We start from the raw sequence: 144,179 nt of genomic DNA, 5'->3' as shown, positions 1-144,179 counted from the left end.
TGAAAAAGAAAGACAAACATGGAGGTTCACACTTCCCGATATTGAATGTTAAATTTTACTGCAAAGCAACAACAATCAAAATAGGATGATACTGGCATGAAGGTACGCACATAGATCAATGAAATTGAACTGAGGGTCCAGATATAAATTCATACCTCTATGGTCAATTGATTGTGTACAAGCCCTGAGGTCCCTAAATTCCACAAGCAATGTCAGACAACTATCCACACGCACAGGAATGAAACTGTACCCTGACAGCATACCAAACAGAAAAATTGACCTCAAAATGGTCCACAGGCCTAAATGTAAAAGGTGAAAACATAAACCCTAGAGGAAAACATGGAGATAAACTTTCATAACGTTGGGCATAAGAATGGTTTCTTTGATCTGACACCACAAGCACAGCCATTAAAGAAAAATTTCCTCAAAATTAAAAACCTTGGGAAATCCAAAGACACCACCCAGAAAGATGACAACCGACAGAGGCACGTTATATATCTGATGAGGGTCTCCTATCCAGTATATATAAGTAGCTTTTAAGACTGAACAGGAAAAAGTCAAACAACCAAATAACAACATGGATAAAGAGCCTAAAATTCACACTACACACACACACACAAAATAACAAACAATTGGCCAAAAAGCACATAAGAAGATATTACACGTTATTAGTTATTATGGTAATTCAAATTCCAACGACAATGACATAACCACTCACACATGCTTGAAAGGCTATTGTTAAAAAAAATTAAAGATATCTGTCAGCAAGGATACAGAAAACCTGGATACCCTTAAACACTGCCTGTAGAAATATAAAATGGTACAGCCTGTGTGTAAACTAGTTGAATCTTCCCTCAAAAATTTACGTGCAGAATTACCATAGCTCAACAATTCCATTCCAAGGTACATACTCCAAAGGTTAGAAAACAAGTGTTCAAACAAGAACTTGTACATGAATATTTATAACAGCCCTGTTCACAATAGCTGAAAGGTCCAAACAACCCAAACGTCCATCAACAGATGAATGGATAAGCAAAATTAGGTATATCATAACCTGATATATTATTCAGCCATAAAAAGGAAAGAGAAAACTGAAAGGGAGCAGCTGTTATGGGCACAATATGGCAGTACCTGAAAAATTAAGCATGGAATTCACTTACAACACAGTGATTCCACTTCTGGGTATATACTGAAAAGAACTGAAAACAGGGACTTGAACACCCATGTTCATGGCAGCATTATTCACTGTGCCAAAAGGTGGAAGCAACACAAGTGTCCACTGACAGATGAGCAGAAAAATAAAATGTGGTCCACCCACACAATGAAATATAATTCAGCCTTAAAAATGAGGAAATTCTGACAAATGCAACAACATTGTGCTAAGTGAACCAACCCAGGCACACAACGACAAATAGAGTATGCTCTACTTATGAGGTAGCTGGAGTAGTTTTCAGGGGCTGGGGGAAGAGAAAATATGAAGTAAGTGTTTAACAAGTACAGGGTTCCACTTGGGGATGATGAAAGAAATTCTGGAGATGAATGGCAGTCACAGTTACAAAAAAACATGGACGTGGTTCGTGCCACTGAAGTGTGCACTTAAGAATGGTGAATGCTGGCCCGGCGAGGTGGCTGAGGCCTGTAATCCTAGCCCTCTGGGAGGCCGAGGTGGGTGGATCGCTCCAGGTCAGGAGTTCGAGACCAGCCTGAGTGAGACCCCGTCTCTACTAAATATAGGAAGAAATTATCTGGCTAACTAAAAAAATTACATATAGCAAAAAATTAGCCGGGCATGGAGGCGCATGTCTGTAGTCCCAGCTACTGGGGAGGCTGAGGCAGTAGGATCCGCTTAAGCCCAGGAGTTTGAGGTTGCTGTGAGCTACGCTGATGCCATGGCACTCACTCTAGTCCAGGCAACAAAGTGAGACCCTGTCTCAAAACAAAAAAAAAAAAAAGAATGGTGAATGCTGTAGTTACTCATACAGAAAAAAGGAATGAAGTAATGATGTATATCACAACATGGATGAACCTTGAAAACATCCTAAGTGAAAGAAATCAGACACAAAAGCCCACATATTATGATTCCACTTGTATGAAATGTCCAGAGCAAGCAAATCCATGGTGATGAAAAATAGATTAGTGCTTGCCAGGGACTTGGGGGACAGGGAAAGGAAAGTGACTTTGTAATGGGCTTAGAGTTTCCTTCAGAGGAAGAAAAAAAATATCTGTAACTATTAATAAATAGATGGTTGCACAACACGGGCAATGTACGACCCTCCATTGAATTATATATTCATAAGTGTTAAAATGGTGAAATTTTAAAAAGTGCTTTCAAATATTTATATACATTGTCATAATATGGACTAGGATTTTATCACTTAACTATATCGATTGGTGATGGAAACATAAGTGTGCAAACCTGAGATACCTTGCAACTGGTGCGCATGCACATGTGCACACACACGGCTAGAGAATTACAGTAAGGTAATATGTGGTTCAATAAACTCTTATAAAATATCCATGATCAATTGAGTCATTTGCCTTTCATTTGGCAGGGAGATTTAATTTTTCTTTACTAATTATCCCAAATATAAATCCTGTATTTAGCTATTTCCTTGATTTATATATAAATTAAAGGTGATTCTTACACACGATATATCAAATAATAATTTTTTTTGGGGGGGGGGGCCGGGAGCAGTGGCTCACGCCTACAATCCTAGGCTCTGGGATGTCGAGATGGGTGGATCCTTTGAGCTCAGGGGTTCGGGACCGGCCTGAGCAAGAGCCAGACTCCATCTCTACTAAAAATAGTAAGAGACTAGCTGGACAACTGAAAATATATAGAAAAAATTAGCGGGGTATGGTAATGCATGCCTGTTGTCCCAGATACTTGGGAGGCTAAGGCAAAAGGATGGCTTGAGCCCAGGAGTTTGAGGTCTCTGTGAGCTAGGCTGACACGATGGCACCCCAGCCTGGGCAACACAGTGAGACTGTCTCAAAAGAAAGAAGAAAAGAAAGGTTTTGTGCTTTGAAAAATCGCATCATCCACTTTTTCTACTGTTAGATATTACAAACTGCTGTGACTTTAAGGGTCTAGCTGGGCAAAGCCTTAGAAAATTTGCTAACGGTGTCCAATGTGTGGACAGGTTGACGGAACCCTAATAAAACCCCTGAGATACCAAAAGCCAGTTGTTCACCTAGAAATGAAAGCAGAGTAGACTGCCGAGAGCTGGGGTAGACTGCATGGGAGAGGGTAGCAGACAGGACCGTTCAGGGTCTACAGGCCATGGCAGTCCTGTCCTGCTCAGGAAAAAGTGCTGCCCACACCCACCTTGGAGTTATCTCTGCTCTTTAGATCTGCCAAGGCTAGGAAACTGAGGGATAGTCTCAGAAACAGTTCCAGAAAAAGAAAACTGGAACTGAAGGGAAACACACACTTTTCTCCCAGTTGGGGAAGGCGGTGAAGTGGGTCTGGTGGATTGGACTGTCAGGGAGAAAGGTGTATTTCCTGATTCGGGGTTAAAGAGGATGACCTGGGAGTGTGTGGCTGCTGTGAAACACATGGTAAAACACATAGGAGTACTTACCATGAAGTAGCAGACCTCACACAGCAATGACGCTGGAGACTCTAAAGGCAAGGCATAGAGGACTTTGCGCTGTGATGGCATGTTCCCTGGAAGGATGAAATTCCTGTGAGGAAACTACATTTATGAACAACGACCTGAACACCCTGCCAGTAAAACAGAGATGACAACGAACTCCCTCACAGAGGCTGAGCCAGACCCACATCCAGCGCAGAGTCTGATACCCCATTAGGGTGGAGAGGCCACCGCGTGGACGTCACAACCGTGGCCACCACGTCCTGGGCGTGGGGGACCACAGTGTGGTGGAAACTGTGCGTTCCCCATTTACAAATGTCCACACGGAGCCCCTCCCGCGTCTCTGAGGATGGGCCGCCCCTCAGCAGGCGGCTGCAGACAGGAAGGCAGTGCCCGTGGGGCTCGGACAGGAAGGTTGAACTCACCCTGGGGGCCTCACGTCTGAGAGAGGACCAAGAGGTCGCACTCCCTTCGGGTCTGAGGCCAGGCAGGCAGGCGCCATGGAGGCGGCGCCTGCGGGGGTAAAGCTAACATGGCGGCACTGCGTCCTCTCACTGCACGTGCAATGCTGCGTACAAAGCCTCGTGCAAAGCCGCAGGGCATGACGGGTGCTCCGCCCCCTGCCATCCCGCCCCACCTGTGAGCAGAGGTATGCGCCAGCTGAGACTCTGCCCTGTGTCGGGAGCCCCCCACTCCTGTTGGGAGCTGGGTTCTGGTGCAGACAGGGGCGGGGATGGAGAGAACTCCCAGCAGGCCCCCGGGGCCTTTTCCCCTTTGTTCCCTGCACTGCAGTGTGTGTGTGTAGGGCCCTGTCTCCCTCCCTGGAAACTACACCCCCTCCTCATTGTCATGTAGGGGCTGAGCCTAGAGACCGGCTGCCCCCCGGGTGGATGGGACTTGGGGATATCTACATGGGACATGCACACCGGGGGTCTGACGGTGGGGTACCACCAAGGCACTCGCCCTATCCTGGGAGGATCAATGTGCCCCCCGCCTGCCCACTCCATGGTCAGCCTGTCACCCTTGACAGTTTTTAGAGGCCAGAGACCTCTCCTGGGGGGCTATGGTCCCAACCCGCAGGGAGCCACTCGTGTTGTGGGTGGGGGTGGAGCTGCCTGGTGCTAAGTCTCTGGGGGCTTTTGGGGACACCTATGGCAGCATAAGCCCACCTCCAGCCCCCAGCCCAGAAGGACCCTCAGCCCCCAAGAGCCTCTGCTCCTTCAGGGGCTCATCCCAATAGGCCTGGGTGACCTGAGGAGCTGGGCGCAGCATACGCTATTGGGCTGATGGGCACGTGTGCACCCCGGATGCAGGCATGGGGCCAGCGGGGCCATCATGGGTGTGTGCAGATGTCCATTTGGGGCAGTGATGACTAGCGAGGGGATGCACAGGGCAAAGGGCGGGGTGGATGGGCTGCAGTCAGGGAGGGCTTCCCGGAGGCGGTATCCAAAGTGCCCTGTGAAGGCTGTGCTGAGGAACGGCCTTACTAAACCCCAGGGGCAAAGGCACATGGGAAAGCCCAAAATGTGGTCCTCTGGCCAGAACAATGAGAAATGAGGCTACGGGCACCTCCCTGGGATCAGGCAGGGCCGATGTGAGGAGAAAGTAGCAGAGGCCGTGGAGGAAACCCTGGGCAGGGCCTGGGGGTTCCAGGTGCCCCTGGAGGAACAGCTTCCCTTTGCCCTGGGCCAGGGCTGTCCTACTAGCCCAGGGCCACAGGGAAGCTGCAGCCCCCAGTCCTGGGCTAGTGGGGCCTCCCAGCTTGGCTCAGCACTAGAAGGGCCTATTTGCCAGTCTGTCTCCCCCCAGGGCTCTGATGGCAGCACTGGGTCCCAACTCGCTCCATGCCACCTGGCCTGGGACTCAGTGGCTGGGGGCCAGTCAGTGGGTGACAGGACAGAGCCCATCCTGGGACGGCACTGACTGTCAGATGTTCTGGGGGCTGGACTTGCTTGGTGGTAGGGGCACTGTCTGGCCACCTGTCCTGGCTGGAAATCATGCTGTGGGACCACAGGAATGTGCTTCTGTATCCACCTTGGTCAGGCCTACTGCCTGGGACCTCCCCCAGTGAGCCCTGTCTGCAGCCACAGAGCCTGAAGGACCAGTGTGACCCCTAGCTTCAGGCCAATGCACCCCAGGCTCTGGGCCCACGGGCTTTTCTGGTGGCCTCAGCACTCCCTTTCTAGCCCTTTCCTGCAGCCTCCAAGAGGGACTGCCTGGAGCGGTTGGGGCCCAGGACGCTGGAGCCCATCACATGGGATGATGACGCCATCTGCCCCACTGAGTACTCACGCATCGTGCCCCTGGAGAATGGCGAGGTGGGTCCGAGGACAGCGTGGTGGTAGGTTCTGCTGGTCTGCTTCTGGTGGCCACACCTGGCCTCACCGTCCACACCTTCTGCAGATCCTGGTGTCCCCGGTGAATGGGTGCCCAGGGACCATGAACTACTCCTACTCACCACTGCTGCGCAACTTCACCAAAGCCACCAACACACCGCTGGGTCACCTCATGGGCAAGGCGCTACGGGACCCCACAGTCATGCACCGGGTGAGCCCACCCTGTCTAGCATGTGGGGCAGCCCCTTGCAGAGGGGGGAGGAGCCGGCTCTGGGGGGCAGCCTGGGCCTGAGGCCCTGGGACGCGGGTGGGTGAGCCTGGGCCCTGGCGCTCAGGGGCCTGCAGTGCAGTATTATTACAGCACCAAGGACATCAGCACCGGCGGCCTCTGCGTCTGCCATGGCCACGCGGATGTCTGCGATGTCAAGGACCCTTTGGAACCTCCCAGGAAAGGCCGTTTCAGGTGAGGCCCTTTCAGCTGAGGCCACTCTCAGGTGAGGCTGCTTTCAGCTAGGGCCCCCCCCCCCACCTCAGGTGAAGACCTTTTCAGGTAAAGCCCTGTTAGCTAGGTCCCTCCAGCTGAGGCCCTGTCAGGTGAGGCCCCTTACAGTCCTTTTCAGGTAAAGCCCCTTCAACTTTGCCCACTTTCAGGTGAGTCACCTCTCCGATGAGGCTCCCTTAGGTGAGGTCCTCTCAGTAGCTACTTCAACCGAGTCACTCACAGCTGAGGCCCCTTTAAGCTGAGGCCCTTCCCAGGTGAGGCCCCTCTCATTTGGGGACCCTGTCAGGTGATGTCCTTTTCAGCTGAGGGACGCTCTCAGCCGAGACCCTTTTCAGCTGAAGCCCTTTCAGCTGAGGGGCCTCTCAGGTGAGGGGCCTCTGAGAAGAGAAGAGGCCCCTTACAGGTGAGGCCCTTTCAGCTGAGGACTCCCCCCCAGGTGAGGCTCCTCTCAGGTGAGACCCACTCACCTGAGAACACTTTCAGTGCAGGTCCCTGTATGGTGAATCCCCTTTAGGTGAGGTCCTTTCAGCTGAGGGCCCTTTAAGCACAGGCCCCTCCCAGGGGCCTCCCCGTTTTTCTGAAAGTCACAGGACAGTGAGCCCATCTGAGTTTGAATTTCCAGATCCTGGCTCCAAAGATGCTAAACTCGGATTTAAACTGGTTCCCCAACAAGGCCAGGAGGGAGTGCTCTCCACCGTCCCCTCGCCCCATGAGCACCGAGGGCTGCAGGGGAAGTGCGGGCGACAGGGGGCGGAATGACCGTCATGCCCCGCGGCTTTGCATGCAGCGTTGCACGTGGCGTAAGAGGACGCAATGCCGCCATGTTAGCCTCGCCCAGCAGGGGCCAGTTCCCTGCTGCCTGCCGGCCTTGCCTCAGACTTGAGCGAGTGCGACCTCCTTGTCCTCACTCAGACGTGAGGCCCCCAGGGTGAGTTCAACCTTCCTGTCTGAGCCCCATGGGCACTGCCTTCCTGTCTGCGGCCGCCTGCTGAGGGGCGGCCGGTCCTCAGAGAACCGGGAGGGGCTCCGTGTGGACATTTGGAAACGGGGAACGCACAGTTTCCACGGCACTGAGGTCCCCCATGCCCAGGACGAGGTGGCCACGGGTGTGACGTCCACGCGGTGGTCTCTCCACCCTAATGGGGTAGCACACTCTGAGCTGGACGTGGGTCTGGCTCAGCCTCTGTGAGGGAGTTCGTTGTCATCTGTTTTACTGGCAGGGTGTTCAGGTGGTTGTTCATAAATGTAGTTTCCTTATACTAATTTCATCCTTCCAGGGAACATGCGATCACAGCACAAAGTCTTCTGTGTCCTGCCTTCAGAGTCTCCAGGGTCATTGCTGTGTGAGGTCTGCTACTTCATGGTAAGTACTCCCGTGTGTTTTACCATGTGTTTCACAGCAGCCACACACTCCCAGGTCATCCCCTTTAACGCCGAATCAGGAAATACACCTTTCTCCCTGACAGTCCGATCCACCAGGCCAGCTTCACTGCCATCCCCAACTGGGAGAAAAATGTGTCTTTCCCTTCGGTTCCAGTTTTCTTTTTCTGGAACTGTTTCTGAGACTATCCCTCAGTTTCTCAGCCTTGGCAGATCTAAAGAGCAGAGATGACTCCAAGATGGGTGTGGGCAGGGCTTCCTCCTGAGCAGCACAGGACTGGCCATGGCCTGCCGACCCTGGGCGGTCCTGCCTGCTACCCTCTCCCATGCAGCCTACCCCAGCTGTTGGCAGTCTACTCTGCTTTCATTTTTAGGTGCACAGAAGGCTTTTGGTGTCTCGGATCTTTTATTCATTTTCCGTCAACCTGTCCACACATTGGACACCCTTAGCAAATTTTCTAAGGCTTTGCCCAGCTAGACCTTTAAAGTCACAGCAGTTTGTAATATCTAACAGTAGAAAAAGTGGATGATGTGATTTTTCAAAAGACAAAAAGATTTCTCTTTTTCTTTCTTTCTTTTGAAACAGAGTCTCACTGTGATGCCCGGGCTGGAGTCCCATGGCGTCAGCCTAGCTCACAGAAACCGCATAATCCTGGGCTCAAGCCATCCTTCTGCCTCAGCCTGCCAAGTATCTGGGGCTACAGGCATGCGCTACCATAGCCGGCTAATTTTTTCTATATATTTTTAGTTGTCCAGCTAGTCTCTTACTATTTTTAGTAGAGATGGGGTCTCGCTCTTGCTCGGGCCAATCCCGAACTCCTGAGCTCAAACGATCTGCCCACCTTGGCCTCCCAGAGAGTCGGATTATATGCATGAGCCACTGCTCCCAGACCCCCCCTAAAAATTATTATTTGATATATTGTGTGTAAGAATCACATTCGATTTGTATATAAACCATGGAAATAGTACCTAAACACAGAGTTTATATTTGCGATAATTAGGAAAGAAAAATTAAATCTCACTGCCAAATGAAAAGCAAATGACTCAGTTCATCATGGAAATTTCATAAGAGTTTACTGAACCACACATTACCTTACTGTAATTCTCTAGCCCTGTGTGTGCGCATGTGTGTGCACAGCAGTTGCAAGGTGTCTCAGCTTTGCACATTTATGTTTACATCACCCTCGATATAGTTAAGTGATAAAGTTCTAGTCCATATTATGACAATGTGTATAAATATTTGAAAGCACCTTTTAAAATTTCACCATTTTTACCACTTGTGAATATATAATTCAATGGAGGGTCGTACATTGCCCGTGTTGTGCAACCGTCTATTTATTAATAGTTACAGATGTTTTTTTTCTTCCTCTGAAGGAAACTCAAAGCCTGTTATGAAGTCACTTTCCTTTCCTTATCCCCCAAGTCCCTGGCAAGCACTAATCTATTATTCATCTCCGTGGATTTGCCTGCTCTGGACATTTTATACAAATGGACTCAGGGCAAACATCACTTAGGACGTTTTTGAGGTTCATCCATGTTGTAATATACATCAGTACTTCATTCCTTTTTTCTGTATGATTAAATACATACAGCATTCACCATTCTTAAGTGCACACTTCAGTGGCATGAACCACATGAACATTGTTGCGTAACCATCACCTCCATCCATCTCCAGAATTTTTTTCATCTTCCCCAAGTGGAACCCTGTACTTGTTAAACACCCACTTCATATTTTCTCTAGTCCTAGCCCCTGGAAACTACTCCAGCTACCTCATAAGTAGACCATACTCTATTTGTTGTTGTATGCCTGGGTTGTTTCACTTAGCACGATGTTGTTATGTATGTCAGAGTTTCCTCATTTTTAAGGCTGAATTATATTTCATCGTGTGGATGGACCACATTTTCTTTTACTTTTTCTTTTTCTTTTTTTTTGACACAGAGTCTCACTTTGTTGCCCAGGCTAGAGTGCCGTAGTGTCAGCCTAGCTCACAGCAACCTCAAACTCCTGGACTTAAGTGATCCCACTGACTCAGCCTCCCAAGTAGCTGGGACTACAAGCATGTGCCACCATGCCCAGCTAATTTTTTCTATATATATATATTTTTTTAGTTGTCCAGATAATTTTTATTTCTATTTTTAGTAGAGACAGGCTCTCACTCAGGCTGGTCTCAAACTCCTGACCTCGAATGATCCACCCACCTTGGCCTCCCAGAGGGCTAGTATTACAGGCATGAGCCACCGCGCCCGGCCACATTTTTTCTACTCATCTGTCAGTGGACACTTGTGTTGCTTCCACCTTTTGGCACAGTGAATGATGCTGCCATGAACGTGGGTGTTCAAGTCCCTGTTTTCAGTTCTTTTCAGTATATACCCAGAAGTGGAATCACTGTGTTGTAAGTGAATTCCATGCTTAATTTTTGAGGTACTGCTATATTGTGCCCATAACAGCTGCTCCGTTTCAGTTTTCTCTTTTCTTTTTATGGCTGAATAATATATCAGGTTATGATATGCCTAATTTTGCTTATCCACCCATCTGTTGATGGACGTTTGGGTTGTTTGCACCTTTCAGCTATTGTGAACAGGGCTGTTATAAATATTCATGTATAACTTCTTGTTTGAACACTTGTTTTCTAATCTTTGGAGTATGTACCTTGGAATGGAATTGTTGAGCTATGGTAATTCTGCGTGTAAATTTTTGAGGGAAGATTCAACTAGTTTACACACAGCCTGTACCATTTTATATTTCTACAAGCAGTGTTTAAGGGTATCCAGGTTTTCTGTATCCTTGCCAACAGATATCTTCAATTGTTTTCAACAATAACCTTTCTAGTGTGTGTGAGTGGGTATGTCATTGTGGTTGGAATTTGAATTTCAGACGACCTGTGTCCTGCGCGTGGACTCTGAACAGGGCCCGTTGCTTCTGTCAGGATGACCTGTGACCCTGGCCTGGAATCTGAGCAGTCACAGTTGGTGCAGTCTGTGAGGACAACCTGTGACCTGTGACCTTGGTGCAGAGTCTGCACAGTCACAGTCTCTGCTGTCTGTCAGGGAGTGACCAGGAGGCAGGGGGCCCCACTCTCAACCATGGGGTGCACACCCTTGCACATCCCAGGCTGCTCCCTTGCCCAGGGCACCTGCAGTGACACAGGATTGTGTGAGGTGGGGATGGGCCTGGGGCTGCGTGCAGGTTGCTCTTCTGAATTCAAGTGAAGTTTGGGGAAGACACTTTTATACAAAACATGAGAGGAGCCATTTTACCTACAGGTTTTGAAGTTTTAAATGCAACTCACCTCCCTCAGTACAGAACATAGGGTAGATGTAGCCACATTATAGATGCGCGAGCTCAGGGGAGCTCAGAGGAGTGAGACTTCAGGGTGGGAGACAGGAGCCTGGATGTGTCCAGAAATGACTGAGGTACCCTATGTGGGCAGAGAGAGCCAACCCTGGTTTCCTACCACCTTCCTCTTGCCTCCCACAGCTCCCACTGGAACAGCCTCCTGGCCCACAGCAGCAAGGGCTCTGGCCATCACACACATGCTCGACACCTAATAATGAGGAAGAGATGGGGAATGGCGGCTCTTCCCTTCCAGGTCAGCGCAGGAATTCCAGTGGCCCTCTGCTCATCACTGAGTCCTGTCTCCACCCTGGGATGTCCAGGAGCCAGGAAGAAAAAGCCTTCTTAGATGCCCTGCCCAGCGAGATCCTGATCGCTTACAGAAAAGGAAGAAAGACATGCATTGAGGTAACCTAGTGGCAATCACAGTGGACCACAAATTGGGACTCCTGGGAGAGTCCCCAGAAGATCTGTGGTCTGTAGCCCAGGCACCCCAGGTATTTAGGCAACCTGGGACATCCCACACATGAACCCTGGTCCATGGGCCACTTCTGCCAAGGTGATTTAGGAAACCTGATACATCACACAGATAAGCCCTGGTCTGTACACCAGTCCCCCCCAGGGATTTAGGGAACCTCAGACAGCCTAGAGATGAGCCCTGGTCTGTACACAGGTACCTTCAGGGATTTAGGGAACCTGGAACAGCCCACAGATCAGCTCTGGTTTGTAGACCAGTCCCACCAGGGATTTAGGGAACCTGGGACAGCCCACAGATGAGCCCTAGTTTTTAGATCACTCCACCCACCTTGTAGGGACCTGGGACATCCCATAGATGAGTCCTGGTCTTTATGTCAGTCCACCCTGGGATATAGGGAACCTGGGAGAACTCTGTTCTGTAGGCTAGTCCCCCCAGGGATTTAGGGAAGCTGGGACATCCCACAGATCATCCCTGGTCTCTAGGCCAATCTTCCAAGGGATTTAGGGAGCCTGGGACATACAAGAGATGAGCTCTGGTCTGTAAGCTAGTCCCACCAGGGATTTAGGGAACCTGGTACAGCCCAGAGATGAACCTGGTCTGTAGGACAATCCCCACCCCTGGAATTTAGGGAATGTTGGACAGCCCACAGATGAGCCCTAGTCTGTAGTCCAGTCCCCTTAAGGGATTTATGGAACCTGTGACAGTCCACAGATGAGCCCTGGTCTGTAGACTAGGCCCTAAAGCAATTTAGGGAATATGGGACATCCCACAGATGATCCCTGGTTTGTAGGGCAGTCCTCCCAAGAATTTGGGGAACTTGGGATTTCCCACAGTTCAGCCCTGGTCTGTAGACATTCCCTCAGTGATTTTGGCAACCTGGGACACACCACAGATGAGCCCTGGTCTCTTGACCAGTCTCCTCAGGGACACAGGGAACCTGTGACAAGCAACAGATGAGCCCTGGTTTACAAACAGTCCCTCCATGGATTTAGGGAACCTGGGACATCCCACAGATTAGCCCTGGTTTCTAGATCAGGTGTCCCAGGTATTTGGGAAATCTGGGACATCCCACAGATGAGCTCTGGTCTGCAAGCGGGTCCCTACAGTGATTTAGGGAACCTGGGAAATCCCACAGAGGAGTCTCGGTCTATAGACAGTCACACCAGGGATTTAGGGAACCTGGGACAGCCCACAGATGAGCTCTGGTGTGGAGGGCAGTAATCCCCCAAAGATTTAGGTAACCTGGGACAGCCCAAAGATGAGCCCTGTCTCTATGTCGGTCCCCCTTGGGATGTAGAGAACCTCGGGCATCCCACAGATAGGCCCTGGTGTGTAGGCCAGTCCCTCCGTGGGATTTAGGGAACCTGGGAAAGCCCACAGATGAGCTCTGGTCTGTAGACAGTCCCACAGTGATTTCAGCAACCTGGGACACCCCACAAATGAGCCCTGGTCTGTAGACCAGTCACCCCAGGATCTTAGGGAACCTGTTACAGGCCACAGAGGAGCCCTGGTCTGAAGACAGTCCCCCCAGGGATTTAAGGAACCTGGGACAGCCCAGAGATTAGCTCTGGCGTGTAGGTCACTCCACTGCCAAGGATTTATGGAAACTGGGACAGCCCACAGATTAGCCCTGGTCTGTAGACCAGTCCCTCAAGGGATTTAGGAAAAATGGGACATCCCACAGATGATGTCTGGTTTGTAGACCAGTCCCCCAAGGGATTTAGGGAACTTGGGAGAGCCCTGAGATGAGCCCTCATCTGTAGACAGTCCCCAAGCAATTTTGGCAACCTGGGACACCCCATAGATGAGCCCTGCTCTGTACAATCCCTATAGATGTAGGGAACATGTGACATCCCACAGATGATCCCTTCTTTGTCAACCAGTGCCCCCAGATATTTAGGTAACCTTGGGCATCCCATAGATGAGCCCTGTTCTGTAGGCCAGTACCCCTAGCGATTTAGGGAACCTGGGACAGCCCACAGATGACCTCTGATATGTAGGTCTGTCACCCCCCAAAAAATTTGGGGAACCTGGGAGAACCCACACATGAGCCCTGGTCTTTTATCCAGTCCCCCTGGGGATATGGGGAATCTGGGATATCCCACAGATGAGCTGTGGTCTGTAGGCCAGTGCCCCCAGGATTTGGGGAACCTGGGACATCACACAGATGAGCCCTGGTCTGTAGGCCAGTCCTCCAAGGGATTTAGGGAGTCTGGGACATATCACAAATGAGCTCTGGGCTGTAGGCCAGTCCCCCTCTTGGATTTAGGGAACCTGGTAGAGCCCACAGACGAGCCCCTGTGTGTAGACAAGTTCCCCCCAGAGATTTAGGGTCATGGGACATCCCGCATATGAGCCGTGGTCTGTAGGCAAGACCCCCTGGGATTTAGGGAACTTGGGACATCCAAGAATTAACCCCTGGTCTGTAGGCCAGTACACAAGGGATCCAGAGAACCTGGGACAGCCAACAGATGAGCCCTGGTCTGTAGGCCAGTCTCCCCCAGGGATTCAGGGAACCTGGTACAGTCCAAAGAGGAGCTGTGCTCTGTATCCCAGTTCCACCAGGGATTTAGGAACCTGGGACAGTTCTGTTCTGTAGTCTAGTCCCACCAGAGATTTAGGGAACCTGGGACATAACTGAGATGAGCCCTGGTTAGTAGCCCAGTCTGTCCCAGGGATTTATGGCACTGGGACAGCCCACAGATGAGCCCTGGTCTGTAAATCAGTCCTCAAGGGATTTGGGCAACCTGGGACATCCACAGTTGAGCCTCAGTCTGTATGCCAGTCCCCCATTGTGGTTTAGGGAACCTGGAACATCCCACCGATGAGCCCTGGTTTATAGGCCAGTGTCCCCCTGGGATTTAGGGAACCCAGGACAGCCAACAGATGAACCTGTTCTGTAGGCCAGCTTTTTCCAAGGATTTAAGGAACTGGCACAGCCCACAGATGAGCCCTGGTCTGTAGGCCTGTCCTCCCAGTTATATAGGGAACCTGGGACATCCGACAGATGAGCCCTGGTCTATAGACAGTCCCCCCAGGGATTTAAGGAACCTGGGACAGCCCAGAGATTAGCTCTGGCGTGTAGGTCACTCCACTGCCAAGGATTTATGGAAACTGGGACAGCCCACAGATTAGCCCTGGTCTGTAGACCAGTCCCTCAAGGGATTTAGGAAAAATGGGACATCCCACAGATGATGTCTGGTTTGTAGACCAGTCCCCCAAGGGATTTAGGGAACTTGGGAGAGCCCTGAGATGAGCCCTCATCTGTAGACAGTCCCCAAGCAATTTTGGCAACCTGGGACACCCCATAGATGAGCCCTGCTCTGTAGAACAGTCACCCCAGGGACTTATGGAACCTGGGATAGCTCATAGATGAGCCCTGGTTTGTACACCAGTTCCTCCAGGTATTTTTTGAACTTTGGACATCCCACAGATTTTCCCTGGTGTGTAGACCAGTCCCTCCAGTGAATTTAGGGAACATGGGACATCCCATAAATGAGCCCTGGTCCATAGACAGTCCTTTCAGGGATTTGGGGAACCTGGGACAGCCCTCAGATGAGCTCTGGTGTGTAGGTCAGACCCCCCACCAAGTATTTAGAGAATCTGGGACAGCCCATAGATGAGCCTTGGTCTGTAGGCCAGTTCTCTTTGGGATGTAGGGAACCTGGCACAGCCCACAGATGAGCCGTGGTCTGTAAGCCAGTCCCCCCAGTGATATAGGGAACCTGGGACATCCCAAAAATCAGCCCTGGTCTCCAGACACTCCTCCTAGGGATTTAAGGAACTTGGGACAGCCCACAGATTAGCTCTCATGTGTAGGTCAGTCCACCGCCAAGCATTTACGAAAATTGAGACAGCCCACAGATGAGTCCTGGTCTGTAGACCAGTCCATCAAGAAATTTAGGGAACATGGGACATCCCACAGATGATGCCTGGTTTGTAGACCAGTCCCTCCAGGGATTTAGGGAACTTGGGGGAGTCCTGAGATGAGCCCTGGTCTGTAGGCCAGTACCCTCAGTGATCTAGGGAACCTCTAGCACAGACCACAGATGAGCTCTGCTTTGTAGGCCACTCCCCAACAGGAATTTAGGGAACCTGGGACAGCCTATAGATTAGCCCTTGTGTGTAGATCGGTCCCCCCAGGGATTTAAGGACCTGTGATATCCCACAGATGAGCCCTGGTCTGTAGGCCTGTCCCCCCATGGATTTAGGGAACCTGGGACGTCCCACAGATGAGACCTGGTCTGTAGGCCAGTCTCCTGAGGAATTTAGGGAAAATAGGACATCCCGCAGATGAGGCCTGGTCTGTAGGCCAGTCTCCCCTGGGATTTAGGGAACCTGGGACATCCCAAATTTAAGCCCTGGTCTGTCGGCCAGTACATCAGGGATTCAAGGAACCTGGGTCATCGCAATAGAAGACCCCTGGTCTGCAGACCAGTACCCCCTGGGATTTAGGGAACCTGGGATATCCCACAGATGAGTCCTGGTCATAAGGACAGTCCCTCCAGGAATTTAGGGAACTTGGGACATCCCACAAAAGAGGCCTGGTCTGCAGGTCTGTCCCTCCAAGGATTTAGGGAATCCGGGACATCCCAACAGATGACTCCTGGTGTGTAGGCCAGACCCCAAGGGATTTAGGGAGCCTGGGACATCCCACAGATGAGCTCTGTTCTGTAGGATAGACCGCACAGGGATTTAGGGAACCTGGGACAGCCCAGAGATGAGCCCTACTCTGTAGGCCAGTCCCCACCCCTGGGATTTAGGGAACATTGGACAGACCACAGATGAGCTCTGGTCTGTAGTCCAGTCCCCTTACGGGATTTACGGAACCTGGGACAGTCCATCTCTAGACCAGTCTCTCAAGTGATTTAGGGAACATAGGACATCCCACAGAATATCCTTGGTTTGTAGGCTCATAACTCCAGGGATTTATGCAACTTGGGAGAGCCCACAGATGAGCTCTGCTCTGTAGACAGTCCCCCAGTGATTTCACGAACCTGGAACACCACACAGATGAGCCCTGGTCTGTAGACCAGTCACTCCAGGGACTCAGGACACCTGTGACAGGCCTCAGATGAGCCCTGGTCTGTAGTCCAGTCCCCTAGAGGGATTTAGGGAACCTGGGACAGCCCACAAATGAGCTCCAGTCTGTAGACCAGTCCCCTTAGCGATTTAGGGAACCCAGGAGAGCCTACAAATTAGCCCTTGTTTCTAGACCAGTCCCCCAAGGGATTTTGGGAACCTGGGACAGCCAAGAGATGAGCCCAGGTTTGTAGATCAGTACCCCAAGGGATTTAGGGACCTGGGACATCCCACAGATGAGCCCTTCGGTATAGGCCAGTCCCGTGAGGGATTTAAGGGACATAGGCCATCTCACAGTTGAGCACTGGTCTATAGGCCAGTAACCCAGGGATTCAGGGTACCTGTGATATCCCAATAGATGAGCCCTGGTCTGTAGACCAGTCTCCCCTGGGATTTAGGGAACCTGGGATATCCCATATATCAGCTGTGGTCTACAGACACTCCCCACAGGGATTTAGGAAACCTGGGGCAGCCCACAGATGAGATCCAGTGTTTAGGGCAGTCTCCCCCAACCAATGATTTAGGGAACCTGGGATAGCCCAGAGATGATCCTTGATCTATAGGCCAGTTCTCCTTGGGATGTAGGGAATCTGGGACATCCAACAGATGAGCCCTGGTCTGTAGGCCAGTCCCTCCAGGGATTTAGGGACCCTGGGATATCCCACAGATGAGCCCTGGTCTGGAGGCCAGTCCTGCCAGGGATTTAGGGAGCCTGGGACATACCACAGATAAGCCATGTTCTTTAGCCCGTGCCCCCAGGGATTCAGGGAACCTGGGATATCCCACAGAACAGCCCTGGTGTGTAGGCCAGACCCCCCTGGGAATTAGGGATCCTGTTACAGGCCACAGAGAAGCCATGGTCTATAGACAGTCCCCCCAGGGATTTTGGGAGCCTGGGACATCCCACAGAGGAGCCCTAGTTTGTCATCCAGTTTCCCCACGTATTTAGAGAACCTTGGACATCCCACAGATGAGCCCTGGTCTGTAGGCCAGTCCCCCTTGGGATATAGATAATCTGGGGCATCCCACAGATGAGCCCTGGTCTGTAGGCCAGTCCTGCAAGGGATTTAGGGAGCCTGGGACATACCACAGATGAGCCCTGAGCTGTAGGCCAGTGCCCCCCCCGAGGGATTTAGAAAACCTGGGACTGCCCACAGAAGAGCTCTGCTGTGTAGGCCAGTTCCCCCCAGGGATTTAGGGTCATGGGACATCCTGCAGATGAGCCCTGGTCTGCAGACAGTCCCACAGTGATATCAGCAACCTGGGACATCCCACAGATGAGCCCTGATCTGTAGACAAGTCACCCCTAGCAGTTTAGGGAACCTCAGGCATCGCACAGATGAGCCTTGGTGTGTAAGCCAGGCCTGCCAGGGATTTAGGGAACCTGGGACATCCCAGATTTAAGCCCTGGTGTGTTTACCAGTCCCCCCTGGGATTTAGGGAACCTGGGACAGCCCACAGGGGAGATCTGGTCTGTAGGCCCATCGCCCCAAGGATTTAGGGAACCTGGGACAGCCTACAGATTAGCCCTGATCTGTACACCACACACCCTGCAATTTAGGGAACCTGGGACAGCCCACAGATGAGCCCTGGCCTGTAGGCCAGTACCCCAGGTATTCAGGGGAAACTGAGACATCCCAATAGATGAACCCTGGTCTGCAGTCCAGTTCCCCCTGGGATTTCAGGAACCTGGGAAGTCCCACAGATGAGCCCTGGACTATAGGGCAGTCCCCCTCCTGGATTTAGGGAACGTGGGACATCTAAGAATTAATCCCTGGTGTGTAGACCAGTACCCTAGGGATTCAGGGAACCTGGGACATCCCACAGATGAGCTCTTGTCTGTAGGTTATTTTCCCCCAGGGATTTAGGAAACCTGGGAACACCCACAGAGGAGCTGTGCTCTGTAAGCCAGTCCCCCCCCCCAGCGATTTAGGGAACTTGGGGCATCCCACAGATGAGACCTGGTCTGTAGCCCAGTGCCCCCAGGGATTTAGAGAACCTGGGACAGCTCTGGTCTGTAGGCTAGTCCCCCCAGTGATATACAGAACCTGGGACATCCCTCAGATGAGCCCTGCTCTGTAGCCCAGTCTTTCCCAGGGAGCCCTGGGGTGAGCCCTGGTCTGTAAATCAGTTCCCCAAGGTCTTTGGGCAACCTGGGACATCCCACAGTTGAGCCTTGGTCTGTACGCCAGGCTCCCCCTATGATTTGGGAACCTGGGACATCACACAGATGAGCCCTGGTTTATAGGTCAGTGCCCCTCTGGGATTTAGGTAACCAGGGACAGGCCACAGATGAGCCTGCTCTGTAGGCCAGTTACCCCCAGGGATTTAGGGATCAATAGAGAGCCCACAGATGAGCCCTCATGTTTAGGCCAGTCCCCTCAGTCATTTAGGGAACTTCGTACAGCCCACAGATGAGCCCTGGTTTGTAGCCCACTCCCCAACAGGGATTTAGGGAACCTGGGACAACCATAGATGAGCCATGGTCTCTAGATCGGTCCACCAAGGGATTTAAGGATCTAGGACATCCCACAGATGAGCCCTGGCCTGTAGCCCAGTTCCCCCAGAGATTTAGGGAACCTAGGACATCCCACAGATGAGCCCTGGTGTATAGGCCTGTCCCCTGAGGGATTTAAGGGACATGGGACATCGCAGAGTTGAGCCCTGGTCTGTAGGCCAGTACCCCACGGATAGAGGGAACCTGGGAAATCCGAATAGATGAGCCATGGTCTGTAGACCAGTCGTCCCTGGGGTTTAGGGAATCTGGGATATCCCATAAAGCAGCCCTGGTCTATAGACAGTCCCTCCAGGGATTCAGGGAACCTGGGATATCCCACAGATGAGCCCTGGTCTGTAGACAGTGCCACAGTGATTTCAGCAACCTGGGACACCCGACAAATAAGCTTTGGTGTGTAGACATGTCACCCCCAGGGATTTAGGGAACCTGGGACATCCCAAAGAGGAGCCCTGGTTGTAGGCCGGGCCCCCAGGTATTTTGGGAACCTGGAATAGCTGTACTCTGTAGGCTAGTCCCCCAAGACATTTAGGGAACCTCGCACATCCCTCAGGTGAGTCCTGGTCTGTAGCACAGTCTTCCCCAGGGATTTAGGGCACTGGGCCAGCCCACAGATGAGCCCTGGTCTGTAAATCAGTCCCCAAGGTCTTTGGGCAACCTGGGACATCCCACAGTTGAGGCTTTGTCTGTACGCCAGTTCCCCCCACTGTGTTTTAGGGAACCTAAGACATCCCACAAATGAGCCCTGGTTTATAGGCCTGTCCTCCCTAGATGTTTAGGGAATCAGGGACGTCCCACAGGTGATCCCTGGGCTGTAGGCCAGTCCCCTCAGCAATATAGGGAACCTGGGACAGCCCACAGAGGAGCTCTGGTCTCTAGATCTGTCCCTCTAGGTATTTAAAGACCTGGGAAATACCAAAGATAAGCCCTGGTCTGTACGCCAGTCCCCCCAGGGATTTAGGAAACCTGGGATACCCAGAGTTAAGCCCTGGTGTGTATGGCAGTACTGAAGGGATTCAAGGAACCTGGGACATTCCACAGATGAGCCCTGGTCTGTTGGCCTGTACCCCCAGTGATTTAGGGCACCTGGGACAGCTCTGCTCCTTGGGCCAGTCCCCCCAGGGATTCATGGAACCTTGGAAATCCCACAGATGAGCCCTGGTCCTTAGGCCAGTCTGCCCCAGGGAATTAGGGAACTTGGACAGCACACAGATGAACCCTGGTGTGTAAATCAATCCTCGAGGGGTTTGCGCAAGCTGGGAGAGGCCACACCTGAGCCCTGGCCTGTAGGCCTGTCCCCCGTTGAATTTAGGCAACCTGGGACAGCCCACAAATGACCTTGGTATGTAGGCCTGTCCCCCACAGTGATTTAGTGAAACTGGGAGAGCCCACAGAGGATTCCTTGGTTGTAGGCCAGGCCCCGAGGGATTTTGGGAACTTGGGAGTACCCAGTGATGAGCTCTGGTGTGTATACGAGTCCCTTCCAGGGACTTAGGGAACCTGGGACACTGCACAGATGAGCCCTGCTTCTTAGCCCAGTGCCCCCCCCCAGGGATTTAGGAAACGTGGGACAGCCATCAGATGAGGCCTGGTCTATAGGCCAGTCCCCCCAAGGGTTTAGGGAACCAGGGACAGCATACAGATGAGCCCTGTTCTATTGGCCAGGCCCCGCTGGGATTTAGGGAACCTGGGATATACCACAGAAGAACCCTGGTCTGGAGGCCTGTGCCCACCCAGGGATTTAGGGAATCTGGGACATCCCAACATTTGATCCCTTGTCTGTATGCCAGACCCCAAGGGATTTAGGGAACTTGATATAGCCCAGAGATGATGCACTGGTCTGTAGGCCAGTCCCTTCCAGGGACTTAGGGAACCTGACACAGCCCACAGATGAGCCCTGCTCTGTAGGTCAGTCCCCACCCCTGAGATGTAGAGAATGTTGGACAGCCAACAGATGAGCCTTGGTTGGGCTGCCATGTCCTGCGTGCGAAGTGGGGACCCGTTCCCTGCATGAGGGTAGATGGGGCTAACACATGCCACCCACTGTTAGAAGAGGCAGCGCCACAACGCGCTGCTTGAGAGGAGACAGGGACCCTTGCCCAGAGTGAGAGGAGTTTCAGACAATGCACTTTCAACGCTGTTAGAGCAGGAGCGGCTGTGGCTGTGGTGGGATGGCCACACCCTATGGGAGAGGAGCCAGGGCTCCTGAGCCAATCCTGGGAGTAAATGGGGCAGCAATTTCGCACGGAAGAGGAGGTAGGGCCCCATACCCTGCATGAGAGAAGGTGAGGGCCTGAATCTTGTGTGAGAGGTGGGGGGGGCCTGTGCCCTGCGTGAGGGTGGAAGGGGCCAACATATCCCACACACTGTTAGAAGAGGCAGGGACACAACGCCCTGCTTGAGAGGAGGCAGGGCCTCTTGCCCCGATTGAGGAGGTTTAGGCAATGCACTCTCAACACCCTTAGAGCAAGTGGGGCTGCCGCGTCCTGCATGGGGGGGAGGTATGATGGCCACGCCCTATGGGGGAGGAGCCGGGGCTCCTGAGCCATGCTTGGGAAGAATTGGGGCCCCCATGCCCGACGGGAGAGGAGGTGGTTCCCCATACCCTGTATGAGGATGTGGGGACCCGAATTATGTGTGAGAGGAGGGCGAGTCACGTGCCCTGCATCAGAGGAGGCACGGCACCTGCGAACTGGTTAATATGAGGCGGCCCTCCCTGCCCTACGTGAGAGGAGGAGGGGATGCTGTGCCCTGCGTGAGGAGAGGAGGGGCCAATGTGCCTTCCCCCACAGAAGAGGACGAGCCCCGTGCCCTGCATCCGAGGAGTCCGTGCCGGCCTGCCCTGCATGACAGGAGGCTGGACACCTGCGCCATACTTCACAGCAGGCGGCCCTCCATGCCCTGCGTGAGAGGAGGTTGGGTGGTTTTGTCCTGCGTGGGGGGAGGAGGGGCCAATGCACCCCCCACCCAACAGAAGAGGAGGGGCCCCATGCCCTGCATCAAAGGAGGCGGTGCTGCCATGCCCTGCCTGAGAGCAGGCGATGCACTTGCGCCCTGCTTGACAGGAGGCGGCGCTCTGAGCCCTGCGTGAGAGAAGGGGCTAATGCGCCCCACCCACTGTTAGAAGGGGCGGGGTCACAACGCCTTGCTTAAGAGGAGGCAGGGCCCCTTGCCCAGAGTGATAGGAGGTTTAACCAATGCCCCCCCCACCCCACCATTTGAGCAGGTAGGGCTGTGGCGCCCTGCATGAAGGGAGGTGGGATGGCCACGCCCTATGGGGGAGGAGCCAGGATTCCTCAGCCAATCGTGGGAGGAAGTGGGGCCCCCATGGCCCATGGCAAAGGAGGTGGGGCCCCGTACCCTACATGGGAGGAGATGGGGGCCTCAGTCTAAAGGGGGGGAGGTGGGGCCAATGCGTCTCACCCACTGTTAGAGGAGATGGGGCCACAACACCCTGCTTGACAGGAGGCATGGCCCCTTGCCCAGAGTGACAGGACGTTTACCCAATGCACCCCCACCATCGCTAGAGCAGGCGGGGCCTTCGTGCCCTGCAAGAGTGGAGGTGTGATGGCCACACTCTATTGGGGAGGAACCAGGACTCCTAAGGCAGTCCTATGAGGAAGTGGGGCCCTGAAGCCCCACGGAAGAGGAGATGGGAACCCCATACCCCAGATGAGATGAGGTGGGGGCCCGAATCCACCATGAGAGGAGGTTAGGCTGCCGTACCCTGCGTGAGATCAGCCGGGGAACCTTGCCCAGAGTGAGACGAAGTTTAGCCAATGCATGCCTCAACCGTGAAAGCAGACGGGGATGCCGCACGCTGCCTGAAAGAAGGTGGGATGACTATGTACTAGGGGGAGGAGCCGGGACTCCTGAGCCAATACTGGGAGGAAGTGGGGCCCTTATGCCCCACAGAAGAGGAGGTGCGGCCCCGTACCGTACATGACAGGATGTGTGGGCCCGAATCCAGCCTGAGAGGAGGTGGGCCTGTTGTGCCGTGAGTGAGAGGAGGCGGGGCCCCTTGCCCAGAGTTAGAGGAGGTTTAGCCATGCACCCCCTACCATTAGAGCAGGCGGGACTGCGGCGCCCTGCATGAGCGAAGGTGGGATGGCCACGCCCTATGGGGAGGAGCCAGGACTCCTGAGCCAATCCTTGGAGGCAGTGGAGACCCATGCCCCACGGAAGAGGAGGTGGGGGCCCAAATGGAGCGTGAGAGGAGATAGGCCTGCAGTGCTCTCCGTGAGAGGACGTGGGGCCCCTTGCCCAGAGTGAGAGGAGGTTTAGCCCATGAACATCCCCACCATTAGTGCAGGCGGGGCTGATGGAACCCTGCACGATGGGAGGTGGGATGGCCACGCACTACGGGGGTGGAGACAGGACTCCTGAGCCAATCCTGGGAGGAAGTGGGGCCCTTTGCCCCACGGAAGAGAAGGTGGAGTCCCGTACCATATATGAGAGGAAGTGGGGTCCCAAATCTGGCGTGATAGGAGGGGGGGGGCTGCCGTGCCCTGCGTGAGAGGAGGGACCAATCCGTCCCACCCACTGTTACAGGAGGTGGAGCCACAATGCCCTGTTAGAGAGGAGGCAGGGCCCCTTGTCTAGAGTGACAGGAGGTTTAGCCAATGCATCCCCCCACCGTTAGAGCAGGCGGGGCTTTTCACCCTTCATGAATGGAGGTGGGATGGCCAGGCTCTATGGCGGAGGAGTCAGGATTCCTAAGCCAATCCTGCCGGGAAGTGGGGCCCCCATGCCCCACGGAAGAGGAGGTGGGGCTACATACCCCAGATGAGAGGAGGTGGGGGCCTGAATCCAGTGTGAGAGGACGGGCCAATGCGTCCTACAGGCTGGTAGAAGAGGTGGGGCCACAGAGCCCTGTTTTAGAGGAGTCAGGACCCCTTGCCCAGATTGAGAAGAGGTTTAGCCCATGCAACACCCCCCCCCCGCCAGCCGCTAGAACAGGCGGGGCTACCGCACCATGCAAGAGAGGAGGTGGGATGGTCACGCCCTATGGGGCAGCACCCTGGACCCCTGAGAGAATCCTGGGTGGAGATGGGGCCCCCATGCCCTGCAGAAGAGGAGGTTGGGCCCTGTATCCTATATGAGAGGAGTTGGGGTCCCGAATCTTGTGTGAGAGGTGGGGGGGGGCCTGTGCCCTGCGTGAGGGTGGAAGGGGCCAACATATCCCACACACTGTTAGAAGAGGCAGGGACACAATGCCCTGTTTGAGAGGAGGCAGGGCCTCTTGCCCCGATTGAGAGGAGGTTTAGGCAATGCACTCTCAACACCCTTAGAGCAAGTGGGGCTGCTGCGTCCTACATGGGGGGAGGTATGATGGCCACGCCCTATAGGGGAGGAGCCGGGGCTCCTGAGCCATGCCTGGGAGGAATTGGGGCCCCCATGCCCGACTGGAGAGGAGGTGCTTACCCATACCCTGTATGAGGATGTGGGGACCCGAATTATGTGTGAGAGGAGGGCGAGCCATGTGCCCTGCATCAGAGGAGGCACGGCACCTGCGAACTGGTTAATATGAGGCGGCCCTCACTGCCCTGTGTGAGAGGAGGAGGGGATGCTGTGTCCTGCGTGAGGAGAGGAGGGGCCAATGTGCCTTCCCCCACAGAAGAGGACGAGCCCCGTGCCCTGCATCCGAGGAGTCCGTGCCGGCCTGCCCTGCATGACAGGAGGCTGGACACCTGCGCCGTGCTTCACAGCAGGTGGCCCTCCATGCCCTGCGTGAGAAGAGCTTGGGTGGTTTTGTCCTGCGTGGGGGAGAGGGGCCAAGGCACCCCCACGCCACAGAAGAGGAGGGGCCCAATGCCCTGCATCAAAGGAGGCGGTGCTGCCATGCCCTGCCTGAGAGTAGGCGATGCACTTGCGCCCTGCTTGACAGGAGGCGGCGCTCTGAGCCCTGCGTGAGAGAAGGGGCCAATGCGTCCCACCCACTGTTAGAAGAGGTGGGGTCACAATGCCTTGCTTAAGAGGAGGCAGGGCCCCTTGCCCAGAGTGATAGGAGGTTTAACCAATGCCCACCCCCACCATTTGAGCAGGTAGGGCTGTGGCGCCCTGCATGAAGGGAGGTGGGATGGCCACGCCCTATGGGGGAGGAGCCAGGATTCCTCAGCCAATCGTGGGAGGAAGTGAGGCCCCCATGGCCCAGGGCAGAGGAGGTGGGGCCCGGTACCCTACATGGGAGGAGATGGGGGCCTCAGTCTAAAGGGGGGGAGGTGGGGCCAGTGCGTCTCACCCACTGTTAGAGGAGATAGGGCCACAATGCCCTGCTTGAGAGGAGGCATGGCCCCTTGCCCAGAGTGACAGGACGTTTACCCAATGCACCCCCACCATCGCTACAGCAGGCGGGGCCTTCGTGCCCTGCAAGAGCAGAGATGTGATGGCCATGCTCTGGGGGAGGAACCGGGACTCCTAAGGCAGTCTTATGAGGAAGTGGGGCCCTGAAGCCCCACGGAAGAGGAGATGGGACCCCATACCCCAGATGAGATGAGGTGGGGGCCTGAATCCACCATGAGAGGAAGTTAGGCTGCCGTACCCTGCGTGAGATCAGCCGGGGAACCTTGCCCAGAGTGAGACGAAGTTTGCCCAATGCATGCTTCAACCATGAAAGCAGACGGGGTTGCCGCATGCTGCCTGAAGGAAGGTTGGATGACTACGTACTAGGGGGAGGAGCCGGGACTCCAGAGCCAATACTGGGAGGAAGTGGGGCCCTTATGCCCCACAGAAGAGGAGGTGCGGCCCCGTACCGTACATGACAGGATGTGGGGGCCCGAATCCAGCCTGAGAGGAGGTGGGCCTGTTGTGCCCTGAGTGAGAGGAGGCGGGGCCCCTTGCCCAGAGTGAGAGGAGGTTTAGCCATGCACCCCCTACCATTAGAACAGGCGGGACTGCGGCGCCCTGCATGAGCGAAGGTGGGATGGTCACGCCCTATGGAGAGGAGCCAGGACTCCTGAGCCAATCCTTGGAGGCAGTGGAGACCCATGCCCCACGGAAGAGGAGGTGGGGGCCCAAATGGAGCGTGAGAGGAGATGGGCCTGCAGTGTTCTCCATGAGAGGACGTGGGGCCCCTTGCCCAGAGTGAAAGGAGGTTTAGCCCATGAACATCCCCACCATTAGTGCAGGCGGGGCTGATGGAACCCTGCACGAGGGGAGGTGGGATGGCCACGCCCTATGGGGGAGGAGCCGGGACTCCTGAGCTAATCCTGGGAGAAAGTGGGGCCCCCATGCCCGACAAAAGGGGAGGTGGAGCCCCATAACCTATGTGACAGGAAGTGGGGACCCGAATGCAGCGTGAGAGGAGGTGGGGCTGCTGTGCCCTGCGTAAGAGGAGGAGCTTATACATCCCACCCACTATTAGAGGAGGTAGGGCCCCTTGCCCAAAGTTAGAAGAGGTTTAGCCAATGCATCCCCCTACCTTTAGTGCAGGCAAGGATGCCGCACTGTGCCTGAGGGGAGGTGGGATGGCCGCCCCCTATGGGGGAGGAGCCGAGACTCCTGTGCCAATCCTGGGAGGCAGTTCTACCCATGCCCCACGGAAGAGGAGGTGGGGGCCCAAATGCAGCATGAGAAGAGGTGGGTTTGCTATGCCCTGTGTAAGAGGAGGCGGGGCCCCTTGCCCAGAGTGAGAGGAGGTTTAGGACATGAACCACTCCACCATTAGAGCAGGCGGGGCTGTCGTGCCCTGCATGATGGGAGGTGGGATGGGCACGCCCTATGGGGGTGGATCCAGGACTCCTGAGCCAATCCTGGGAGGAAGTGGGGCCCTTTGCCCCACGGAAGAGAGGGTGGAGTCCCGTACCATATATGAGAGGAAGTGGGGTCCCAAATCTGGCGTGATAGGAGGGGGGGCTGCCATGCCCCGGGTAAGAGGAGGGACCAATCCGTCCCACCCACTGTTAGAGGAGGTGGAGCCACAACACCCTGTTAGAGAGGAGGCAGGGCCCCTTGTCTAGAGTGACAGGAGGTTTAGCCAATGCATCCCCCCACCGTTAGAGCAGGCGGGGCTTTTCACCCTTCATGAATGGAGGTGGGATGGCCAGGCTCTATGGCGGAGGAGTCAGGATTCCTAAGCCAATCCTGCCGGGAAGTGGGGCCCCCATGCCCCACGGAAGAGGAGGTGGGGCTATGTACCACAGATGAGAGGAGGTGGGGGCCTGAATCCAGTGTGAGAGGACGGGCCAATGCGTCCTACAGGCTGGTAGAAGAGGTGGGGCCACAGCGCCCTGTTTTAGAGGAGTCAGGGTCCCTTGCCCAGATTGAGAAGAGGTTTAGCCCATGCAACCCACCCCCCGCCCACCGCTAGAGCAGGCGGGACTACCGCACCATGCAAGAGAGGAGGTGGGATGGTCACGCCCTATGGGGCAGCACCCTGGACCCCTGAGAGAATCTTGGGTGGAGGTGGGGTCCCATGCCCTGCAGAAGAGGAGGTTGGGCCCTGTACCCTATATGAGAGGAATTGGGGGCCCGAATCTAGTGTGAGAGTAGGTGTGCCTGCTGTGTCCTGCTTGAGAGGAGGAAGGGCCATTGCGTCCCACCCACTGTTAGAGAAGGTGGGGCCCCTTTGGCAGAGTGAGAAGAGGTTTAGCCAATGCACCCCCACACTGTTAGAACAGGCGGGGCTGCCGCGCCCTGCATGACGGGAGGTGGGATGGCCACACCCTAGGGGGAAGGGTGTGGGAATCCTGAGCCAATAGTGGGAGGAAGTGGGGCCCCCATGCCCCCCGGAAGAGGAGGTGCGGCCCTGTACCGTACATGACAGGATGTGGGGGCCCGAATCCAGGCTGAGAGGAGGTGGGCCTGCCGTGTCCTGCGTGAGAGGAGGCGGGGCCCCTTGCCCAGAGTGACAGGCGATTTAGGCAATGCACCCTCCCCACCATAAGAGCAGGCTGGAGTGCCGGTCCTTGTTGAGAGGAGGTGGGATGGCCACGGCCTCTAGGGGAGGAGCCAGGACTCCTGAGCAATCCTGGGACAAAGTCTGGCTCCTATGCCCCGCGGAAGAGGAGGTGGGGCCTCGTACCGTACACAAGAGGAGGTTGGGACCCGTATTCAGGTGAGAGCAGGTGTGGCTGTTCTTCCCTGCATGAGAGGAGGAGGGGCCATTGCGTCCCACCCACTGTTAGAGGAGGTGGGGCCACTACAATCTCTTTGGGAGGAGGCAGGGCCCCTTGCCCAGAGTGAGAGGAGGTTTAGCCAATGCAATCTCACACCGTTAGACCAGGCGGGGCTGCCACGCCCTGCATGAGGGAAGGTGGGATGGCCACGCCATAGGGGGGAGAGTTTGGGACTCCTGAGCCAATAGTGGGAGGAAGTGGGGCCCCCATGCCACACGGCAGAGGAGGTGCGGCCCCATACCGTACATGACAGGATGTGGGGGCCCGAATCCAGCCTGAGAGGAGGTGGGCCTGTCGTGTCCTGAATGAGAGGAGGCGGGGCCCCTTGCCCAGAGTGAGAGGAGGTTTAGCCAATGCATCCGCACACCGTTGTTAGAATAGGCGGGGCTGCCGCGCCCTGCATGAGGGGAGGTGGGATGGCTACACCATAGGGGGGAGGGTTTGGGACTCCTGAGCCAATAGTGAAAGGAAGTGGAGCCCCCATGCCCCACAGAAGAGAAGGTGGGGCCCCTTGCCCTACATGAGAGTAGGTGGGGACTCAAATGCAGCGTGAGAGGAGGTGGGGCTTCCGTGCCCTACCTCATAGTAGGGGGGGCCCCTAGCCCACAGTGAGAGGAGTTTAAGCGAGTGCACCCACCCCACTTCTAGAGCAGATGGTGCTGTTGCGCCCTGGATGAGCGGAGGTGGAATGGCTATGCCCTATGAGGGACCACCCCGTCATGTGGGCTCTGGGCTTGTCACATGGCTGGTCACCTGGGCCCTGGGCTGGTCACGTTCCTGGTCACATGGGCTGGTTATGTAGTCACGTGGCTGCTAAGGTGATGGTTACCCAGCAGTAATGATTGTCAGGTGAAGATCATGTGATCATCACGTGGCTGCTCACCTCGGCTAGTTACATGGTCACGTGATTGTCACATAGCTGGTCATGTGCAGGTCATGGGATGATCATGTGGTGGTCACCTGAAGGTCACGAGGAGGTGACGTGGAGGGCACAAGATGGTCACGTGGCAGTCATGTGATGGCCTCCTGAAGGTCACGTGATCATCGTGTGGCAGTTACAGGGCAGTCACGTGATGGTCATGTGGCCGGTCCTGTAGCGGTCGTGTGGCAGTCACGTGATAATCAGGCTATGGTTACAGGGCCAGTCACGTGGGCGGGTCACGTGACCTCAACATGACCATCACGTGACATCAACGTCATTGCTACGTGACCTCCATGAGACTACCACGTGATCACCAGGTGACCTCGACTTGACAGCCACGTGATTGCCACGTGACTGGCCACGGGAGCATCCCGTGACCACCAGGTGACCCTCATGTGAACAACATGTGACCGCCAAGTAACCATCACGTGGCCACATAACCAGCCCATGTAAGCAGCCCACGTGACCGTTACTTGACCAGGTGACCTCCCACGTGACAATTCCACAGCCATTGACCTTGACCCAACCCTAACTGTAACCGTAGCCCTAATCCTAGCCTTAACCCTAAACCGTAACCCTAAACCACAGGCCACGTGACCAGCCACCTGACCAGCCCACAGCCAACATAACCAGCCATGTGACCAGCCCACAGCCCACATGACCGGGTGGTCCCTCATACGGCATAGCCATCCCACCTCCCCTTGTGCAGGGCGGGACAGCACCCTCTGCTCTAGCAGTGGGGGGGGGTGCATTGGCTTTACCTCCTCTCACTGTAGGCAAGGGACCTCCCATCCTCTCACGGAGGGCACGGCAGCCCCCCCCTCCTGTCACTCTGGATTTGAGCACCCACTTCCTCTAATGTAGGGCAAAGGGCCCCACCTCCTCTTCCGGGGGGGATGGGGGCCCCACTTCCTTTCACGATTGCCTCAGAAGTTCCGGCTCCTCCTCCATAGGGCGTGGCCATCCCACCTCCTCTCATGCAGGGCGCAGCAGCCTCACCTGCTCTAACAGTGTTGAGACTGCATTGGCTAAATCTCCTCTTACTCTGCACAAGAGGCCCTGCCTCTTCTCAAACAGGTCATAGTGGCCCTACCTCTTCAAATAGTGGAAGGGACGCAATGGCCCCTCCTCCTCTCACGCAGGGCACGGCAGCCACACCTGCTCTCACGCTGGATTCAGGGCCACACCTCCTCTCATGTAGGGTATAGGGCCCGATTTCTTCCTCCAAGGGAAATGGGGACCCATTTCCTCCCAGGATTGGCTAAGGAGTCCCAGGTGCTCCCCTATAGGGCGTGGCCATCCCACCTCCCCTCATGCACGGAGCGAAAGCCCCACCAACTATATGGTGGGGAGGTGCATTGGCTAAAGCTCCTCTCACTCTGGGCAAGGGGCCCTGCCTCCTCTCACGCATGGCACAGGAGGTCCACCTCATCTTACGCTGCATTTGTGCCCGCACCTCCTCTCCTGTATGGTTCAGGTCCCACCTCCTTTTCCGTGGGGCATGGGGGCCACACTTTCTCCCAGGATTCGCTAAGGAGTCGGCTCCTTCCCCCATAGGGCGTGGCCATCCCACCTCCCCTTAGGCAGGACGCGACAGCCCCACCTCTCTAACGGTGGAGGGGTGGGTAAAACCTCCTGTCACTCTGGGCAAGGGGCCCTGACTCCTCCCACGCTGCATTTCGGCCCCACCTACTCTCATGTAGGGTACGGGGCCACACCTCCTCTTCCATGGGGCATGGGTGCCTCACTTCCTCCCAGGCTTGGCTCAGGAGTCCCGGCACCTCCATCATGGGGCGTGGCCATGCCACCTCCCTTTATGCAGGGTGTGACAGCCCCGCCTGCTCTAACAGTGGGGGTGGTGCATTGAGTAAACCTCCTCTCACTCTGGGCAAGGGGCCCTGCCTCGTCTCAAACAGGGCGTTGTGACCCCACATCCCTCTAACAGTGGGTAGAAAGCATTGGCCCCTCCTCCTCTCACGCAGGAAATGGCAACCCCACTTCCTCTCATGTAGGGTATGGGGCCCCACCTCCTCTTTCGCTCGGCATCGGGGCCCCACCTCCACCCAGGATTGGCTCAGGAGTCCTGGCTCCTCCCTCATAGGACGTGGCCATCCCACCTCCCCTCAGGCAGGGCCCAGCAGCCCCGCCTGCTCTAACGCTGGTGGCGTGCTTTGAACAAACCTCCTCTCACTCTGGTCAAGGGGCCCTGGCTCCTCTCAAGCAAGGCGTTGTGGCACCACCTCCTCTAAGAGTTGGTGGGAGGCATTGCCCCTCCTCCTGTCACGCAGTGCACGGCAGCCCAACTTCCTCTCATGCTGGATTCCGGCCCCCATCTCCTCTCACATAGGCTATGGGGCCCCACCTCTTCTTCCGCGGGGCAAGGGAGCCACACTTCCTCCCAGGATTGGCTAAGGGGTCCCGGGTGCTCCCCCATAGAGCACGCCCATCCCACCTCCCCTCATGCAGGGAGTGAAAGCCCCGCCGACTATAACCGTGGGGGGGGGTGCATTGGTTAAACCTCCTCTCATTCTGGGTAAGGGGCCCCGCCTCCTCTCACGCAGGGTACAGCAGGCCCACCTCCTCTTACGCTACATTTGTGCCCGCACCTCCTCTCATGTATGGTTCAGGTCCCACCTCCTCTTCCGTGGGGCATGGGGGCCCCACTTCCTCCAAGGATTGGCTAAGGATTCCCAGCGCCTCCACCATAGGGCATGGCCATGCCACCTCCCTTCATGCAGGGTGTGACAGCCCTGCCTGCTCTAATGGTGCATGGTGTGCATTGACTAAACCTCCTCTCCTTCTGGCCAAGGGGCCCTGCCTCCTCTCAAGCAGGGCTTTGTGGCCCCACATCCTCTAACAGTGGGTGGGAAGCATTGGCCCTCCTCCTCTCACGCAGGAAATGGGAACCGAACCTCCTCTCATATAGGGTACGGGGCCCCACCTCCTCTTCCGAGGGGCAAGGAGGCCACACTTCCTCCCAGGATTAGTCAGGAGTCCCAGCGCCTCCCCATAGGGCGTGGCCATCCCACCTCCCCTCATGCAGGGCGCGAAAACCGCACCTACTCTAATGGTGGGAGTGTGCATTGCCTAAAACTCCTCTGACTCTAGGCAAGGGGCCCGGCCTCCTCTCACGCAGGGCAAAGCAGCCCCACCTCCCCTCACGCTGGATTTGGGCCCTCACCTCCTCTTATGTAGGGGACGGGGACCCATGTTTTCTTTCGCAGGCATGGGGACCCCACTTGCTCCCAAGATTGGCTCAGGAGTCCCAGCGAATCCCCCAAAAGGCATGGCCATATCACCTCCCCTCATGCAGGGCGCGACAGCCCCGCCTGCTCTAACGCTGGGGCAGTGCATTGGCTAAACCTCCTCTCACTCTGGGAAAGGGGCGCGGCCTCCTCTCATGCAGGGCACAGCAGGCCCACCTCCTGTTATGCTGCATTTGCGCCCGCACCTCCTCTCATGTATGGTTCGGGCCCCAGCTCCTCGGGCCCCACCTCCTCTTCCGTGGGGTATGGGGGCCCCCACTTCCTCCCAGAATTCGCTCAAGAGTCCCGGCTCCTCCCCCATAGGGCATGGCCATGTCACCTCCCCTCATGCAGGGCAGAACAGCACCTCCTGCTCTAACAGTCGGGGGGGGCGGTGGATGGCATAAACCTCCTCTCAGTCTGAGCAAGGGGCCCCACGTCTCTTCCGGGGGGTCATGGGGGCCCCACTTCCTCCCACTATTGACTCAGGAGTCCCTGCGCCTCCCACATAGGGCGTGGCAATCCCACCTCCCCTCATGCAGGGTGCGGCAGCCCCGCCTGCTGTAACGCTAAAGGGGTGTATTGGCTAAACCTCCTCTGACTGTGGGCAAGGGGCCCCGCCTCCTCTCACGCAGGGCACGGCAGCCCCACCTCCACTCAAGCTGGATTCGCGTCCCCACGCCTTCTCATGTAAGGTATGGGGCCCCACTTCTTCTTAGGATTGGCTCAGGAGTCCAGGCTCCTACCCCCATAGGGCGTGGCCATCCCACCTCCCCATATGCAGGGTTCGGTAGCCCCGCCTGCTCTAACGCCGCGGGTTGCATGGGATAAACCTCTTCTGACACTGCGCAAGGGACCCCGCCTCCTCTCACAGAGGGCACAGCTAGCCGACCTCCTCTCATGCCGCATTTGGGCCCCCACCTCCTCTTCCATGGGGCATGGGTCGCACTGCCTCCCAGGATTGGCTCAAGAGTCTGGGCTCCTCCCCCATAGGGCGTGGCCATCCCACCTTCCCTCACCCACAGCGCGGCATCCCCGCCTGCTCTAATGGTAGGGGGATGCATTCGCTAAACCTCCTCTTACTTTGGGCAAGGGGACCCACCTCCTCTAACAGTGGGTGGGACGCATAAGCCCCTCCTCCTCTTACACAGGGCATGGCAGCTGCATCTCCTCTAACGCTACATTCGGACCCCAACCTCCTGTCATGTAGGGTACGGGGCCCCACCTCATCTTTCCTGGGGCATGGGGGAGGGCCTACTTCCTCCCAGGATTGTCTCAGGAGTCCCGGCTCCTCCCACATAGGGCGGGGCCATCCCACCTTCCCTTATGCAGCCTGAGGCAGCCCCACCTGCTCTAACGGTAGGGGTATGCATTGCCTAAACCTCCTCTCACTATGGGCAAGGGGCCCCGCCTCCATCACGCAGGGCATGGCAGGCCCCCATCCTCTCACGCTATATTTGGGACCACACTACCTCTCATGTAGGGTACAAGGCCCCACCTCCACTTCAGTGGAGCAAGGGGACCCCCACTTCCTCCAAGGATAGGCTCAGGAGTCCGGGCTCCTCCCCCACAGGGCGTGGCCACCCCACCTCCCATCATGCAGGGCACAACCCCACCTGCTGTAATGGTAGGGGTGTTGCATGGCCTAAACCTCCTCTCCCTCTGGGCAAGGGGCCCCGCCTCCTCTAATAGTGGGTGGGACACATTAGTCCCACCTCCTCTCACGCTGCATTTGGTACCCCATTGCCTCCCAGGATTGGCTCAGGAGTCCCGGCTCCTCCCCCATAGGACGTGGCCATCCCACCTCCCCTCACGCACAGCAGGGCATCGCTGCCTGCTCCAATGGTGGGGGAATGCATAAGCTAAACCTCCTCTCACTGTGGGCAAGGGGCCCCGCGTCCTCTCACGCAGGGCACGGCAGGCCCACCTCTTCTCACACTGCATTTGGGTCCCCACGTCCTCTTCCGTGGGACATGGGTCCCCTCTGCCTTTCAGGATGGGCTCAGGAGTCCTGGCTCCTTCCCCATAGGGCGTGACCATCCCCCCTCCCCTCATGCAGGGCGCAACAGCCCCGTCTGCTCTAAGGGTGTGTGTGTGGGGGGGTGCATTTGCAAAACCTCCTCTCACTCTGAACAAGGGGCCCCGCCCTTTCTAACAGTGGGTGGGATGCATTGGCCCCACCTCCTCCCACGCAGGACACAGGTGGCCGACTCCTGCCAAGCAGGGCGTTGGTGCGTCGTCGTCTCCTTTCACAGAGGGCAGAGTCCCCGCCCTCCTCTGATGCAGGGCACGGGGACCCTCCTCTTCTGTAGGGGGGCACCTTGGCCCCTCCTCCTCTCACGCAGGGCACAACCACCCCACCTCCTCTCACGCAGGGCACGGAGAGCTGCCTTCTGTCAAGCACGGCCCAGGTGCCCCGCGTCCTGTCACGCAGGGCTTGGCGGCACCGCCTCCTCCGATGCAGGGCATGAGGCCCCTCTTCTTCTGTGCGGGAAGGCACATTGGCCCCTCCTCTCCTCACGCAGTACACAGCAACCCCACCTTCTCTCACGCAGGACACGGTGGGCGGCCTCATATCAACCAGTTTGCAGGTGCCACACCCCCTCTGATGCAGGCACAGGGCTCCCCCTCCTCTCAAACGTGATTCGAGCCCCCGCCTCCTCGCATATAGGGGACGGGGAGCCACCTCCTCTCCAGTCGGGCATGGTGGCCCCAATTCCTCCCAGGCATAGCTCAGGAATCCTGGCTCCTCCCCCATAGGGCGTGGCCATCATACCTCCCCTCAAGCACGGCGCAACAGCCACGACTGCTCTAACGATTGGGGGGTGCATTAGGTAAACCTCCTCTCACTCTGGGCAAAGGGCCATGCCTCGTCTCAAGCAGGGCGTTGTGGCCCCAACTCCTATCCCGCTGGATGAGGGCCCCCAATTCCTCCCATGTACGGTGCAGGGCACCGCCACCCCTTCCGTGGGCCATGGGGGCCCCACTTCCTCCCACGATTTGCTGAGGAGTCCTGGCTCCCACCCCATAGGGCATGGCCATCCCACCTCCCCTAATGCAGGTTGCGACAGCCCTGCCTACTCTAATGCGGGGGAGGGGTGCATTGGTTAAACCTCCTATCACTGTGGGCAAGGGGCCCCGCCTCCTCTCAAGCAAGGCGTTGTGACCTCGCCCTTCTAATAGTGGGTGCGACGCATTGACCCCTGCTCCCCTCAGGCAGGGCACAGAGGGCCGCTTCCTGTCAAGCAGGGCGCAGGTGCGTCGCATCCTCTCACACAGGGCATGACGGCACCGCCTCCTATGATACAGGGCAAGGGGCCCCTCCTCTTCTTTCAGGGGAGGCGCATTGGCCCCTCCTCCCCTCACACGGGACACAACCACCTAACGTCCTCTCACGCAGGGAATCGAGGGCCGCCTCATGTCAAGCAAGGCGCAGGTATCCAGCCTCCCATCACGCAGGGCATGGAGGGACCGCCTCCTCTGATGCAGGGCACGGGGCCACTCGTCTTCTTTGGGGGCAGGCACATTGGTCCCTCCTCTCCTCATGCAGGACACAGCAACCCCACCTCCTCTCACACAGGGTAGGGAGGGCCGCCTCACATCAACAAGTTCCAAGGTGCCACACCCCCTCTGATGCAGGCACAGAGCTCGCCTTCCTCTCACACGTGATTCAGGTCCCCACATCCTCATGCAGGGTATGGGGAACCACCTCCTCTCCTGTCGGGCATGAGGGCCCCAGTTCCTCCCGGGCATGGCTCAGGAGCCACCGCTCCTCCCCGATAGGGCATGGCCGTCACACCGCCCCCCATGCAGGACGCAGCAGCCCCACCTGCTCCAACGGTGTTGAGAGTGCATTGCCTAAACCTCCTCTCACTCGTGGCAAGAGGCCCCGCCTTCCCTCAAGCACGGCGTTGTGTCCCCGCCTCTTCTAACAGTGGGTGGGATGTGTTGGCCTCTTCCATCCTCACACAAGTCACGGGCTACCCCTCCTCTCACACACGATTCGGGCCTTCACCTCGTCTCATGCAGGATATGGGGCCCCACCTTCTTTCCGCGGGGAATCGGTGCCCCACTTACTCCCAGGATTGGCTCAGGAGCCCTGGCTCCTCCCCCATAGGGCGTGGCCATCCCACCTCCCCCATGTAGGCTGCGACAGCACCGCCTGCTCTAAGGGTGTTGAGAGTGCATTGCTTAAAACGCCTCTCACTCTGGGCAAGGGTCCCTGTCTCCTCTCAAGCACTGTGTTGTGGCCCCACCTCTTTTAACAGTGGGTGGGACGTGTTAGCCCCTCCTTCCCTCAAGCAGGGAATGCGTCCCCACTCCTCACGCAGGACACGGCAGCCCCACCAAAGCTCATCTGTTGGCTGTCCAGCGTTCTCTAAATCCCAGAGGTGGGAACTGACCTACAGAACAGGGCTCATCTGTGCGCTGTGTCAGGTTCTCTAAGTCCCTGGAAGGGACCAGCTGAAGACCAGGGCTCATCTCTGGGCCATATCAGGTTCCGTAAATCCCTTGGGGACTGGTGTACAGACCAGGGCTAAACTGTTGGGATGTCCCAGATTCCCTAAATCCCTGGGGGGACAGGCCTCCAGGCCAGGACTCATCTGTGGGATGTCCCAGGTTCCCTAAATCCCAGGGGGGCCTGGCCAATATAACAGGGCTCATCTGTACACTGTTCCCTAAATCTTGAGGGGACTGGCCTACAGACTGGGGCTCATTCTTGGGATATCCTAGGTTCCCTAAATCCCTGGGGGGACTGGCCTACAGACCAGGACTCATCTGTTGGCTGTCCCACATTTTGTAAATGCCAGGAGGGGGGACTGGCCTACAAAACAGGGCTCATCTCGGCAGTCTCAGGTTCCCTAAATCCCTGGGGGCCTGGCTTACCACCAGGGATCCTCTGTGGGCTGTCCCAGGTTCCCTAAATTACTGGGGGGATGGGGATATAGAACAGGGTCATTTGTCGGCCGTCCCAGGTTGCCTAAATTCAAGGGGGGACAGGTCTACAGGCCAGGGCTCCGGTGTGGCCTGTCCCAGCTTGCGCAAAACCCTTGAGGACTGATTTACACACCAAGGTTCACCTGTGGGCTCTCCCAGTTCCCTAAATCCCTGGGGCAGACTGGCCTAAAGACAAAGGCTCATATGTGGGATGTCCCAGGTTCCCTGAATCACTGGGGGGAGTGGTCCACGGACCAGAGCTGTCCCAGGTTCCCTAAATACATGGGGGGACTGGCCAAAAGACAAGGTCTCATCTACAGGATATCCCATGTTCCCTAATTTCCTCAGGGTCTGGCCTACACACCAGGGCTCATCTGTGGGATGTCCCACGTTCCCTAAATCCAAAGGCGCAACTGGCCTACATACCAGGGCTCATCTGTCGGATGTCCCAGGTCTTTAAATACCTGGGGGGACTGATCTACAGAACAGGGCTCATCTGTCGGTGGTCCCAGGGTCCCTAAATCCCTGTTGGGGAGTGGCCTACAGCCCAGGGCTGCTCTGTGGCAGGGCCAAGATTCCCTAAATATCTGGATAGGACAGGCCTATAAACCAGGGCTCATTTGAGGGATGTTCCAGGTTCTGTAAATCACAGATGGGGAGGAGTGGCGTACAGACAAAGGCTCAACTGTGGGATGTCCCAGGTTGCCCAAATCCCTTGGGGACTGATTTACAGATCAGGGCTCATCTGTGGGCTGTCCCAGTGCCCTAAAACCCTGGGGGCTTACCCACCAGGGCTCATCTGTGTGATTTCCCAGGTTCCCTAAATCCCTGGGGTGGACTGACTTGGAGAGCAGGGCTCTTCCGTAGGCTGTCCCAGGTTCCCTAAATCCCAGGGAGGGACTGCCCTACAGACAAGGGCTTATCTGTGGGCTGTCCTAGGTTCCCTAAATCTGTGGGGGGACTAACCTACAAAACAGAACTGTCCCAGGTTGCTAAATTCCTGGCAGGACTTGGCTACAGAGCACAGCTCCTTTGTGGGTGGTCCCAGGTTCCCTGAATCCCTGGAGGAGACTGGCCTAAAGACCAGGGCATAATTCTTGGATGTCCCAGGATCCCTAAATCCCTTGCAGGACTGGCCTACAGACCAGGGCACATCTGTGGGATGTCCCAGCTTCCCAAAATCCTAGAGGGACTGGCCTACAGACCAGGGCTCATCTGTGGGATGTCCCAGATTCCCCATATTCCAAAGAGGACTGGCCTAGAGACCAGGACTCATCTGTGGGATGTCCCAGGTTCCCTAAATCCCTGGGTGGGAACTGTCCTACACATCAGGGCTCACCTGTGGGATATCCCAGGTCCTTCAATCCCTCAGTGTACTGATCTAGAGAAGAGGGCTCATCTATGGGCTGTCCCAGGTTCCCTAAATCCCTGTTGGAGAGTGGCTTACAAACTAGGGCTTATCTGAGGGCTGTGCTAGTTTCCTTAAATCACTGAGGGGACTAGCCTACAGACCAGGGCTCATCTGTGGGCTGTGCCAGGTTCTGTAAATCCCTGGGGGAAACTGGCCTACAGACCAGGTTCATCTGTTGGCTGTTCTAGGTTCCCTAAATCCCAAGGAGGGACTGGTCTATTAGCCAGGGCTCATCTGTGGGCTGTCCCAGGATCCCTAAATCCCTGGGGAGACTGTCTGCAGACCAGGGCTCATCTGTGTGATGTCCCAGGTTCCCTAAATACTTGGAGAGAATGGCCTTATGACCAGGGCTCATCTGTGGGCTGTTCCAGTTTCTGTAAATCCTTGGCAGTGAACAGACCTACACACCAGAGCTAATCTGTGGGCTGTCCCAGGTTCTTTAAATCCCTGGGGGGACTGTATAGACCAGGGCTCATTTGTGGCATGTCCCAGGTTCCTTATATCACTGGGGGGACTGCCCTACAGACCAGGGCTCATCTGTGGGCTGTGCCAGGTTCCCTGAATCCCAGGGGGGAACTGGCATGCACAACAAGGCTCAACTGTGGTATGTCCCAGGTTGCCCAAATCCCTTGAGGACTCATTTACAGACCAGGGCACATCCGTAGGCTGTTCCAGTGCCAGAAATCCCTGGGACAGACTGGGCTACAGACCACAGCTCATCTCAGTGATGTCCAAAATCTCTAAATCTCTGGGGGGACTAGCCTACAGACCAGAACTGTCCCAGGTTCCTCAATCCCTGGCAAGACTGGGTTACAGAGCACAGCTCCCCTATGGGCGGTCCCAGGTTCCCTAAATCCCTGGGGGTGGGACTGGGCTACAGACCAGGGCTCATCTGTGGGCCATCCCAGGTTCCCAGAATCCCTCCCATACTGGCTTAAAGACTAGAGCATAATTCTTGGATGTCCCATGTTCCCTAAATCCCTGTGGGTCTGTCTTACACACCACGTCTCATCTGCAGGATGTCCCATGACCCTAAATCCCTGGGGGGAACTTGTCTACAGACCAGGGCTCATCTGTGGGTCTACCAGGTTCCCTAAATCCAACAGGGGACTGGCCGGTAGGCCAGTCTGTAGACCAGGGCTCATCTGTGGGATGTCTCATGTTCCCTACATCCCAAGGAAAACTGGCCTACAGACCAAGGCTCATCTATTGGCTGTCCCAGGTACCCTAAATACTTGCGGGGTCTGACCTACACACCAGCGCTCATCTGTGGGCTGTCCCAGGTTGCTGAAATCATTGTGGGACTGTCTACAGACCAGGGCTCATCGGTGGGCTTTCCCAGGCTCCCTAAAACCCAGGGGGGTCTGGCCTACGCACCAGGGCCTATCTGTGGAATGTTTGAGGTTCCCTACATTCCAAAGGGGACTGGCCTAGAGACAGGGCTCATCTGTGGTCTGTCCCAGGTTCCCTAAATCCTTGGGGAGGGACAGCCATACACACCAGAGCTCATCTGTGGACTGTCCCAGGTTTTCTAAATCCCTGGGTGGACTGTCTATAGACCACGGCTGATATGTGTGATATCCCACGTTCCCTAAATCGCAGAGGAGACTGGTCTACAGACCACAGCTCCTCTATTGGAATGTCCTAGGTTTCCTGAATCTCTGGGATACCGGCCTACAGACCAGGCCTCAACTATGGGATGTCCCACGTCCCGTAAATCCCTTGGGGGGCTGGCCTACACACAAGGGCTCATCTGTGGGATTTCCCAGGTTCCCTAATAATTCCCTGGGGAGGACTAGCCTAAGAACAGGACTCATCTGTGGGAAGTCTCAGGTCCGTAAATCCCTTGGAGTACTGATCTACAGACCAGGGCTCATCTGTGGGCTGTCCCAGGTTCCCTAAATCCCTGGGGAGACTGTCTGTAGACCAGGACTCATCTGTGGCCTGTCACAGGTTCCCTAAGTCCCTGGGGTGACTGTTCTACAAAACAGGGCTCATCTGTGCAGTGTCCCAGGTTGCCAAAATCGCTGGTGGATTGTGTACAGGCCAAAGATCATCTGTGGGCTCTCCCAAGTTGCCTAAATCCCTGGAGGGAGGACTACAAACCACGGATCATGTGTGGTATGTCCCATGTTCCCTAAATCACATGGGGGCCTGGTCTGCAGACCAGGGCTCATCTGTGGACTGTCCCAGGTTCCCTAAATCCCTGAGGTGACTAGACTACAGACCAGAGTTGTCCCAGGTTTCCTAATGCCCAGGGGGCATGGGCCTACCCACCAGGGCTTATCTTTGGGATGTCCCAGGTTAACTAAATCCCTGGGGTGGACTGACTTGGAGAGCAGGGCTCCTCGGTGGGCTGTCCCAGGTTCCCTAAATCCCATTGAGGGACTGCCCTACAGACCAGGGCTTATTTGTGCGCTGTCCTACGTTCCCTAAATCTGTGAGGGGGTACCAACATACACAACAGAGCTCATTTATCGGCTGTCCCAGGTTCCCTAAATCCCTGGAGGGACTGGCCTTATGACCAGGGCTCATCTATTTGGATATCCCAGGTTCACTGAATCTCTGGGGTACTGGCCTATAAATCAGGCCTTAACTCTGAGATGTTTCACGTTCCCTAAATCCCTGGGAGTACTGGCCTACAGACCAGGGCTCATCTGTGGGATTTCCCATGTTCCCTAAATGCCTCGGGGAACTGGCCTACACACCAGGGCTCATCTTGAGATGTCCCAGGTTCCCTGAATCCCTGGTGTACTGGCCTACAAATCAGGGCTTACCACTGGGATGTTCCAAGTTGCCTAAATCCCTGGGAGGTCTGGCATACAGACTAGGGCTCATCTCTAGGATTTCCTATGTACCCTAAATTCCTTGGGGCAGTGACCTACTCACCAGGGCTCATGTTGTAATGTCCCAGGCTCCCTAAATCCCTGGAGGGACTGGCCTGCACACGAGGACTCATCTGTGAAATGTCCTAGGTCACTAAATTCCTGGTCAGAATGATCCAGAGACCAGGGCACACCTGTGGGATGTCCCAGGTTCCCTAAATCCTTGGGGGTACCTGTATACAGACCAGGGCTCATCTCTGGGCTGCTAAGTTTCCCTAAATCTCTTGGGGGCACTGGCCTAAGGACCAGGGCTCATCTGTGGGCTGGACCAGGTTCCCTAAATCCCTGGGGGTACCTCTATACAGATCAGGGCTCATCTCTAGGCTGTTGAAGTTCCCTAAATCTCCTGGGGGCACTGGCCTAAGGACCAGAGCTCATCTGTGGGCTGTCCCAGGTTCCCTAAATCCCTGGGGGGACTGGTCTACAGATCACGGCTCATCTATGCAAATTATCAGGTTTCCTAAATCACCTTGGTGGAACTGGGACACTGAGGGACAGTCTCAGAAACACTTCCAGAAAAAGAAAACTGGAACCGAAGGGAAAGACACATTTTTCTCCCAGTTGGGGATGGTGGTGAAGTGGGCCTGGTGGATCGGACTGTCAGGGAGAAAGGTGTATTTCCTGATTTGGGGTTAACGGTGATGACCTGGGAGCATGTGGCTGCTGCAAAACACATGGTAAAATACACGGGAGTACTTACCGTGAAGTAGCAGACCTCACACAGCAATGACGCTGGAGACTCTGAAGGCGGGATACAGAGGACTTTGCGCTGCGAAGGCACGTTGCCTGGAAGGATGAAATTCCTGTAGGGAAACTACGTTTGTGAACAACCACCTGAACACCCTACCAGTAAAACAGAGATGACAACGAACTCCCTCACAGAGGCTGAGCCAGACCCACATCCAGCTCAGAGTATGATACCCTATTAGGGTGGAGAGGCCACCGCGTGGACGTCAGACCCGTGGCCACCACGTCCTGGGCGTGGGGGACCTCAGTGTCGTGACAACTGTGGGTTCCCCATTTCCAAATGTCCACACGGAGCCCCTCCCGGGTCTTTGAGGACTGGCCGCCCCTCAGCAGGCAGCTGCGGACAGGAAGGCGGTGCCCGTGGGGCTCGGACAGGAAGGTTGAACTCACCCTGGGGGCCTCACGTCTGAGTGAGGACAAGGAGTTCGCACTCGCTTCGGGTCTGAGGCCCGGCCAGCAAGCGGCAGATGGCTCGTACTGGGAAAGCTAACATGGCGGCACTGCGTCCTCTCACGCCACCTGTAACGCCGCATGCAAAGCCGCGGGGCATGACGGGCGCTCCGCCCCCTGCCAGCCGGCACCGGCCCTGCAGCCCTCGGTGCTCATGAGGGGGGGGCGGTGGAGAGCACTCCCTCCTGGCCTTGCTGGAGAACCAGTTAAAATCCAAGTTAAGCGTCTTCGGAGCCAGAATGTGGAAATTCAAACTCAGATGGGCTCACTGTCCTGTGTCTTTCAGGAAAATGGGGAGGCCCCTGGGAGGGGCTTGTGCTGAAAGGGCCCCACCTAAAAGGGGTCTCACCTGGGAGGGGGATCACCTTTTACAGTCTCATCAGAAAGGGGCCTTATGTAAAAGAGGCCTCTGCTGAAAGGACCCTCAGCTGGAAGGGCCTCACCTAAAGGGGACTCACCTGATGGAGACCTGCACTGAAAGTGTTCTTGGGTGAGTGGGTCTCACCTGAGAGGAGCCTCACCTGGGGGGGGGGGTCCTCAGCTTAAAGGGCCTCACCTGTAAGGCACCTCTTCTCTTCTCAGAGATCCCTCACCTGAGAGGCCCCTCAGCTGAAAGGGCTTCAGCTGAAAAGGGTCTCGGCTGAGAGCGTCCCTCAGCTGAAAAGGACATCACCTGACAGGGTCCTCAACTGAGAGGGGCCTCACCTGGGAAGGGCCTCAGCATAAAAGGGCCTCAACTGAGAGGTGTCACACCTGAAAGGGGCCCTCAGCTGTGAGTGCCTCAGCTGACGTAGCTACTGAGAGGACCTCACCTGAGCAGGCTTCACTGAGAGGCCTCACCTAAAGGAGCCTCATCGGAGAGGTGACTCACCTGAAAGCGGCCAAAGTTGAAGGGGCCTTACCTGAAAAGGACTGAAAGGGGCCTCACCTGACAGGGCCTCAGCTGGAGGGACCTAGCTAACAGGGCCTCACCTGAAAAGGACTTCACCTGAGGGGGCCCCAGCTGACAGCAGCCTCACCTGAGAGTGGCCTCAGCTGAAAGGGCCTCACCTGAAATGGCCTTTCCTGAGAGGGTCCGAAGGGACCTTGGCATTGCAGACAACCACGTGGCCATGGCAGATTCAGCGGCTGCCGATGCTGATGTCCTTGGTGCCGTAATAATACTGCACTGCAGGCCCCTGAGCGCCAGGGCCCAGGCTCACCCACCTGCGTCCCAGGACCTCAGGTCCCGGCTGCCCCCCAGAGCCGGCTCCCCCCCCATCCGCCAGGGGCTGCCCCACATGCTAGACAGGGTGGGCTCACCCAGTGCATGACTGTGGGGTCCCGCAGAGCCTTGCCCATGAGGTGACCCAGCAGTGTGTTGGTGCGCAGGAAACGTAGGCGGACGTTGGTGGCTTTGGTGAAGTTGCGCAGCAGTGGCGAGTAGGAGTAGTTCATGGCCCCTGGGCACTCATTCACCAGGGACACCATGATCTGCAGAAGGTGTGGACGGTGAGGCCAGGTGTGGCCGCCAGGAGCAGACCGGCAGAACCCACCACTACGCTGTCCTCGGACTCACCTCGCCATTCTCCAGGGACACTATGCGTGAGTACTCAGTGGTGCAGATGGCGTCGTCATCCCACGTGACCGCGGCCCAAACCGCTCCAGGCAGCCCCTCTTGGAGGCTGCAGGAAAGGGCTGGAAAAGGAGTGCTGAGGCCACCAGAAAAGCCCGTGGGCCAAGAGGCAGGGCCCCTGGGCTCCCTGACTTCCCTGAGCCTGAGCACCTGGAAGGCTGCCTCTTGGACTGGTCACCTGAGCCTGAGCCCAGCCACCTCATCTTGAGGTGGGAATGCTGTGCCCTCGACGGGTCACCCAGCCAAGGCTCCACCAGCCAGTGGGACTTGGGGAAAAGGTCACTGAACCCTGCTGAAGGAGGAGCTCCTGCCCCGCCGGCCACGCTGGGTGTGCACAGCTGCACCGGCTCACCACCTACACCCCTGCACCCCTCTCCCTGGGACATGTCTAGACAGCAAGTATCTCCCGCTCCCCTTGGAGGACTGTCTTCATGTCCTTCCTTGGGGCAGTCCCCCACTGCCTGTGAGAGAACTGCCCCTCCTCCACTCTCGGGCCAGGGAGTTTTGGGGGACACGTGACCAGGCCACCAAACTGGAGCATCCCCATCCTGCCAACCTGACCCATCAGGGTGGCAGGTGGCCAAAGGCAGCCGGTGAGTGAGTTCCAGGACCCGGCTCTCCTGACACAGGCAGCTGAGCTGGGAGGAAGCCAGCTGGGAGCCACCAGGGACCTGTGTCACCACCACAGGGAGCTGTCAAACATGAAGGCAGCGCAGAGGGAGCCAGGAGATGGCACCGAGATTCCTGCCACCACCAGCCCCTGGGCCTAGCTGTGCTGAAAGTCGGGGGTGACCTGATGAATTCCCCTTTGCTTCTCGGTCCTCACACAGATGGTCCTGACCCACACAGGGGTTGGGCATGAGGGCCGGGCTGGTGACCGAGACCTCAAGAAACCATGGTCACAGCGGCCCCGCTGCCCAAGTTTGCAAACTTGATGAGCACATAGGCCACGTGGAAAACTTGTGGGGACCGAGGGTATCAAGGTGCCCCTGCCAATCGGGAGGGCCACAGCAGGTGATGCAAGACACAGGTGCCCCACAGGGGCATATGTGGATTTGCCTGCCAGGGGCAGAAGGACCCAGGGGACAGGCCTGCACTGTGGACAGTGATGAAGATAGTTACCATCCCTCTGAGAAATCCCCTCCCGAGCCTGGGGTGTGTTGGCCGGAAGCTCGGGGTCACACTGATCCTTCAGGCTCTGTGGTTGCAGACAGGGCTCACTGGGGGAGGTCCCAGGCAGTGGGCCTGGCCAAGGTGGAGACATAAGCACATTCCAGTGTCCCCACAGCATGATGTCTGGCCAGGACAGGTGGCCAGACAGTGCCCCCACCACCAAGCAAGTCCAGCCCCCAGAACATCTGACAGTCAGTGCCGTCCCAGGACGGGCTCTGTCCTGTCACCCACTGACTGGCCCCCAGCCACTGAGTCCCGGGCCAGGTGGAATGAAGCAAGTTGGGACCCAGTGCTGCCATCAGAGCCCTGGGGGGAGACAGATTGGCAAATGGGCCCTTCTAGTGCTGAGCCAAGCTGGGAGGCCTCACTAGCCCAGGACTGGGGGCTGCAGCTTCCCTGTGGCCCTGGGCTCATGGGATAGCCCTGGCCCAGGGCAAAGGGAAACTGTTCCTCGAGATGCACCTGGAACCCCCAGGCCCTGCCCAAGGGGCCTGGGCCACCTCTCCTGCTTTCTCCCCATGTTGGCCCTGCCTGATCCCAGGGAGGTGCCCGTAGCCTTATTTCTCATTGTTCTAGCTGGAGGACCACATCTTGGGCCATCTCCTATGCCTGTGCCTGGGACTTAGTAGGGTCATTCCTCAGCACAGCCTTCGTAGGGCACTTTGGACACTGCCTCCAGGAAGCCCTCCCTGACTGCAGCCCATCCACCCCACCCTCGGCCCTGGGCATCCTCTCGCTGGTCATCACTGCCCCAAATGGGCATCTGCACACACCCATGATTGTCCCACTGGCCCCATGCCTACATCCAAGGCGCACACGCGCCCATCAGCCCAACAGCGTATGCTGGGCCCAGCTCGTCAGATCACCCAGGCCTGTTGGGACGAGCCCCTGAAGCAGCAGAGGCTCTTGGGGGCTGAGGGTCCTTCTGGGCTGGGGGCTGGGGGTGAGCTCATGCTGCCACAGGTGCCCCCCAAAGCCCCCAGGGACTTAGCACTGGGCAGGTCCACCCCCACCCACCACAGTAGTGGCTCCCTGCGGGTGAGGGCTATAGCCCCCCAGGAGAGGTCTCTGGCCCCTGAAAACCATCAAGGGCGACAGGCTGACCATGGAGTAGGGTAGGGGGGCACAGAGATCCTCCCAGGAGAGGACGAGTGCCTTGGTGGGACCCCACCGTCACAACCCCGGTGTGCATGTCCCATGTAGATGTCCCCACGTCCCATCCACCTGGGGGGCAGCCAGTGTCTAGGCTCAGCCCCCACATGACAATGAGGAGGGGGTGTAGTTTCCAGGGAGGGTGACAGGGCCCTACACACACACACTGCAGTGCAGGAAACAAAGGGGAAAAGGCCCCGGGGGCCTGCCGGGAGGTCCCTCCATCTGCCCCCCATCTGCATAAGAACCCAGCTCCCAACAGGAGTGGGGGGCTCCCGACACAGGGCAGAATCTCAGCTGGCGCGGACCCCTGCTCACAGGTGGGCTCTGAGCTGCCCGCCAGGCCTCTGAGGGTGACTTCAGACCCCAGGGTCCCCCGGCACCTTCTGTTCCAGGGGATTTCTCTGCGTAGGTGCTGCCGGGGACCTGGAGGTGCTGTTGGCCTATGGGTCTGCAGGAGAGAGTGGGGGTCCCTCCAGGGCTGCTCAAGGCCCGCAGTCACCCTTCCCAGACTGAGTTGGCTTGCGGCTGCTGTGCTGTCCCCTATGGAAGGACCACAGGCCCCTTATGGCTCCAGCCCTTGAGGGGCACATGCTGCCCAGAGTCCAGGCAGGACAGGGTTCCAGGACCCCAAGACACACCAGGCCTGAGTCCTGCTGGGAAATCTTGGCATTGCAGGGACACCGAGTGGAACCCAGCGTGGCCCCCAGGGGGTGGGGGTGGGGGCACAGCTTATTCACCCGCTGCTAGGCTCTGAGGTCATCCTCCCCTCCCCCATGGGTGGGGACAGAGGGACCAGCACTGTCCGGCCAGGCAGGGCTTCCAGTGTCTTCGGGAACCAACCCTACACCCAGCCTCACACCTTGGGCTCAGCAGACCCCTGTGGGCCCAATGCAGAGGCACTCCAGGAAGCCCGCACGCTGGGGCATTGACACAGCCTGTTCCTGGGGAACTGGCAGCACAGCCCCCCACCAAAGTCTCCCTAGGAGAAGGAAGGACCCCGCGGGCCCTGGGACCTGCCCCTGTCTTTTCCTGAGCACTGGGAAGGCTGCACCCTCCGATGTCCCTCCCCTCGCCTTTCCTGCAGGCTGGTGGCATTTTTCCCAGCTGAGAGCACTTGCACAAAGATTGACTGGCAGACACCGATCAATTGGCAGGGAAGGGCAGCATGGAAACTTTGCCCCCACACTGCTGGGATCCCGGCATGGGAGTACAAATACTTGTTAGAATTCTTGCTTTCACTTCTTTTGGGTATATACTCAGAAGTAGAATTGTTGGATTATATATTAATGCCATGTTAATGTTTTGAGCTACTGCCATATTGTTTTCCACAGCAGTGGTGCTATCTCACATTACCACCAGCAATGCACAAAGCTTCCAGTTTCTCCATAACATTATTATCTTCTCTTTTTTGGGTAATAGCCATCCTAATGCCTAGGAAGTGGTATCTCAGTGTATGTGTGTGTGTGTGTGTGTGTGTGTGTGTGTGTGTGTGTGTGTGTTTTGAGATGGGGTCTTGGTATGTTATCTACGCTGGTCTTGAATTCCTGAGCTCAAGCAATCCTCCTGAGTAGCTAGGACTACAGGAGCATGCCACAGCGCCTGGCTTCTCATTGTGGTTTTTTTTTTTTTTTTTTTTTTTTTTGAGACAGAGTCTCATTTTATTGCCCAGGCTAGAGTGAGTGCTGTGGCATTAGCCTGGCTCACAGCAACCTCAAACTCCTGGGCTTAAGCGATCCTACTGCCTCAGCCTCCTGAGTAGCTGGGACTAAAGGCATGCGCCACCATGCCCGGCTAATTGTTTTTCTATATATACTTTTAGTTGTCCAGATAATTTATTTCTATTTTTAGTAGAGACGGGGTCTCGCTCAGGCTGGTCTTGAACTCCTGACCTCGAGCGATCCACCCACCTCGGCCTCCCAGAGGGCTAGGATTACAGGTGTGAGCCACCGCGCCCGGTCCTCATTGTGGTTTTGACTGCTTTTCCCTAATAAGTAGTAATATTGAACACCTTTTTGTGTGCTTATTGGCAACTTGTGTATCTTCTTTGGAGAAATATCTACTCAGATCCTTTGCCCATTTTTTATTTCGGTGATTTTCTTGTTGAGTTGTAGTTCTTTACATATTCTGAGTATCAATCCCTTATCAGATATATTTAAGTCATTAAATATGAAATGTCTGACTTTTTAATCAAAAGTATTGTTTATTATATCTTAAACAAGAAGTAGTACAATTAATCAAAGTATGTGCCTAAACTACTGACACAGTTTTGCCATCTTAATGGTAGCTTCTTTATGCCAGCAACGAAGAAGCCTGGAGAGCAAATGGCAATGAAATCTCAAAAGGTGTTTTCCATAGCTTGTTGAGAATTGAGTATTTTTCCTCACAAGATGTGGTCCAAACCCTGAAAGTGGTAGTCAGTTGGTACAAGGTCTGGTGAATACGGTGGATGACAGAGTTTCCAAGTCCAGCCTCTGCAGTTATAGCAGTGTTGTTTGTGCAATGTGTGGTTGAGCATTGTCTTGCAAGAGGACTGGCCTGTCTCTATCAACCAATATCACTGCTTAATTTCAAGCATCCTCATCATTTCATCCAATTGGCTGCAGTAGACATCCACTGTAATCCACTGACCAGGCTTCATGAAGCTGTAGTGGATAATACCAGCGCTGGACACCAAACAGGCACCATTAGCTTTTTTTGATGAATATTCAGTTTTGGACTGTGTTTTGGCACTGCATCTTTATCCAACCATTGTGCCAAATGCTTGCAATTGTCAAAAATAATACATTTTCCATCACACATAACAATATGGTGTAAAAATGGCTCATCTTTATGTTGTGACAGCAAAGAAAAGCAAGCTTTGGGGTGATTTCTCTCCTGACACTCATTTAATTCATGCAGAACCCATTTATCCAGCTTCTTTACCTTGCCAATTTGTTTCAAATGATCCAATGCCACTGGAACAGTAACAGCAAACCTTGCTGCTGGCTCATTCACGCATCCATTGAGATGGATTCGTTTCCACTACAACTTTTAGCTCATCATTATCCACCTTGGTCTCAAGTTGCCCACGTGGCTCATTAGCAAGTCCTAAGAAATTTGAGTTGGTCTTTATTATACAAAGAAAGTAGGAGAAAGGGTATTACAAGAAACTTCTTATGGACATATTTTAGAGTAGGACTATACTTGTTTTTCACATATAGGATTTATAAAGTTTTACATACTCAAATTTATCAGTCTTTGTGTGCGTGTGATTTTTTTCCCCATTGCTTTAGGGCTTTGGATATTCTTCTCCATGCTCAATCTTACAAAGAGGTGCCTATATTTTCTTATAGCTTTTGAAAAAAATCTTGTGTTTTTACAGTTGTATTACTTAAGTGATTTGGACTTTGTAAAAAGAGTGTAGTGTAATGTAAGGATATATTTAATTTTTACAGAGACAAATTTTCCACTCCAGTTTGTTGACTAATCCATGCTTTCTCTATTTATATAACATGTCTCAATGCAGAATCTGGAGAAGTGGTATACTGGTCAGGTGTTATGAAACACAGAGAGTGTTCGTTGGGGCAAGGAAGAATTTGGAGGGCCATGCCTGGGGGTCCTTCCCTAAGTGGTCCCGGCTCTGAAACTAGTTGATGAAAAACCATACCTCATGCCCCATTACTCTCCCTTTCCCTTCCTTCCCCTCACCACCTTAGTCTCTTGCCCTCTCTTCACAATCTAGTAGATAAATTCATAAATTCAACCTAATCCGAATTAGGTTGCATGGAAATAACTCTTTTGGTCTTCTGGACTTCCCCCCAACCTCCAGCCCCTGGCCACCAGACCCACACACACATTCACTCAGCTGAAGGACAAAAGAGATAAATAGAACCATTGTAAAGGGAAAACAGAGCCAAGGGTTAAATGCTAGGCAAAACCATTTAGAAATTCATAGATAAGTTACCTAATTTACATTAGGTTGAATGAGAGATGGTATGTGGGTACAAAAATTGAAATGATGCCCACAAAGTATAAGAGGAGAAAAATGTGCAGTTATGCAGCCACTACTTTCCTACACATATATGATGCTGTCTTACTCGAGTGGTCTCTGTGAAATATTAATATATAGAACCATACAGTCCTCTATTTTATAAATTAAGTACCAGACTTAAAAAAAAAGGCGATTCACTTAAAGCTTTTCATTGTTGGAAGTCCAATGTTCAAACCAGTTATGGCTTGCTTTTCTTCTCACATTCTTTAACCTCTCTACTAAATTTTAATGGCATATATTTATCCTTAAAATCAAAATAAGTTAAAATTATTTTGTGATGGTCTTTGAGATAGACAAAAACTCTGGGATGTATGAGAACAAGGGCTGTGAATGGTTTGAAAGATCATGTTTGACTGATGTACATCATAGACCTATTCAAGTACCACCTGTTTCTAAGTTCTAACTTAATCTTAGAGACCAGCAATGAAAGCTAATTGATAAATTGGATTAGATTCCCAAAATTTCTAGAACAGTCTCTTTCTGATGATTCTCAGGTATAGTGGTCCCCCCTTAAGCTGTAGGGGTTCCAAGACCCCCTGTGGATGCCTGAAACCAGGATACTATCAAACCTTACTTATACTATGATTTTTTCCTACACATACATGTTTATGATAAAGTTTAATTCATAGATTAGGCACAATAAGAGATTTACAACAATAATAATAAAATGGAAGAGTTATAACAAAATACTATAACAAAAGTTATGTGACTGTGGTCTCTCTCAAAATATCTTACTGTACTGTACTCGCCTATTTTCAGACCTCACTTGACTGCTGGTAACTGGAACTAAGTATAGGTGCACGTGCCCACTGATGATGAGAGCAAGACGTCTTAGCCAAAATGTCTTCCTTCCAAACTCCTGGGAGAAAGGACAAGAGGGAAAATATGCGAGCATTATAAAAGTATGCCTATCGCTGACACTTTCTTAAACCACAGGTGTGCGGGGTCTCCTCCCGTTAGATGTCAGATGCAGACTGACTGACTGATAGACAACCTACTTGGAACGCAAATTTGCGGTGCTCTTGCCAAATTGGCAAGGGCTGGTCCTGTTCTTGTTGCGGTGCTGCTTGCCTGTGCACGGAACGGGAGTGCAGCATCTGTCTGCAATTCCTCCTGACGACGGATTAAAAAGATGCTAGAACCAGGTGGCCGGTTTTGTGGCTGCAGAACCAGCGGCGCTGGGACCGCGGAGCCGGCTGCCCCTCGGCGCGCGTGCGGACGGAGGGCGCGTGCGGCTGCGCGGGAACGCGCTGAAGCGGCTGCGGGCAGCGCGCCGAAGCCGGGACGGAGCGGAGGTAGGAGCGGCGAGCGGGGCTCTGGCGGGCACAGCCCGGCAGGGCGGCAGGGACGGGCGGCCCGCGGGGACGCCAACCTTTCCGGCGACGGCGCCGAACTTCCTTTCCTGGCGGTGGCCACCGCTCAGAGGACACACAGACAGTGCGGACGCGCTGCCAACATGGCGCCCCCCGCGCCCGCCTGGCGCCGGCTCAGGCCCCAGAGGCGCCGGGCGGCGGGAACCGGCGGCTCCGGAGGGAGGGCCGGGCGTGGCGGCGGCGGAGCCGGAGTATAATGGTGGGGAAAGCTCGGCGGCGCGGGGCGGAGGCCCGGGAGGACGGCGCGGGGCCTGGTCGGGCCGGGAAGCTGCATAGTCGCGTGATCACGTCCGCCGGGCCCCAAGCCGCCCGCCCGGCCAGGCCTCCGGCCGTGCGCGGTGGGGCCGGCGGCAGCGCGGGCCCGGCGTGTGGACGGCGGAGAGGAGAGGACACTTCGCAGTCTCTGGGCGCCGTGGGCGGTGGGAGCCGCGGCGCAGGGTTGGGCCGAGGCCAGGCGGGGGTCCGTGCCTGTCCCGGGGGCTGCGGGCGATCCCGGGGGTGAGGCCGCCGCTGCCTCAACGGGTCCTCGCAGGCCTCCGGGACTGTCCCGTGGGGTCCGCCGCCCTCCTCCCGCCGGAGCTCTGGGGAGAAGCTGCCGGGCCGCGCTGGGACGAGGGGGCTCCTTGGGGACGGCCGGGCCGCGAACTGTCCTTTGCTCTGTCCTCCCTTGCGGTTTTCTTCAGAGCCAGGCTGTGGAGGCGCTTTGCGGTGTGTGCACAGCACCTGGTGTTTTACACGGCGTCCTGTGCGGGGTTGTATGTGGTGTGTACTCAGAGTCATGCTGTGTGTGCACGGCATCCTTGTCCTTAAGCTGTGTATGCAGTACCGAGTGTCATATAGAGTATTACACAGTACCCAATGCCATGTACAGTGTGTTCATAGTACCTAGTGTTCTGTACTGTGTGTACACACTGTCCTTGTCACGCTGTGTATGCAAGCGCTACCGGTTGTCTCATACAGTGTATACGAAGTACTTGGTGTCATATACAACAGTGTATACATAGTTCCGCATGTCATACATGGTGTGTAGGGAGTATTCTCGTCACTTATGCTGTGCATACGGTACTCAGTGTCATAAATAGAGTATATACATAGTACTTGGTATCATGGGGTATGTACATAGTACCAAGTGTCATATAACGTGTAGATGGTATCCCTGTCATGCTGAGTACGCAGTATACAATGTATCGTATATAGCATATACATAGGACTGCTGTGTATGCAGTATCTTTGTCATGCTGGGTACACAGTACTCGGTGTCATATACATTATATACATAGCATCTGGCATCACATACAATGTGTACATAGTACTTGGTGTTATATACAGTGTGTACACAGTATCCTTGTCACTTTTGCTGTGTACCCAGTTCCCATTGTCATATACGGTGTGTATGCAGGACCCACTATCCTATACATTGTATATGTAATAAGTGTTGTCATATATGGTGTGTACAGTATCCTTGTCACTTCTGCTGTGTACCCTGTGTACATAACCAGTGTTATATACAGTGTATGTGCAGCATCTGGTGTTCTATGCTGTATACATACAGTACCAGTGTGCATGCAGTACCCAGTGTCATATACAGTGTGTATGCGGTACCTGATGCTCTATGCAGTGTGTACAAGGTACCCTGCTGTCATGTACAGTATGTATGCAATACTCAGTGTCATACAGTGTGTACCTAGCACAGTACCTGGTGTCACATATAGTGTGTCTGTAGTACCTGATGTCATATTTGGTGTGTATGTAGTATCCTTGTCACATAAGCTGTGTACCCAGCACCCACTGTCAGATGCAGTGTGTACACAGTCCCCAGTGTCCTATCCAGAGTATGTAGTACCCTATGTCATACAAAGTGTAAACATTGTCCCTGGTAATAAGGATGTTTGTGAGGTTGGAAGTGATGCCCAGGTGGCCCCCTCAAGGAGCGGGCATCCTACAGGCAGGCTGGGTTTTTAGGAAGGTCCTGGGTCCTTGCTCTGCCTCACTGTGGCATTCTGCACCCCACAGTCGCTGTGTCTCATGAGGCAAGACAATTCTTAAAAATAATCTAATTTGTCCACAGGCAGAAAATTAATGTTTACTTGTTTACTTTTAAACTGAGAAGCACAGTAGTATCAGCTTACTAATAATGGAACGTTTAAACTTTTCAGATTTTGGGGTCATTGGTTCTAATTAATGGTCTGAAGTTATCAGAGAGAGAATGTTGGTTGTACTTTAAAAGTTTAAAGGTTTGAGTGCTTTCTGGTAGGCAAGGTCATATTTGTAATTCTTCTGAATGTCTGATTTGTACATGCAGGAGATAAAATATGATTTTCTGTACAGGCATATTATTTTACTTGTCTTTGACTAATTGATGCAGATTACATTACAGTCATTATTTTTGGTTGACTCATCTTTATAAGATGAACAGGATACAGAATCAGATCAGAAGATATAGTTTGTAATTATGACAGAATCAAAATATTTTTCTTATTTAAGTATGAGATTAAGAGGATTTCTGTATTTTACAATGTCTTTGTTTTCTGTAGAAATTGCTGATGTGAAAACTGAATCTCCCTTTTACATTCTCTAAATTGGGCACCTTATTTTTGCAATTACCATTTGTGAGGTATTTAAATAAGCATACATGTCCTTCCAGCTTTACAAAGAAAAATCAATTAAAATGTTAAAATTTAGCTCTTTAGTTCATACTAAACATTCCTAGGATGTGGTTATGTTGGTGCTTTGAATAGATATCATCTTGCATGCTTCAGTAAATGACATATGTTTGTTTGAACTCTTACCGTTTTGTAACCCCCCCTTTTTTCTTTTTAGGGTTGCTCAGATAATGTATAATACGGGCATTCATACCCTTTGGCATACCTTAATTGAGACACTAATTGGAGCGAACTAAGAATTTTAACATTTGTAATAGAAGTATGAAATGCTGCTCTAACTTGCTTACTTAAAGCCCTAATGCTCTGATGTCAGATTGTCTTTGTCTTCCTTGTCCTTCAATTGAATTCTACACAGAGACCATCATTACATTTAAGCAAAGAGGCTGTGTCTTAAAAAAAAAAAAAATGGAGAAAATAGTCTTATCCTTGATAGTTAAAAACTTTTCACTGTTTGCAAACCTTAACTTGGATTTACTATTTAATTTTTTTTACAGGGTGATAGGGGTTTTTTTGTTCGTTTGGCTTTTTTTTTTTTTTTTCCTTTGTCATTAGAGGTAGCATGGCAAAATGATGAAGAGCACAGACTTTGAGACACAACAGCTCAGGTTTGAATCTCTCCTCTGTCCTTTACTAGCACAGTGACCTTGGGCAAATCACTTTAACTTGCCATGCCTTGTCTCAGTTTCCTTATATGAAAAACAAGGGGGATAGTAATTGCAGCAAACTCATAGGGTTATTGTGAAGATTAGATGAGGTACCATTTTTAAAGCACCTGAAACAGTGCCTGGCTCATAATGAGCACAGCAAAGATAGGTAAACACAAGTTGAGCTCCTTCTTACAATACATTATTTTCAAGTTGATTTAGGAAACACAGATCCTCAACCTGTAGTCTCAATAAAGGTATTTCCGTACTGTGTTCTGATATAGGCTGTCTTGTGTTCCCAGTGACAGTCTAACCTTAAGAATTCTTTCTAAATTTATTTGTTTTTTCTTCATTTTACTAGGAGAAGGAATATGTGTAATGCATGCCCGTCACTATTTTTTAAAAGCTGCCAGTATAAAAGTTGCCTATTAGAAATGGTAGTTTTAGTATTTGGAGCTCAAGTACCATGTACCTTAGGTTTTGAAACCTCATGTGCCCAAAGCATGGATTTAAATGAAATTCATAAATAACCTAAAACCTCATTCATCATTGATTTTGACTGTTGTTTCCTATGATAGAAGTTAGACAGTTTCTGTGTTTAGTTTGCTTTGTTTCTGCTTTGCTTTTCCTAGTGTGCTCTTATTATTTTTTTATAAGTCATATTAAGAATAGAAGGAAGAAGAAAATGGACTGTCACATACATAGAAGGTACTCAAGGTGGTTTATGAGTCAAATCTAATTCAGGAAAATAGTAATTAAACTAGTGTGGAAAGGGATGAGATCTGAAATTATGGTATGATATATTCACATACGATATGCCTTGTCTTATTAATTTGTATTTAACTCTCATGACATACATCTGAATCTCTGCTTTTGCACAGTAGTTATCTCAGAATGTTGGAAAATAAGCATTCCTTACACTCCTGAGGGCTTGTTTACCTGAAGCAATTTTAATGTTTTTTATCATGACTCAATCTTTGACGAATAATACAAATATCTGAAATACGCATTGTGAGAGTTCTTATTTTAACCATTAGTTTTAAATTAATATTTCCCCCCACATCTGTCACCCTGTCTGTAATTGTTTCAGGTTGTATGTTTTATATTTGTTTGAAACAGACTTTTTGAATAAAGAAAATCTTTGTCACCTCTTCATTTGATCGTCCTTAATCCCTTACCAACATTTTTACTAGGAATTTTCACAAGAAGTAAAAAGTAACTGATTTGAGTTCAGTGTCTACCTGTATCTGTCATGTAATAACTTTGAGTTAGTTACTTGCAGTACCACTGTCACATTTCAAAACAAGTATGAATCTGCTTTGGTGCAGAGACTTTGTGCAGAGGTTGCACTGCAGGTTATGAGTGTTTTGCCCCCCAGTAGTCTTGGTTTTTGAAATGTTTTGGTGTCTACAATTTTATAACACAGATGAGTTATAATGATATATATTAATATCATGTATTGTCCATCTACTGTATGTCAGCCACTGTGCAATTATTTACATACATTATCTCACTTAAAACCCTTATGTATTATCATCTTAAAAGCATAGCAGTCCTCCTTTAAGTTATGGAAGGTTCACCTCCTTGTAGCACACCCCTCATCCCCTCCCATTGCAGGACAAACAGAAAAACACACAAGCAGAAGAGAAGTGGGTGAATCAGATGTTTTGAGAGAGAATGTGATCCATGTCACATGAAAGTTTGAGAATCCCTGGAATAAGAGGTAAATGATAGAAATGAAGATAATGGGAGGGACATAAGACTCTAAATCTAAATACTCAATAAAATAGTCTTTTTGAGTAATCACGGCTTAACTTTAATTTTTAAAACATACAGAAATGAATTATTGCTTTAAAGAAAGAGCTTATGTGTGTGTAGGTACCTGCTGTTATGTTTTTTCTGTAGGAAATTCATAAAAAGTTATTTAGTTTGTATTGTGAAAATGCTATATAAGCTTTAATATCAAAATTAGTTACAAATGGAAAGAAATAGTCTATAAAATAAAAATTATTTGGAATTTTTCTTAGTACTTGTATAATCCATTACATATTTTAGGAGGGAAATTTAGCAAATTAGATATTTAACTCAATTCAACAAATTATTTAGATATTTAGTTAATCTTTGTTTTTTGTATATTTTCTATTTCAGAGTAGTATTCTGATTTTTAACACAGGTTTCTTTTAGGGGAAATTTAGCATCTTGGAATGTATTTTCACAATTAAGGTGCAGGGTAAGATCTTTTAAATGTGTTTGATCAGATAGCAGTATAAATACCCTTATGTGCAAACACTGAAGTAATTTATTCACACTATTAAGTCATTGGAAAGTTAGGTTTGCACTGGGTATGTGGCAGATTGCACTTAAAGTTGGTAACATCAGCAATTGTCCAGAGTGTTTGCTCCATAAATGGCTAAAAGTTTGTCTTTATGTAAAATTAAAAAGAGAAATGATGAGGGTAATAGAATACTGTTGCATCAGAGTTTTAAAGGAGTCATATAGACTCTTATCTATGTGTTCTTCAGAGATGAGAGTGATATATTTCCAGATCACATTATCTTATACATTAGTTGGAAAATGTGTTGCTGAAAACTTGTACACAAAGTTTTATTTTTTAAACTGAATAATAAGTATAGTAGGTAAGCTAGTTTTATTTTAAATAAATGCTTTTATAGTTCAAGTTGCTTCATAATTAAATCTGTTTCATAAAATCATATTAAAAATTGCATTTTTGTACAAGTAGAATATATGCAATTTTAATGTCTTAACTTCATTTATTAATACATTGTTATTTATTGGAACTCTGCTATGTGCCATACACTTGCTAGGTGCTGAGGTGAACAAGATAAGAGAGTTCTAGCCATTGCAGAGTTTATAGTTCAGAGTAACACAATTACTGAAGGAAGCACAATAAAGTGTAACAGAAGAGAGTAAGTCCAGGGTACTGTGGAACAGAATCTGAAGTAAGATACATTGTATTTGAGTTAAGATTACTTGTGAGGTGTTACCACTGATGATTTAAAATTTATTCTAATTTGTAACTTTGAGATTTTACCGTATTAACCACCTGCGGGTTTTTAAAAGCAACTTTCTTTTTTTTTTGAGACAGAGTCTCACTCTGTTGCCCTGGCTACAGTGTCCTGGCATCAGCCTAGCTCACAGCAACCTCAAACTCCTGGGCTCAAGCAAACCTACTGCTTTAGCCTCCCGAGGAGCTGGGGCTACAGACATGTGCCACCATGCCCGGCTAATTTTTTCTATATATTTTCAGTTATCCAGATCATTTCTTTCTATTTTTAGTAGACCCGGGGTCTCGCTCTTGCTCAGGCTGGTCTCAAACTCCTGACCTCTAGCAATCCACCTATCTCAGCCTCCCAGAGTGCTAGGATTACAGGCATGAGCCACCACTCCCAGCCTAAAAGCAACTTTCTTATGTTAATTTTTTACAGTACTCTGTTAAAAAGTAGACCTGTATTAAATATCAAACATATATTATGTTCTCCAGATATTATCTGAGCATTTAAGTGAAACATACACCCATTTAAAAGTTTTAGTGTTTTTTTTTCCAGTTTGGTCAGCTTGTATGTTAAATAAATTTAAAATATAATTCAAAGAATGTAGGATCTTCTTTCTTAGTTTAAGCATTTATCATATGGACATAAAAGCAAGATATACAAATATTTTTCAATGGATTTCTGTTGAGAGCTTGTCACATTAATTCTCATAAGTGGGATTAAAAATACTATTTAAAAAATTCAGTTAGATACTATGGTTTATAGCAAGAGAATCTGACTTATATACATTTTAATTTGACTATGCACATTAGATCACTTTGCAAGTCCACTTTGCAAGCAGTTTCTAGCAAGCTAGGTTTTATCACAAACAGTGCCTGTGGCACTACCATCTTTTTTTAAAGATGTCCATCATTGAGCATCTTCCATACTAGGCAATGTACATTGTCCATTTAGTCTTCACAACAGCATCATGAGGGGAATGTTGTTATAACGATTTTACAATAAGGGAAGAGACACAGTTAAATTGCTGGTACCCAAGTTCACACAGAGTTAATCAAATTGGTTTCAATCCATGTGTATGATGACTACCAAACCTGTAGTATGTTATGCTAGCCTGTCTCCCTAAAACCCATCAACCTCTTGGGTCTTTGTACTGATATGCCTTCATCTTCCCAATGTATCTTTATAAGTCTGCAAAAGTATGTAATATTAACAAAATGTAAAAACTATGCTCATTCTACCTACAGAAGCAGAAAGTGGAAAGGCAGGGATATTAGGAAACTCCTGGTAATCAAAACATTCCACACATAAAATTCTGGTTAATTCCAGTTTCACTGGTGATGATAGCTGGCAATCTAAGAACAAGTGTGGGTAATTGGCTCATTTTCTTGCTGTCACTATGGTAGCTCACGTTAGTTATAAAGATAACTTGAGGCAGGAGCAGTGGAGGTGGGGAGACCTATGATCTTTATTTTAATACTTATGTAATGGAGAAAAATGTTTGAAAACACTTGGAATTAACTCCAACATTAAAGCATTCTTGTCTTCAAAGGGGAAGTCATTGTCTTGAGGAATCTTTTAACATACCTTCTACTGGATAAGTTCAATTTAGATTGAAATAGCTAATTTCTTGAAAGCTGCGGTAAATGCTAAGGCTTCAGAATTCCATTAGGTGTGCACTGTCATCTAAAATAAAATACCCTTTCATGAGAAGCATGTGGTGAAGAGAGTAACAGACCAAGTGAGTTATAGCATCCACAGATCCAGAGCATCCTGACAGCCATCAATAGCAATGTTCCAGTGGGTTATTAAATGATTTTCTCATATTTGATAGCTATGGAAAGATTTTTAAAAAGAAATTTTTTAACAAAGGCTAAGTATAGAGAAGCTCTCTGAACTTGAAAGCTATTATGAATTTTTTACTTTTCTCTTTTTGTAGATTCTTGATTTACTTGCTTATTGTTTGTTTTTTGTATCTCAAAAGTGCATCTGAAAAATGCTGTTTGAGAGAGCAAGTCCTTAATTTTCAAATGAATTTTGACATGGGGCACTTCCCCAATTAATATAAAATATGCCTGTTTTAACTGTCCAGTCAAAAAATAAGAATAATTTATTTGGGGTTTCCATTGATGGCAAATTTAATAGGTTTTGGGAGGAGGTGTATTTACCATTAGAGATGTTGTCTTTTTAAATTATAGACAATATAAAGTCTAAAGTAATTTTTTTCTACTGTACTTATAATTTATCATTTCTCTTATATGTTTGGAAATACCAAGTTTAATATCACTTAATATCAACATACCTGAAATGTTTCTTTTGAAATACCTACTTATTTACCACTCTTCACATACATGTTCTACACAATCTTAAGAAGCCTCTTACTTGTGATTAATATTCATGTTGGTTTGTTTCAGGCAAGAAACTGCCATTTGAATCATTTGAAAGTTAAATTTTATGTTTTTTAAGGACTATTCAAATAAAATTAGTTTTAGTCCTAGTTATTTTGTTTTTTTTTTTTTTTTTTTTTTTTTGAGACAGAGTCTCACTTTGTTGCCCAGGCTAGAGTGAGTGCCCTGGCGTCAGCCTAGCTCACAGCAACCTCAAACTCCTGGGCTTAAGCGATCCTACTGCCTCAGCCTCCTGAGTAGCTGGGACTACAGGCATGTGCCACCATGCCGGGCTAATTTTTTTTCTATATATATTTTTAGTTGTCCAGATAATTTTTATTTCTATTCTTAGTAGAGACGAGGTCTCACTCAGGCTGGTCTCGAACTCCTGACCTTGAACAATCCACCCACCTCGGCCTCCCAGAGGCCTAGGATTACAGGTGTGAGCCACCACGCCCGGCCAGTCCCAGTTACTTTCAAGTGACTTAAAAGCCAAACGACCAGCACTCTAACATAAAGTTGGACTTTCTCTTGGTTCATCTGCATTTTTAGACAAATGCTGATTAAAAATGTACTATTGTAAGCCTTAGTTGCAGTAGTATTTGTACCGTATTGTTTTAAATGAATTCTTTGGGATTTTAGGTGACAGTGCTACACAAGTCACATTAGGAAGAAACAATATTTAGCATGCTGGTTCTCAATCATGAGTAAGCATCTAAATTGCTTTTTAAATTTTGTTTTATAAAAACATTAAACCAGAATCTCTGGGGATGGATCTAAGCTCTAAGTTTTAAAAGTTACACTTTTTTAGGCCGGGCGCGGTGGCTCACGCCTGTAATCCTAGCCCTCTGGGAGGCCGAGGCGGGTGGATCGCTCGAGGTCAGGAGTTCGAGACCAGCCTGAGTGAGACCCCGTCTCTACTAAAAATAGAAATAAACTATCTGGACAACTAAAAATATATATAGAAAAAATTAGCCGGGCATGGTGGCACATGCCTGTAGTCCCAGCTACTCGGGAGGCTGAGGCAGTAGGATTGCTTAAGCCCAGGAGTTTGAGGTTGCTGTGAGCTAGGCTGACGCCACGGCACTCACTCTAGCTCGGGCAACAAAGTGACACTCTGTCTCAAAAAAAAAAAAAAAAGTTACACTTTTTTAAATGTTTACATTTCAAATTTTTTATTTTTCTAAGTGGTATTCATGCTTTCTTTTTAAATATTTCTTTTTGGAATAGATTATAGAAAATGGTGTACCCTGGGACCTTTAGCTCTAAATCTCAGAAATTCTCTTTCAAGAATCAGATCAATTAAGTTTCCTAGGGAAAAAAAGACGATAATCAAAGCAACCTGGGGGAAAAAAACACAACCTGAAAAATAAGTGCATCCTGGAAGAAAGCCTTAAGTCTTTTCAGGTTCCTCGGAAATGCTACTGTGTTGCTAGGTAAGATGGATAGCAAAAGTATCATTGACTGATGTTCCCTGATGGGCTCAGATATAGCTATAATCACAGGTAAATACGTACCGTATCTTGAGGTAGGTAATATTCAGGAGATAGGCTGACATCCAGTTTGAATGTCTGGGCATTCCAGTAATTGGACTGAAAAGCAGCAGTGTGGTGTTCCTGCCCCTTCTGCCCTCAGTGCTCTGGATTCCTCATAATCCTGTACGAAAATCAGAAAAGCTTGAAAGCCTTTCCCTAGGGCAGTCAGACCAGCCGTCTTGGGGTCACATCTGCAGTCCATGATGAGACAACCTCAGAAAGTTTTCCAGGCTCTGCCCTGCTCTCTGGCTAGCCCCCTCTTTTCCCTGGCCTTTGTCTGGGTTTCAGATGATTCTTCCTGTCCCTTCAGATTGGGGGTGGCATTTCCACCTACAGGTGGTTCAGTGGGTATGGCCATCCAGAGGAGGAGACTCAAAGTCTTTCAGCTGAGCTCTAGAAGATTATTACTTACTTCCTTTGTCCTGGGAAGAAGTCCTTGAGCTGCAAGACTTACTGTGGCTTCAGCCACTACTGGACAATATCTGTGTTCACTCCTCACTAACTGTATTTCTCATACAAGCATTTTGAGGCTTCATAGTGATCCTAGGACCTAGACAGTTGTGATAATTTCCACAGGTTTCTTTAATTCCTCTTTAATATAGGTTCATAATTCTCCACCAGTTTCACAAAGTCAAGGTGCATGGCAGATGGGTTTTAAAGGAGGAGGGACATCTGGGAAGTGACAGGGAAGCCTCCCTGGGCTGGCACTGTTGACAGGGTGTTCAGCAGAGTCTGGTCCGTGTTCTTTATTTGCTTCTCCCACTGCATGACATGGCCCTTCCCCAGGTGGCTGGATTCCCAGTGGTGTTAGTGTTCTGTCTTCTCAGTTTGCCTCGGGGATAACACACAAAGTTCTGTGTTTTTAAAGTGTGTTCAGTCAAATTTTCTAAATACATATCATTTTCTCAGTCTCAGATTATCAGATACAGTCAAGAATTATGTTCTTAATTGCTGCTGTTAGAATTACATTTTAAAGAGAATATTTTTATAAAATTTGATCTTGAACAGAGTAGAAAATGTTAGGTGGCTATACTATTGTGAGTCAGTATTCTTAAGTAGGTACCATTTCATAGAATTATCCTAAATATTGTAAATAATAGGAAAGCAAAAGACTCTGAAGTATTAATCATAGAAAATAATTGGCTTTGAAAAATCTGAATTCTCTGAAAAAAGGCTAAACTGAAAATTGGCCACTTCAGTCTCTGGTCTCTGTCTCTGCAACTCAGTCCTCAGACTCCTTTTGGATTCTCTGTCCCTGCACTGTGGCCTGAGAACTGCTTCAAGGCAGTAAACTGGTTATTATTTTAAAAATATAGTTTACATTTGGAAGAGCAACACACTAGTAAAGTATAACTAAATATATTCAGTTACCTTGCATTTTAAATATTTGTACTCTACATTCTGGGTATGTTTTAGTGTATATGGGGATGGATTTTATACTTTATCAAGCCTTACCCTTTAACTAGACATTATATCACTTAGGAGAATGGCACTTTATTGTGAGAAAGGACAAAAGCTGAAACAGTCTAACGACGTGCATTGTTTTCACTCTTTCACTTCCTTTTTTATGGAACCCTGCTCCTTAGGTGATGTAATGGTCACTAGTTACCTTGCCCATCCTATCTTCAAAGATAGTGAAGGGGAAATTTGAGAAATGTCATTGTGAGTGAAGGAAATAGTTTGCCAGAATTCACCCAAAGTTAGCCTGAAAGTGTTACATGACTGGCCCAGCACCATCCTGGCAGGTTTGAGTGATTAGCCATGCCTCAGGCTATGGCCTGGGTCTTGGCAATTTCAGGAAAATAATTTAGATTTAAAATACATGGCACATGTTAATGAACTATTGTAGCACAAAAGGCTTATATAATTCTCTCTACTTTTGTATGCTTGAAAAATGTCCATAACAGATACTTTTAAAAGTTAATAGTAACAGTAACAATGATGAAAACTTTCCTAGAGGGTGGGGGAAAGTCGCAAAGGAAGGGGAGACACATGGAAAAATCAGGAATCATTGAAAATTCTTTGTAAATTGATAATTTTAAATAGAAGCTACAAAAATAATCCTCTGCTGACTCTCCACTTGAACAAAGTGACATGTAAATTGGCTCCAGTGACTTTTTTCTTTAAATATACAGTTCAGTGGTTTCTAGTATATTTACAAGGTTTTGCAGCTGTTACTAGTATCTGATTTTAGAACATTTTCACTGCCCCCAAAAGAAACCCCAGATGCAATATCAGTCGTCTCCCATTCTCTTCTCACCCCAGCCCCTGGCACTCACTGTTCTACTATTTGTCTCTGGATTTGTCTATTCTGGACATTTTATATGTGTGAAATCATATAATATATGACCTTTTGTGTCTGGTTTCTTTTACTTAGAACGTTTTCAAGGTTCATCCATGTTGTAGCATGTATCACTATTTCATTCCTTCTTATGGCCAAGTAATGTTTCATTGTGTCAATAATATTCCATCTGATGTAACACATTTTGTTTATCCATTCATCAGTTGATGGACATTTGAGTTTTTCCCACTTTTTGGCTATTATGAATAATAATGCTGTGAATATACATGTACCTGTTTCTGTGTGGACATATATTTTCAGTTCTTTTGGGCATATATATAGAAGTGGAATTGCTGTAGTCACGTGTCAACTCTGTTTTCTTTTTGAGGAACTGCTGAACTGCTTTTGAAAGCAGCTGTACCATTTTACATTCCTACCAGCAATGTATGAGAATACCAGTTTCTCCTCATCTTTGTCAGCACTTGTTATTGTCCGGATTTCCTGACTATAGCTACCCTGGTGGTTGGGAATGGCATCTCATTGTGATTTTCATTTGCATTTCTCTAATGACTAATGATGTTGAGCATCCTTGTGCTTATTGGCTGTTTGTTGATCTTCTTTGAATAAATGTCTGTTCACATCGTTTGTCCATGTTTTAGTTGGGTTGTCTTTATATTGAATTGTAAAAACCTTTTATGTGTTTTGAGTAGAAGTCTTTTATCAGATGTAGGATTTGCAGGTCTTTTTGACCATTCTGTGGCTGTCACTTTCTTGATGGTGTCCTTTGAAGCACAAAAGTTTTTAATATTGACGTAGCCCATTTTATCCATTAAATTTTTTCTTTGGTTGCCTTTTGACATGATATGATCTCTTTTTTCTAGTTTGTTTGCATTCCACTGTGTAGATGCCTTGCACTGTATTCCACCAGTTAGTTCCTTGTGGATTTACTATTACAAATACTGCCATAAGACATGCATGTGTATGTATATCATTTTGTGATTTTTGCCAGTGGGATTGCTGGGTCAAAGAGAAAATGCATATGTAATTTTGGTGGTTATTGCCACATTCCCCTCCATAAACATTGGGACATTTTCTGTTCCCACCACTGCTATATGAGAATCCCTGTTTATAGTTTTGCTAGTCTGATAGGTATTAAACAGAAATGCTATATTAGATGTAGTTTAGAAATTGGTCTTCTCTAAGAGAAATTGTCTTTCCATAACTTGACCTTTTGTGTTGTGTTTTCTGTTTGTCTGTATCTTTTGCTCATTTTTTTCATTGGGTTTTTGGGGCTTTTTCTGAAATTTTAGAGGTTTCTTTTTTTTTTTTTTTAACATACCAAGGATACTAACCCTTAATTCATAATTTAATTTGCAAAAATTTCTTTTACGTATCCCATTTGTCATGCATATTTTTACCTTGTTTATGGTGTATTTTGGACATGTAAAAGGTTTTAATTTTGCTTGTTTGTTTTTAGGTTTTGTGGGGTTTTTTTGTGTTTTTGTGTGTATGTGGTGGTAGTCCCATTTTTCAGCCTTTCGCTTGCTTTGTTTCTGGATTTGGAGTCATAGGAAAGGGTGAAGCAGGAGGATCTCTTGAGGTCAGGAGTTTAAGACCAGCCTCAGCCACATAGCAAGACCCTGTCTCTATAAAAAATAGAAAAATTATCTGGGTGGGGTGGCATGTGCCTGTAGTCTAAGCTACTTAACAGGCTAAGGCAGGAGGATGGCTTGAGCCCAGGAGTTTGAGGTTGCAGTGAGCTATGATGATGTTGCTACACTCTAGCTCAGGAAAGAGTGCAAGACCCTGTCTCAAAAAAAAAAAAAAAAAAAAAAAAAAAAAACTGGAGTCTGTCTTCTCAAGCCCTGCTACTGCTTTATCAATTAAATTTATTAAATCCTTTGTTGTCATTTAAATGATGTTCACTGTATCTTCACCAGGAGTAGATTCTATTTCAAGAAACCACTTTCTTTGCTCATTCATAAGAAGCAACTTCTCATGTGTTAAAGTTTTATCCTGTGATTGTGGCAATTGAGTCACATCTTCATCTTCCACTTCTGTTTTTTTTTTTTTAATTTAAAAGGCATTCTCCATGATTTTCTAGCTTCCAGGTTGCTACTGAGAAATCTGATACCAGTTTGTTTTATGACCTCTCCTGTCACCCACCCTGTGGAGCCTTTCACCTCCTCTTCGTACCACCAGTGTTTGACTTTCCAGGTGGATGTGCTTTGCGCTTCCTTCCATTCATATGCTGGGCATTTCATGGTCTTTGTCCATTTGCAGATGCCTATTTTTCATTGGTAGGTACTTTTCTTGAATAATTTTTCCCGTTTTCATTCTGTAACTCTTGTTATTCAGATATTGTATCACAAAGTTTTTTTCTCTTATCTCCTATTTGTGTATTTCTTGTCTTTTGTTTCTACTTTGTGCAAGATTGCCTCAATATTATTTTCTAACCCTTTTACTGAATTTGTTTATCATATTTAAAGTTTTTTGAATATTTCTATTTAGAGTATCCTATTTATGGTTTATACGTGCAATTCCATTTCTTACTTTTCCATGATATCAATTATATGTATTCTGTTTGCTCCATGTGGCCTCTTTCTCTCCTTTGTGGAGAAGCTGGTCTCAAATGTCTGGTGATTCCTGGCTGTCTGTTTGTATTTATGAGTGAGACATTGGGAAGCTAGTTGGACGTTCTTTGTGTGGGTTTTACTGTTGGGATGTCAGGTGGTCAGATGGCTTTTTCTTTAGGTTCCTTCAAATGTCAGTGTCTGAAAATTCTTTCTCTGGGATTATTTAATTTCTCCAGAAAGGTACTGTTTGGTCTCTTGTCTGCGCCTGAGATCAGGCAACTGGAATTTGGTGGTAGAAAGGGACTTTACCTGTTCATGATTCATTAGGTAGCTTTTCCCTTAAAAGCCCCCCGATGCCCATCCCACCCACTCCAGCTTAAAATCCCCACCTTGCTCACTTATCGAAATGGTATTAAGCCCAAGCTGCCCACAGTCTGCCTTCAATCCTGCGTGGCCTGATCTGAGTACAGTTCTCCACCTCCTTCATACTGATTCTCCTTATTCGCCACACTCCCGCCACTGTCCTTTCTCAGTTATGTCTTTGCATGTGTTTTCCCCTTGGTGTGTCTAGCTCTTTTTCATCATTTAAGTTTTACTTCATTTATGATCTCCCTAACTTTCTATGATAGGCAGGATTGGTTAGGTTGTGCTCCAAAACAAGCAACCTCAAACCTCAGTGGTTCAAAAAATGGGTCATGCTCATTCTACCCATCCATCATGGGTTAGTGGGAGCTCTGCCTCGAATGGTCCTCATTCTGGTAGGAGGCTGACAGCAGCCACCATTGGGGCATTGCCACTGCCTGTGGTATATAGAAAAAGCATAGCAAATCAGAGTAAGATTCATGAATCTTCAAATGCCAAGTGTCATAAATCACTTTTTTAGGGTTGTGGGGAAGTGTGACAACCCAAATAGGTGGCCAGGCAAAGATCTCAATCAGTGGAGGGTTACAAAGCCAAAGTTCAAGGACAAACCACAGAAGCACCTGTGCTATCTGAAGAGGGATTTGGAAACTCAGTATTTAAAGAGTGAGGGCATATAGAAAGAAAAAAGGGGAGAGGGTGGGCCATGATGCAAATGGTGACATTCTTGTGTTAGTGCCAGGAAATCTTCATTTTACACAAGATTAGGTAAATGTTTGAAGAGAAAAGGGAGTAAAGGAAGAATCGGTTATGCAGATGTCCCTGGGTAGCTGGAAGAAAGAATGGTCTTGTCTCTGTTCTGCACTTGGGAAGATAAACTTGTAATCCACATTATTAGTGTGGAATCAAAGTGGACTTTAGTTTTAGGAGCTAGAGTTAGCCTGCAGACCTGGAAGTTACAATTTGCATGTCCTCATTGATGGGCGGCCAGCAAACAGTGTCCTTATGGATGATCTGTGGGAACTGTCCATGTAGATGCCTGAAGCCTTTTACCTTTCTGTGGCAATCTGGCTAGTAGTGTTAGTAACAGCTGTTCATTTGCAAGAGGGTGTTGCATGACTCAGCATCTGGGCTTGACCTTCCCTTTTGGCATCAGGAGTTGGAGGGTCCTGAGATTTTGATTTTCCTTTGCAAGTGCAATACTGCTGTTGCTTAGGACAACTAGAAGTATTTAGTGAACAACACTGATGACCACCACAGCAACCTTGACCACCCAATCTAAAGTGGCACTCCCCATTGCCTGCTGTTTTTTTCCTTTTCTTTTCTTTTTTTCACAGGACTTGTCACTATCTGAAATCATCTTTTTGTTTTCACATTTATTGTCTGTTCCCCCAATAGCCTCAAATATTAACACTAAGCCATATAAGTATAGGAACCTTTCTGAATCATTCACCACTATATCCTGAGTACCTAGAGCAGTGCTTAGCAAATAGTAGGTGCTCAAAAACATTGGATGAATGATTCTAGGTTAATTTTTGAAATAAGCAAAATTTTACACTTCCCACTAACGGGAATACGCACTTTAATAGAACTGGGCCCTTTTCCTATTTTCTTTAATGTCCATTAAACAAAATTAGGTGTGCTTTTGATATGAATTGCTATAGACAACTGAGAGTAATTTTCTTTGATAGTAATAGTTATTTTTTAAGTATTCAAAAACATTTTAGGAAAAGTCTTTAGAAATCACCATCATTAATCAATACAAACCAGAAAGTTATCGCAAAAATACAATGTATTATGCTTATAATTCCATAAACTTCCAATTGCAGTATTGATTTAGATCACTGGTAAAAAACTTCACTGGCCCAACAACGTGGAGTGCAAAATGATGCAAAATTAGTAGTGTTGTCTAACAGCAAATATTTTCAGCTCTTAGCTATATTTTTATGAGAATACTTGTTTATCTTTGCTGAATAGGGAGATATTTATGTTATATTTAATCATAATTTTACATGACAAGATGTAAAAAAAAACCACCTTTTAACTTCCTTCTAGTTCTTTCTGTCCCTGCAGAAATGAATAGTCACTAATAATTATTACTCCCTTTTGCTTGTAAATGACATTCTTCCTTATGAAAGAGTGTTTCCTTCCTGTGAATAAAGAATTTTTTACATTTTGAAATTTTAGCTTTATATACTTATAGGCTGCTTTCTATTAGAAGTGTAAAATATTAGAGTTTTTAATGGAGGAAGTTTGTAACTTAATATTTGTTAGGTTTGGACACATAACCCACTTTGGATAAAACCAAAATAATTTATAGCAAGTAGAGAAACTAACAGCCTAGGTTTCATAATGTAGTTCTAAAATTTTTAGATTAACGTGATATACTCATCTTTTTAATGTAGTAAATTGTTGATAAGCTATTACAACTCAAATCTCTTCCATAATTTATGATTTTTTGTAGACTTCCATTTTTATGGAGAAATGTGTAGACAGCAAACTGCTTTAGGTCATTTTTGTATGTGATAGTGTTTTTGACATGTTCAGAATGCAAAAATTTGGCTCACACCTGTAATCTTTGCACTCTGGGAGGCTGAGGTGGGAGAATTGTTTGAGGCCAGGAGTTCAAGACCATCCTGAGAAAGAGCGAGATCCTGTCTCTCCAAAAGTAGAAAAATTAGCCAGGTGTAGTGGTACACGCCTGTAGTCCCAGCGACTCAGGAGGCTGGGGCAGGAGAATCGCTGGAGGCCAGTAGTCTGAGGTTGCAGTGGGCTGTGATGACACCACTGTATACTGGCCCAGGCCACATAGTGAGACTCTGTTTCAAAAAAAAAGAAAGAAAGCAAAAATTTGAATTATGCAATCTGCACCCAAAATTTCTGTTTATATAGATTTATTTGCTTCCCCAGGATACAGTGTTGTACAGTGTTTTGGAATTATTAAATTCAGACTTTTCCATGTTAAGCTTGGATCCCATGCTGAATGGTGTAGGGTCTCTGTCCCACAGAATGTAAAGAAAGTGTCAAAACAAACTAACTCTTATGGGAACTGTGCTGTGCTCTGGCAGGTACAGTGCAGGTTGTATAGGTACATAGGACATTTTTATGCATCAAATACTTGAGGCCAACAGAGAAGCCCTTTATAGTTCCCCACTCTTTATGATTAAGCAGGAGAAAATTGAATACTTTCTTTTCACTATTCTTTTATATTGATTTCAATAATTTTATGGCATATTCCTGAATTTCTATTTAGGAGAAGATAATTATTTTCCTTAGGATTCTTTAGATTTATAAATATTAATAAATTTTTTCAAATATGGCCAAAGTTATTAATTTGCATGTGATATACTTTTTTTGTTCTTATTAAAAACTATGTTTTCTCTGGCTTGAATTTGATCTTCTGGCTTTAAAAAAAGTTTATGTATGTCTTTTCTCTCTTATATAGTCAACCTCATCCTCTCAACTGAATCTTTTTATAGGATCTCAAGCATTTTGAAGCCTTTAGTATTTGAAATGAATCCTTTGTTGAAACATGATTAACTGAACGTGCATTCTTTCCTGAAACTCTATTGAAATGAGCGTTGTTATGTGTGTGCATGTGTGTGCGCGCATGCATGTATATCCATATATATAGACAAAAAGAATGAGATAGACTAGAGTGTAGAAAAGATGACATTTTGGAAACCGGAAAGAAAGTGGTGGAAGTGTCTTTTGATTTAGCAGGAAAGGTAAGTGCCTGAGAGGGAAGGGCAAGGAACATGCCAGTCTGAGCCTCAAAACCATGGAAATCTCAAGAATTAGAGGCACCAGGTCCCTCTGGGGGTGGGGAAATGAAAGGGGCTGAGAATAGGGTGATTGCTCCCAGTCTGTGGTAGTTACATGCGCAGAGCCCTTCCCCAGCACCTGCAGCCAGCTCGCTACCCTTTTCTATACCTCAAAAGTCTTGAGGGGTATTTTCTGAAAAGGGCAAATGAGAACAGGTCTCATTTAGACTGTCTTGAAAGTGGGTGATGCCCTTCTACAAACAGGGGTACTAGGAGACAGTCTAGACTTCTACTTCTGGCCATGGCAGAGCGACTACTAATGGACTTACATTCCCACCATCCATGATGAAACTGGGTAAAATACACGAGACTGTTGTTTTCCGGCACTGGGCAATAGGCAGTAGAAGACTGCAGTCCCGAGACGAAGTAAATAGAGGAGATGAGCCCACAGTTGCCCTGCTCTGTGTCTGGGGAAATGTCTTGAGTGGGTCTTGGGGAGCTGGAGATGCCATAAGAGTTCAGAGCAGTTGTGAGTGTCAGCACGTTGTCCTGGTAATTAAAACAGTGAATGCTGGTTTAACTAGAAAGTGGGGTATGACTTTACTGAGAAGATAAGAGGAAGGATAGTGTATGTGAGTTTCTGTTGGGGGTGGGTGTACGTGGAAGGGATTAATTGACTTGAGGTAGGACGTCAGTGGGTAAGGGTAGGGCTCATAAATGCAGAGGTAAGTACCAAAAAACAAAACTAAAATAGAGGGCAGGGATTGCCATAGGGTAGGAGCAATAGGGTTACGGGGTTTAGGATTGTTTGATTTTTGAAAAATCATATGTACGTATTTGAATTAAAATGAGGATAAAATTTGCATAACCATAGACCTTCCTGTGCCTTCTCATCTCTTTCCAGGTCCTTTCCCATCTGCCTCCTCCCTTTGTTCAGTCTGTCTTCTGGGAAGAGCTCTATTTCTATTTCAGTTTCACCACCTGTCACTCCTTCACCCACCCTGATCTGATTTGGAATAATATTATTTCAACAAAATAATATTACTCTTGCTAAAGTCACCAGTGACCAACAGTTTGCTAAATCTAGTGGACTTTTCAGTTCCTTTTGCTTTTTGACTTTTCAGTGATACTCTGCACTTTTTGAAACCCTATCTTCACTGGATTTCTATAGGATAGCTCTCCTGGATTTGCTCTTAGTTCTTGGGGCCTAGGTCTCTTTCTGCCATATTCTATCCTAGGGAAGTCAAATCTGCAGTTATGGTTTTGGTTACTATTCTTGGGTGTCTCACAGATCTTCAGCATGTGCTCTCCTGAACTCCCCAGCTGTATCTCCACATAGCTGCTTGGCATCTTCCCTTGGATTTCTAAAAGGCATCTGAACTTGGTCTGCCCCAAACCGAACTCAGCACACACACGCACATACCACTGCCTTCTGCAAACTTAGTCTTCATCCCACAGTCCTTACTTCAGTACCCCGTGTAATCCAGAAATGGAAGCTTTGTCCTTGAGACTTGCCTCTCCCTCGTTCCCCGTCCAAAATTAAGTCCTGGTGATGTTTTCTCTAGGCTTTTTTTTTTTTTTTTTGTAAGGCAAGCATGGAAATGAGGTTTATTGAGGAGAGAAAGATAGGATTATAGGGCAAGAGCAAGATACAGGTTTACAGAGTGTGATACATATGCCACAGATGACAACCAGACCCATTGTCACAGCAGAAAAAGAGAGCTAGGCTTTTTTTTGCTTGACTTGTTTTATGACGAAATAAAATAAAAACCTTATATGAGTTAACTCCAGAAGAACTCTTTGATACATAATCCTCTTGGGATCATTGTACTTTATTCTTGATCCTAATATAAAAATATATGAAGAAAAGACCTCTTAGGACTTTTCTGGCCCCCCATGGCTCTTTAACAGTAAAATTTAGTATGTAATTAAAAAATAGCATCCAAGATTCATAGGTCTTAATATATTTAGTAACTCTTATCTATTTATCTTTATAAATTCTCTTCCTTTGTGCATGACTTATTTCTTATTAGCTTCATGCTCTTATTTTATACTGATCTTGAATTAAATTGCTGAAGGGGACGTTACAATAGGGTTATTAAAAATATTTCAAAACTGTTAAAGTGGAAATAATTAAACTCTTCAAAACAGTTTCAAGAACAGTACAAAGATATCCTGTGTTCCCTCAGCCTGATTTCCCAGTTGTTAGAAATTTACCATATCTGCCTTATCACTCTCTTTCTCTGTAGATACAAGTCATTTTTTTTGGAAACATTTGGACAGTAAGTCACAGATATGATGTCACAGGACCCCTCAATACTTCAATGTCTGTTTCTTAAAAAATAGAGACACTTTTCTACATGAATCACATTATGCCCATCAAAATCAGGAAATTAATGCAATAGCACATTCTAATCCACAAACCTCATTCAAATTTTACTGATTTTCTCTAATAAAGTCTTTTATAGATCCAGGATCCAATATAGGATCACATGTTGCATTTAACTGTCATGTCTCATTAGTTTCCTTCTATCTTGAACAGTTCTGAGTCTCTCCTTCCTTTCATGACCTTGATATTTTGGAGAGGACAGGCCAATTACTTTGCAGAATGTCTATCAGTATGTGTTTGCCTGATGTTTCCTCATGACTGGATTTAGGACATGCATTTTGAAAGGCAGCTGTGCTCACCGCTATACCACCAATGTACTCAGGACATACATTTTTGGCAGGAATACCACAGAAGTGATGCTGTGTTCTTCTCAATGCATCCTATCAGAAGGCACATGATGTTGATTTGTCCCATTGCTGATGACATTTACTCTTATCATTTGGTAAGATGATATCTGCCAGACTTTGCAATGGAAAGTTAATGAATAAATATTGTCTGGAGATATTTTGAAACTATGTAAAAATCCTGTTCCTGATCACACTTTCACCCATTTATATTAGTATCCAGTTTTGCTCCTTGACCAAAACAATTATTATAAGGGTTACCAAATGGTAATCATCCCTTCCATCATCGTTCTACATTTATTAGTTGACCTTGTATTGTAAGGGAAAGCTTTCCTGCCTCTGTATCCACCCCCCATTTATTTATTAATTGATATCAGTATGGGCTCCTAGGTTCCTATTTTATTCAATGGGTTATAGACAATTGCTCTCATTATATCATTTCTTTGATGTTCAAATTGTCCCACATTTAGCCAGTGGGAGCCCCTTGGTTAGCTCCAGTGTCATTTGGACATATCTCCATGATCTTTTGGGAATTTCCATACTTTATGGCACATGATGTTCTAGGCTTATTCAATACTTTCCCTGCCTGAGCCCTGAAATTAGCCATTTCTCTGGTTCCTTTTGAGGAGAATAGTATTTAGAAACCAAAGTCTGGATGTCTGGCATGCTCATTGCTGCTGGTATACTCATCTTTGTGTTTATGTGTATATGTATGTATGTATGTGTGTGCATGTATACATACATACATACATATACATTTGTCCCTTGTTCCTTAGTGGGGGATTCGGTCCAGGACCTCCTATAGGTACCAAAATCCATGGATGCTCAAGTCGCTGATATAAAATGGTGTAGTATTTGCATATAACCTATGCACATCCTCTTATCTACTTTAAATCATATCTAGATTACTTATAATACCTATAATACCTAATGCAATGTAAATGTTATGCAAATAGTTGTTACATGGTTTAGGGAATAATGACAAGAGAAGAAAGTCTGTACATGTCCAGTACAGATACAATTTTTTTCTCAAATATTTTTGATCTACAGTTGGTTGAACTGTGGGGTTTACTTGGGTTTGTCAAGGAAAGGGAGGACTGAGGGGGCTGTGAAAGGAAGTGTGGAGGTGGGGAAAGAGGAGATTCACAGGGCTCAGTTGCAATCATGGAATACAGTGAAGTGCTGAGAATGAGCTTCCCTCGCTCATTCTCTTCCCTTATGGGACGGGAAAGGTCCGGGCAAGGAGATTTTAGGAATCCCAGAAGCTTTAATGTTTACTGTATTTTTAAGGCCTTGAATTTAAACAGTATTATAATCTGTAAGATTTAGAGATATGTTTCAGTTGTTCCCAAATGCTGGGGCTCATGATCTAACACAAGGTTCGTGGTGAAGGTTTCCTAGGCTCATGCTGTTCCTAACAGACGAGTCCCTCCAAGCTGAGTCAGGAGAGGCCTCTTCTGTGAAACCCTCAGTCATCAGACACCCGAGTGTAGCCCCAGGGTTTTCCCCAGTCTTGCCAGGCACAGGTGGAAAATCATCTGGAGGTCAGGTGACTATTTTCTTCTGTTAATCCAGAATACTGAAATTTGAATAAAATAGCAATGTTGTTTCTTAATAATGTAATAAATACCCCTGAAACTAACATCTATTCAAGAATATGATTGTTCCTAATAATTTGTGGCCCTCTGGTATCCTGTTTGCCAGCTTTTCCCATCTTACCCCAGAAGTAACTATTAATACTTTTTGCATTTTCTGTTCATGGTTTTATTTTATTGACATGCTTTCATTTATCAATATATGCATATACAATTGGGTTTTTTAAGCCATGATTATAATAAACCAAAGTACAAACAATTAGGGCATTTAAATTCCATTTTCTATTGATCAAATTACAAACAATGCATTATTGATAAATGTTGTCTTGTAACATTTCTGTGCATTAGAATAAAACTTAAATTTATTTAAAAAAACATGTTGGCATAAGGTAGCCATTTGTTCTCCTTGGGAAAACCTTAACCCTTTCATTTTTAGACTCTCACTTTTTATGAAGTAACGAAGCAAATGGTAACTTGTATGAAGAAAGTGATGAGGCGGATGGTAGGGAATGAGGCAGAAAGTTGGCAGAGCTACCTGCTACCTTGGTATGATCAGTAGTCAAGAAGCACTGATGATGTTACTCACTTGTGTTAATAATAATTCCATTTGTAATCTTTTTTTCCCTTATGTTTTTATGTATTACTACAGCTAAAGAAGTAAACAGCTCATGGCACGTTTAACAAAAAGATGACAGGCGGATACAAAAGCTATCCAGCATCTTTGGGCAGCCATTGAGATTATACGGAACCAGAAGCAAATTGCCAACATTGACCGTATTACCAAGTAAGTAAATTTAAACAAACAAACAAAAAAATCCTTGTAAAATTTCATGTGAGACCTTGGGGGAAAAGTCCAAAAATACTTTATTATGCTAATCAACATATATTACAAAGGACTGAAGTCACTTTCTTTGCAGGAGTATATAGTTGTTAGAAAAACAAATATAGAAACATACACAAGCAACTTGTGTTTATAAAATAAATATTAGATAAGTAAAATATCAGTATGTACTATTTATAATAGTTTTGCAGTTATCAGAATTTTTAACTCTTGGTAACTTTATTTAGGTCTTTTATTAAAATGGATTTTAGTTAATCATTTGCTTTTATGTAGTGAAGCTGTCTAAAAATAGTATACTGTTCATTACTCATTGTAATACAGGACAAGCATGGTATGTGCAGTAAGTAAATAACAACTTGGCTGTGTGCTCACGCTTGTAATACTAGCACTTTGGGAGGCTGAGGCAGGAGGATGTCACCTTAGCCCAGGAGTTGGAGGCTGCACTGAGCTATGATGATGGCACTGTACTCTAACCGGGGCCACAGAGCCCCTCAAAGACCCTCAAAACAAAACAAAGCAAAATTGTATTAGGTCATAGCCCACTGACAGCATTTTTAACAATTTCATTCTATATTTTAGAAATTATTAAATAAACTACTCGGTTTTGATTTTTTTGTTTTTTGAGACAGAGTCTCACTCTGCTGCCCAGGCTAGAGTGCCGTGGCATCAGCCTAGCTCACAGCAACCTCAAACTCCTGAGCTCAAAGCAATCCTTCTGCCTCAGCCTCCCAAGTAGCTGGGACTACAGGCATGCACCACCATGGCCGGCTAATTTTTCTATATATATTTTTATCTGTCCATATGATTTCTTTCTATTTTAGTAGAGACAGGTCTCGCTCTTGCTCAGGCTGGTCTCGAACTCCTGAGCTCAAACAATCCACCCGCCTCGGCCTCCCAGAGTGCTGGGATTACAGGCATGAGCCACTGCGCCTGGCCAAACCACTCAGTTTTTAAAAAGAAATTTCCTCCCCACCCCAGTTTGTAATGCTATTTATATTGGTAGACAAAGATTCAGGATACAAAAAAAAAAAAAAATCAAACTAATTCATGATTCTTCTATTTACTTGTTATATACTAATTATAAGGATGTCTTAAAATAAGAACTTCGTTTTATTTTGTTTCTCTGGGTATTTTTAAAGGAATAAAGCCAAATTTATCCTAGCACTCTGGGAGGCCGAGGTGGGCAGATTGTTTGAGCTCAGGAGTTTGAGACCAGCCTGAGCAAGAGCAAGACCTGTCTCTACTAAAAATAGAAAGAAATTATATGGACAGCTAAATATATATATAGAAAAAATTAGCCGGACACGGCGGCGCATGCCTGTAGTCCCAGCTACTCGGGAGGCTGAGGCAGGAGGATTGTTTGAGCCCAGGAGTTTGAGGTTGCTGTGAGCTAGGCTGATGCCATGGCACTCTAGCCCGGACAGCAGAGTGAGACTCTGTCTCAAAAAAAAAAAAGTCAAATTTATCTTTTTAAATGTTTGGAGGTTGGTTTTTTTGTTGTTGTTGTTAATTTAGATAAAATTTCTTTATACCTATTTCTCCATATTCTTTAAATGCTATTTGTAAAAATGGAAACAGATAATTTACAAAAGCTCACTTAAACACTTTTTGTTGGCTTTTGTTAATAAGTAACAAAATTGAATTCCATATATTTTTGTCCCTTCCCTGTATTCTGGTGAAGAAGATCATAAAATTACCTGCAAGGGAAGGAACAGAAGATGGAGAAAGGGTTCGGGCTCTGTGTGGCTCTGACTCTACACTCACCCTCAGAATACTTTGACGCTGACCATGTTCAACTCTTAGCTCCTGTAGGTTAGTGGAAGGAACAAAATAATACTGTATGAAAAGTAAGAATAAAATAAATAGTACATTGTTTTAATTATTATAGTTTTAATTAAAGCAAATAATTTGAGGTGTGGTAGCTAAATACAAATTACAGAGAGGTGATGTTGATAATAAAAACATTTAAAGAAATCTCAAAGAATAAAAGTATTTTCTTATGGTTGAGACTTTTAAGAAAACAGTTTTTGTATATCAAATTGCTCATAGAAGACCGCTGAAATAAAATACTGTTCTTTGGATTTGTTTTTAAAAATTAAAATCATGTAAGCTTGACTGAAACATTTCAGTTTTTCAGACTATTCCTTTTTCTCACGTGTAGCATCCTTCTAGAAGCTCTAGGGATGTTCCCTAGGAAGCTGTCAGACTCTCCTAGTAAATATTGCTGTTAGATTGTGACCACCTGCTGTGTGGGAGTCAGAGAATTAACCCCACAGTGCCGGGTGCAGACGTCTGTTGGATTATCGCAACACTTATGTGTGTACGTGTGTGCGCAAGTTAAACTGTGACAAAAGATGCAAAGGTTGTTAAACAGGATTGCACACACCTTCTCCTTTTGTATCGCGGCTTTTCGGTAAGTGTTCCTTTCTCTCCTTGCTTCATCGGTATAGCCTTAAATGATGCCAAGGCTTATTTTCCTTCATGTTGTGAGGTCCATAGTTCCTAATTAAATATCAATAAATTTATTTTACCTAGTAAATGGTCTTAGTTTTATTAGTGTCATCTAAAGATAGATGAAAAGAAAGGAAGAAAATCGGAGGTTAAGTGCTCAGGAGGGGTTCCCCGTGTGTCCTCTGCCTCATCCCCTCTGAGAGCTGTGCCATATTTCCTCCCATCACAGTGGCTCACGTCTCAGTGTTCTGTGCTTTTTTCCCAACATCAGTCACAGTCGTAACTATTTCCCTGCTGGACAGTTGGCTCCAGGGGGGACTGTGCAGAGAACTGCCTGACCCAGTGCCTTTGCTTCTTGGTTAATGTCAACTTTCTTGCCTGTTGCGCTTGCCTGAGGTCAGTTAGGAAGTGGCGTGGGATGAGGACAGGCACTCTGATCTTTTGCTGTAAAGCCTGATATGCCTATTCTGCACTCTCAAGCCTTGGATTCATTTTAAGTCAAGTTGTTCTGCTTATTTACAGGTAAGTCTCAACATAGACGTGTCTTTTAAACTTTAGAAATGGCTGAAGTTACAGAAGGCTGCAGAAGAATTATTGTTAGGATTGCATATGTAGTCATTAAGTTTCACTCTTTATTTTGACTGGTGACTCCATTGTAAAAAAAATTGAAAGCTACATAGTTTTAGTCATGCATTCAAAGTTATGGGAGTTGGTGTGACTCCCTCTTAGGCTATCCTGCATCCTGCATCCTAAACATTATCATTTACTTTGGTATAATGGCTTCATTCTGCTTGTTTCTGTTTTGATCTGTGGATTTCTCATTCATCTTTTTTGTTGTGGCTTTCATTTGGGATTTATTGATTGGGGAAACTGGGTCATTTGGTTTCTCGTAGTCTGGCTTTTGAGGATCGCAGCTCTGTGGTCCAGTTTGACCTGCTGCTCAGTCCTCTGTATTTCCCGGAAATTGATGGTTGGTCCAGAGGCTGTGGGGTGGGTCGAGGCTGTTGCACAGGCTGCGGAAAGTTGTGTTTTCAGGAGGCACACGTGTCAGTTATCTCGTTTTGTGATATATGTAGCTATTGATGCTAGATCCAGTAATTCATTAAGAATTGCAAAATGGTGGTAATCTAATTTTCTTTCCTTTGCGAACTGGAATGCCTCTGTAAGGACATAGGCTTCCCATTATCTGCTATTTGGTTATGCTGTGGTATGGTTCACATGGGAAAAGTAGGAGAAGTGTTTAATTCCTTCTTTTTATGTATTTACCAGTTTTCAAAATAGCATCCTTCAGTGGTAACCAGCTAGGTTTTTTCTTTTAGTTGTCATTTTTTGACAAAATCCTTTCTGATGCTGAGGTTTTCCCATCTTTGACCAGTGGGGGCCTCTGTGTTGGATCCCAAAGTTTGTTCCTGCTTTCTCGGGTGACAAGGTTTAAGGCCCATTTTGTACACATCCTAAACCACTGCTTTCTTCCAAGGGCTCCGGTTTCTTTTAGTTTGAAATTGTATTTCAAGAGTACTTTCTGGCCACTCCGTGTTGCTACTGTGTTGTCTCTCTAGGCCTTGGAATGGACAGAGTTAGGAAATCAATATACTTTTAAAAGATAAAAACACCTCATTAATTCATACTGATATTTTCCATTGAAATTTATGGCTACTGGGTTTTATGTATCTCTTCCATCAAAAATCTTACCTCCTCTCTGACATGGTGAGAATTGTGGATATCATGAACAATAAAATTTTAGAATATCATATAATTAGTCAATATTTTATGCAACATTATATACACAGCTATCTGAGAATAAGAAACAAAATTATATTATATATAGTTAAGATTATATTACTATTATATATATTTAGTTTATATTATTTGAGGCCTGTCTTAGTGTGTTCAGTCTTCTTTTCCTGTCTTCTGTTTGTAATTTTCAATTGAATTCTTTTCATCTTTTTTCTTTTTGATTTTTAATTTTTTCATTCTTTGCAACTTACGTTTATCTGATATTATCTGCTGTATAATCACTCTTGTGTAGCTTCTAGTTTAGACTTCACTTCTGAAGTGATTTCTTTTCCATTTACTTCAAATGTTTAACCCATTCCTGAGTTTTTCTAATTCTGATTTACAGCATTCCTATTATATCATTTTCTTAATGTCTTTTCTCATTTCTTGAAACAGTGGATCCTGGTTTTCTTCGGTTTTGCAGGTGTATCTTTCTGACATGCCTTCATCTAAGGGTGTCACTCTGTCCTGTGAGCCGCAGTCCTTCCTGTTGTCATTCTGGTGTGAAAATCTGTTTTCCCAAACTTGTAGCAGGTAGAAGTGGGTCTGAATCCTTTTACTAGATTTATGGCTCTAATGCTCTTCTTATGCCAGTTTTGTGAAGTGCTAAAAATATGGCCTCATATTTCTTGAGATTTCCTAGGTTTTTCTCTATCTTTCCCCCATTTTTCTTTGAACCACCCTTTCTTATACTAAAGGTCTTTTTAACTGACTCCAGTAGTATTTGATATTTTAATTCCTCACACTTATCTCTAATGTGGGGCTTTGTCCTGGAAGGGAGCTTTGCCTAATTTTGGGTGTTCAGAGGACTGTCATGCTCCAGCTCCTGAGGACTTTACCATGGATCCGTGCATTACTGTGAATCGTCTCACGTGAGGGTGTCTCACCCTGTCCATTGCAGCTGCAAGGTTGGTCCTCCTGTGCTCAGCTCCCCTAGATTCCCCACTGTGTCCCTCCTTGTCCTCCGTAGCTGTCAGTACCAATTGCAACTGTAGCTCTTGCAGATTTGTCCTGACTGCTCAAATTTTGGGATTCACAGGACTCCTTATCACTTAATTTTTTTGGTACTGTATATGTTGTCCCAGGGCCTTTTGCTTTGTTTTGTTTGCTTCTCTTCCAGTAACTCTGTCTAGGAGGTTCAGGGGTGAGTTTAAAACTGTTACCTCCACCATCTTCCCAGCTGACAACAATCTTGTGATTTATCTTTAAAAAAAAAAAAAATTTGTTGCTAAAGGCACTGGATATTTTCTGAAGTTCAAAAGCAGAGCTAAAAGCAATAAAAAAAATCCCTTTTAGCAGAAACAAACCCAAGGCATGTTCTTCATTTTGTATATAACACTGGACACCTCAAAATCCACAGCAATCTCATCATCAAATACAGAATCCTGAATGTTGTAAGACTTACATTGCAATTTTAAAAGGAAATTCCATGAGTAGAATTTCTGGCCTTTTAAAGTAGTTAAGCCTCAGATCCTCATAATTGATTGAACTCTTAGGAACTAATAATAATCTTTTTGTTTTTTTTTTTTTGAGACAGAGTCTCGCTGTGTTGCCTGGGCTAGAGTGAGTGCCGTGGTATCAGCCTAGCTCACAGCAACCTCAAACTCTTGGGCTTAAGCAATCCTACTGCCTCTCCTTCCCGAGTAGCTGGGACTACAGACATGCGCCACCATGCCTGGCTAATTGGAACTAATAATAATCTTCTTATCTCAATAAAAAAATAGGAGAATGTATCTGTGTTCATTCTAGATGTTTATTCCACCTAAGTATGATGATATCCAACATTCAGAGTTCATAGCAGTACCTGTCCATGATACCTCCCCAGGAAAGAGTGTTCTGAGTCCTTTTTACCATTTTCTTTTAATTTTCCTTTTTTAAAAGAACTGCTAGTGCTGTATCCAAGAAAGTAGGAAAGGTGCTGTAAGTTACAGAATCACTGCTGAGATTTATTCAATAATTCAAATCTTTAAAAATATATACCTAAGGGAAACTTCTTTCACAGGTTTTATTATTTTGCTATGGAAAGTATTTTTACTAAAAAGATCAATCTGAGCTCAAAATACATATCTGGGATTAAGTCTGATGTTTTGATTAATGGTGAAGCTGTCCCTCTGATTTACAGCTCATGTTTATAAATTAATGATAACATAAATTCTATAGATGACTTCATTTGGGAACTAAATAAGCACGAATTTTGGCCTCTCAGTAAAAACGTTTTACATTTCTAGAAATGGAAGGATGTCTTCTAATGTTTAATCATCGTAAAATTGAAACAAATGAGTCATTATTAAAAAAGGAAATACAGTAGTCAGTTGAGGGTTGCATGAAGATACGCATGATAATAGTAGTCCTCTTTTCAGTTTAAATGTCTGTAAACACTGTAGTTGTCACATGAATTCATCACTTTTATGTAATTTGGATAGGTGTCATTAAAGCTTTGAAATACTCAGTTACTCAACATTTCTATTAAATATTTATAAAATATTTTTATGCTTCAGATGATGCCCCTGTTTTACAGATTTCCAATCAAGAGATGTAAAGGGTGAAGAATCAAAGAACAAAGAATCAGTAACAAGTGAAATTTAAGCCTTCAATCATGCAGATTCCTAATATGATTCATAACTCATTCTCATGTTATTTCTCTAAATGTCATGTGTAGTTTAATGTCCAATAAAATGAAGTTACATATATCACTTCCTTTTCTTTAATCCAAACAAATTATGCACATCTAATTTGGGTAATTATAACATGGCATTAGAAGTTTATAATCATTTTAAGTAACAGTTATAGTTTAAAGACATGCTTTTGAGACAGATACAGATTTTTTACTAGTCTCTACTGGCATTATTAGCTAGGCAGTGTGATTGGGGAGGTTAACTTACTTTTTATTGACTACTGGGAAAAAGCAATCAAAATAGGCAACCTATATGTTTCCTTTCTGTCTTGAGTAACTTTGACTTTGTGTTTTTAGAGGTGATCACATTGTGACTAGCATGATTACACTAACAGCAGATTGGTAGACTAGTCCCAATCAAGTTAATGTTTCAGAATAGGGCATCAATTAATTACATGTATTGCTTACTTTAGGGTCAAACCCAAGTTAGAAAAATGTGACCTCTGACCTCTTGTGACATGTTTGGCATTGAAATTTCTGAGTTCTCCTGGAGTTCTTCCTGTTGCTACAGATATACGTAAGCCCAAACTGTAAGTCCTCTTCGTGTGTAGCTTGACTTTGAAGTTGCAACTAGGTACATATTATTTTTTTTTATGTATTATAATTTCACTTGTTGAAGCCCAATTTCCAGAAACTGTTTATTTAAGTTAAAGTTTGCTATGTCTCTCTCTCTTAGAATTATTAGAGGAGGAGAATGGCCATTCCTAAGTTACTTCTTTGTAAATAAGTTAGTTTGAAAAACTACCTGTTATTATGCTGCTTATGTAATTCCAAGGATTCTTCATGGAATTACTCATTGTATTCTCCTTTCAATCTATATGGATTTATTCTTATGTATCTTATTGTGAAAGTGGATTGGCAGGTATACTTTACCACTGTTATCATTACTATTTTATTTTACCTGATAGCCTTACAGAAGAAGTAGCTAATTCTGAATAACCAAAGTCCATGGTGAGTTTTTTCCAGGAAGCCAAAATCTTCTGACATTCATCTTGCCTTGGATTGTCTAGCTGTATTCATGTGCTTGACATTTCTTTGCAGTTCTATGAAGGAAACATACAGACAAGGCACACAGAACTGTAAACAGCTGTTAAAGAATCAGACAGTAGTACCTAGTAATAGGAGAGGGTCGTTACCACATGATGAGGGTTTGTTAATTTACAACACTGGAGGCTTTGTTTGAGGGGAGAGGCACCAGGAGAGCTCGGAAGGCCTTGTGGGTGGCATGGAATTAGTCAGGCCTCAGTCATCGGATGGGGTTTGACGTGGCAGAGAGGACAGTCCAAGTAGAGGGACCGTGGGGTGTAAGGAAAGTGGATAAAAAGGCAGAGAGGTCAGACTAGGAAGGCCTTGAATGCTAGCATTGACATTTTAATCCATAGGTAGAGGGGAATAGTGAGTGCTTTTTGAATAGAAAAATGCTAAAAATAGAACATACTCATTTTTTTCCCTCCCAGGCTAGACTGAATGGTCCCCTCAAATGTCTCTTGAGTCCATCTGCTCTTCCCTCTTCTGGGCTGAGTTTTCACCCTTGTGATTTCCTGCCTGTTCCTCCAGCCCCTGTTTTTCCACAACGTCATCTTCTCAGATCGCTCTACCATTGCAGGCCTTTCTCTCTTGCCCTCAAAGCCAACATTCCTGGGCAAAGGTGTCATTGTCTTGGCCCGTGTCTTCCACATCACCTCCGCCGCCCCCACTCTGCTACGCTCCAGAAGCCGGAGATGCGCTTGGCAGGTCCTCAGGTCTGTGTCTCCCACAGGCCACCTGGGATGACCTTCCCAGACTCTTCTTCCAAATGTCATCCCTGGGAAGTCTTTCCTGACACTGTTAAGTCAACCTAATTTTACCAGTTATTTTTCTAAATTTTAGGTCTGATTGTGTTCTTAAATCCTCTTTTGATTTCCCTACTGTGCATAAAGTCCAAATAATGGAGCAAGGCATTTTTATAAAGCTCTTCACAATTAGATCATAATATTTCTTCTTTTTACAGCCAGCCTTTCCCCTCTGTGTTCCATCTGATGAGACAAGTCTCAATGGCCTGAGCACTCTATAGATTTTTTTTTTTTTAAGAGATGGGATCTCGCTAGGTTGCCCAGCCTGGACTCAAACTCTTGGATTCAAATGATCCTCCCACCTCACCCTCCTGAGTAGCTGGGATTACAAGCATGTGCCATGATGCCTGGCTTGGATTTTTAATTTTGTATTTTTCCTTCATTAATGGACAAAATCATACCCAGTCTTTCAAGATCCAACTAAAATATCATCTCCTTTGAGATTTTTGATACATTCCTCATTGTAACCAATCCTGTTCCCCTTTGTCTTTATTCTCATAGTAATAGATATAAAATTTGATTTTATTAGTTATTGAAGTCTCCTATGATCTTTGAAATATATTTCCATTTCTTTTATTGATTGTGAGAACCTTAAGAGTAGTGAATATGTCTTTTCTATTTTTGTATCTTAATGTGAAACAGTGATTGAGACAATAATAATATTCAGTTTCATTAACTGCAGAAGTGGTTTTAAGGAGGATTATAATAATTGGTAACATTAAATGAGCCATTATTTTGTGACAAGCACTGTGCTATATATAAGTTACTTACCTCATTTAATTTTCACAGCAACGCAGGCATGTGGTCATTACTCCCACACTGCTGAGAAGGTACTGTAGTGAGAAGGTGAAGTAGTTGCCCAAAGTCATCCAGGTTGTTGGTGGCAGAGCTAAAATTTGAATATAGGTCTATCTAATGTTGGAGTTCAAGCTACTAAACATTTAAAACTTTTTCTTCTGGTATTTAATGGGTTTATATTTATATCTTTCCAAACCTTGAAGTTTTCAAAACATGATCATCTCCATGGTACTTACATATTATCTCATTTCATCCTCACAACTGTGAGTTAAAACTAGCCCCACTTTATAGGTGAAGAATGCAGCTCTCAGAGTAAATTATTTGTCCCAGGTTGAGTGTTAGAATTAAGAAGAACCTAGTGCTTCAGAATATACTCTAGAATTTAAAAATTAACTCCATTTGATAGAGAATCTATAAAGATGCCGTTTAGGTTTTGAAGTTTAACACTTTTTGTTCAATGCAATTTTAAAGTAAAATATTTGTTTGCCATGAAATATTACATTTCTAAAAGTAACATAACCATATAATAGGATACTCGGAAAATAGAAAAACAGAAAAATAACCACCTACAATTTCTCTACCCAAATTCAACTAAGGTACTCATTTTGATGTTGTTATTTAGTCATTTTCTGTATATGTATGTGTTGTCTCAGCATGGCTGAGTCGTCCTCCATGTTGTTGCGTGGCCACTGCAACATGTGATGGTGGCACAGGGCTCCCCCTGGTAAGACGGTGCCTCCCCATACCTGGGAGGGAGGAGAAGCGAGGTGAACGAGCACTTATGAGGTTTGCATTATCTCATTTACCCGCAACACAGCCACATGGCACTGGCTTTAATGATTCTCTAGGTGCGCAGGTGGAGATGCGGGCGGGGTGAGGGCTTGTCCTGCCGTACAGCGGCCGCTGTGCACAGGGGACCCGCAGACTCCAGAGGCCTCGCCTCCCCTGGCGCTCACGTGGCCGCCGCATCTTCTATTAAGTTCTCGTAACAAAGCTCCGTGCTCCAGCTGCACAAATAGTGGGGTGAAAGCTCAGAGGGGTAACCTATACCAAGGAGCAAGAATTACTTTTGTAGGACTAAGGGCAAGGGACTGGGCACTTTACATGCAATACCGTTGGTTTCTACCTTCCAGTGATATGACACCACTTTCTGTGCTGCGTAAGAGCCATACAGAATGCTCCACACTTCCGTCGCTTCCCCTCGGGTCTCTATGGTATTGCCATACATGTTACTTACACATGTGTTATACGCCCCAATTTCATTATTGTTATTTTTGTTTAAAGAGTCAATTATCTTTTAAAGACGTTTTAAAAAGAAAAAAAGTCACATATACTACCCATTTGGTTACCATGGGCAGATCTCTAAACATAATCTCATCTGGTATCATTTCTCTCCTGCCTAAAGTACGTCTAACATTTTAAGAGTGTGTTGCTGATTGATTCTTTCAGCTTTTATGTATCTTAAAAAGTATTTCACTTTAAACCTATTTTTCTTCTGATATACACAATTTGCCACTGTAACCATTTGTAAGTGTAGTTCACTGGCATTAAGTAAATTCACAATGCTGTGCAACCATCATCATTATATATTTCCAATTTTCTCATCAAACCAACCGGAAGCTCTGTAACCATTAGGCGATAACTCCCATTTCCCCTGCCCTCAGCCCCGGGTAACCTCTAACATACCTTGTCTGTATGAATCTGCCTATTCTAGATATTTCACAGAAGTGGAATCATATGGTATTTGTCCTTTTGTGCCTGGCTTATTTCATTTATCATGTTTCCAAGATTCACCCATGCTGTAGCAGGTGTCATATAACTCCATTCCTTTTCATGGCTGAGTAATATTCCTCTCTGTGTACCTGCCACATTTTCTTTATCCATTTATCATCTGTTGATGGACATTTGGTATGTTTCTGCCTTTTGGTTAGCGTGAATACAGTTGCTATGAACACTAGTATGCAAATGTAAGTTTGAATCTCTGTTCTGAATTCTTTTGGTTACACACCTGTAAGTGGACTTGCTGGGTCATACAGTAGGTAATTCTATGCTTAACCTTTTGAGGGACCACCAAAGTGTTTCAACAATAGCTGCACCATTTTTCACTCTCATCAGCAATATATGCGGGTTCCAGTTTCTCACAGGCGAGGGGGATGGAGGGATGGGATGGAAGATGCCTGGGCTGGGAGTCGGTACCCAGTGTTCCCTCCTGGTCTTAGATCAGGCTCCTGGCCATCGGAGCAGGGCTGCTCCCCATACCCACTGTGGCAGTCCCCTGGAGTCCCCCAGGCTTCACCAAGCAGTGCCCAGGTGACAGGTCCGCAACAACCCCCTTGGACACGCTCAGACACTCTGGGGCTCTCAACAATTAGAAGCCTGCCCTCTGCCGGCTACTCAGTGACACAGACCCCAGGACCCGGCAACGGAAACAGGAACGCGCAGGCGCAGCTCTCGTGGGGCGGAGCTTTCGCTCCACTGCCGGCTGTGGTCGCGGCACTTCCAGCTTCTGAGGGAAAGAGGCCGAGGCTGGGGCACGAGCCCGGAGCCCCAGCACCAGCTCAGCCTGGGGGCGGGCTCCGGTCCGGCCACCGCCGCACCCGGGGCAGAGGCTGTGCCCGAGGATCGGGCCGGCGCAGCCGCCGCCGCCGCCGCCCCCGCATCCCCCGCGTGCCTGTTGCTCCCTAGCTCAGGCGTCCCCCTCAGGCTCCTGCCTTTGCCCAGAGCCCCTTGCTACCACCCGCTCGATTTCCAGTTCCCCCTTCCCCGTGCAGCCCATTCACCTGCTGGGGTAAAGCCCTGTAGGTGGCACCGCCTTAACCTCCCTTCCCAGTGACAGCCTTTCCGCGTTCTCTTTGCCACCGTCTCCCCGTCCTTTAACCCTGACCCTTCCTTCTTTTTCTCTTCCATTTTATCTTTCTCTCTCCTGTGATCCTCACTCCTTTCTCCCTGTTTTTTTGCTCTTCCTTCTCATCCCCCTCACTGTTTTATCTCCGCTGAACCCTCCTCTCCATGTCCCTTCTCCTGTCTGTCCCCTCGTTGGACGTCCTTCCTCACCCGCTGCCACACCTGTCCCCATCTCCTTCTCCAGGCTTCAGGGGTCTAAGCAGGAACAATTTGAGGACGGTCTCTTCCCAGGAACTGCAGGGTGGGCAGATGGGGATTTGTAGTTTTCTTCTTCCTTTTGTGTTTGGAGAAAGGGGAGCTTGGAGGCGTTGAAGAGAGCCTGGAAGCCTTGTTACCTACTGTCACGGCAAAACCCAAGAGATGGTGTGTTACAGCGTGATAAAGAGAGGGCCGACATGCATACTGAGACCTTACAAAATATTTAGCTTTTTGACAAAAGTAGCTAAAAAATATTTCGATTTTTTTTTTAATTTTGAGCATCTTTTAGTGGGGAGATACAGCTTCGGAAATTTAAAAATATTTATTTACAGGCTTGACTATTGTAACTTGGAAAAAAATGATTTTTTTTTTTTTTTGAGGCAGAGACCAAGGGCATTTGAGGACTGACAATGACCTTGCTTCGCGGTCAGATTGTGACAGCCTCTTTAATACCTTCCAAAAGGTTCATATGTCTTGCCTTCTCTGCTTTAGTTGGGAAAACCTTATATTTGCAAATTTTCTCCTTCCCATTTCAAAATAGCTTGAGATTTCAGTTGGTTTTGTGCATTGAGTTGGATTACATGTGGTTTGCAGTACATTTATTAAAAACATTGCTTCATAATACGCAACAAGCTAAATGTTGGTCTCCTAGAGGGACAGACATTCTAGTCAAAACTAAATCCCAATAATCATATTCTCATAGAATGTTAGTCATTTCCTATTTTCTCTCCATCTGTTCTTTAGGAAAATGGATTACTATGAAATCTTTTAATCTGTGAACTTTCCCTAACTCACTGGCTCCTGCACTTTTAGGTTGTCATTTTCCTGTGTCTGTCTCCTTGGCTTTCACAATCCATCACCCTGTTATTGTGTGCTGACCTCTTTCTCCTTGTGGAATATGAGTTCCTATAGGCAGCAGCTGTGCTTTAGTCCTGCTATTCCTAGTGCTCAGGCCAACTAGGTGCTTGAATGATTTACTTTATGGTCTCATTTTCCCTCCTGACAAGTATAATCTTAAACTGAAATTTGAGGCAACTGGACTACTCAGAGTGAGTTTGAGAATCTTATTTTTGGCGCAAAAAGAAATTTTAGTGAGATATATTGATACTCTATTCAGAATAACAAGCCATCCTCCCTAAGACATGAAATAGCTAGGTTTCTGGAAGTGTAAGCCCTTTGGTTTTTAATAAAAGTATAAGTAATGAGGGAGGAGTTACATTACTCCTATTTGGGTATTTTGGGCCCCAAAGTGTCATGTGAGCTGGGCCTGAAAGCCAAATAGGATTTATCTAGATCATTTTGGGAAGAGAAAGAATGCTACATTGTGAATGTGAATACAAAGTGCTAAGGAATTAGGATGCATTGTAGGAAGCAGGATTACCATTACATAGCGTGAAGGGATGCAAGAAAGAAGATATATAGTAGGAAATGAAGCTAGAAAGATACTATCTTAGTCCATTTAGGCTGTGGTAGCAAATGCCATAAACTCCTTGTAAACAAAAGAAATTTAATTTTAGCGTAAGAAGAAAAGGAAGAAGACCCTTTAGGATGCACCTCCAAATCTAAGTTAGGATCCCGAACAACAAATCCTAGGAAAAGAACCAGCTCAGAGTAAACCAAGACCATCAACCAAAAACGGCGCTGGGGACGACCCACCAGTCCCACCAGAGGAGAAGCTCGGAGTCGGAGGGCCCAAAGGGGCCGTGCCAGCACTCGGTGCCGAGTTCGGGCTGCTCCTTCTGTGGTCCTGAGTCTTCCCTCAGCCCTGAGCCCCAAGCCCGGGAATCAATCTCGTCAAGGGAAAACAAACCGAACTCTGTAACATAATTTGAAAGAGATTTAATCTGAGCCAAATTTGAGGCTTATGACCTGGAACCAAGACCAAGAGGCCTTGAGCAAGTGGACTCACTGTGGCCGGTATGTTCTACTTTGGTTTTATACATTTCAGGGAGACAGGGGTCACAGGTAAAGTCAAATCTATATGTGGGAGGCACACATCGGTTTGGCCCGAAGAGGTGGGACATCTTGAAGCAGGCGGGAGCTCACAGGTTATAGGCGGCGGGGGAAGTCTCAAAATTTTATTTTAGTTGACAAGCCCCCCCGTTTTGGCCAAAATATGTCAGAGAGATGGCATCTATGGCCAAATTTTATGACCTTTAACTTTTATATCCACTTAATTTTTAATGACCACTGACATATTGAAGTTTAGTTTCAAAGATCAGTGAATTAGACAAAATCATCTTTTCACAAAATACTTATATCTTACGGTATTTTCATTAAAAAATTTGGTATGGAATTATTTTCCTTTCATCTACAAGTTTTAATTACACACATATACAGATGATCACGTCAACTCTTAGAAAAACCTAGGAAGTTAAAGTAACTTTGAAGTGTTAGTCACCCATTTTATTGGCATTCCTAAATACAAAGATAACAAGGTACAAGCTTTAAGCTTATGTTTAAGAACCTATGTTGTAGTCTTTTACCTTATAAACGATCCAAACATTTTATGACTATCTTTTAAATTAACATAATGACTTTAAGATTTTAAATTATAGGAAAATTTTATTCATTTGTATTTACCTACTTTATCTTATCTATTCACTTACACCTTAGCAGTTTACGTAGATTCCAGCTATTCATTTAAGTTACTTTTCTGTTTGCCATTTTTGTACCCTGTAAATTAGATCTGTAACACGGAACAGGGATTAAAATATAGTTTAAGTTACAGGCTTTTCAATCTTAAACTCGTAAATCTTACCAAGAAAAGCAAGTAAGGCCTTCAGTAGGACTTAGTAAGCAAATATGACATCACTTTTCAATGCTATAAACGTAGTAGACGTTTTAGAACATCCCATTAGTTCATTAGATCCTTCCAAAACGTCAGGTCCCAAAACAGAATTTATTGACATCATAGGGATCAAAGTGTCTCTGGTCCCCAAAGTCTGGGAGCAAAGGCCCAAAAAGGTCCCCGTGAAGACCTGTTGAGAATTTGCTCCCGAGAAGGTTACTAGGAGAAAGGATTAAAACTTATGCATGGACACCTTCAGAACCAACACTCAAAGGTGCAGGGGAAACTGTCCATTATTTATGTGGAAAGCATGGACAGTGCAGTAGAAATGACTGGCCCAAGAGGGGGTGCGCTCATTCTAACAGGCCGAGTGGCAGAACCAGCAAGGCTTTTACATTTAGATTCTGCTTGGCCTCTCTCCAGTGTGCCTTCCTCCCTTCCGGGCCGCAGGGTGGCAAGGCCCTTTCTGGCACGGGGTTTTCCAGTAAAACAAAGAAAGAACAAAGCAGGTCAGATAATTACTTCATGGCCATTTTACATAGACTAAGTTTGGCTTTTAAGTCTAGCTTTTGAAGAACAGGAGTTGTTTAAAAAAAAAAAAGTGTGCTCTCCTTCATTCTAACGGATGCTAATTGCTTCTATAAATATGGCTTGCTGACCTACCTTAAGTGAAGCCGAGATGGACTCGACAGGCCGAGGGGAGATAACCGCAAGTTACTTCCTGATAAAGGGCTGGAGAGCCCCTGGGCCTTCCAACCAATTAACCAGATAAGAAGGGCAAGGCGTAATCAGAAGCCTGTCCTGCAACTTAAAAACCAACCAATCAAATGCCAGTCCCACGGCTTGAAAACCAACCAATCAGGAGCCAACACAATCAGCCACTTTTGAAGGAGCAAAATGAATTAAGGGAGGGAGGGGGTATGGCATACCCCATGCGTGTAATCTGCTTTAAAATATAAAAGACATTCACCCCCATTGCGCGGGGTCCCTGCCCAGGGAAAGAGACCACTGCGTTGGTGCTCGGGGCTTGGACCCCAGCTCGAGCTAGTCAATAAAATTCCTTTGCATTTTTGCACCCTCAGTGACTCTGTCTTTCTGTTCCTGGGGACAAGGGGAACCAGCTTTAACATTTTCACAAAAAAGGGGTTCCAGGTTGTACGACCTGCCTAGGGTACAGGGATTCTGGTTTTTAGGGCAGGCTTCAGGAAGGGATTGGTATAAGAGGCAAGCAGACGAGGCAAGGTCAGAACGTTTTTGCTCCTGAAGCCTTCGTTTTAAGTTAAGTCTTCTGAATCCCATATCAACATAAGATCACCGGAGTGTAGGCTGAGAGGAAGAGACACAGAGAGAGAAAAAAAAACATAAAAAATCTCAGTGCCAGTCCTCCGCACCTCAAATAATGCTACAAAGAAGTAGCATGCTTTTTCCATGAGGATCAAGATTAAGCTGTCTGGAAAACAATCTAAATGTTCTCAGAACAATTTTTTTTTTGGGGGGGGGGGCTGTATACTTGACTACACGCAATATTCATAAAGAGTAAGACTATTTTGGGATTCTCTGGATTGTAATCATCATTCACTTTTCATCTCAAATAATTACACAAAAATTAATAATTTACAAACGTTTTCCCCAGGCACAAACTTTGTCACAGCCACAGAATGTACACATAACCGGCTCGCTTGTAAAGACTGGGACAAAAATGGATGAGACCAAGGGAAAACCGAAGTTTTCACCTTAAGCTCTTCTAACCACAACTTCTAGGACAACTCTGAGTCCCTGACACTCTGGTTAACATTACATGACAGTGCGTTTACAAACACCTCCTGTGTACCTCTCTATACACACTGAATCACTGGAGGTAAACTCTATCTGCCTTTAGGGTTAAAAGACCAAAATGGAAATATTTTCATACCCCTTTGACCAATAACTGGCATCAGGATCTCCAGGTAGCCTTTCCATTGTAAATGCTGTAAACAGTGAGTTATCTGGACATCAACAGAAAAACTTAGCAGGGTTTAGAGTAGCCAGAAAAGAAGAGAGAAATAGCTCGAGACACTTCAACTCTATAGTGCGGTAGGTCGACCGTTTCAGCTCTGAATTTTCCTGGATGTAATTTGCCCTTTCGTAAAAACTTGTGCACAAGCATTGGCTGTAACCAGCTGGAGCCCTAGCAACACCTGGCATGCCTTCGCCTCTTTTCATTTCCGGAACTACTTGCAAGTAGAGGCACCACACACCAACTGCGGTGCCCCATGGGGGTCGTTCTCCCTTGTCTTTCCTCGATTTTAAAGGATGTCCCATTTTTTTCTTCAAAAGAAGCAACCGAACTGTAACACGGGGTTTGGTGTCGTGGATCAGAGTGTGCTGCTTGTGGGTGGGGCTCCTCAAGGTCTCACCACTGAGTCGCTCCCACCCTCTTAGGTGTCTCAGGTTTCTCTCTCGGAGGTCTAGCACCTCCGAGAGGGCTCCAAACGCTGAGTGATCAGCTCTTATATGCGTTTCCTGGACGAGCCTTCTTTTAATTAACGTGTGTTGGGGGGGTTCCCTATGGGGCCACTCGCGCCTTGGGGAATCGCCCCAGGCAACTCCCACCCGGGACCCCGGTCGCCCGGGGCTCCCAAGGCTGGGAGGAGTAAGGTTGCCCCTTCTCTTCGGAGCTGAGGAACTCAGTCTCTCATTTATCTACCAACAAGACAGTTCAGTTTCCTCTTTCAAAAATGCACAGCAAAGCCAATTGAGATTAATTTTAGGATAAAAAGACAAGGGAGAAGACCCTTTAGGATGCACCTCCAAATCTAAGTTAGGATCCCAAACAACAAATCCTAGGAAAAGAACCGGCTCAGAGTAAACCAAGACCATCAACCAAAATTGGCACTCGGGACGACCCACCAGTCCCACCAAAGGAGAAGCTCGGAGTCGGAGGGCCCAAAGGGGCCGTGCCAGTACCGGGCGCCGCGTTCGGGCTGCTCCTTCGGTGGTCCTGAGACTTCCCCGAGCCCCACGCCCGGGCGTCAATCTCGTCAATGGAAAAGAAACCAAACTCCGTAACATAATTTGAAAGAGATTTAATCTGAGCCAAGTTTGAGGCTCATGACCTCCAACCACGCCCAAGAGGCCTCTAGGTAAAGTCATAAATCAATACGTGGCAGATACACATCCCTTTGGCCCGAAGAGGTGGGCCATCTGCAAGCGTGGGGCTTGCAGGTTATAGGCGGCGGCAGTGGTGTACGTCTGGGGGGGGAAGCCTCAAAGTTTTATTTTAGTTCAAAAGTCCCCCCCTTTTGGCCAAGATATGTCAGAGAGACGGCATCTATGGCCAAACTTTTATGACCTTTAACTTTTATATCCACTTAATTTCCTATGACCACTGACATACTGAAGTTTACTTTCAAAGATCAGTGAATTAGACAAAATCATCTTTTCACAAAATACTTATACCTTATGGTATTTTCATTAAAAGTTTTGCATGGAATTATTTTCCTTTCATCTACAAGTTTTAATTCCACACATATACAGATGATCATGTCAACTCTTAGAAAAACCTAGGAAGTTAAAGTAACTTTGAAGTGTTAGTGGCCCATTTTATTGGCATTCCTAAATACAAACATAACAAGGTATAAGCTTTAAGCTTGTGTTTAAGAACCAATGTTGTAGTCTTTTACCTTATAAACGATCCAAACATTTTATGATTATCTCTTTTAACTTAACATGATGAGTTTAAGATTCTCAATTATAGGAAAACTTTATTCATTTGTATTTACCTACTTTATCCTATCTATTCATTTACCTTAGCAGTTTACGTAGATTCCAGCTATTCATTTAAGTTACTTTTCTGTGTGCCATTTTTGTACCCTGTAAATTAGATCTGTAACACGGAACAGGGATTAAAATATCGTTTCAGTTATTGGCTTTTCAATCTTAAACTCATAAATCTCACTGAGAAAAGCAAGTAAGTCCTTCAGGAAGACTTAGTAAGCAAATATGACATCACTTTTAAATGTTATCAATGTAGTAGACGTTTTAGAACATCCCATCAGTTCATTAGATCCTTCCAAAACGTCAGGTCCCAAAACAGAATTTATTGACATGACAGGGATCAAAGTGTCTCTGGTCCCCAAAGTCTGGGAGCAAAGGCCCAAAAAGGTCCCCATGAAGACCTGTTGAGAATTTACTGCCGAGAAGGTTACTAGGAGAAAGGATTAAAACTTATGCATGGACACCTTCAGAACCAACACTCAAAGGTGCAGGGGAAACTGTCCATTATTTATGTGGAAAGCATGGACAGTGCAGTAGAAATGACTGGCCCAAGAGGGGGTGCGCTCATTCTAACAGGCCGAGTGGCAGAACCAGCAAGGCTTTTACATTTAGATTCTGCTTGGCCTCTCTCCAGTGTGCCTTCCTCCCTTCCGGGCCGCAGGGCAGCAAGGCCCTTTCTGGCACGGGGTTTTCCGGTAAAACAAAGTAAGAACAAACCAGGTCAGATAATTACTTCATGGCCATTTTACATAGACTAAGTTTGGCTTTTGAGGCTAGCTTTCAGAAAAACAGGGGTTCTGGGCTGTACGACCTGCCTTGGGTAGAGGGATTCTGGTTTTTATGGCCGGCTTTTCAGGGAGGGATTGGTACAAGAGGCAGGCAGACGAGGCAAGGTCAGAACATTTTTGCTCCTGAAGCCTTCGTTTTAAGTTAACTTTTCTGAATCCCACATCAACATAAGATCACCTGAGTGTAGGCTGAAAGAGAGAGAGACAGAGAGAGAGAGAGAGAGAGAAAAAAAAAAAAACTCTCAGTGCCAGTCCTCAGCAACTCAAACAATGACACAAAGAAGTAGCACGCTTTCTCCCTGAGGATCAAGATTAAGCTGTCTGGAAAACAATCTAAATGTTCTCAGAACAATTTTTTTTTTGGGGGGGGGGGGGCTGTTATACTTGACTACACGCAATATTCATAAAGAGTAAGACTATTTTGGGATTCTCTGGATTGTAATCATCATTCACTTTTCATCTTAAATAACTACACAAAAATTAATAATTTACAAACGTTTTCCCCAGGCACAAACTTTGTCACAGCCACAGAATGTACACATAACCGGCTCGCTTGTAAAGACTGGGACAAAAATGGATGAGACCAAGGGAAAACCGAAGTTTTCACCTTAAGCTCTTCTAACCACAACTTCTAGGACAACTCTGAGTCCCTGACACTCTGGTTAACATTACATGACAGTGCGTTTACAAACACCTCCTGTGTACCTCTCTATACACACTGAATCACTGGAGGTAAACTCTATCTGCCTTTAGGGTTAAAAGACCAAAATGGAAATATTTTCATACCCCTTTGACCAATAACTGGCATCAGGATCTCCAGGTAGCCTTTCCATTGTAAATGCTGTAAACAGTGAGTTATCTGGACATCAACAGAAAAACTTAGCAGGGTTTAGAGTAGCCAGAAAAGAAGAGAGAAATAGCTCGAGACACTTCAACTCTATAGTGCGGTAGGTCGACCGTTTCAGCTCTGAATTTTCCTGGATGTAATTTGCCCTTTCGTAAAAACTTGTGCACAAGCATTGGCTGTAACCAGCTGGAGCCCTAGCAACACCTGGCATGCCTTCGCCTCTTTTCATTTCCGGAACTACTTGCAAGTAGAGGCACCACACACCAACTGCGGTGCCCCATGGGGGTCGTTCTCCCTTGTCTTTCTTCGATTTTGAAGGATGTCCCATTTTTTCTTCAAGAGAAGCAACCGAACTGTAACACGGGGTTTGGTGTCGTGGATCAGAGTGTGCTGCTTGTAGGTGGGGCTCCTCAAGGTCTCACCACTGAGTCGCTCCCACCCTCTTAGGTGTCTCAGGTTTCTCTCTCGGAGGTCTAGCACCTCCGAGAGGGCTCCAAACGCCGAGTGATCAGCTCTCATATGCGTTTCCTGGACGAGCCTTCTTTTAATTAACGTGTGTGGGGGGGGTTCCCTATGGGGCCACTCGCGCCTTGGGGAATCGCCCCAGGCAACTCCCACCCGGGACCCCGGTCGCCCGGGGCTCCCAAGGCTGGGAGGAGTAAGGTTGCCCCTTCTCTTCGGAGCTGAGGAACTCAGTCTCTCATTTATCTACCAACAAGACAGTTCAGTTTCCTCTTTCAAAAATGCACAGCAAAGCCAATTGAGATTAATTTTAGGATAAAAAGACAAGGGAGAAGACCCTTTAGGATGCACCTCCAAATCTAAGTTAGGATCCCAAACAACAAATCCTAGGAAAAGAACCGGCTCAGAGTAAACCAAGACCATCAACCAAAATTGGCACTCGGGACGACCCACCAGTCCCACCAAAGGAGAAGCTCGGAGTCGGAGGGCCCAAAGGGGCCGTGCCAGTACCGGGCGCCGCGTTCGGGCTGCTCCTTCGGTGGTCCTGAGTCTTCCCCGAGCCCCACGCCCGGGCGTCAGTCTCATCAACGGAAAACAAAACGAACTCTGTAACATAATTTGAAGGAGATTAAGTCTGAGCCAAATTTCAGGCTCATGACCCCGAGCCAAGCCCAAGAGGCCTAGAGCAAGTGGACTCGCTGTGGCTGGTATGTTCTACTTCGGTTTTACACATTTCAGGGAGAAAAGGGTCATAGGTAAAGTCATAAATCAACACGTGGGAGGCACACATCGGTTTGGCCCGAAGAGGTGGGCCATCTGGAAGCGGGCAGGGGCTTGCAGGTTATAGGCGGCGGCAGTGGTGTACGTCTGGGGGGGGAAGCCTCAAAGTTTTATTTTAGTTCAAAAGTCCCCCCCTTTTGGCCAAGATATGTCAGAGAGACGGCATCTATGGCCAAACTTTTATGACCTTTAACTTTTATATCCACTTAATTTCCTATGACCACTGACATACTGAAGTTTACTTTCAAAGATCAGTGAATTAGACAAAATCATCTTTTCACAAAATACTTATACCTTATGGTATTTTCATTAAAAGTTTTGCATGGAATTATTTTCCTTTCATCTACAAGTTTTAATTCCACACATATACAGATGATCATGTCAACTCTTAGAAAAACCTAGGAAGTTAAAGTAACTTTGAAGTGTTAGTGGCCCATTTTATTGGCATTCCTAAATACAAACATAACAAGGTATAAGCTTTAAGCTTGTGTTTAAGAACCAATGTTGTAGTCTTTTACCTTATAAACGATCCAAACATTTTATGATTATCTCTTTTAACTTAACATGATGAGTTTAAGATTCTCAATTATAGGAAAATTTTATTCATTTGTATTTACCTACTTTATCTTACCTATTCATTTACCTTAGCAGTTTACGTAGATTCCAGCTATTCATTTAAGTTACTTTTCTGTGTGCCATTTTTGTACCCTGTAAATTAGATCTGTAACACGGAACAGGGATTAAAATATCGTTTCAGTTATTGGCTTTTCAATCTTAAACTCATAAATCTCACTGAGAAAAGCAAGTAAGTCCTTCAGGAAGACTTAGTAAGCAAATATGACATCACTTTTAAATGTTATCAATGTAGTAGACGTTTTAGAACATCCCATCAGTTCATTAGATCCTTCCAAAACGTCAGGTCCCAAAACAGAATTTATTGACATGACAGGGATCAAAGTGTCTCTGGTCCCCAAAGTCTGGGAGCAAAGGCCCAAAAAGGTCCCCATGAAGACCTGTTGAGAATTTACTGCCGAGAAGGTTACTAGGAGAAAGGATTAAAACTTATGCATGGACACCTTCAGAACCAACACTCAAAGGTGCAGGGGAAACTGTCCATTATTTATGTGGAAAGCATGGACAGTGCAGTAGAAATGACTGGCCCAAGAGGGGGTGCGCTCATTCTAACAGGCCGAGTGGCAGAACCAGCAAGGCTTTTACATTTAGATTCTGCTTGGCCTCTCTCCAGTGTGCCTTCCTCCCTTCCGGGCCGCAGGGCAGCAAGGCCCTTTCTGGCACGGGGTTTTCCGGTAAAACAAAGTAAGAACAAACCAGGTCAGATAATTACTTCATGGCCATTTTACATAGACTAAGTTTGGCTTTTGAGGCTAGCTTTCAGAAAAACAGGGGTTCTGGGCTGTACGACCTGCCTTGGGTAGAGGGATTCTGGTTTTTATGGCCGGCTTTTCAGGGAGGGATTGGTACAAGAGGCAGGCAGACGAGGCAAGGTCAGAACATTTTTGCTCCTGAAGCCTTCGTTTTAAGTTAACTTTTCTGAATCCCACATCAACATAAGATCACCTGAGTGTAGGCTGAGAGAGAGAGAGACAGAGAGAGAGAGAGAGAGAGAAAAAAAAAAAAACTCTCAGTGCCAGTCCTCAGCAACTCAAACAATGACACAAAGAAGTAGCACGCTTTCTCCCTGAGGATCAAGATTAAGCTGTCTGGAAAACAATCTAAATGTTCTCAGAACAATTTTTTTTTTGGGGGGGGGGGGCTGTTATACTTGACTACACGCAATATTCATAAAGAGTAAGACTATTTTGGGATTCTCTGGATTGTAATCATCATTCACTTTTCATCTTAAATAACTACACAAAAATTAATAATTTACAAACGTTTTCCCCAGGCACAAACTTTGTCACAGCCACAGAATGTACACATAACCGGCTCGCTTGTAAAGACTGGGACAAAAATGGATGAGACCAAGGGAAAACCGAAGTTTTCACCTTAAGCTCTTCTAACCACAACTTCTAGGACAACTCTGAGTCCCTGACACTCTGGTTAACATTACATGACAGTGCGTTTACAAACACCTCCTGTGTACCTCTCTATACACACTGAATCACTGGAGGTAAACTCTATCTGCCTTTAGGGTTAAAAGACCAAAATGGAAATATTTTCATACCCCTTTGACCAATAACTGGCATCAGGATCTCCAGGTAGCCTTTCCATTGTAAATGCTGTAAACAGTGAGTTATCTGGACATCAACAGAAAAACTTAGCAGGGTTTAGAGTAGCCAGAAAAGAAGAGAGAAATAGCTCGAGACACTTCAACTCTATAGTGCGGTAGGTCGACCGTTTCAGCTCTGAATTTTCCTGGATGTAATTTGCCCTTTTCGTAAAAACTTGTGCACAAGCATTGGCTGTAACCAGCTGGAGCCCTAGCAACACCTGGCATGCCTTCGCCTCTTTTCATTTCCGGAACTACTTGCAAGTACAGGCACCACACACCAACTGCGGTGCCCCATGGGGGTCGTTCTCCCTTGTCTTTCCTCGATTTTAAAGGATGTCCCATTTTTTTCTTCAAAAGAAGCAACCAAACTGTAACATGGGGTTTGGTGTCGTGGATCAGAGTGTGCTGCTTGTGGGTGGGGCTCCTCAAGGTCTCACCACTGAGTCGCTCCCACCCTCTTAGGTGTCTCAGGTTTCTCTCTCGGAGGTCTAGCACCTCCGAGAGGGCTCCAAACGCTGAGTGATCAGCTCTTATATGCGTTTCCTGGACGAGCCTTCTTTTAATTAACGTGTGTGGGGGGGGTTCCCTATGGGGCCACTCGCGCCTTGGGGAATCGCCCCAGGCAACTCCCACCCGGGACCCCGGTCGCCCGGGGCTCCCAAGGCTGGGAGGAGTAAGGTTGCCCCTTCTCTTCGGAGCTGAGGAACTCAGTCTCTCATTTATCTACCAACAAGACAGTTCAGTTTCCTCTTTCAAAAATGCACAGCAAAGCCAATTGAGATTAATTTTAGGATAAAAAGACAAGGGAGAAGACCCTTTAGGATGCACCTCCAAATCTAAGTTAGGATCCCAAACAATTCCTAGGAAAAGAACCGGCTTAGAGTAAACCAAGACCATCAACCAAAAACGTTGCTCAGGACGACCCACTGGTCCCACCAAAGGAGAAGCTCGGAGTCGGAGGGCCCAAAGGGGCCGTGCCAGTACCCAGCACCGAGTTCGGGCTGCTCCTTTGGTGTTCCTCAAGCAAATTAATCTGTGAAACTGAAAATACTGTAGAGTCAGAATTAAGTAAAACACAGGCAAATGCGGGCAGAAAACTGTCATGTGCAGAGAGGAGGAGGAGAATGAACACACAGAGATGCAGAGGCAAGAAACCATATTAACTGGTACATGAGAAGGGAGAGGAGAAGCCACAGTTCCCAAACTTTCTGTTTAGGTCCCCATGTAACCTAATTGTACTTTGTTTCCTTCCTTCCTACTGTGGAAGGAAACAGAAAATTCACCCTCCATGTTAAGTGTCACTGAGATGAGAGGAAAGGAGTTTCCAGAAAGAAATGACTAATTTAAAGAGGCCAAGGAGTCACGAAGGCAGATGGGGAAAGACCGATGAAAAGGTCACCAGTGACAACTGAAAGAGCAGTTCAAGTGAAATTGTAAAGACTGAAGACAGATTATTAGGACAAAGGAGAGAAGCAACCAAAGAAATTGAGACATTGGATATAAATCACTTCATTGAGAAGTCTGGCAATAAGAACACAAGACAGATAAGGATAGTAACATCAAAGGAATGCAAAGTCAAGTGAAAATCCTGTGGGGATAAAGAAGGGCTATGCCTGACTGAGAGTAGAGACAAAGGTCTGTGAATGGAAACGGTAATGGTATAGAAAAGGAATGTGATAACTCCAGGAATTAGGAAAGGATTGGCAAACAGACAGAGTTGAAAGAGATCCCTTTATCTTATTAAGGGAAAAATTTAGATTCATTTATTCAATGAATATTTTTCTTTCATCCATTTATTAAAAAGGGATTTGTGCTGATCTGTAAATTCAAAGTAACTCCAGTAAAAATCCAAGTAAGATTTTTGTTGTAGATAGACAAGTTGAATTATAAAATTTATATAGCAAGACAAAACAGACTAGAACAGCCACAATTTTAAAAAAAAAATAAAGTTAGAAGACTCATTCCACCTGATTTCAAGAGTTACTATAAAGCTACAGTAATCAAAGCCATGTAGTATGGGTGGAAAAATAGATAAAGAGTTAAATGGAACTGTCACAGTCTAGAAATAAATCCACACAAATGGGGCAACTGATTTTTGGCCAAGGTGCAAAGGTAATTCAATGGACATTAGACAGTCTTCTCAACAAATGACACTGGCACAATTCCATATGCAAAATAGAAACAAATACAAAGAATCAAAACCACCACAATTCAACCTCAAACAATTTATAAAAATTAACTCAAAACCTTTGTGACCTTGAATTATGCTAAGAGCTCTTAGCTACAACACTGAAAAGTTATAAAAGCAAAATTGATAGTTTATACTTTACTAAAATTAAAACTCCTGCTAAGAAAGACACTGTTAAGGTGAAAAGACAAGGCACAAGCTGAGAAGAATTATTTGCAAATCACATATCTATCTGGTAAAGAATTCAAAAGTCAGTAGGAAAATAACTGAATAAAAATGAGGAATACTTGAACAGGAATGAAATACTTACACACACAACAGCATGGATCAACGTCAAGTGCATTAAGCTAAGTAAAAGAAGCCAGATTACTGGGGATACGTAGTATGGTTTCATTTACATGACATTCTGAAATAGGTAAAATTTTAAGAACAGGAAATATATCAGAGCATGAGAGAATTTTCTGGAATGATGAAACTGTTCTGTATCTTGATTATGGTGGAGGTTACTTGCACGTATGCCTTCATCTAAAGTCATGGACACCAAAATGTGCATTTTACTACATGTACATTGAAAAGAAAGGTCTGTGGATGCCTACGGGATCCCAGGCATTTTGCTGAGAAGTGGAAAGAGTGAACAAAGCAAACTTCCATCATTTTCCACATCGTGTTTAAAACCTCAGTGAGGTAAAGATGAGGGCATAAAAAAATAAAATGACTGCATTTTATGGTTTCAACAATTATGAGATAACGTTAGCTATAAAAAGTGATGAAAGTATAATAATTGGTCACTTATAGAGTAGCACTATTCAAGAATAAAAAATAAAAAAAAGACTGTAAAGCAGCAGTCCCCCACCTTTTTGGCATCATTCCTTTCACAGCCATCTTTACATCACTGTTTTTTTTTGGAAAGCAAGAGATGCATATCTAAAATACAAAAGCAGAAAACCAAAAGATTTTTCATTAACGACTTTAAATTACCTCAAACTTAATTTTGTAACCACTGGCTCAAATATAGTTTTCACAATAATAAATGCTCTTATAAAGGATGATATACTAAGCCAGGCAGGGTGGCTCGCGCCTGTAATCCTAGCACTCTGGGAGGCCAAGGCGGGTGGATCGTTCAAGGTCAGGAGTTCGAGACCAGCCTGAGCAAGAGCGAGACCTGTCTCTACTAAAAATAGAAAGAAATTACCTGCCCAACTAAAAATATATGTAGAAAAAATTAGCCGGGCATGGTGGCGCACGCCTGTAATCCCAGCTACTCGGAAGGCTGAGGCAGTAGGATTGCTTAAGCCCATGAGTTTGAGGTTGCTGTGAGTTAGACTGATTCCAGGGCACTCTAGCCCGGGCAACAGAGTGAGACTCTGTCTCCAAAAAAAAAAAAAAATGGTTGATATACTTAGCTTGAAATCAGGAAGAATGTTTATTTAGGATAACTAAATAAAAACCAAATTAAAGATGAGAAATAAAAGATAGTAAGCATTTCTCATGAATTATCTACTATTAATTTTATATTGAAATTTAACGTAAAACATTTGCAAAGCTGATATATGATAAAGTTGCAGAGATTAGCAATCTGGGGACTATTTATACTAAAAAAATTAAAATTAATTCCTACGTTCAAACATAACCTCCAGATGACTCAAAGGCTTGCAATGTGAAAGTCAAAATTTAAAACATTTACCAGAATATTTAAGAGAATATCTTTATGGCCTTGTTGTGGGGAAATATGTAGACCAAAAAAAGAGCTGGAACATCTAATCAGAATTTTAGCCATATAATTGAGACAGTCAGGCAAGAGTTATTCCTATAAAAGCACAGACCTAGACAGTGGCAGGATACGTACCAAATCTGAAAAGTGGTTGTTTTCAAATGATGCAACTATGGATAATTTTTTATAACCTCCTTGTATTTTTGCATTTAATTGTATTTTCTAAATTTCTACACAGTATGTATCATACTTAAGAAAAAAAAACCCACAGTTTGTTTTAAGGATTCAACAAGATACTGAAAGAATCTTTCACATCAGGTAATACTACTAGAATTATACTACTTTACTATAATGAAATGTATTAATACCACATTAATGAGTAAAATTTAAAAAGCACATACTCTTAGGTGACTCCATTAAATAAAATTAAACACCTATTTTTTAACAAATTTCAACCCCAACTACAAACAGGATTCTCTTAATTGATAAAGATTTTCATATCTGAAATGAACAGCCAGCACTTTTTATCAGAAGATAGTAAAGGTATTTCCATCACCACTGTGATTTGAATGATCTGAGAATGTCACAAAATAGAAAGTAGCAACGTATATACTGGAAGAGATTATACATAGATGATGTAGCTATCTACCTAAAAAGTATAAAAGTGTCATCTAAAAAGCAATTAAAATTAGAAATAATAGAATACAATTTTCTGTGCATCTACTATGTGCCAGGCTTTACTCCTAGTGCTTTACATACTTAACTCATAGTTTCACAACAATGCTATGACAGTACTATTAACCTCACTATATAGACAAAGAGGAGGCTAAAGTACAAAAAGGTTAAGTAAATTGCCCAAATTTATTCATGAAGTTGCTAACAGACCTGGGAATTGAGCCAAAGTTATCTATTTCTAGAGCCCATTCTCCTTAACTAAGGCACTCTAATAACAACCTACAAAGTATAATCAAAGAAAGATCTGATTAAGAACAGCACAAACTAATGACTGCAGCTATTTGTCTACGTGTCCCCCTATACTAGCCTGGGACACTCCTGTGGGAATGGCCTTTGACTTTATCACCACTGTGGCCGATGTCTGGTACAGAACCTCTAGTGAACAGCAGGCACACAGCAATGCACATTTGACTGAATTTGGGAAACACACCTGTAATTAGTAGAAGAATCATAAATTGAAATTTCAGAAACTTGGTATTTCTGGAAATGAGACCTTCAATCAGCCTAAAAAAAGAGAAATAACTTTGTGAAAAGTAGAAACACAACAAATAATCATAATATGAACAATCAACAAATTTAAAAATGAAGTTCAAAAAAGAAATCTTGGCATACCTCAGATACTGAAGGGCAGAGACCACCAATATGTACCAAATAACCTTTATCTCTTCGTAAGGGTTCGGCATTCATTTCTGCTTGTAGAAAAACACAATATACCACAGAAATGATCATTATTGTATTGAGAAGTTTAAGAGAAAATGAAAAATTGCTAAATATTTCATGGTTTCTTTTTACTATCACAAAGCTTATTATAAAGTTATCAGCAAATATCAGCATGACCAGACTGAAGACCAAAAGCCTGGAGTACAGTGCTAAGATTTCTGGGCCTTAACCATATCTTAAAAAATAAATGGGTTGGATTACTTAATATTAAGTCTCTCATAGCTCAAATGAATAAATTACATCTAAAAGGAATAATCAGTTACAGCTCTCCCTTGGTATCCCTGGGGGACTGGTTCTAGGACTCCCTGCACATACCAAGATCTGAGGATGCTCAAATCCCTTATATAAAATCGCATAGTATTTGCATATAATCCACACACATCTTCCTGTATACTTTAAATCATCTCTAAATTACTTATACTACCTAATACAATGTAAATTCTATGTAAATAATTGTTATGCTGCATTGTTTAGCAAATAATAAGAAAGTTGGTTGAATCCATGAATACAGAACCCATGGGCTGACTGTACATCATGACTAAAAAAGTCTGTCATTTGTCCTTGGTTCAGAGAAGTGCTATGAGAACACTGGATGTACAGGATCTTAACTCCTTAGTGTTAGCACTGGCTAGAGCTAGTGGTTTCAGAGACCTCTTTACACACATTCCTTTGCTGGGGAAATAGCACACCAAGAAAACCTTTCAATCAGACAAATATCAACAGCAGGTATTATATAGCTTGTGATAATGTTAAGAGCACATACGAAAAAGAGACAAATTACTTGAGTTAGACAGTATGATTTTGGAAACCACAAATACGAGGATTATAGATATTTTTTTTCTTGCTTGACAAAAAAAATTCAAAATTCTTAGACTGCAATCTCATAGTCAATATTGTGAAGGGAACCTGGTCTGAAATCAAAAAAGATTCAGTAAATTGAGATTTCATGGCCGGGCACGGTGGCTCACGCCTGTAATCCTAGCACTCTGGGAGGCCGAGGAGGGCAGATTGTTTGAGCTCAGGAGCTCGAGAGCAGCCTGAAGAAGAGCAAGACCCCCTCTCTACTAAAAATAGAAAGAAATGACTTGGACAGCTAAAAATCTATATAGAAAAAAACTAGCCAGGCATGGTGGCGCATGCCTGTAGTCCCAGCTATTCGGGAGGCTGAGGCAGAAGGATTGCTTGAGCCCAGGAGTTTGAGGTTGCTGTGATGTAGGCTGACACCACGGCACTCACTCTAGGCCGGGCAACAGAGTGAGACACTGTCTCCAAAAAAAAAAAAAAAAAACATATCCACACAAAAAAACCCGTACATGAATTTTCATAGCAGCGTTGTTCATCATAGTTGTTTGGGTTCACTCACTACCGATTCATTAGTGAATACATAAGTCAAATCTTGTATATCCTACAATGGAATAATATTTAGCCATAAAAGAGAATGATGTACTATTGATATACACTGTCCAGATCACACTTGAAACATTATGCAAAATGAAAAAAAGCCAGTTGGCCACACAGCATATAATTCCATTTATATCACATGTCCAAAGAGGCGAATCTAGAAAGATGAAATATGTTAGTGGTTGCCAGGGGCTGAGGAGAGGGAAGAATGGGGAACGACTACTAATTTCTTTTTTTTGGGGGGGAGGTGATGAAAATATTGTAAAATTAGATAGTGGCAAGGGCTATATAACACTGACTTATGTACTTTAAAAAGGTGTTTATGTTATGTGAATAATCTCAATAAGGCTGTTACAGTAAAAAAAATAATTTCTCCTCTCACTCCCGCAAAACAGAAAAATCGGTTACTTAGGACGTACTCTCGGAAGTACTAAGTTCTGCTCTGTGACATTGCCAAAGTGCTTCTGCAACAGGTTCCACAGATCTGTACTCCCTGCAGCACTGCATTTAGCACCTGGGTCACTGTGCGCACGTCTGAATCAGCACCATCTCTTAAATCTGATAAAAAAATTTTTATTATTGGATAAACACTTTCTTCTCCTATTTTCATCATATATTTCTTTTCAAAGGGTCAGTTCTTAGCCTTTAAAATTTACTATCTTTATGCATACAGCACAAATGCTTCAATTTCTCAGGAAATGTAGAAATAGTTACTTTCTTGCCATTTTGGTCAGCAATAATTAACTCATCCCAATGGGTTTCATTTCAGCTTTTAACAATAAAACCTGACTTGAAGTCAAATATTTTGAACAGTTACAAGAACCACTCTGCTTCTCAGACAGGGAAGTTAAGAGGGTCACTACAATATGAGTCCACCTGGGTTACGTCTATTTCCACTTTCCTGACTGCAATTCACTTTCAAGTGAAATGTCCAGGTGGCTCCCAAGATATTTTAAAACCATAAGGTGTAGCAGAAAGGAAATGAAACATTTATCAGCATCTTCTACAAGCCAAGTGCTTTATGTGTATTACTTCATTTAATCATAATAAGCCTATTACCCTCACTTAAATGAAAAGAAAAATAAAAATCACCAAGGGTAAGAACTTGCCATGCAGCAAATATGTGCCAGAGTTAGGGATCAAACTGAGGTGTGTCTAACTCCAAAGCCCATATTCTTTCTGCCACTGTACAGCGCTTCCCAAGCTTACTGACTCTGAAAAATCAGAAAAGACTTCAAATGTGAGTTCTGCCACTTACTGTGTGACTAGTTTCTAAGCTTCTTTAGAACAGTTTACAAAAAGAAAATAAATGTAAAAAGAGGAGGCTAAAAACTCACTGTGGAATGAAACTTTTTAAAAAATAACATTTTTTTTAAATAGCAAAATGTATGGAATAATTCTAAACACTTTTCTCGAATTTATCTCAAGATTCACTTTACCTTCCAACAAACAGAGACACCTGCATATCCATTCACAAACATATGTGGATGAAAAACATTTTTTAGTGACTACACTGCCAGTCTCTAAACAAGAAATACATCATTTCTCAGTAAAAAAGTCCACATTGACTACACTGCTTTTTATTCTTCTTTACCATGTGAGAAGTGCTTTCCACAACACATGCACTGTTCAGGATGTAGCATTGCAGGGTAAGAGAAATGGCTACTGAACAGAAAAAGACTACAAGAGCTTGCGAGCAAGCAGTAATACAACACAGAAAACGACATAGCTAGAAACAAGGCAAAACATCAACAGCCCACTCTACCCTAGGTAACAGGTACCTTTCCTGTGGCAAAGGAAAAAACATTTAAATTATAAAACCCTTAAAGGATATTTGATTGGCTTTAAAAATTGCTACTTTAGGCCCAGCACAGTGGCTGGCGCCTGTAAGCCTAGCACTCTGGGAGGCCGAAGGGGGAGGATCTCTTCAGCTCAGGAGTTCAAGACCAGCTTGAGCAAGAGTGAGACCCCATCTCTACCACAAACAGAAAAAATTAGCCAGGCATGGTGGCACATCCCTGTAGTCCCAACTTCTTGGGAGGCTGCGGCAGGAGGATCACTTGAGCCAAGAAGTAGGAGGTTGCAGAGAGATATGACGACTCCACCAGCACTCCAGCCCCAGCAACTGAGTAAGAGCTGTCTCAAAAAAAAAATTGCTGGCCGGGCACGGTGGCTCATGCCTGTAATCCTAGCACTCTGGGAGGCTGAGGCGCGCGGATTGTTTGAGCTCAGGAGTTCAAGACCAGCCTGAGCAAGAGCAAGACCCCATCTCCACTAAACATAGAAAGAACTTATACGGACAGCTAAAAATATATATAGAAAAATCAGCCGAGCATGGTGGTGCATGCCTGTAGTCCCAGCTACTCAGGAGGCTGAGGCAGGAGGATTGCCTGAGCCCAGGAGTCTGAGGTTGCTGTCAGCAAGGTTGACGCCATGGCACTCTAGCCCAGGCAACAGAGTGAGACTCTGTCTCAAAAAAAAAAAAAAAAAAATTTGCTACCTTAAGACCTAAACAATTACTTGACAAGATTGGGACTGGTAACTTCCAAGAATGCAATACACCAATACATATCAGCAATTCTTCCACAAGAATTTTCACAGTCATAAAACAAAAGTCAAATCAAACATTAACATAAGAATTCTTACATGCTAAATTTTCTTTTTCTAAGAACTCCCTCACTCTGACACATAAAAAGGGTAGCAATATCTAATAAAATTGTCATACTACACATAGATGAAGGCTGTCAAAAAAACACATTTTTTTTCTATAAGTTTTTAATATTAAGACATCAGTAGGACTTGGGTAGTCTAAAAAATATGAACATATTTACAGGCCCATATTTCACCATATGGCTATTTAAAATAATTCTACTTTACATAGAGTCACGAACGGTTTTTGTCAGCTAGTATAAAACAATCAGGCTATTGTACAATGGTGAGAGAGCTCTTAAGAAAAAAATTACTGCTTAAGTAATTCTTGTCTCCAGTTGACTCTGCCACATTCTGCTCTCCATAAACACCATTGTTTTTAATCACAACTTTACTGACAGCTTTACCCTTGTCAAACAAAATTTTCACTTTCCAATAAGACCCTTTCAAACTGAAGTAATAAAAAGCAATGCTTATATGATCATAACATTTGCTAAGGCAAAATGGTATAGAATAGTATGTATAATAAGATGTTAAACACTTTTGTGAAAAAACATATATTCACTGATTTATCTGGAAGGACACTCAGCAAAATATTACTAGCGGTTGGTTATCTTGCGGTGGTAGGCGTAAAGGTTTCTTCTTTACCTTATATGTACTTTCTGATGCTCTCTATTAAACACTTTTTTTTCATATGCACATAAGAGAACAATTTGAGTTAAAGGAAACATGGGTGTCATATTTTATAATAATTCAATACCACCAGTTCAAATCCACTTATTCAGAATTAACATAAAGCAAATGTTGCTCAAGAAATACCAATAAATTCCCCTGAGCCAACAAAGTTCAATTTTTAAACAATAAACTTCCTCAGATAAGAAAATGATGCCTGTAATTTCATGTCTCTTTACTGGAGAGCTGGGGGGAGGGTTGGAAATGGGCTGGAATGTCCAGGTAACCACAGGAAAGATAACAGGAAAAAGCTCGAGAAACAAGACAAAATCATTTCATTGATTTAGTGACATTTATTTGTAGAAGAAATCATGGAGTAGCAAAAGTAAATGATCAGAAAATGTAAGCAAGCGCTTCAAGAGTAATAATGAGCAAAAGAAGAAAAAAGCCAGAAAAAAAAAAACCAAAGAACTGAACTCAGACATATTTATGTAAATCATTCTGGGGGAAAAAAAGGGTAGATAATGCTATATCACTAACTGAATCGGATCTGCTTTCTTGACCAGAAAAGGAACACCTTTCAAAAGGCTTAGTTACTGCTCAGCAGCAAAACCAAGAACACTCTCAGAGGAATCTGAAGATCTTTCGTGCCTGCTTTGGAATAAGCTAAACTATTAGATATACAGTTAAATAATTAACATACAAACATATAAATAGCTAATTTTACGCATTAAATGAATCTCAAGTAATCATCAGATGTGAAGGGAACATAATTTTGAAAAAGAAAGAAGGTAAAGCACTCAGGTAATTTCACTAACTCCTATGAAGAAATTATCTTTAAACCAAACCAAGTAACTCTACTACGTTAAAACATAAGAAATTGCCAATATTCAAGCAAAAACCAGCAATTTCACATGGGCCCACCCAGTGGTCTCCTGATAAATACTGAACCACCACCTCTTTTGAAAGAAAGAGCCCTGATCTGCAGCTTTTGCCCAGTCCCGTGCTGTAACTGTCCCCCCACGGCCAGTCCAAGCTGCAGACGAGGCACCGGGCGCGGACTCGGAGCAAGAGGCACAGGCACCCACCGACGCCAGCACCACTGGCTCCGCGGGACACGCTGAGGACCAGAGCAGGTCCCAGACTGTCTCACCCTTTTCTAAAACCAGGCTTTTGTCTGACCGATCCAGTTTCTGTCTTCCCCAGGTCAGAAGAAATGTGCTGTTGACAGTTTAAAATACTAGTACACTAAAATCATTCATGACAGAACAGGTGAGACTGGTACCTGGTTTCATCCATTCAACACTTTACTGCACACCTGTTTGGTGCCAGGTAGCGTTCTGGGCATTCTGGACAGCAGGGAACAAGACAAAGGAGGTCCCTGCTCTCATAAGAAATATATATAAAAATACATAATTTCAAGGACTGAGAAATGCCATGAAGAAATTAAAACAGTAATGGGGAAGCTATTTTAAACTGAGTGGTGAGTTAGGTGATACTTAAGCTGAGACCTTAAAGTTAAGGGGCCAGGCTCAAGATCTGGGAAAGACCATTCAGACAAAGGAATTGACTAGTGTAAAAGTCCTAAGGCAAGACCAAGCATGGCATGTTTGAGAAATTGAACAGACTAACTTGGATAGAGTGTAATGAGCAAAGGTGAGATTGTCTGAGAGGTTGTCAGAGGCCCAGGAATTCAAGACCAGTCTGGGCAACACAGCAAGACCCCATCTCTAAAAAAAAAAAAAAAAAAATTCTGCTCAGCTGGGCACGGTGGTACACGCCTGTAGTCCCAGCTACTCAAGAGGCAATGGCAGGAGATTGCCAATGTAAAAACCTCCAATAGAAGTCTCATAGTTTTAGGGAGGGATTTTCAGTGTACAAAAATGTATTGGTATACCTGTCCTCTTGGTACTGTACTGCCTATTTAGTCCCCCCTTAAAAAACGAGAGGAATATAAGTACATTTATTGTTCTGCATGGCAAATTAGTAGCTAGTTACAACAATCCCAGGAGTTACGATCACACCACTACACTCCAGCCTGGGCAACAGAGCAAAACTATATCTCTTTAAAAAAAAAAAAACTGTGACTACAGCTGAAATAAACTTAGTGGTAGGACTACACACCAGCTCAGAAATAAGGATCTTATTAACCCAAGATGGTTACTTCATACGTGAAATGCTAACATATGAATTCAAGTACATCAATGTTGAATTCTAATGAAGATGGCCTAATTAGTCTATAAAATAAATTCACTATGTTGTTCAGGCTAGGATTATTTCAAAACCATAGGCAAACACTTCTAGTGTGTCATCCAAAATCATTTTATTTGGTATGTAAATAGACTTTTTAAGAATTATAAAGGTCATGTTTATTTTAACATGAAAAAAAATTTAATACCAAATCTGATTTTTGTTCAAATTAGTGCTCAGGAGTTAAAGTAAAATATCAGCATATTAGTCTAAATTACATGTTCATATTACAAAAACTGTAAAGAAATACGCACATATACACCCACACTCCCTACAGCCATGAAAACCAAGTCCACATTATGGCCGCATAAAAGTCCCCCAAATCAATAAAGACAAATTTTTGCATATTACACAAAAATAGGAAACTGTGGAGACTGGTTTAAGGAGAATTTATACTTGCACATGAAATTATTTATTCATTCAAGAACTACTGAGCTACTCATTTCAACAATTTATCTAAAAGATTTTTTTTTTTTTTTAATCAACCAACAGGAAATGAGACCTACAGCTCAGGGAAAAAGGTTAAAAGAAAAAAACCTTTTCTTAGCAGAAGGAAATACTAAAAATCTGCATATCATTAATTCTCCTTGCACTCTCATTTCCCAACTAAATATCACTTAAACTGCATTTTTAGACTATGCATTTAAGTCTGTACAAGCATTTTTCTTTTTTTTTTTTCATTTAAAAGCACAAATAAGTATATGCATTTAATACTACTCAATAAACTTGTGATTATTGTAACTAGCTGCTAGTTTACCATGCAAAACAATAAATGTACTTATATTCCTCTCCTTTTTTAAGGGGGACTACATAGGCGGTACTGTACCAAGAGGACAGGCATACCAATACATTTTTGTACACTGAAAATCTCTCCCTAAAACTATGAGACTTCTATTGGAGGTTTCTACAAAAAAATAAAAACTGCTAAGAATACCATTACGCTTTCTCAGTAATTTCTCCTTTTCTTTAACAAAAAGAGTTGAGCAAAACACAGAAGAACAATGAAGTTTTGGCTTCTGATCGCACCTGAGCCTACATCCCTGATAAAAAGAAGGGTATCATATAGTCCAACTTGAAGTGTCTAGTCCATGAAAATCACTAACACTCAGAACTCAAGAAATGGAACTTAAAAGAAATACGGGGCAAGCCCAAAATACATTTTTTACACGTTGTCACCCTATTTCCAAACCAGGTTTTCCTCTTCTTTATTTCATTTGCCTTAGCTCTCTTCATTCCTTTCCCACCTCCTCTGTTCCTTACCATTTCACTGTGTATTTTCACTTCCCATACACAAAAATTGACTTAAAACTTACTTTATATTCTTGTATCTAAATTTGTTTCTACTTAATTCTTACAGGACTATACAGTTTTAGGTGAAGTTCAAATACTTTTGTTACAGAAACATGCATATAGGCTGTAACCAGAATCAGGAGTAACAAGACAAGCAGCCATTCATTCAGGAACTGTGAGTGCCCATCACGAGCCAGCCACGGTCCTGGGGACTCTGCAGTGAATAAAACAATGCTCTATCCCTGAGGGCATGAAAGCACAGTAAATATTTTGGCTTTTACTCTCAAGGATATAAAAAGCCACTGAACGGTTTGAACACAAGAGTAAAATAATCAGACTTTCATGTTAAAAGGATCACCCTGGTTGCTGGGTTGAGAATAGAAAAGTACAGAAGCAGCGGGGAGACTAGTGACTATGAAAATAACACAAGCAAGAGATTATGGTTGCTTACAGGGGTGGCAGCAAATTGTGGTTCCATTTATAGTTATGGCAGCATTTAAAGTACACGAAGAATGTACTTTCATGATAAGTATTTGAATTAGACGTGGGAATATCAGAAGGAAAGCAGTCAAGATGTCTATGAAGTTTGGGGCCACAGATACTGAAAGAGCGAGTGGACATTTAAAAGATGAGGAAGAATGGAATGGAAACAATTATTGGAGAGGGTGGGAGAGAAGGAGGCTGACGAGTTGTTCAGTTGTGACACGTTAAATTTGGGATCCAGATGTCTAGTTAAATTAGACATCTAGCTGAAAATGTTGAGTACGCAGATGAACATACAAGTCTGGAGATTAGGAAAGAAATTCAAACTAAAGATAAAATTTTTAGTTAGAAATATATAATTCTAGCTAGATGAGATCACAAGGGACTAAATATAAACACAGAAGAGGTCTAAACATATATCCCTGGAACACTGCCTCATTTTTTAGAAGTTGGAGTGATGAAAAGGAACCAGCAAAAGAAACTGAAAATAAGCAGTACTATCACAAAAGCAAAGGGAAGGTTTCAAAGAAGAGAACATTATCAACCACACATCAAATGCTGTTATTGCTGCTATATTCACTGACATTAGAATTCACCAAAGAGGTCACTAGTAACCTCAAAAAAGAGCTGCTATGGTAGAATGGAAGAGAAAAAAAAACCTCACTGTAGTGGATCCAAGAGAGAGAGGGAGTATGGAAGACTACAAATATCAACTTTTCTGGAGAGTAGTAACTAAAGAAAGATGTGAACAAGGTTTTTTAAAGACGGGAGATAGCAGTATCTATATGCTGCATATATATCTATACGCTGACAGGAATGATCCAGCAACTATTATAAGCATTGACAAGTCAAAAGGGTCCACCAAAATTCAAAAGCTAACTGCAAAAAAAATAGTAATCTACATTATTTTGTAAAGATCAAGATTGGCTTTGGAGTGCATTAACTCAGACTTCTGAAGAGGCCAAATATTGTTTCTAAACATACATAAATAAGATAAAAAATAGGCAATGCAACCTTAGAATAAATGCAATACTAAAAATTTCATCCTCCTTTTAATAAGCAGTTTTATCAGTTGTAAAACTACAGGTAAAGTCCATATATGGAACCACAAGTTATTACTAATAATCCTTCCAATTTCAGCACTATCAACTTAATACTGTATTTGTTTGTAAATAGTAAAGAAAAGGACAAAATAAAATTCCTGAAATGGTGCTTTACTTAAAAACGTTTCTTATGGAAAAGTAATCCAATGTTTATCATCACTGATTTTTAAACATAGAAAATATTGTTGTTGCAAAGATTATTTACAGAACACAGAACCAGAAGTACCTTTCAATAAATATGCTGTACTAAAATCTTCTTGTAAGACAGAGATAATAAAAACACTAGTCTGTTAAATCTTTCTCCCTTCTTTTTAAAATGTAGATAGATTTTACTAAACAGACAATCTGGAAGTGTAATCCAATAATCTTAGTCCTATTAAGCTACTGATTAACTTTTAAATAGACTGTTAGGAATTTACAGTTCCTGCAGTTCACCTGCCATCTTTCCCAACTTAAAGCAGGCACTAGGCGATTAAGACAGCCTCCACTTGCAACATCGATTATAAGAACTTTATGCTCGTTTTAAAAAAGGATTATTGTGAGTTTTGTTCGTCCCGAGAAACAGCACTCAACACAGATCTCAGCACATAATAGATGTTTAATGAATATCTGTTGAGTAAATGGTAATGTTTAATTGTATTAGTGCAACATTAGGTTTTTTTTTTTTCTCTCCTTCAATTTACAGTTCTCCCTTGTTGGAAAAGAAACTCAAGACCATAGCAGTCCCTCAGAAACACATAAACAACTTTACTCACAATGAAACATAAAGCTGGGTCTCAAAATACAATCCCAGCGCCTCTTTATGTTCTCCATTATTTTTAAAGAAAATGAGATATAAAGCCTGCTTTTAAGAAATAGATAATGTATACCAACTTTTCTCAAAATAAAAAATTCACATTTCAAACTTATTTTCTATGTTAGTAGCACTGAGAGTAACAACTGATTTTCCAAAGTATGCATACACTGGGTAAAAATCAAAAACAAGCATATAAACGAAACTACATGTTTTTTGCCAACATTTTTTCCTTAATCTTAGGCAAAAGGGTATGTGCCTAAATTTTACTAGATGTGAGACCCGCCTTGTCTGATGTTTCCAGATTCATTCGTTCAACCAATATTTTAAGGAGCATCTACTGTATTCCAAGCCCTTTAACGTTTAAATTTTGTAAGCTGCACACCACCACCTAATTCCTCTACAAAGCCTCATCATTTAAAATAATTGCGAGGTAATAAGGAATCTCAGCACTGTTTCTTGTACATATTTAAGTCAGTGGACTGGGGCGCTTTTTCAGCTGTTACAGCGGCAGGGCGAGCCGCTACCCACCACGCCCGGGACCAAAGTCACAACCCGCAGCCACAGCCGGTGAAACCACCTGCGGGAGTCGCCCGCGCTCCTCCGACGAGGCGGCGGGACTTTCGCTCCGAGCCCGGCGAGCTCCGCGGCGGGACCCGCGGGCGGGACGCGCCGGCGCCTCGGGCGACAGTCGGGGCTCCGGAGCCCGGGTCCCCGCCCCGCCAACCCGCACCCGGAGACCCCGGTGTCCCCGCCAGCCCCTCGCGCCACCCTCGCGACCGCCAGACCCGCCGAGTGGGGGAGGGGCCCGCATTTCCGTGTCACCGCGGCGGGCGCTCGGCCACCTCAGTCGCTCGCTGAGCTGCGCTCGCGTCCCTTCCTCAGAGAGAATGGACGAAACCCAAAGGGCGGTCCTCGGGGGAGAGACCTCGCCCAAACCTGGAAGCGGAGCCGCAGGCGCAGCCCGCAGCCCGCAGCGCGCGGCTGGCAGGGCCGGGCCCCCTCACCGCGGAGCCCTCGGGGACCGGGGTTCGGGGCTTCAGGCCGCCGCGCAAGGGCCCGAGAGGGCGAGGCGCGGGGCCGGCGCTGCACTCACCGTCGCCTTTCTCTCGGCCGCCCGCTCCGGCAGCCCCGCTCTCGGGACGGCTCCGCGGCTCCTGCCGCGCCCACGCCCGCAGCTGCGCACCCGGCGCGCTCTCCGCTTCCGCTTCCCGGCTCCCTCCGGCCTGCCCAGACCAGTGCGCGGGCGCAGGCGCAGGCGTCACGCGCTCCTAGAGCGGCGGGAGGGCGGGGCCTCGTCACGCAACCGCCCTGGCCGCCATGACGGCCCCGCCCCCGCCCCGCCCCGCCTAGGGATGGGCGGTACCGGCACTCCCACCCCGCGCCGCGCAGGTTGGGCGGTCGCTTCCGAGGCGAGCCGACCCCGACAGCAGGGGGTGGAGCCTGTGCGAGAAAGCGCGCGCGGAAGATGGCGACCGAGCCTGGGCGGGAGCGCGCGGGAGCCTCTTCCCCGCCCGGCCTGCAGGCGACTGTGGCTGTCGCCCGCCCGGCCACACAAGGGCAGCGTCTGGGCGCGCTATGGGCCGCGGCCGGGCCCTGAGGAGGAAGTGGGGTGCCGGGCTGGCGGGGGGCGACGTGTCTGTCGGTGGCAGTTGAGACTTCAAGGTCCTGAAACCCTCCGACCACTGTTTTTTTCAATGTATCAGTCAGAATCCTTTTGTCATTCACTGGCTTCAAGCCAAGCACATCCAGCTGGGACTTTTTTTTTTTTTTTTTTTTGATACAGAGTGTCGCTTTGTTGCCCGGGCTAGAGTGAGTGCCCTGGCGTCAGCCTAGCTCACAGCAACGTCACACTCCTGGGTTTCAGCGATCCTCCTGCCTCAGCCTCCCGAGTAGCTGGGACTACAGCCATGCACCACCATGCCCGGCTAATTTTTTCTATATATATATTTTAGTTGGCCAGATAATTTCTTTCTATTTTTAGTAGAGACGGCATCTCGCTCTTCCTCAGGCTGGTCTCGAACTCTTGACCGCGAGCAATCCACCCACCTCGGCCTCTGAGAGTGCTAGGATTACAGGCGTGAGCCACCATGCCTGGCCCTGGATTTTTTAAATAGACTTCATTTTTGGTTATTCAGATATAGTATAACAAAATTTTTTTCTACTATCTCCTATGTACTACACCATATTAGCATAATGAAGGAAAAATATCACATCATCATATCCATTCTTACAGAAGGAGCTTTAAACAAAATACAACACCATTTTTTTATCTAAAAACCAAACAAGCTAGGTATAGAATGCAATTTTATTAGCATGATAAAAAGCATTTATGGAAAACACACACTGAACATTATCTCAATAGTGGGGACTGAGAGCTTTTACCGCTAAGATCAGGGACAAAGCAAAGATACTCACTTTCACCTCTGCATGCAACATTATACTGAACAACAAATCTGGAGGTATGACATTACGTGACATCAAATTATACTACAAGGCTACAGGAACCCAAACACCATGGTACTGGTGTAAAAAACGGAGACTAATCCAAGGGAACAAAATAGAGAACCCAGACATAAAACCATCTACCTAGCACCAACTGATTTTTGACAAAGCAGAAAACATACACTGAGGAAAGGAAGCCCTATTCAATAAATAGTGCTGGGAAAATTGGATATCCATACGCAGAAGAAGGAAACAGGATCCCTCTCTCACTATATACAAAAATCAATTCAAGATGGGTTAAAGACTTAAATGAAAACCATGAAACCATAAAAATTCTAGAAAAAAAGTAGGAAAAACTTTTGAGACTTCAGCCACGTCAAAGAATTTATGACCAAGACCCCAAAGACAAATAGCAAAAACCAAAATAAATAAATGGGACTTAATTAAATTAGAAAATTTGTACACAGCAAAGGAAATAACACCCTGAACAGACAACCTATACGATGGGAGAAATACTCATAAACTATACATCTGACAAAAGACTGATATCCAGAATCTACAAAGAACTTAAACAAATAAGCAAGAACAAAATGAACACCCTCATCCGAGAATGGGCAAAAGACTGAAACAGACATTCTTGGAAAGAAGATAGACAAATGGCCAAGAAACACATGAAAAACTGCTCAACGTCACTAATCATCAGAGAAATGCAAATTAAAATTACAATAACGTACCACCTTACCCCAATCAGAATAGCCATTATTAAAAAGTCAAAAAACAGGGTCTGGCGCGGTGGCTCACGCCTGTAATCCTAGCACTCTGGGAGGCCAAGGCGGGTGGATTGCTTGAGCTCAGGAGTTCGAGACCAGCCTGAGCAAGAGTGAGACCCCGTCTCTACTAAAAATAGAAAGAAATTATCCAACCAACTAAAATATATATATGGTGATGCATGCCTGTAGTCCCAGCTACTCGGGAGGCTGAGGAAGGAGGATTGCTTAAGCCCAGGAGTTTGAGGTTGCTGTGAGCTAGGCTGACGCCACGGCACTCACTCTAGCCTGGGCAACAAAGCGAGACTCTGTCTCAAAAAAAAAAAAAAAAAAAGTCAAAGAACAATAGATGCTGCCATAGATGCAGAGAGAAAGGAACGCTGATACACTGGTGGGACTGAAATTAGTATAAACTCTATGGAAAACAGAATGGAGAGTCCTCAAAGAAACAAATGTAGACCTACCATTCGATCAGCAATGCCACTCCTGGGTATCTACTCAAGGGAAATGAACTCATTTTATCCTGCGCTCCAATGTTTATAGCAGAACAATTCACAATTGCAAAGATGTGGAATCAACATAAGTGCCCGTCAATTCATGAGGGGACAAAAATGTGCGTATATGTGTGTGTGTGTGTGTGTGTGTGTGTGTGTGTGTGTGTGTGTGTGTAAATCATGAAGTACTATTCAGCCATAAAAAGGAGGGAAACACCAGCCAGAGCAAGAGTGAGACCCAGTCTCTAAAAAAAAAAAAAAAGAAAAAATAAAAATAAGGCAGGCATGGTGTCATGTCCCTGTAGTCCCAGCTACTCAGGAGGCTGAGACAGGAGGATCACTTCAGCCCCAGCGTGTGAGGTTGCAGTGAGCTATGATCATGCCATTGCCTTCTATCCCAGGAAACAGAGCAAGACCCTATCTCTAAAAAAAAAAAAAAGGACTGAAGTAATGTCATTTGCAGCAATGTGGAGGGAACTAGAAACCATTATCCTAAGTGAACTATCTCAGGAATGAAAAACCAAAAACCATATGTTCTCACTAATAAGTGGGAACTACTAGAAGGATATACATGGGCACAAAGCGATATAAAGGACATGAAAAACCTATAAGGGGGGAGAGAGGGAGAGTTGTTGTAAGATAAAAACTTGCCCACAATGAACACTATTCTGGCGATGGACACACTGAAACCCCTGACTTCAGCATCATACAAGACGTCCATGTAACAAAATCACTTGTACCACCTTAATTAGCATTTTGAAATAAAAAATAACATTGTACTGAAAGTTCTGTCCAGAACATTTACATAAGAACAGGAAATAAAAGGCATCCATATGTGAAAGGAAAGTAAAACTATTCACAGATTCCAAATCACATGATCTTAAGTATACAAAATCCTAAGGAATTAAAAAAAATTATTTGAGCTAGCAAACAAATACAGCTTAGTCACAGAACAACATATCAATGCACAGAAATCTATTTTATTTCTTTACACTAGTAATCAACAACACGGAAATAAAATTAAGAGATAAATTCCATTTGAATAACATCAACAACAATAATCCAGTTAGGAAAAAACTTAACCAAGGTGCAAACCTGTATGTCGAAAATTACAAAATGCTACTGAAAAAATTAAAGAATATCTAAATAAATGTAAAGACAGTCCATGCTCATGGACTGGAGACTGAATGTGTTTGAAGATGGCCATACTACACAAAGTGATCTCAAATTCAATGCAATTCCTACAAAAACCCAAAACGGCCTTTTGGCAGAAATGGGCAAACTGATCCTAACATTCAGATGGAATTTTAAGGGAACACAAATAACCAAAATCTTCTTGAAACAGAAAGACACACTTGGAGGCTCACATTTCTCAATTTTAAATCTTAAACCTTACTGCAAAGCAACAGCAATCAAAACAGGATGATACCTGCAAGGGTACACATATAGATCAATGGAACTGAACTGACAGTCCAGAAATAATTCCATACCTTTACGGTCAATTGGTTGTAAACAAGGCCCGAGGTCACTAAATTCAACAAGTGATGTTAGAGAACTATCCACATGCACAGGAAGGAAACTGTACCCTTACATCACATCACACAGAAAAATTTAACTAAAAATGCTCCAAAGCCCTAAATGTAAGAGATAAAAACATAAACTCTAGAAGAAAACACGGAGATAAACCTTCATAACATTGGGTTTAACAATGGCTTCTTAGATCTGACACCATAAGCACAGCAAATAAAGAAAATATTTCCTCAAAATTAAAAACTTTTGGGAATCCAAACACACCACCAAGAAGTAAGATGACAACCCACAGAGGCATGTTATATATGTGATGAGGGTCCATTATCAAGAGTATATAAGTAACTTTTAAGACTCAACAGCAAAAAGACAAACAACCCAATTACAAAACAGACAAAGAGCTTAAAATACACACTGCACAGAAAAAAACAAGCAAATGGCCAACAAGCACATAAGAAGATAGTACACATTATGAGTTATTATGGAAATTCACATTCCAACCACAATGACATACCCACTCACACACACTAGAAAGGCTACTGTTAAAAAACATTAAAGATATGTGTTGGCAAGGATGCAGAAAAACAGGATCCCCTTAAACACTGCTTGTAGAAATATAAAATGGTACAGCCTGTGTGTAAAATAGTTGAATGTTCCCCTCAAAAATTTATAAGTAGAACTACCATGGCTCAACAATTCCATTCCAAGGTATACACCACAAAGATTAGAAAACAAGTGTTCAAACAAGAACTTGTACATGAATATTTATAGCAGCTCTGTTCACAATAGCCGAAAGGTGCAAACAACCCAAACGTCCATCAACAGATGGATAAGCAAAATTAGATAAATCATAACCTAATATGTTTATTATTTAGCCATCAAAGGGAAAGAGAAAACTGAAATGGAGCAGTTGTTATGGAACACAATATGGCAGTACCTCAAAAATTAAGGATGGAATTAACTTACAACACGGTGATTCCACTTCTGGGTATATACTGAAAAGAACTGAAAACAGGGACTTGAACACCCACGTTCATGGCAGCGTTATTCACTGTGCCAAAAGGGCAACACAAGTGTCCACTGACAGATGAGCAGATAAATAAAATGTGGTCCATCCACACAGTGAAACATAATTCAGCTTTAAAAATGAGTAAATTCAGACATATGTAACAACACAGATGAACCTTGAGTCATCATCGTGCTAAGTGAAACAACCCAGGCACACAAGGACAAACAGAGTATGCTCTAGTTATGAGGTAGCTGGAGTAGTTCCCAGGGGCTGGGGGAGACAAAATAGGAAGTGGGTGTTTAAGGAGTACAGGGTTCCACTTGGGGAACACGAAAGAAATTCTGGAGATGGATGGTGGAGATGGTTACACAACAATGTGCATGTGGTTCATGCCACTGAAGTGTGCACTTAAAAATGGTGAAAATGGTGAATGCTGTATGTATTTAATCATACAGAAAAAAGGAATGAAGTACTGATGTATATCGCAACATGGATGAACCTCGAAAACGTCCTAAGGGAAGGAAATCAGACACAAAAGGCCATATATTATATGAGTCCATTTGTATGAAATGTCCAGAGCAGGCAAATCCACGGCGATGAAAAATAGATTAGTGCTTGCTAGGGACTTGGGGGACAGGGAAAGGAAAGTGACTTTGTAATGGGCTCTGAGTTTCCTTCAGAGGAAGAAAAAAAATATCTGGTACTATTAATAAATACATGGTTGCACAACACAGCCAATGTATGACACTCCACTGAATTATACATTTACAAATGGTAAAAACGGTGAAATTTTAAAAGGTGCTTTCCAATATTTATATACATTGTCATAGTATGGACTAGGACTTTGTCATATTGATTGGTGATGTAAACATAAGTGTGCAAACCTGAGATACCTCACAACTGGTGGACACACGTGTGCACATACACGGCTAGAGAACACAGCAAGGTAACATGGGGTTCAGTAAATTCTTATGAAATTTCTATGATCAATTAGGCCATTTGCCTTCCATTTGGCAGTGAGATTTAATTTTTCTTTACTGATTATCTAAAATATAAACTGTTTTTGGCTACTATTTCCTTGGTCTATATATAAATCGAAGCTGAGTCTCACAAATGATACATTAAATAGTGAATTTTTTTGTCTTTTGAAAAATCACATTATCAACTTTTCTACTGTTAGATACCACAAACTGCTGTGACTTTAAGGCTCTAGCTGGGCAAACCCTTGGAAAATTTGCTAAGGGTGTCCACTGGGTGGATGCGTTGAGGGACTCTGAATAAAAACCCTGAGACATCAAAAACCGGCTGTGTCCCTGAAAGTGAGAGCAGAGTAGACTGCAGGCAGCTGGGGTAGACTGTGTGGGAGAGGGGAGCAGGCAGGACCGCTCAGGGTCTGGAGGCCATGGCCAGTCCTGTGTTGTTGCTCCAAGGCCAGTAGAAAACCACTGGCAAAGTTATAAATCAGGAGAGCGACATTACGAGACTTGAGTCTGTAAAGCGCTATTTGCCTTTGTCAGGTTGAGACCACCAGTGTGGCGGGGGGAATCTGCGCTTCCCCTGGGGGGCTGCACTGAGAGAGCATGGCATAAACACAGGGTGTTCCTGCCTGGAATGTGGGGTCTGCGTCTGTTCAGGAGGAAGCGCTGCCCAGACCAGCCTTGGAGTCATCTCTGCTCTTTAGATCTGCCAAGGCAGGGAAACTGAGGGACAGTCTTAGAAACAGTTCCAGAAAAAGAAAACTGGAACCAAAGGGAAAGACAAACATAAGTGTGCAAACCTGAGATACTCTGCAACCGGTGTGCACGCACATGTGCACACACACAGCTAGAGAATTACAGTAAGGTAATACGTGGCTCAGTAAATTCTTATGAAATTTCCATGATCAATTGGGCCATTTTCCTTTCATTTGGCAGTGAGATTTTTCTTTACTGATTATCCCAATTATGAACTGTTTAGCTATATTTCCTCGATTTATATATACATCAAACGTGATTCTTACATATGTCAAATAATATATATATTTTTGGGGGGCCAGGTGCGGTGGCTCACGCCTGTAATCTTAGCACTCTGGGAGGCCGAGGTGGGTGGATCGTTTGAGCTCAGGAGTTAGAGACCAGCCTGAGCAAGAGTGAGACCCCATCTCTACTAAAAATAGAAAGAGACTAGCTGGACAACTAAAAATATATAGAAAAAATGAGCCTGGCATGGTGGCACATGCCTGTAGTCCCAGATACTTGGGAGGCTGAGGCAGAAGGACAGCTTGAGCCCAGGAGTTTGAGGTTGCTGTGAGCTAGGCTGGTGCCCCGGCACCCTAGCCCAGGCAACAGAGCGAGATTCTGTCTTAAAAAAAAAGAAAAAGAAAGAAAGAAAAAAAGAAATTTTTTTGTCTTTTGAAAAATCACATCACCCACCTTTTCTACTGTTAGATACTACAAACTGCTGTGACTTTAAGGGTCTAGCTGGGCAAAGCCTTAGAAAATTTGTTAAGGGTGTTTACTGTGTGGACCGGTTGATGGAACTCGAATAAAAGCCCTGAGACACCAAAAGCCTGCTGTGCACCTAAACATGAAAGCAGAGTAGACTGCAGGCAGCTGGGGTAGACGGCATAGGAGAGGGGAGCAGGCAGGACCGCTCAGGTCCTCAGGCCATGGCCAGTCCTGTGCTGCTCAGGAGGAAGCGCTGCCCACACCCACCCTGGAGTCATCTCTGCTCTTTAGATCTGCCAAGGCTGGGAAACTGAGGGATAGTCTCAGAAACAGTTCCAGAAAAAGAAAACTGGAACCGAAGGGAAAGACACATTGTTCGCCCAGTTGGGGATGGCGGTGAAACAGGCCTGGTGGATTGGACTTTCGGGGAGAAAGGTGTGTTTCCTGATTTGGGGTTAACGGTGATGACCTGGGAGCGTGTGGCTATTGTGAAACACACGGTGAAACACACGGGAGTACTTACCGTGAAGTAGCAGACCTCACACAGCAATGACGCTGGAGACTCTGAAGGCAGGACACGGAGGACTTTGCGCTACGATGGCACGTTCCCTGGAAGGAGGACATTACTGTAAGGAAACTCCGTTTATGAACAACCACCTGCACACCCTGCCAGTGAAACAGAGATGACAACGAACTTCCTCACAGAGGCTGAGCCAGACCCACCTCCAGCTCAGAGTCTGATACCCCATTAGGATGGAGAGGCCACCGCGTGGACGTCACACCCGTGGCCGCCACGTCCTGGGCGTGGGGACCCCAGTGTGGTGGAAACTGTGGTTCCCTGTTTCCAAATGTCCACATGGAGCCCCTCCCGGGTCTCTGAGGACTGCGGACAGGAAGGCGGTGCCCGTCGGGCTGGGACAGGAAGGTTGAACTCACCCTCGGGGCCTTACATCTAAGTGAGTACAAGGAGGTCGCACTCGCTTTGGGTCGGAAGCCAGGCCGGCAGGCGGCAGGGAGGTGGCGCCTGTGGGCGACGCTAACATGGCGGCACCGCGTCCTCTCCTGCCGAGTGCAAAGCCCCGTGCAATGCTGGGGGACATGACGGCGCTCCGCCCCCCTGCCGGCCCCCACCGGCCCTGCAGCCCTCGGTGCTCATGGGGGGGTGACGTGGCGAGCACTCCCTCCTGGCCTTGCTAGGGAACCAGTTAAACTGCAAGTTCAGCGTCTTCGGAGCAGGATTTGGAAATTCAAACTCAGATGGGCTCACTGTCCTGTGTCTTTCAGAAAATCGGGGAGGCCCCTGGGAGGTTCCTGAGCTGAAAGGGCCCCACCTAAGAGGGGTCTTACCTGGGGGGGGTCACCTTTAAGGGCCTCATCAGAAAGGAGCCTCATGTAAAAGGGGCCTGTGCCGAAAGGGCCCTCAGCTGGAAGGACCTCCCTCACCTAAAGGGGACTCACCTGACAGGGACCTGTGCTGAGTGTTCTCAGGTAAGAGGGTCTCACCTGAGAGGAGCCTCACCTTAGGGGGGGGCCTCAGCTGCGAGGGGCCTCACCTGAAAAGACCTCACCTGACAGGGCCTCAGCTGGAGGGTCCCCTCATATTTTGGGCCTCATCATACCCGATAGCAAATTTGAACTTGCACAAAGTGAACAATCCTGAAGAGATGCAGATGGCTTCATTTGGTTACTTGTCTCAACATGTGCTTTGTTGAAGAGTGAAGGAGGGGCCGGGCATGGTGGCTCACACCTGTAACCCCAGCACTTTGGGAGGCCGAGGCGGGTGGATCATTTGAGCTTAGGCGTTAAAGACCAGCCTTAGCAAGAGCGAGACCCCGTCTCTACTAAAATAGAAAGAAATTATATGGACAACTAAAAATATATATATAAAGAAATTACCCGGGCATGGTAGCACATGCCTATAGTCCCAGCTGCTTGGGAGGCTGAGGCAGGAGGATTGCTTAAGCCCAGGAGTTTGAGGTTGCTGCAAGCTAGGCTGATGCCACGGCACTCTAGCCCGGGCAACAGAGTGAGACTCTGTCTCAACAAAAAAAAAAAAAAGAAGAAGAAAGAAAAAGACCTCAAGTAGCCAAACCAATCCAGAGCAAAACAAAGCTGGAGGCATCAAACTACCTGACTTCAAAATCTATTACAAAGCTATAATAACTAAAACAGTATGGTACTGGCATAAAAACAAACACAGTGACCAATAGAACAGGACACAGAACCTAGCAATAAACCCACAACTTTATGGTCAACTAATTTTCAAAAACATTGCCAAGAACACAAAATAGAGCAAGGACAATCTCTTCAATACAGCAGTCTCCCCTTATCCAAGGGCAATACATTCCAAGATCTCCAGTGGATAGTATTGAACCCCATACATACTATGTTTTTTCAATCTGATAACCTAGAAGCCACATAAAGAATATATACCGTAGAATCCATTTATATAAAATTCTAGAAAATGGAAACTAATCTCTAGTGACAGAAGCAGATCAGCTTAATTGCCTGGGAATGTGGGTGGGTGGACAAAAGGAGGACCTACGAAGGGCTGAAAAGAAACTTTTGGGGGTGACAGACATTTTCGATATCTTGAATGTGGTGATGAATGCACAGATGTGTACATATGTCAAAATTTATAAAGCTGAGCTCTTTAAATGTATAGTTAATTTTATGTTTAAAACAAAGTAACTGACTACATATTAATAAGTGGTAACAAGTCTGACTTATATGAAAAGCTGGACCCTCCTTTCAATGCTTTAAGTTTGAAAACTATGGCCACAATATTTCTCTTCAGAAAATAACTCTTCCAAAAGTATAATATCTCAATGCTAAGGATCAGAAACATGACTACAGATCACAAAGGATATTGCAAAAATAGCACTCTAAACCTAGTATAATTTAGCATAGACAAAAAGGAGACTTAGTGGATTTCAACATTATTAATTCAATCGTTTGTTTTCAATAAATTCCTTCTCATCTACCCCATTTTCCAAGGCAAAAACAAGATGTTATCCTTAATTTCTGCCTTAACCTACAGCCAAACAACTACATTATCTGAACTATTTTTCCCATCTGTTTCTTGCCAACCCTACAAGCCACTAGTCAAGTTCTAGGTACCACCTTCATCTTTTTATCAAAAAACAAACAAAAAAACCCATAATATGTGCTAACTAATCCTCGCTCCTCCAATTTGTTCCCATTTTGGCTAGAATGATACTTCTAAAATGAATGTCAGACCGTGTGACTCCTGACTAACGTCCTCAGGAAAAGTTCATTGGCCTCATATGACTTCTAAGGGCCTTTACCATTTGATCCCCACTTTTCATTTACTGGCTCTACTACTTGATGCCCCATAATTGTGTCATTCAATCGTTCTCAATTTCCTTCTGTTCCTCAGATACACCAGGCTCTTTCTCTTTCCTATAGGACATCACACTTACTGCTCCCTTCTGCCTGGCTTACTCTTCAAAACTTGATATGGCCATCACCTTCAGGAAGCTTTCCTCAAATCCCCAAATCTGTCCAGGCACTCTTCCAACATATCTTGTACCTTCCCTCCAGGGCACTTACATTACAGAGGTTATCACTCCTGGCTACACCTCCAAATCATGGTGGGAACTTAGCCCAAGAATTTCAGATTCAGAAATTCAAGAATATGGCATCCAGTTCTGGGTGGTTTTTGTTTTTTCTTTTTTTTTTTTTTTTTTTGAGACAGAGTCTCAACTCTGTTGCCCGGGCTAGAGTGCCGTGGCGTCAGCCTAGCTCACAGCAACCTCCAACTCTTGGGCTCAAGCAATCCTACTGCCTCACCCTCCTGAGCAGCTGGGACTACAGGCATGTGCCACCATGCCCAGCTAAATTTTTCTATATGTAGTTTTAATTGTCTGGTTAATTTCTTTCTTATTTTTTAGTACAGATGGGGTCTCGCTCTTGCTCAGGCTAGTCTCGAACTCCTGACCTCAAGCAATCCCCCCACCTCAGCCTCCCAGAGTGCTAGGATTACAGGCGTGAGCCACCACGCCCGGCCTGGGTGTCATTTTTTAAGAGACATTATTCATTAGAATGTATCCAGAGAAGAGAAAGCAGATGGAAGAGTCTGACAATTACGTCACATAAGCAAGAGATAAGGAAACAAGAGAGATTTAGGCTACCAAAAAGCACAGGGGAAGAAAGGACACCCTTCAAATATTTGTAGGCCTCAGCATAGTACAAGAAACAGGAAGCAGACTTCTTATGAGTTGCCAAAGAAGATGGAACCAAAGCTACTATGTAGAAGTTTAAGGAAGGCAATTTTTGGTTTGAAAAAAAGGAAGAACCACCTGAAAGTCTAACCACCCCCCAAAAGATAATGGGATGCCTAGAAAAGTGGTGAATTCATAATCACTAGAGGTTTTTAAGTATCAGGGACACTAAAAGGATATCTATGTTTGGGCAAATGTCACATTAGACAGTATCGAAGGTCCAAATCAATTCTAAGAGTCTACAACACCTAAATTCATGAAATATTTTAAATATAACTGGACAGTAGCTTAATGAAAGCACATTACCCTAACTACCTTACAAGAAGCATAACTTCCTAAAATGTGAGATTTAATTGCTTGTTTTTCAAAGAACTCAGAATTACTCATAAAAATAGTGATAATATTTTCCTGTATTAATGAAATTTTTAAGAAAAACATGAAACATGTTCAATAAGATGGTAAGCAGAGTCTCCTAGTTATTTGACGCTGCATAAAAAAAGAAACCTAGATGTCAATTTGTCACTCTATTATTTCTCAAAGGGTAAAATGACATCAAAAGGGCTTCTTTTTAGAATGTAATAACTTTTTGTCAAGATAAAGACAATAAAGACAATTTATTACCAAGTCTTTTTGGCATTTTAATTCAGAAACCCCATTTGGATGCAGTCACAGAGCAGTCTCAACTAAATTCTAGTCCATTCATAATTTGGTAGTATTACAGAAACATTCAAGCATACTTAAGCTTTGAATTGAGGCAGCAAGTTAATATTTAATATGCTAAATTCCAAGTTTTTCCAGGTAGTATGAAAAAAACAATCAGAAAAAATGCTATCACCTAACTAGCAATTAAGCATTAAGGATAAGTACATGTTTTGCTCAGTTCCTCTCAAGAATACACAGGGAATCTACCGTGTCCCATTCTGACATAGACCTAAAACATTACTAACATTTAAGATTCAATAAAATGTTAAAATACTTGTTTCATAAAAACTGAGATAAAAAAACACTAAAACAGACCAGGTGGGGTGGCTCATACCTGTAATCCCAGCAGTTTGGGATGCAGAGGCTAGGAGTTCCAGACCAGTGTCGGCAACATAGCAACACCTTGTCTCTACAAAAAATTTGAAAATTAGCTGGGCATGGCAGTGCAAGCTTGTAGTCCCAGCTACTCGGGAGGCTGAGGTAGGAGGATCCCTTGAGCCCAGATGTCTGAGGTTGCAGTGAGTGATAGTCATGCCACTACACTCCAGCATGGGTGACAGAGTGAGACCCTGTCTCTAAAATTAAAAAAAAAAAAGTACAACAAATCAAAACCAATAAGCATGTTTCACCCTGAGCAAAAAATCTCATAAAACCTTAAAAAATCCCAGATTCATCCTAAAACAGATGAGAAACCTAAACATTTTCATGTTTTTTAAAAAGACAACTGGGAATTAAAAACATAATAGCAACCTAGAGAATAAACGTGAGAAATTTGTTATATACCATTTAAATAAAAATTTTAAAATTCAAAAATGTTTTCTACAAATGCTAATTGATAAACTCTCACAATCTACACAGGCAAACATGCGCACAGCTGCAAATGCCACACTAGCATCATTCTTAATCACTAGATTAATTACATCTGAGAGAAAAGAAATTCCTTCTAGATCACTCTGAAGGGTCTTAACAAAAAAACGAACCACCCCCCCCCCCAGCAGACACATCTACCTTGATGAAGAAAACACCAACATTTCAAATATTCCAACAATTACAAAATAGGACAATCCTGGAATTTACTCAGCCTCAAAACATTATGAACTACTCCAACACAGGAACAATACTTTAAAAACATTTACAGTTTTCTAAAGTACAAAAAATATTCATTATGAATTCTGATTTCTTGGAAAAATTATTTTAACATGTCTCAATGCTGTTGATTGTCAAGAATTCTGATGATGTGCTTATCCAAAAAAAACATGCCAGGCACTTTTTATTTAACATATCACAGCCTGCTTACATTGTTCTTTATCATCACTATTAGATTTCTTATCAACACCAGACTGATAGTGGTAAATTGTCAAGAAATATCCATTTCTTCCTCCAAGGAATACACACTTAAAGAAGAACTATCACAACTCTCTACCACTAAAATTTGAGGGATTCCTTTCCTTATTATTCCTAGGAACATCATAAAACACTAATAGCCAGTAAGTCTAAAATCTAAAAGTTCTACTTGAATGTATACATTATTTTCAACAATTTATAAACTATTATAAGCATTGACAAGTCAAAAGGGTCCACTTAAACACTAATTTTTTTTGCATTAGCTTTTGAAATCTACATTATTTTGTAAAGATCAAGATTGGCTTTGGAGTGCATTAACTCAGACTTCTGAAGAGGCCAAATATTGTTTCTAAACATACATAAATAAGATAAAAAATAGGCAACGCAACCTTAGAATAAATGCAATACTAAAAATTTCATCCTCCTTTTAATAAGCAGTTTTATCAGTTGTAAAACTACAGGTAAAGTCCATATATGGAACCACAAGTTATTACTAATAATCCTTCCAATTTCAGCACTATCAACTTAATACTGTATTTGTTTGTAAATAGTAAAGAAAAGGACAAAATAAAATTCCTGAAATGGTGCTTTACTTAAAAACGTTTCTTATGGAAAAGTAATCCAATGTTTATCATCACTGATTTTTAAACATAGAAAATATTGTTGTTGCAAAGATTATTTACAGAACACAGAACCAGAAGTACCTTTCAATAAATATGCTGTACTAAAATCTTCTTGTAAGACAGAGATAATAAAAACACTAGTCTGTTAAATCTTTCTCCCTTCTTTTTAAAATGTAGATAGATTTTACTAAACAGACAATCTGGAAGTGTAATCCAATAATCTTAGTCCTATTAAGCTACTGATTAACTTTTAAATAGACTGTTAGGAATTTACAGTTCCTGCAGTTCACCTGCCATCTTTCCCAACTTAAAGCAGGCACTAGGCGATTAAGACAGCCTCCACTTGCAACATCGATTATAAGAACTTTATGCTCGTTTTAAAAAAGGATTATTGTGAGTTTTGTTCGTCCCGAGAAACAGCACTCAACACAGATCTCAGCACATAATAGATGTTTAATGAATATCTGTTGAGTAAATGGTAATGTTTAATTGTATTAGTGCAACATTAGGTTTTTTTTTTTCTCTCCTTCAATTTACAGTTCTCCCTTGTTGGAAAAGAAACTCAAGACCATAGCAGTCCCTCAGAAACACATAAACAACTTTACTCACAATGAAACATAAAGCTGGGTCTCAAAATACAATCCCAGCGCCTCTTTATGTTCTCCATTATTTTTAAAGAAAATGAGATATAAAGCCTGCTTTTAAGAAACAGATAATGTATACCAACTTTTCTCAAAATAAAAAATTCACATTTCAAACTTATTTTCTATGTTAGTAGCACTGAGAGTAACAACTGATTTTCCAAAGTATGCATACACTGGGTAAAAATCAAAAACAAGCATATAAACGAAACTACATGTTTTTTGCCAACATTTTTTCCTTAATCTTAGGCAAAAGGGTATGTGCCTAAATTTTACTAGATGTGAGACCCGCCTTGTCTGATGTTTCCAGATTCATTCGTTCAACCAATATTTTAAGGAGCATCTACTGTATTCCAAGCCCTTTAACGTTTAAATTTTGTAAGCTGCACGGCACCACCTAATTCCTCTACGAAGCCTCATCATTTAAAATAATTGCGAGGTAATAAGGAATCTCAGCACTGTTTCTTGTACATATTTAAGTCAGTGGACTGGGGCGCTTTTTCAGCTGTTACAGCGGCAGGGCGAGCCGCTACCCACCACGCCCGGGACCAAAGTCACAACCCGCAGCCACAGCCGGTGAAACCACCTGCGGGAGTCGCCCGCGCTCCTCCGACGAGGCGGCGGGACTTTCGCTCCGAGCCCGGCGAGCTCCGCGGCGGGACCCGCGGGCGGGACGCGCCGGCGCCTCGGGCGACAGTCGGGGCTCCGGAACCCGGGTCCCCGCCCCGCCAACCCGCACCCGGAGACCCCGGGCGTCCCCGCCCGCCCCTCGCGCCACCCTCGCGACCGCCAGACCCGCCGAGTGGGGGAGGGGCCCGCATTTCCGTGTCACCGCGGCGGGCGCTCGGCCGCCTCAGTCGCCCGCTGAGCTGCGCTCGCGTCCCTTCCTCAGAGCGAATGGACGAAACCCAAAGGGCGGTCCTCGGGGAGGAGACCTCGCCCAAACTTGGAAACAGAGCCGCAGGCGCAGCCCGCAGCCCGCAGCGCGCGGCTGGCAGGGCCGGGCCCCCTCACCGCGGAGCCCTCGGGGACCGGGGTTCGGGGCTTCAGGCCGCCGCGCAAGGGCCCGAGAGGGCGAGGCGCGGGGCCGGCGCTGCACTCACCGTCGCCTTTCTCTCGGCCGCCCGCTCCGGCAGCCCCGCTCTCGGGCCGGCTCCGCGGCTCCTGCCGCCCCCACGGCCGCAGCTGCGCTCCCGGCGCGCTCGCCGCTTCCGCTTCCCGGCTCCCTCCGCCCTGCCCAGACCAGTGCGCGGGCGCAGGCGCAGGCGTCGCGCGCTGGGAGAGCGGCGGGAGGGCGGGGCTTCGTGACGCAACCGCCGCGGCCGCCATGGCGGCCCCGCCCCAGCCCCGCCCCGGCCGGGCCCGCCCCAGGATGGGCGGCGACGGCACCCCCACCCGCGCGCCGCGCAGCCGCTTCCGAGGCGAGCCGACCCCGACAGCAGGGGGTGGAGCCTGCGCGGGAAAGAGCGCGCGGAAGATGGCGACCGAGCCTGGGCGGGAGCGCGCGGGAGCCTCTTCCCCGCCCGGCCTGCAGGCGGCTGCGGCTGTCGCCAGCCCGGCCGCGGAGGGACGGCGTCTGCGCGCGGTGTGGGCCGCGGCCGTGCCCTGACGAGGAAGCGGGGGGCCGGGCTGGCGGGGGGGGGGGGGAGGTGTCTGTCGGTGGCAGTTGAGACGTCGAGGTCCTGAAACCCTCGGACCACTGTTTTTTTCAATGTAACAGAATCGTTTTGTCATTCACTGGCTTCAGGCCCAGCCCCAGCTGGCATTTGCAATGCGAAAACTTGGAGCCCCAGACCTCTGTGACTCCTCTGGCCGGATCCCATACGTCCCAGAAGTCGGGACACGTGACCGTGTCCCAGTCTAGCGGCCAGTACTCCACCAAAGTACCCGCAAAACTCAGCCTGTGCTCAAAAGGACAGAGAGAGCCAGGTGCTGGTGTCAGGGCATCCTTCCAGCTGCTCAGGCCACAGACTTTGGCGTCATCCTTGGTTCCTCTCACACTCTCATTTTCACTTCCAATCTTCCAAGAAAGCTCGGTTGTGCTTCCAAAATAAATCAGACTAGTTCTCACCTGCGCTACCTCCAGCATCTCGATTATACCTCAGTGGCCTACTAAACTACAGGGCCTCCCTGCCCATCACCTACTCTACATTGTCAAAACAGCAGCCGGAATATCCTCTCACAAGGAAATGTCACTTAGCGTTGATACTTAGCCTGAGCCAGGTATTTAAAATTACAACCGCCGGACACCAATTCTCCATGCACCCTACCTCATTCTTTTTCTTTTCTTCCCATGACACTTCACACCTGGCAGCAATCTCTATGGTCAGCTTTCTGGATCTATGGTTAGGCATTGACAGATTCAACTAAATGCAGATCAAAAATATTCGGGGAAAAAATTTAAATAACACAAAAAATACAGTATAACAACTATTTATATAGCATTTACATTGCATTTGGTATTGTAAGTAATCTAGAGATCATTTAAAGTATACAGGAGGATATACATAAGTTATGCGCAAATATTATGCCATTTTATATAAGGGACTTGAGCATCCACAGATTTTGGTATCAGTGGGGATCCTGGAACCAATCCCCTAAAGATACTGAGGTACGACTGTATTTATTTTGTATGTTTATCCTTTAGTGTCTCTCTTGTCTTCACCGGTAGAAACTGGGATTTTTGTCTGTTTTGTTCAACTGATGTATCCCAAGTGCCTAGAATAAATGAATTTTTTTTTTCCCCCGGGGCCTCTAACATGGCTGTTCTCAGGGCTCGGATGAAAAATTTTTAAATTCCCTGAGATAATAAAAAGTGTAAAGCAACAAAAAATGACCCATTTTGTATTTTAAATTTCCTCTTGGTTTTCATCTCTATCAGTTAATTTGGTCAATATAATATTCATAACACTCTCTTTACATATTTAATTTAGCCTTTAAGATTTAAAACAAAACAATTTAAAGCCATAGATTATACAATACAGTTTGGATTTTTTTGTGTGTTTGTTTCTTTCTTTCTTTGAGACAGCGTCTTGCTCTGTCACCTGGGCTAGAGTGCAGTGGTGTCATAATAGCTATCTGCAACCTCCAACTCCTGGGCTCCAGGGATCCTCCTGCCTCAGCCTCCTGAGTAGCTGGGACTACAGGCACAGGCCACCACACCTGGCTAATTTTCCTTTCCAGTTTTTGTCGAGACTGGGTCTCACTCTTGCTCAGGTTGGTTTCAAACTCCTGACCTCAAGTGATCCTCCTGCCTCAGCCTCCGAGAGTGCTAAGATTACAGGCATGAGCCACCATGCCTGGCCCTGGATTTTTTAAATAGACTTCATTTTTTGTTATTCAGATATTGTATCACAAAGTTTTTTTCTACTATCTCCTATGTACTACACCATATTAGCATAATGAAGGAAAAATATCACATCATCATATCCATTCTTACAGAAGGAGCTTTAACAAAATACAACACCATTTTTTTATCTAAAAACCAAACAAGCTAGGTATAGAATGCAATTTTATTAGCATGATAAAAAGCATTTATGGAAAACACACAGTGAACATTATCTCAATAGTGGGGGACTGAGAGCTTTTACCGCTAAGATCAGGGACAAAGCAAAGATACTCACTTTCACCTCTGCATGCAACATTATACTGAACAACAAATCTGGAGGTATGACATTACGTGACATCAAATTATACTACAAGGCTATAGGAACCCAAACACCATGGTACTGGTGTAAAAAACGGAGACTAATCCAAGGGAACAAAATAGAGAACCCAGACATAAAACCATCTACCTAGCACCAACTGATTTTTGACAAAGCAGAAAACATACACTGAGGAAAGGAAGCCCTATTCAATAAATAGTGCTGGGAAAATTGGATATCCATATGCAGAAGAAGGAAACAGGATCCCTCTCTCACTATATACAAAAATCAATTCAAGATGGATTAAAGATTTAAATGAAAAGCATGAAACCATAAAAATTCTAGAAAAAAAGTAGGAAAAACTTTTGAGACTTCAGCCAAGTCAAAGAATTTATGACTAAGACCCCAAACAGAAATAGCAAAAACCAAAATAAATAAATGGGACTTAATTAAATTAGAAAATTTGTACACAGCAAAGGAAATAACGAACACCCTGAATAGACAACCTACACGATGGGAGAAACACTCATAAACTATACATCTGACAAAAGACTCATATCCAGAATCTACAAAGAACTCAAACAAATAAGCAAGAACAAAATGAACACGCTCATCCGAGAATGGGCAAAAGACTGAAACAGACATTCTTGGAAAGAAGATACACAAATGGCCAAGAAACATATGAAAAACTGCTCAACATCACTAATCATCAGAGAAATGCAAATTAAAATTACAATAACGTACCACCTTACCCCAATCAGAATAGCCATTATTAAAAAGTCAAAAAACAATAGATGCTGCCACAGATGCACAGAGAAAGGAATGCTGATACACTGGTGGGACTGAAAATAGTAGAAACTCTAAGCAACACTGGCAAAGTTATAAATCAGGAGAGCGACATGATGAGACTTGAGTCTGTAAAGCGCTGTTTGCCTTTGTCAGGTTGAGACCACCAGTGTGTGGGGGGGGATCTGCGCTCCCCCTGGGGGGCTGCACTGAGAGAGCACGGCATAAACACAGGGTGTTCCTGCCCGGAATGTGGGGTCTGCGTCTGCTCAGGAGGAAGCGCTGCCCACACCCACCCTGGAGTCATCTCTGCTCTTTAGATCTGCCAAGGCTGGGAAACTGAGGGATAGTCTCAGAAACAGTTCCAGAAAAAGAAAACTGGAACCGAAGGGAAAGACACATTTTTCTCCCAGTTGAGGAAGGCGGTGAAGTGGGCCTGGTGGATTGGACTTTCGGGGAGAAAGGTGTGTTTCCTGATTTGGGGTTAACGGTGATGACCGGGGAGCGTGTGGCTGCTGCAAAACACACGGTGAAACACACAGGAGTACTTACCGTGCAGTTGCAGACCTCACACAGCAATGACGCTGGAGACTCTGAAGGCAGGACACAGAGGACTTTGCGCTGCGACGGCACGTTCCCTGGAAGGAGGACATTACTGTAAGGAAACTACGTTTATGAACAACCACCTGAACACCCTGCCAGTGAAACAGAGATGACAATGAACTTCCTCCCAGAGGCTGAGCCAGAGCCACGTCCGGCTCAGAGTCTGATACCCCATTAGGGCAGAGAGGCCACCGCGTGGACGTCACACCCGTGGCCACCACGTCCTGGGCGTGAGGGACCTCAGTGCGGTGGAAACTGTGGTTCCCCGTTTCCAAATGTCCACACGGAGCCCCTCCCGGGTCTCTGAGGACCGGCCGCCCCTCAGCAGGTGGCTGCAGACAGCAAGGCGGTGTCCCCAGGGCTGGGACCGGAAGGTCGCACTCACCCTCGGGGCCTCAGGTCTGGGCCCGGGAAGGCCTCACTCACTGGCAGCCGTGTCCTCTCACACAGGGCGTGATGCCAGAGGGCAGGAGCAAACAGATAGTATATCTGATATACCATCAAAACAGAAAATAAAATAACTTTTTCAGACCAAAAAATGAAAGAAATTAACACCACCAGATTCTCATTACCAAAAAAAAAAAAAACTAAAAGAAATTCTTCAAGCAAAAAAACATTAACCAGCTGGAAAGGTGGATCTGCACAAAACAACGAGGATGACAAGAACGATGCCCTGTCCCCATCCAACGATCCTGCGTTTTCAGACCAACTCGCAGAGTCCCAGAGGGAGGGACCATCTCACCCACGCGCCCAAACGCTAACCTTGGTGACGGCTCCGCCGGGTCCCCCATGACGGGGCCGACACAGACTCGGCAGTCGCCGGTCAAGGCAGGGGCGGCAGCTCTGCCTCGGCGCCTCAGCCCTTCCCACGGGTCACGAGAACACGACCTCCCCGGAGCCCAGGGGGAGTCAGGGCTTCACGGTGTGTCCCCACCCCTGCGGGGCCGGAGGGCAATGGCGGCTGAGCTGTGGCCGCCTCCTCCCGGGACGCTGTCGCTGCGGCCGTCTGGGAAGCGAACGCCGGCACCTGCCGTGTGCAGAGCGTGAGAGCGGAGCACCGTCCGGCCACTGCTCCCCCCAACCCCATGCAGAGAGGGAGACTGAGTCAGAAGCCAAGGAGGTCCCTGCTCGCCCCTGGTCACTCAGCCACAGGGGACAGCTCCAGGGCAGGGACCCGGTGGTCCAGCAGCTGAGGCCCCAGCGGCAACGCCCTCTGCCCCCCACCCTGGCGCCATCTGCCACCTCATGGCCAGGCCGGGGCATCCGCCCCCCCACTGCCCGCCATCGGGCAGCCGTTACCCGCACTGCAAGGAGCGCAGAGGAGACCACCGCCTCTCAGCAGCCCCTGCCGGCCCGTCACACTCGGCTTTCCCAGGAGCCCCCGGTGCTGCCTGTGCCTGACGCCTCCAGACCAGAAAGCGGCCTCTCAGCTGAGCTGCGGGTTTGCTGTGCTGTTACCTTCAAAGGCCAGGGAGAGGTTCACCTGCTCAGGCGCCAGAGGAGTTTGCGCACACCTGGCGCGAAGCTCCCCAGGTGACCCAGGAGTTCCCCCACAGGCTGCTCAGACGTGGGTGCGGGGTCCCTGCTGCGTCTTCCGCGTCCGCGGCCCAGGCGGGAGCCGACAGGCACCGGAAGCTGCTGTGTGGTCAGCACACGGCTGCGAGAAGCCCCTGGCGCTGGAGCTGTCCAAGCCCCGGGGACAGGCAGGGCCAGACCAGGCCCGCATCGGGACGATTCAGCACCGGCCATGCAGGAGCCCAGGGCAGGGCAGAGCCCCAGCCTGGAACCTGACCTGGAGCCCCAGCCGTGCCCCCCCCCACAGTGCCCTCCCCACAGTGCAGACGCTGCCTGCTTCGTGGTTCTGTGAAAGAGGAAGTAAATCCAAGCGTTGTCCTTGTGAGGACACAGCAAGGGCAAACCCCAACCTGGGAGAGCTGGAGGCTGTGCAGCGGCCAGGCCATCCCTCCTGCTTCCCAAGTATTTTTCATCTCAGACAAGGTAGTTTTCATTTATGTAAGTTTCATTTGGGTCTTTATTTACATCTTCTATACCTCTACTTTGAACACGTTGATGCAGTTATGACAGCTGTTTTAATGCCCTTGTTCTCTGCTGACATCTATATCAGTTCTGGTTTGCTTTCAATTTATTGACTGCTCCTTAGTATGGGGGTCATATTTTTCTGCTTGCTCGGACATTTCGTTGGATGCCAGACCTTGTGGATTTTACCTTGTTGGGTGCCAAGTGTTCTTATGAGGCTACAAATACTCTTGAGTTTTGCTCTGGGATGCAGCTGGGCTTCTTGGAAAGCATTGGCCAATTCGCATTGACCAATCAGGACTCAGCCTCACTGACCAATCAGACTCAGCCTCACTGGCCAATCAGGACTCAGCTGCACCACCCATTCAGATTCAGCCGCATTGACCAATCAGGACTCAGCCACACTCTAATCAGACTCAGCCGCATTGACCAATCAGGAATGAGTCCCACAGACCAATCAGACTCAGCCACACTAACCAATCAGGACTCAGCTGCACTGACCAATCAGACTCAGCTTTAGCACGTCTGGAGCTCACATGCATTAAGCAATTAGAACTGAGATGCACTGACCAATCAGACTCAGCCACACTGACCAATCACACTCAATGGCATTAAACAATCAGACTCAGCTCCATTGAGCAAACAGGACTCAGCTGGACTGACCAATCAGACGCAGCTGCATTGACCAATCAGGACTCAGCTGCATGGACAAATCAAATCTCAGCTGCATTGACCAATCAAACTCAGCCGTATTGACGAATCAGGACTCAGCAGCTATCCAATCACACTTGGCGGAATTGACCTATCAGACTCAGTCTCACTGACCAACCAGACTCAGCCACACTGAACAATCAGGACTCAGCCTCACTGGCCAACCAGAGTCAGCCTCACTGACCAATCAGGACTCAGCTGCACTCCAATCAGACTCACCCTCACTGATCAATCAGGACTCAGCTTCCCTGACCAATCAGGACTCAGCCGCACTCCAAACAGACTCAGTGAAATTGAACAATCAGACTCAGCCTCCCTGACCAAGTAGACTCAGTTGCATTGACCATTCAGGACTCAGCCTCACTGACCAATCAGGACTAAGGCTCACTGAGCAATCAGACTCAACCACATTGACCAATTAGGACTCAGCCTCACTGACGAATCAGAGTCAGATGCACTGACGAATCAGGACACAGCCGCTCTGACTACTCAGGACTCAGCCGCACTGATCAAACAAGACTCAGCCGCACCAACCAATGAGATTGAGCCGCATTGACCAATCAGGGCTCAGTCACACTGACCAATCAGACTCAGCCGCATTGACAATTCACACTGAACCACATTGACCAATCAGAACTCACCCTCACTGACCAATCAGGACACAGCCAAAATGACCAATAAGGACCCAGCTGCAGTGACCAGTCAGGACTAAGTCGCACTGACCAATCAGGATTCAGCCGCCTTGACGAATCAGGACTCAGTCTCACTGACCAATCAGAATCAGCCACATTGACCAATCAGAACTCAGTCTCACTGACCAATGAGACTCAGCAACATTGACCAATCAGGATTCAACTTCCCTGACCAATCGGGACTCAGCTTCATTGACCAAGCAGACTCAGCCACATTAACCAATAAGGAGTCAGCCTCATTGACCAATAAGGACTCAGCAGCACTGACCAACAACAATCAGCTGCACTGAACAATCAGGACTCAGCTGCTCTGACCAATCTGAACTCAGAAGCACTGACAAATCGCAGTCAGCTACACTGACCAATCAGGACTCAGCCTCACTGACCAATCAGGACTCAGCTGCACTGATGAATAAGGCCTCCCCTACATAGACAAATCAGGACTCAACCTCACTGACCAATCAGGACACAGCCAAATTGACCAATCATGACTCAGATTCACTGACCAATCAGCACTCAGCCTCAGTGATCAATCAGACTCAGCCACATTGGCCAATCAGGACTCAGCCTCAATGACAATTCAGTATACAGCCACACCGACCAATCAGGACACAGCTGAACTGACCAATCAGGACTCACTCTCAGTGACCAATCAGCACACAGCTTCACTGACCAATCAGGACTCAGCTTCACTGACCATTCAGGACACAGCTGCACTGACCAATAAGGACTGAGCTCCACTGACCAATCAGACTCAACCTCACTGACCAATCAGGACACAGCTGCACTGACCAATCAGGACTGAGCTCCACTGACCAATAAAACTCAGCCACATTGACCAATCAGGACTCAGCCTCACTGACCAATCAGGATACAGCCACATAGACCAATCAGGACACAGCCACGCTGACCAATCAGGACTCAATCTCAGGGACCAATCAGCACTCAGCCTCACTGAACAATCAGGACTCAGCTGCACTGACCAATCAGGACTCAGCCTCACTGACCAATCAGGACTGAGCTCCACTGACCAATCAGGTCTGAGCTGCACTGACCAAACACGATTCAGCCTCACTGACCAATCAGACTCAGCCTCACTCACCAATCAGACTCAGCCACATTGACCTGTCCTAGTGACAGGAACCTGGTCCTGGTGAAAGGCCTCTGGTCCTAGGGACAGGGACATGGCCCTAGGGACAGGAACGTGGTCCTACTGACAGAAACCTTGTCCTAGTGACAAGGACTTGGTCCTAGTGACAGGGACATGATCCTAGTAACAGAGACCTGGTCCCAGCGACAGGTCCCTGGTTGTAGTGACAAGACTTTGTCCTAGTGACAGGTCCCTCGTCCTAGTGAAAGGCCCCTGGTCATAGTGACAGACCCTGGTGCTGGTGACAGGAACCTGGCCCTGGTGACAGGCCCCTGGTCCTAGGGACAGGGACGTGGTCCTAGTGACAGAGACCTGGTCCTAGTGATAGGCCCTTGGTCATGGTGACAGGTCCCTGGTCCTAGTGAAAGGCCCCTGGTCATAGTGACAGGCCCTTGGTGCTGGTGACAGGAACGTGGTCCTAGGGACAGGACCTGACCCTGCTCACAGGCTCCTTGCCCAGGTTGCTGTCACCTCACTGGCGCCCCAATTTCCAGTCCTTCTGTTGGTGTCTCTGCTCTGATGCTGCCGTGGCAGCTGTCCCTCTGCCTGTGACGTGTTGGATCACATTTCTACAGGTTTTGTTTCAGGCAGGCGAGTGGCCAGGAAGGTCCAGGGAGATTCATTTTGGGCTGTGGGTTCCATGGGGCCTCTTCTGAGCAGGGAAGGCCCGTGAGTTGGTGGGCAAGGCCGGTTCAGGTGTCTGAGCCCAGTGGGGACGAGGGCAGCAGTGTCCAGGCCTGTGGCACTGCGGGAGGGCACTTGCTCCCCCAGAGCGTGACATCGCTTACCTGTGTGTTCGCACCTGTGCTCCCGCCAGAAGGCCATCCTCACGAGGGCAGGACTGGCACCTGCGCTCGGTCCTCACGCCTCACTTTGCCCTGAAGGCCGATCTCTGAGTGGGCTCAGGCATCCTGCGTGAATGCCCAGGGCTGGCTCGACAGCCGGACTCAGCCACATTGACCAATCAGGACTCAGCGGCACTCCAATCAGACTCAACCGCATTGGCCAATCAGGCCTCAGCTGCACTGACCAATCAGGCCTCAGCCGCCCTGACCAATCAGGACCCAGCCGTACTGACGAATCAGGACTCTGCCGCACTGACCAATCGGGATACAGCCGCACCGACAAATCAGGACTCAGCTGCACCGACCAATCAGGACTCAGCATCACGGACCAATCAGACTCAGCTGCACTGACCAATCAGGACCCAGCCACAATGACCAATCAGGACTCAGCCTCAGTGACCAATCAGGTCTCAGCTGCACTGACCAATCAGGACTCTCCACCATTGACCAATCAGGACTCAGTGACACTGGCCAATCAGGACACAGCCACATTGACCAATCAGGACGCAGCCTCACTGACCAATCAGCACT

The 144,179-nt window shown here is 46.5% G+C and overlaps 2 long non-coding RNA genes across 8 annotated transcripts; one reads left to right on the top strand and one right to left on the bottom strand.

Moving 5' to 3' along the window:
• Window positions 1-52,050: 52,050 nt before the first annotated feature.
• On the top strand, window positions 52,051-83,672 carry LOC123621788. The gene is made up of 3 exons (XR_006729258.1): window positions 52,051-52,205; window positions 76,482-76,616; window positions 83,419-83,672. It is a non-coding gene; the product is annotated as an uncharacterized LOC123621788 (long non-coding RNA).
• LOC123621786 lies at window positions 70,526-134,407 on the bottom strand. Of its 7 annotated transcripts, none has more exons than XR_006729248.1 (9): window positions 134,284-134,407; window positions 126,150-126,235; window positions 108,138-108,276; window positions 106,210-106,286; window positions 106,028-106,101; window positions 104,005-104,075; window positions 84,476-84,617; window positions 78,371-82,103; window positions 70,526-70,559 (listed from the first exon to the last, which is right to left on the bottom strand). It is a non-coding gene; the product is annotated as an uncharacterized LOC123621786 (long non-coding RNA). The 7 variants fall into 7 exon arrangements; XR_006729247.1 differs by lacking the exon at window positions 70,526-70,559 and adding an exon at window positions 75,243-75,816; XR_006729252.1 differs by lacking the exon at window positions 70,526-70,559 and having other exon boundaries at window positions 78,182-78,479; window positions 79,060-82,103.
• Between the last annotated feature and the right edge of the window lie 9,772 nt (window positions 134,408-144,179).

This window comes from Lemur catta, chromosome 16 (assembly GCF_020740605.2).
Source record: "Lemur catta isolate mLemCat1 chromosome 16, mLemCat1.pri, whole genome shotgun sequence".
Lineage (NCBI taxonomy): Eukaryota > Metazoa > Chordata > Mammalia > Primates > Lemuridae > Lemur > Lemur catta.
The sequence above is the reverse complement of the archived record's forward strand: the minus strand, read 5'-3'. Positions and strand labels throughout refer to the sequence as shown.